The following is a 113,697-nucleotide window of genomic DNA, read 5'->3' as shown; positions in this document are numbered from 1 at the left end:
TTCTCCCTCCTCCCAGCAGGCTCAGGGCACAGTGGGTGGTGGTGGCCAGAATGGCTTCAGTGCAGGTGGGAGCCCAGTCTCAGGTCAAGGATATGGCTCTACAAAGCGACCCAGGGAAGGGGGCTGCTGGAGACCTTCAGTCAATGACCACCTCCACTGTGGCACTGTGAGCCTGCCCTACCTGTGACTCTGACTGCTGGAGGTCCCTACAGGCTGAGCGAGAGACACTCATGGCCACGCTGGTTATTTCAGCATCATCTTCAGCAGTTCCTTCAGCATGGCTAGTTCCTATTTCTCATCCCTTCATACCCTGCTTTCCCAGAAAAGCAGCACTTCTTGTGTCCAGAGCACCTCCAAACACACTGCAATTGGAGATGGAATGACTTGCTCCCACCGCAAGCCTTCCTTCCCTTTTAAAGGATCTCCCATCCATATTTACTCCAGCAAGCTGTGGCCCTCCAAGGTCTTTCTCCTCTGTAAATGCCACTGAAACCCATCACCAGCTCCCCGTGGGTCTCACCAATCCTTGCCTCACTCGGGGTAGCCTTAGCAATGTCCCCATCCATAGGAAGAAGAGGTACAAGGGCTCGCAAGAGGCTGTCCCACATGGTTCTTCCGTAGCTTTTTTTGAAAATACCTCTTTTAACAGATATCCCAAGAGAACCTAGAAATTGCAGTGCCACTGAAAAATCAAAGATATCTGAGCACATAAATAATGGTGAAAATAGTTGGACATCTCAACTCCATAAACTAAGTAGTTACAACACTATCCAGAGCAGATAAAGGTATTTTTGCCACGTGACAGATGGAGGGGAAAGATGCAGAAGAAAGCTTGGAAAACATAAATGATTGTTTAAGCAACAGAAGAGCAGTTGCTGGTAAAGCCCATGCTATCTTGCCTTCTGCACATGGTTCCCAGCCTTTTTTACATGGCCCACTCACTGCTCCTCTCTCTCCTCTCAAATTGCACCTCGTCCCCGATGCACTCACCCTCTGTATCTGCCAAGGGGATGGATGTGATGGGTGGGTTTCACTCCACACCTCTTTCCCTTTCCCTCCCAGATGGCATAACAGCAAATCCAGGGGTGAAGGAAGAGGCTTGCATTGCAATAGATTTTAATGTTTACCTCTTGTCCTCCACCCTTTACCAGTAACCTCCTGGATGTACAGATGTCCAGCCACTAGTCATCTGGAAAGTCACTGGCTACATACAAGAGCAGTTTCTATACCTCCTTTTGATGCTACCAAATCCTACCTTTCTCCATGGTGGATTTCCATTCACCTCCTGGTCTGTGCCCATCTTGGGGCCTCTCCTTCAGTGGCTTTGCCTCTCTTGTGGCCAAGATCCACTGCTCCAGCCTCTCGCAGAGCAGCTCTGGGGAGAAAAAACTCTTCCAACGCACAGCTTGCCTTTGAGGTAGCCAGTGGCAGAAGCACAGCAGATTGGTGATATGTCCTATAGGCCACCTGGGCTTGAAGGGTGAGACCTTGATCTCCAAAGGACCCAATAGGCCTCCAAGATGCTCCTTTCTGAGGAGTACATGCCATCAAGGGAAGGCTTGGATGGAAAAGGCAAAGTATTCTGGGTGGCCTCCAGCTGCAAAATGCCTTCCTTTTGGAGTCCAGGAGGAACAAACTTCTTGGTGCAACCAACTTCTTCCCCAGAACGCTTATCAGACAACTGCTTTTCCAAATTTTGTGTTAGAAAAATGTGTGCTTATTCACACAGTGGGTCCTCCCTCTCTCACTAAATACGCACACAAGCTTCTACAAGTTCTGGTTAGATCCATTCCTCACTGCCTGGATGCACGGTTTTGTGCAAAACAGAGAGCTCCTCCCATGCCCCAATGCATGTATCTGGCTGACTAAGCTGAGATTGAACAGTGCAGGCCAATTCACACTAACGATGGCAATTCTTGTTGTCTTTCGAGGTAAGAGATCAATACTCTGGCTCATGCAAGAAGGAGCAGCTTTACCAGAAAGGACAGAGCTAAGCTGCTGCCTCTCTGACCTTGTCCTTGTTATCTAGAAAGCCTCAAGTCTTCTATAGTGTGTGTCTCCATGAAACAAGATGAATTATTATTACATATCACAAGTTCATTGTATTGCAACACTATGGATCCCGGCTGTTGTGTTTTCAGAAAAAGGATGCTGCTAAAAATTACGTGACTGATTAAGGAATACAAATTAACACACCCTCTGACCAACCACGGGTCACTGGAGATGCATAAACACATCCGAACCCCAAGAAAAGAACAGGGCTGGGCCCCACGCTAAGTAAAATTGAAGGTAAAATAATACTCCTTATTTCTACATCTCCCTTACTACTGCAAACCACACTGTGGTTTGTGGTTAAGATGAGGCTGGATTGGAGTTTTGGTTGTGTCCTAAGGAAAGGACATTTGTTGTAATTGGTCTGGGATAAAGTTAGAGCTGGCACAACTGTCTGGGAGAGGGCTTGGCTTTGTCATGGTGCTTGGCTGCTCCCCACAGCAGAGCTCATCCTGGAGCCAACGCAGCTGAACGGAGCCTGGAGCCGAGCTCTGGTTGTGTGTGCGTGTGGGGAAAACATTAACCAGGGAGAGGGAAAGCTGTGATCAAGGCACCACACCAGTACCCAACTCCTTGGAGCAGTGATTTCCACAGAGGTGCTCCTGTCCACCAGTCGAGGCCGTTGGAGCGAATGCTGCTGTTCCCAGGGGTCACCAGGCTGGCAGTTGTGTGATGAAGACTCAGCTCACCTTTAGGTATTAAGGAGAAAACGCACTGAAAATGAGAAGAAAATGAAAGGAATCAATCAAACCTTGAGGTGGGATGGGGCTTGTCTGTAGGACTTGCTTTGTTTCCCTGTAGAAATGGGAATTTCTAGTTTGTAGCTCGGAGAGGGCTGGAGCCTGCCCATGACAAGGATGTCAGCGTGGTCAACGGCGAAAGCTGGGCTCCAGTTCTTGTCCTGTCCTGGCCTTACAGGTCATGACACAGCAGGTGTAGGCAAAAGAGCAGCCTGATGGGAACCTGTTTTCCCAGACCATCTTCACTGCTCCGCTGTCGATAGCCCAGGATGGGATGCGAGACTGAGACCGGCACTGAACTGGCAACGGTGCCAATCTCCAGAGTTGGGAAATGATGATGCTGGGGTGGTGAAAGGACGGAGAGTAGCCCTGCAGACAAAGACTTGGGGGTGCTGGTGGATGAGAAATTGGACATGAGCTGGCACTGTGCAATTGCAGCCCAGAAAACCCCCCGCACCCTGGGCTGCATCCCCAGCAGCGTCGGCAGCAGGGCGAGGGAGCGCATTCTGCCCCTTTACTCCGCTCTGGGGAAACCCCACCTCTGGGCACCTACAGCCAGTCCAGAGAAGGCCACAAAGATGATCAGAGGGGTGGAACACATCTCCTGTGGAGAGAGGCTGAGCGGGTTGTTGGCGTTCATCCTGGAGAAGAGAAGGCCTTTCAATATATAAAAGGGGCATATAGGAAAGGTGGAGGGAGACCTTTTACCAGGGCCTGTAGTGACAGGACAAGGGGCAATGGTTTTAAACTGAAAGAGATTTAGATTGGATATAAGGAAGAAATTTTTCACTCTGAGGGTGATGAGCCCCTGGCCCAGGTTGCCCAGAGAAGCTGTGGCTGCCCCATCCCTGGAGGTGTTCAAGGCCAGGCTGGACGGGGCTTGGAGCAACCTGGTCTGGTGGGAGGCGTCCCTGCCCAGGGCAGGGGCATTGGAATTGGATGGTCTTTAAAGGTCCTTTCCAACCCAAACCATTCAGTGATACGATGTTCAGGTACCCAGGAGTGGCAGGGAGAAGCCAGGGGGCTTCTGCGGAGCTGGCTGACCTGGTCAGTGTAAGCATCTGGGGGAAATCCCATCCCTCCTGCCCGATGCCAGGTCTGTCCTGGAAGAGAGAGTCACTCACTCGCCCCTGGAGCCCGGGTTGGCATGGGGCTTGCAGCAGCTGTAAGCCGCACCGTGGGACTGCCAACTCTGCGAGCGTGTCCGTGCCTGACGGTGGACTGGGACCAGCTCGGCATTCCCCGTGGCTCCCAAGGCCTAACAGATACCTGGAGAGCTGTGGCAGCCTTTCCAGAAACACGCTTTCAGCCCCTGTTTAGACCTATGAGTCAATTTTGAGGCCGTGCTCCAACTCCAGAGTCATTGTGGTTAGTTTATTTTTCAGCAAATACCACAAACCAGTTTCCCCGCTGGTTAGGAGAAATTCTTCGTGTCAGGTTTTGACTGTGTTGCAACATGCTGTTTTCTACCTGGGATGAGCTGAACTGGCCACTGAAGGGTGGGAGCTGATGTTGTTTGAACCAATATTTGCTTCTAAGTATTGCCTAATTTCTAAACCACACACAGCAAACAAAGGGCTCTCTGTCAATTTTAAGCAGCTCTTCCCAGCTCAGAGCGCTAAGCCCAGCTGCAGACTGTACCCTCTTGACCAGAGCTGCTTGCCATGTCATGCCATTACAGGTTTGCATTTTCAGGTTGGAAATTAATGTCCGGTCGACAGCCGAGTCCCAGCGGTTCGACCCTTTCTGCCTTGCACAGCAGCTCTGCAGGACAGTGACAGTGCCACTGCCCCATGTCCTCTCCGTGCACATCCCCCCCTCCAGCAAACACCAACTGGTCCAGCATCGATGAGGAAACAGGTTTTCTTGACCTTCTCTCTCGAGAAAGCCACCACTAACACCCCCCTCCCTGCCCCGCCAGCCCCCTTGTTGAAGTCAGCAGTGGTTTCTGCTCCACCAGCCAGCAGTCCACACAAAATTCACCCTCTTGGATATGCAATGAGTGCCATTCCTCCTAATGAAGGATTCCACTTTGCTTAATTAACACAGAGGTTATCAGGATTACCAGCAACTCCGTGCAACCTTGGGAGCGGTGGTATTCTTGGAGGGCTTTTGGAAAGGACACAGAAAAACAAGGTGGGTTCATTGTTCCTGCTGAAGCCAACGCTTGCAAATAGCACAGCTGAAGCCTGATAACATTCAGCCCCGCTTCCTGTGTATTTTCCAAAGATCTATGGGAACAAACCAGTAAATACTGATGGCCGGGAAAGAAAGGGCAGGAGTGCCAGCTGTCTGGCACGGCCATGGTGCCCTCGGCTCCTCTCCCGCAGCACCCCCAGGTCCCACGCCAGGCCATGCAGCAGGTAGTTACACAACTCTTCTGTCCACAAAATGGGGAAGCTCTGTGGGACATGCCAGACAGTTTCCATGGGGGCATGTACCCACAATGAGGTGCTGGACCATCCCAGAGGATGTGGCTAGGTGAGAACAGGGGAAAAGCTGGCTTATTTCCAGGGGAGGAGGGAGCTGTGGCTCACACAAGTCCCCGTGTACACATCCAGGGCCAAGGCAGTAGGGGTGTCAGTGGGAACATTCCCCTGCGGTCACAGAGCCCCAGTCACCGGGATAGGGACATAGGCAAGACAGTGGCGAAGCTGGTCAAGAAGACCCCGTGGTGAGAGGGGAGAAAGAGCAGAGAAGCACAAGGTGCGCCTGGAGGTGAGCCACAGCCACCCCACGCCACCACCACAAGGGGACACCCAGCTGGGTCCTGCATCTTTGGCTCAGATGGAAACATCTGAGATGGAAAAACAGAGGAACATCACTGAAGCAGGCAGAAGAAAGTTCGTGGCAGGTGGAGCCAGCCTTGCTTGGGGAGCAGCCCCGCATGCGCTGCAGATTCAGGTGATTCGGGTGGACCAAGAGTGGCTTTGGAGGAGCTGTGGGCACAGAGCTGCTGGTGGGAGCAGGTAGCAGAGACCAGCAGCCAGAAGGACATGGAAGAAAAGCATGGGGAGACACCAAGACAGGAAGACTTGTGAAACGGCTTGGCGGAGCAGTGCCAGCAGCACGAGCCCCTGGGCTGGCAGCGCTGGCTTGCTGCTGGAGCCACTCTCGCTGCTGGATCTGGCCCAAGGAGCAGGGACTGAACCTCTTATCATCCTCCACAGCCCACGGGCAGCCTGGCTGGGCTGGCACGGCCACCTTCCGTTGCGCCCAAGCATTGTGTTCAGCTGTTGGATAGCTGCTCCAGCCAGGAATGCGATTAGGGCATTAAATGAATGGGAAAAGGGTCAGCTCACCAGTGGGTCAAGTTGAACTCTACCACTTGCTGCTCAACCCCTTTCCAGTTAATTTGTGGTAATCATTAATACCAGGCCCTTGTCTTTATGTGGGGCCTCACAATAGCTAATTTCTAAACTGTCACCACAACTACACACTGTTACACGTGTCCTGGTTGAAGCCACCTTCCCATTTAAACATTCTTATGGCCAATACCTTTCCTCACTGATTAATAGTGGTTGTTTTGAAACCACAAAAAAATGTGTTGGCCAGCATTCCCTTCCACTTTGTAATTTTAAAGCAGCATTAAAGGGAATTAATGGAAATAAGGGTTCAGAATAACAGCAAGGCTTAGTCTTTATTTAAGCCCCCTTGAACTCTAGTTAAATTAATTTTCCTTCTGCTCTTGAGATTTTCAAACACAGACCTGGCAGTTCAAGTTACGAGCCTTGCAAGCGTCTCACCCTCTGGGGGTCCATAGCTAAGTACAACACCAATGACTAAATACTAGACCCAGCACCTGGGAGGGCATCTCATCCCTGCCAGTGTTGGTGACCACCATACCATCAGAGAAAGACACCCCCCCTGCCCAGGGATCTCTACGGACCCCATGGGCAGGCTTGACCTTTCAGTTCCCCTGCTGCCTCTCAAGTGGCAGAGGAATTTGTTTCCTGGTCCTCGGTCAAGATGTTCTCATCAAGATAAAATCCGAGGGGAACGGCTCCTCCCGTCCTCACCGGTCCGCTCCCTGGTCGCCCAGAGCTGGCACAGCCCCAAAGGCACCACTGGACCCTGGCGCTCAAACAACTTCAGCCCTTCCAGTAATTGCTGTTTTGCAAGGTGGAAAATAATAAAAGCCTTGGTACTATTCAGAGCTCTGGGAGGAGCAGAAAGGGGGGAGCAAGAGGCCAAGCTGAGCAGATTTTAAACCCCCTCCTGAGTGCTTTTAGACCCCCTTTGGCATTTTAATCCTCTCAGCATTTCCAGCTGTGGAGGTAAAGGAGCAGAAATTCTAGGCTGGGGTGTGGGGGCTTCAGGGCACGTATCGGGCTGGGGCTGGGGCTGTCCCTGGGGAGGGAACTGGACACAGCAGCTGGACACAGCAGCCCGCCCACCCCACCCCGAGCCCCCACAGCATCATCCATCGGCCCCGCGCTGGGCTGACGGGGGTGCCTCAGCGCTGGGGAAAGCGATGGCAAAGCCCAGCTGAAGTGTGACGTGGCCCTAACAGCTCCTGAAAACCTTTGCAAGAAGAAGGAAGGAACCAGAAAAATTTCTTGCCTCGGATGCTTTGCTAGAAGCCGCATAAGGTGGGGGAACGTGGCTGTGCTCTGTAGGTGTAATGATCGTCATTTTATAGGTTACCTTATAGACAAAGGGCGCTGTATGGGAAGAAATGGCTTCGTGCCGCTAACCTTCTAATCGCAGTGGAAAAGGAAAATTAACTCCTTTTGGGGAGTCTGGTCACTGTCAGTGAATGAGGGCCTCAGCATGGCCTTGTCCATAGCCTTGCAAGACCCAAGCTGGGATCTGGTGTTGTCCCCTTCACCAGAGGTTTGGCCCTTCACCATGCACTCCTCGGATCACCAATACCCTTCTCCCATCCTCTGTGTCCGCCTGCCAGTGGTGTTGGCTACAGGCAGAAAGCCCGGCCACTCTTCTGCCATGTGAAACCCGGACGACACCACAGCCAGAGTGCGCCAGGACCAGATGCCGAGGGCAGCAAAGGAGAGAACCAGCCTTGGAGAAACACTGGTGAGCTGTGCAGTGCTGCGAGAGACATCCCTCACCGAAAGGCATCACCAGCTCTTACAACCCCGTCCTCCCTCATTTTCAGCCTCTCTGGGGGCCTCCAGGAGCCCGTTCATGCTCAGCCCCTTAGTCCCTGCCCAAGCCATGCTGGAAGAACATTGGACCCCAACTCCACCACAGCCCTTCCCTATGACCCTCTTGATCCAGACCCCAAACCATGGACAGTCTTCCCAGACAGACCTTGGACATGTCTGCTCACTGCAGACCTGCCTGGTGGTCCCCGGGCTGCGTCCAACCCTGCCACTGTCCCCAGACCCAATCCCAACCTGAGACCTGCCGCGTCACCACCAGCTTCCCGGGGAATACGGACACTGGGCTGACCCCAGCTGCTACCCCAGGGCCCATCCTGCTCACCTTGCATGGAGACAGCGATGGATGGGTCTCCTGCCCGCCCGGCCGTGCCATCCCGCTGGGCTCCCCATCCCGTCGGGAGCAGTCAGCCCTTGCAGTACCTTGGCATCTAGGAGAGAACAACACAAATCTATCTCCTGGTTAGACCAGGGAATGGAAAACAAGACCCCGACTCTCTTGTAGGGCAGTGAGCCCATATTTCAGCCCACTCTATCCTGGGCAATTATTTTTCGTCTGCAGCAGTAAAGATTTTCCCTTTGAGCCAAACGTCTCTACTGAGTGCTGGCTCTCAAAGGAGTTTCACAGCCCCGAGCTGACATCAACACCGTCTTCTATAGACATGGCATGGAGAAATAACATGAACAAAGAGCAGGAAAGGCTTTATGGAAATCCTATTACAAACAGGATATTTGTTCCTCTCGCACATTCCCCTTAAGGTGGGAAATCCCCGTGAAAAGACCAGGCTGGCCTTTAGTCAAGGACATCAGACTTGTGTAATGACAGCGGGGTCCAGGGAAGCTGGAACTACCAGCCCGTGTCGCCTTTCTTGTCTACCACGAGGGATGCTAACACAGATTTTAACAGCACAGCAGAAAAAAGCTTCTCAGGGGAACGTTTTACACCAGAAGAGCAATCAGCTTTTTTCTCATTAGTATAATACTTCTATTAGTAACACTCGCAGGCTCTGTCTGTGACAGAGGACTTAATAAATTGGAGAAGCCAAAAGAAGGAACTATCTTGCTCCCTTTTAGCCCTCTAAAAAGTTAAATCTGGACTGCCTCTGTCATCCCAGGGGGTAGACATCTTCAGAGGCCAATTGACCCCAGTATAGCAGAGGTAGCACAAAGTATCCTGTGGATGTGGCAGAAGACACAGATGATGGCTCCGACAAGGCACCCACTTGCCTGGTGGCAAGGGGAATTTATTCCCACCTTCAGCAATCAAAGCTGAATTAAAGGATTAACTGATTGCGAGTCAAGCTCTCCTGATTTTAAGGAGAGACATGGGCATGGGGAGCCGTTTGGGGTTAAATCTACTGTACTCACACATGCCAAAGTACAGGTCGCTCATTTATCCAGTAGCCACGGTGCAGTTTCTTCTGGTCACAGGTGACCGCTTAAAAATAAAAGAGGTGGGGGCGGAAAGGTAGGGGAGGGAACCACAGAGGATGTGCTGCGGCCAGACTCCTGTGGCAGGGACATTGTACCCAGCTGGGGCTCGGTGATGGAAAGCTCCGGGCTGTGTCCAGCTCCTGTCCCCGCTCACGCACTGCTAGCACGCAGGGCCCTGGCTTGAGGGGACAAGCAACCCCAAGTATCCCAACCCAAACCGTGGACATAATCGTCTCCTGAAGATTTTCAGCAGGGCGCAGAATCTGCTAAACTCGCTTTCCCGCGTCTGCAATCCTCAGCGGCAGGGTGCTGAGCCAAGAAGCAAACTCCAGCACAAGTTTGTCTCTTGGGCACAGGACACAGCCTTCCTCTCCAGGAACCGCAGCTCTTTTGGCTCATACAACTTGGCCTGGGACTGCTTTTCGAGCTCTTACACACGGCGAGATGGGTTCCCAATTTGAGGAAAGAGCCCACTGTTGCTTGTTTGGTTGTGTTTTTTTCAACTCAGCCCTTACCCAGTTCACAACTGTCAAACTCTCACATTGATGCATCTCTTATTCAGAGACTTTGTTGGTGAAATGGAAAGCAGGGGAGATGTATAAGATCAAGATCTGTAAGATTAGCTAAGGTTAAGGAGCAATGTAAAGGTAGAGAAAGGCCTCACGCACTATCTCCTGGTCTTGGTCTGTTCAAAGGAAAATAGCGCTCCCAGACTGGCTGAGGAAGATCTGGAAAGAGACACATCCTGCACCAACAGAAGGACAATGCCTGGAGGTCTCTGAGCACTAATATCCATTCCCGGGGGCACAGGGGCTGTTGTGGAGGGACATCATGCCAACACCTCCTCCCCACCCCGCCCCGAGCTACCACGCGTGGGAGCACACAGACCACCCTCCAGAGACAGTCTTCAGACTCTCCAAGGCTGGAGGAAACCACTGCAGCTACAGACACCAGCAGAGCTTTTCCATTCCTTGTAATCTGGCCTCATGTCTGTAATTAGTCCCAGGACATTTTAAGCCATACGTACATCTATGGCTTCCCCCTTTTCTCCTTTCAGTGCCAACAGCCTGAAGTGCTTTAGTCTGTCTCTCCTGGGGCTCAATTCCTCATTTCTTAACTTCTTCCCCAACATGGACCTGCATCCTCCTTTTTCAAATTTGCCTTTTCGAAGATGGGGTCAGCAGAAGTGAAGAGGGGATGGCTCCTCCTGGGATGTGGTGTCCCACTAGACTGTTTGCAGCAGTTTCTATTCCATTCTTCCCTGCTTCCCAGCTGGTTGAACTGCTGAGTCTCACTGGACGAGCGTCTCCCTGGACTACCTTCGACATAGATCTTCTCTCCATGTGGGGAAAGATGTCTAGAGCCTGTTCTGCTGCACAACCGGCACCAATAGTGGTAATATGTACCCCTCTGCCTGCACGCTTCATGCGTCGATCAACGTTGTGTGGCATCTGCATTTCCCTCAGCCTTGACTCACAGAGAATTAGTTGTTTTCCTAAATATCAGCTCTTGCCTCCTTACAGCATCCCAGGGAGAGGCACCAAAGAACGTGTCAGCCCTACTCAGCCTCACGTCTGGTGGGACAGGAGCTCCTCCAAGGTGTCCTGCCAGCTGCCCTGGGGCAGCGTATTGCAGAATACACAGAGGATAAGTGTGAGGAAGAGCCATAAAGTAGCAAAGATACAAATAAACGGCCCAGATGAAGGTCATTCCCTTGGTCCGTGGCAGAGAAAAGGATCCAAAGCCAAGGCAGCAGAGGTGAGGGGGGCACAAGTTGTAACACGTGATCCCTGGAACAAAGTTCAACCAAACCGTAGCCTGATGAATGCCCTCTGTGCAAACAGCGGCTGCTTGCTCAGCAAATACACCTACCCCAGCCCCGGCTGCTGCAGCCCCGGCCAGGATTTTTGGAGGAGGGGATTTTTTAACATCTGCAAAGAACTGGTATTTGGACCACGTTTGCAACTGTTGCATGTCAGGGGGTTGTACCTTCACACACAGCTACAGTGCACCCCATTCCCCTCAGCGAACCACCACCATCAGTCTTCAGAGGTGCAACTGGGAACGCTCTTGCTCTGCTGGATGCAAGAGAGTCCACCAATGAGACTTGGTAAAACACCCACATCCAAACCCACAGCACACGGAGGACTCCATCCCCACCTTCTTCAGCTCCTTGGCTTTCTGTAGGACTATGTTCGTGCAGCAACTGTGCGCTCAGTCCCTCTGGGAACTCAGACCCCATGGGAACCTCTCTGAGCCCAGGAGCAAGATGAGAAAGGACATCAGAGACGTCAGGGCAGGAGGAAGGCATGAAGGCAGCTGAGGAGATGGTGCAGGAGCAGAGTGCTCCTCTTCCTCACCATATCCCCAGGGCTGCTGCATCCACCTCAATCTTCTCTTCTCCTCCTGCCCCACAGGCCTACAGGGAACACCGACTTTGGCTCTTGAGACCACAGCACGGTGCTCTCAGTCCCCAGACCCTATCGTGTCTCTGATGAGTCACAGCTCCCCTCACATGTAGACTCTGGACCCAAATCTGTCCCTCTGAACCCCCGACCCACCACTGCCAGCAAGAAATGGCAACGGCAGCCTTGTCCCGGCACGTAGTGCTGTTTGCACAGCCCTTGCTCAAACACAATGGCCGGAGCTGGCTCTGCGGAGGGCGCAGCTCCCCACCAGCAATGCCACGACCTCCCTCCCACCCCAACCAGCTGCCTTAGTGGGATCACAATGCTGCATTCTGTGCCTCCATCTCTGCTTCAGCGCCGGCAGGAGCCTGCAGGCAGGTGTCCACCGTTCAGCTCTGCGGAGGATGAAGGGTCACGCTCTTTGCGTGACTCGCCTTGTCGCTCCTCAACTAACCCACGGTGTCTCAGAGGGCACTGACACCTGAATTATTAGGTGAATTATTGCGGTTGTATATGGTAATCAAGCATAAACCTCAGACAGCATTGTACAGTGGGGCTTTGTTGGTCTTGGAGATGACAACAGTGACTTGGCCAATGTTCAACCCCCGGATACTTTCTGTGACAGCACTGTCCTGAAGGCGAGAAGTGATGGGCACGTGGCTTATCTATCTACTGCCTCACCACCAGCTGAGCCGCGGCAGAACCAAGCAGAGAGCCTGGGAGCCCCAGCAGGAGCCTGACCTACAGCTCCTGCTTGAAGTGCACGCTCCCCATTTACACCTTCAGCCATGAAGGCCCAGAGCGGCGAAAATAAATAAATGGATAAATACATAAATAAATAGATCCACCATCAGACACTGGGTCTCCAAAACGAGCAACTGCCCTCGTAGGAAAGCTTCAAGTCCAGAGTCCTTCCGGGCCAAAGGGAGAAGTGGCAGACCCCTACATTTTGTGTACGTGATGCGTGCAGCGGAGTCGGTTGTAGACGCAGAGCATCAGCTTTTCACCTGTAGTCGAAGGTGTCACACGCTCACAAAAGCTCCAGAGACCAGACCAAGAAGCTGGTGGGACCAGCAACTCAGACCTGAATACCTTTCTGTGAGATTTGACTGTAAAAGTCCTTCCTTCTTGGGGTGAAGAGGTCGGCGGCAGAGGAGCCAGGCCAGAACAGACCAGCACGTGCTGGGGGACAAGCAGAGGGGCGAAGTGAGTCTTCCTGTGAACTTCTTCAGCCCCATTGCAGGCTTCCAAGGCCTGCAAATTATTTTCCTTGCCCTGAAAACATTTTGGACATGTCAACGGATTCTTCCATTGCAACTGAGGATAGAAAGTGCAAATCTCAGGGGCTTTTTTCCTACAGAAAGCAGCTCTGATCAGGAAATACTTTATTGTGCCTGTTCTCTGGGCAGCCACCCGTGATTTCCATGCTGCTTTGATGACCCCTGCAGGGACAAGCAGTAAAAAGTCATGAGTTTTTAATCCCTTCCTCACCTAGAAGAGCTCTGGTGTGGACATGGGCAATGTAGTTTTTGTAAGGAACAGCTATCAAGGCTGGAGAATCTCTCCTCCTTGGGGAAGTAAAGATTTAACACTGTCAGGAAGCTCCCGGAGTTTGAGGTCCTCGTGCAGGGAAGGATGACTGCTCTCAGTAGCATCCAGCTGTGGTGGGGTGTGAATGGAGGAACCAGATACAGTATCTGCTGCATGGAATTGCTGGAAAGAGCCAAAATATGAGTGTGTGCATGTTGCTGACAGCATGGAGTGGTGCTGGCTGTGTCCAAGGACATCTCCTGATGTTTCCCATCTTTCCCTTGCTTTTGACATACTCCGTCCCTCCCAAAACTCGCAGATCTCTGGATAGTTTTTTTCAAGCTCATCCCTCTACATAGCCACATAGCTGCTGCTTTTTCCCTTTCCCTGGTGGGCACTCCTTCTTCTCCAAGTCCCTCAAGGACACTAGCACTAATCCTCTTGTTCTCCTCCTTGCTGATGGGACTCCATGATCAAATTCCCAATAGGTCCGACACAGCCTCATATGAGGACTAACACTCTCGGTATATGAGGAGGAGGCAGCTCCGCTGTCATGATCTCCAGGAAAATATAACTCCAGCATCCTTCCTTTTACTGAACTGAGGATAGCTTGAGTGCAGTTGGGACTTGGAGAGAGTAAACTCTCATGTCCCACCTCCCAGACATGAAGACAAGATGGAAAGATTTGATTCAACTGTGGCCATCTCCTCCAACACTAGCTGACCGTGACCCACGCAGTAATTACATTTCATCATGGCTGCAAGGACCCCTAATATGAACTGAACCAATGTTTTAAGAGATCGCGGACAAAAGGCACCTCCTTGCAGGGTGCTCACAGGAACGGTCTGCAGCATCTCTCCATGCACCCTCCACCATTGCCAACCTTCTCCTTCTGATCTCACCGTCAGAGGCGGAGGGCAGGACACTGGTTGGGGCATAACCCCGCAAAGACATCTCAGTCAGCAGGGCAGGTATGCAAGGGTTACCTGGAGAATCAGCAGAGCAGCCCATCTTGGCCATCATCTTCAGCCGATGACCCTCAGCTTCCCTCCGTAACCCAGGGAATACCCCGCAGTGAGAGGTGAGGCCAGGGTAACTCGCACATCTCCACCTTTGGGGCAACAGTTTAGTACTCGCGTGTCAGTGCTGTAGCTTTCCTAGAAACCATAAAATCTCTCCTAGATTTCACTCCGTTTTGTTTGGGTTTCTTTTTCACCAGGTGAGGCATCAACATTTACGCGGTGCCCTGTCATGCTTTCCATAAATAGGAGGCAGCATCAGACTGTGGGGTCCCCGCCCTGTTTGCCTGCTGATTTGTTTCAAAAGGCATTTGCTCTGTAAACGCCTGCTCCACCTGGTTTCCCTTGGTCAACACAGCTTTTCTAGCCAGGCTTCATCTGAAAACCATTTCCACTATTTTGTTGTGCTGGCCAAGGCAGAACTGGGGCCGGACCCCGCACTTACCAACTCCTCCAGGTCAGATGCAGCTGCACAGGACTCCCACTGGCCATGGAGAGTCCTAAAGAGGTCTTTGGCCATCCCCAGCTCAAACACAGCTTCCTGAGCTCCGGCAGCCTCCTTTCCCACTCGTGAGGCCACATCTGCAGTGCTGCAGCTCCAGGCTCCCCAGTGCAAGAGAGAGATGCATCTCCTGGAGCCAGCCCAACGCAAGGCCATAAAAGTGATGAAGGGTCTGAAGCATCCTTCAGAGGAGGAGAAAGTAGGCTCTGGGGGACCTCTTAGATGTGTATAAACATCTGATGTGAGGGAATGGAGACAAGGGAGCCAGGCTCTTCTCAGTGATGCCCAGGGACAGGGCAGGAGGCAATGGGAGCAAACTAAAGTACATGCAATTCACACACGAGAGCTGCCTCTCTCCACCACTGCTGAGAACCCCCCATGGCACCTTGCGGTGGGGATGCCCACTTTCTTTTCTGCTCCCCAGACACCTACAGACAGACCAGCAAGTGCTCCCAGTAACATGTAACCTGGTGTCTTTGTTTGGAGAAGACAACATTGACAGCCATCAGGAATTGTTCAGAAGATCCTGGATCCTACAAGGCCTTGAAGGATCTGGTCTAATGTCAAAGCCACCCTGAAATATACAGGTCTTTCGGCGCCTGAGTGCTGCCGGTGCTGCAGGCTTCAGAGGCTGCAAGACAAAGCCCAGGCTCGTGAGGTATCCCTTCTAATCTCTCGGAGGTCTCTGGCAAGGAAGTAAAACCAACTGAAAAGAAATCGCAAAGCCCGTTCCCAAGGTCAGTGGAGATGTATTTGGTTATTCAAAGGCTTCTGATAAGGTGACTGAGATTAAAGAACAAATAAGTGTACGGTTAGCGCCAAAGTCCCAAGGCAAGCTGAAAAGGATACAGCCAGGAGCGACGACGCGCTTCTCACCTCAACCCGAGCACATCCAGCTGCTTTTCAGCCTTCACACCCAAGAGGAGCTCTGCCTGGAGCTGGCAGAGGCTCTGCCTCCTCCCTCTGGGACATAATCCTCGTGCCGACGGGACCCCACACAGCCCAGCATGACAGCACCGGCCCTGCGCTGGGCTCTCTCCATGCTTTGCTCCCGACTTCCCAGACAGATGCATTTGCTCTCGTTGGCCTTGAGCATCCGTTCGGAGGGAGCTGGTGTCCGTGGGCGCGTCACCGCAGAGCGGGCTGACTTCAATGTCCCAGGAGAGATGTTGAAGATAATAGGGGCTAATTAAATCAGCATGGCTCACTTGCTCTGCGAAGTGTAAGATTAACTAAATATCAACCTAGGTAGGCGCTAATGGACCGGCAGCTGCCCGGCAGCGGAAGGGGAGGCTCCGTGTGTGATAGATTTTAAAATGACTCGGAAAGTAAACTCACACTTTGCTGATAACGCGGTGCACTGCATTCCCTGGAGAAAGTTGTCTAGAAATTACCTCGTTCCATGAATAGGTCTGTCTGGAAACCGGTCTGAAAAGCAAACAGAAAAGCTGCACAAAGAGCCTGCTGGAGGTGGGGTGGGGGGAAAGCCTGTCCACCTCTGAAATTTCTCTCCATCAGGGGTTTTGCAGGAAGGAGTGCAGACCTAGGGAATTAGGATGTCCCAGATCCCAATTTCCCCGCTGTGCCTGAGGCTGACTCGCTGCTGGGGAGACACACACAAACCTCTTGTCTTTTCAGCCCTGCTGAGACCCAGCAAGCCGCAGGCTGCCAGGTTACAAACGACATGGCCAAACTGACCACGCGTAAGCAGAAAGTCATGAAGATAAGTCCTTGCATAAGCAAGGTGCGCGCAAAAAAAAAAAAAAAAAAAAAGAAAAAAAAGAAGCAAAGAAATAAAAATGGGGGGAAAAAACCGGCTGAAGCGATGTGAGCAGGGACAGCCCTGCCAGCCTTGGCAGCACAGGGCTCTGACGTGCTCTTCTCTCTTGCTGGGGTCAGGACGATGAATTCTGGCATTGCTCGAAGGCACAGTTTTCTGTGCCTGTTCTGGTTGTACTTTGGTGCTGTAAAAGGCAGATGCCCGGCGCCAGCCACCGCTCGGCCGTTTCTTGCAGGGTGGGAGGAGGCAGCAGCAGCACCAGGCAACTGGAAACCTTAGGAGTAAGGAGCCGAAGCGAGAGGCAGAGGTGGGCTTAGGGGTTTCCTGATGGGATGCTGTGAGCGAGCGATGAGAGATGGGTCAGTGGAGCCTGGGCAGGCAGCACGGGCAGCGCAAGCACAGCAGGGACCAATGGTGGGAAACAGGACCTTGTGGTCATCCCAGGTGAGGAATGGGTCCCAATTCAACATCGGACGTGCCTTCCTTGGCTTATCCCAGTGGGAGCAACCTCCTTCTAGGTCCTCAAAGTCTAGCTACCTGCACGAGGCAAAGGGACAACAGTCTTAAGCCAGGAGACTCTGGCTGCAGGTACCTGGACTCCCACCACAGACTAAGCCAGTGCCACCTCCAGTCCTCCCTCGTGGAAGGCTCCTCAGCCCCTCTCACCAGCTGAGGTCTGCCCCACCATCACGGCACTGCCAAGAGGTCTTCCAGACTCCTCTAACATGACATCAGCAGTATTTTTATTCCTGGCCGTCCCCAGGACAATTTTAACCCTGGATATGGCTTTTCTGTAGCGCTCTGGTTTCCCCCCTCCAGCTAATGGCTGTGCTGGGAATTTAAGGAGCATTGACCGCTTCTTTTAGACACAAAGAAGTTTTCATTTATTTTGCAGATGTTCTGCTTTGACTTTAGAAGGTGCCATTTCCAGCAGGAGCCCCATCGCTCTCCGTTCCCTGCTAAGGAAACCTCTGTGGGCCACTGCCACCCTAGGAGATCTCCAGGGGTTCTCCAGCCTCTGTTGGCAAAGCCCTAGCAGCAGTTTCCTCATCTGCCCCAAGACCCCGGTTTCTGCTCTCTACAAAGACGCCTCCAGGCTACAGCTGCCTCCTTCTTGCCAACACATGCAAGAACATCAGTCCCCTCCTCGTTAGCCAAGGAAAACATTGTACCGGAGAGCAGCGGTGGCCTTTCTCATGTACCTCACTTCCGCGGCACTGTCTCAGCATCCCAGCTCTCGCAGGGGAACAAAGCTTCACTGCTCCTGCCTGGAAAGCCTTTGCTGGCTCGAGATCTGTTGTGCCGCCCGCCTGAAGGCGGCTGTTGATGCCTTGGGGCTCAGCAAGGAGCGTTGTTGACAGCAAACATATCTGCCGTTAGCAAGACCAAACAAAAACCCACACGCGGCTTTCTGCTGTGTTATTTTTATGCTGGAGTAGTCCCCACCTAGCAGGAAAAGGAATAAGGTGCGGATGAAGGGCGGCAAACAGCAAGTTGATATTACAGAGAGGCTCAAGCCCTTGCAAATCCCAGTGCTCTCCCTCACACCACCCGTTGCTCCAGCAACTGGTCCATCACCCAAGACTGGAAATCTGGGTCACAGGTCTCCTCTCCTCCTCACTGGAGAGGCAGTCACCTTCCCACATGTTCTTCTTCACCTCAAACCCTGGTACAGGCTTGCAAACGGACAAGAGATGCCTGCTCTCCAGGTGCAGGGGGGTGCAGCTTGTCCAACAACCCTGGGAAAAACCCACCTGCAGCCACTCCAGGCCACGGACAGGCCAAGAAGGAAAGCCACTGCATGAGAGTGGCAAGGTGTGAGGTATCTCGAGGCAAGCTGAGGTCTCCTTGCTCATTCATCTTAAGCAGGGGTGGGAGTATGGGACAGGGGACAGGAAAGGACTGGAGTCTTTGAGGATCTTCATCTGCCTTCTGCTGAGATCAGCCCATCCCCAGGCAGTGAACGTGCCGTCCATCCAGGAGGGCGCACATACCATCATGGTACGATGGCCCTGTGAGGGACATACTCAGCAGCGGGCAGCTGGGGCAGTTCTGCACCACCAGGACGGTCCTCACACCTACACAAAAGTTATGAGCCCATTAGGCCACCCCGGCAGGACCTGGCTGCCCAGTCAGGAGAGACAGAGCCCAATCCCTCCTACAAGGGCACCTTTCACTTCTCAAGAGACACAGCTGCAAAAGACACATTTGCCTGCCCGTGTTCTGACCCTGCTCCAGCATCTGCGGGGGAGAAGAGACCACTGGGTTTAATCTCAGATGACTGCCATCTCCACCGAGGCCCTCAGACAATGGTCCACAAGTGGAGCCCCATCCCATCCAGGTCACGCTCCAAAACAGCCTCTCTGGGATGCAGTTGCAAGGCAGAAGAAGCATCCCAAGAGAGCTGCCGAGGTCCTGCAAATATGGCCTCTGACACAAGAAGCATGCGGGCAGAGGAGCGCGTCTGCTGTGCTTCACGTCACCAGATGCCAGCAGAAGCAGACAACCTCCTTTTGAGTTTCTCTTCCATAGATGTGTCAAGTCATGCCCAAGAAAGAAGCTTCCAGGCAGCAAACAGGAACACAGGAGATCCTGACCGGGATTACATATCAAAACTGGGCCTCTCATGAGGTCCCCACAGGCAAATAGGCTTGGCCTTAGGAAAAAAAGTGAGCTGAGCAGCAGCAAAACCCACAAGTGACAATTGAGCAAGTGGATACAACCAAAGAGGAGCAAGACCAAGCCTGTCTGGGCACCCTCACATTGATGAGCCTCTGGATGCTCCCAGGCAAGGGTGGCCCATGCCCTGTAGCAATAGGATGTCCCCTGAGGTCCTCACAGACCCCTCAGCCACCTATCCCACATCACTGTGGCCCCACCAAGCAGGCTTATCCATCTCAGACTGCATGGGGCATGACTGCACAGAGGGAAGGAGAGGGGAGAAGCACCAATCCTCAGTCCCAACAGCAGAAAGGGCTTTGATCCCTGCAAGCAGCAAGCTGACCCATGGCTCTCACCCAGCCCCGAACTCTCTGATAAGCTGCCAGCTTGGGTAGATAGCAGGAGCGCAGGATGGGTGGAGAACGCGACAGCCCCACAGTAAACTTGTGGTTTTGATGAGGTGGACGGGGAGAGGCAGCGCCTGCCTGTGCCAGGGTGAGGGGAACGGCTGCCTCCCTGCCTGCGAGGGCGGAGGGGGGAAGCTGGGCCCTTTTGTTCCTCAAAAAAAATCAGAGGTCTGGGCTGAAAGTGACTTATCTGCCTGGTATGCATTTCCTGAGACCCACGGTGACAGGTGAAGGATGGGTGAAGGGAAAACGCACACCGCCAGGGTCCTCTCCACTGGTGCCAGGAGGCGCACGGGGTGCCTGGTCCTGCAGAACTGGTGTTGTACAGTCTGAGCTGCCACTTCCTCATGACAGATGTCACAGCCACACATCCTCCATCTCCACTGCTGCCCCAGGTGTCTGGTGCCCAAGTACAGGGAGCACGTGGTCCTGCTGCCTGGGCTGAGGGTCCCTGGTCATGCAAAGCCATGGCTGGGTCTCGCTGATCATAGAATCATAGGGTTGGAAGGGGCCTCTGGAGATCATCTAGTCCAACCCTCCTGCCAGAGCAGGGTCACCTTAGAGCAGGTTGCACAGGAATGTGTCTAGGTGGGTTTTGAATGTCTCCAGAGATGGAGACTCCACCACCTCTCTGGGCAGCCTGTGCCAGGGCTCTGCCACCCTCACAGGAAAGAAGTTCCTCCTCATGTTTAGGTGGAACTTCCCATGGTCAAGTTTGTGCCCGTTACCTCTTGTCCTGTCACTGGGCACCACTGAAAAGAGCCTGGCCCCATCCTCCTGACACCCACCCTTTCAGTATTTATAAGCATTGATAAGATCCCCCCTCAGCCGTCTTTTTTCCAGACTGAAGAGACCCAAATCCTTCAGCCTTTCTTCATAAGAGAGATGTTCCAGTCCCCTCAGCATCTTTGTAGCCCTTTGCTGTCCCCTCTCCAGCAGTTCCCTGTCCTTCTTGAACCGGGGAGCCCAGAACTGGACACAGCACTCCAGATGTGCCCTCACCAGGGCAGAGTAGAGGGGGAGGATGACCTCCCTCGACCTGCTGGCCACACTCTTTTTGATGCATCCCAGGATGCCATTGGCCTTCTTGGCCACAAGGGCACATTGCTGGCTCGTGGTCATCCTGTTGCTCCCCAGGACTCCCAGGTCTCTTTCCACAGAGCTGCTCTCCAGCAGGTCAGCCCCCAACCTGTACTGGTGCATGGGATTATTCCTCCCCAGGTGCAGCACCCTACACTTGCCTTTGTTGAATTTCATAAGGTTCCTCTCTGCCCAACTCTCCAACCTGTCCAGGTCTCTCTGAACGGCAGCACAGCCTTCTGGTGTGTCAGCCACCCCCCCCCAGCTTTGTGTCATCAGCGAACTTGCTGAGGGTGCACTCTATCCCCTCATCCAGGTCATTGATGAATATATTGAAGAGGACTGGACCCAGTACTGACCCCTGGGGAACACCACTCGTCACTGGTCTCCAAATCCTGATGCTGCGCAGGATGCTGGGATGAGCCTCAAAGGGGAAGGATGGGGAGGAAAAGCTACTGAAGAGGGAGGAGACCCTGAGCAAAGGCTGTGGACCTCCACCATGGAGGGCAGCTTCCCAGTCCTCCTTTGAGTTGTCTTCCACTGTTCACCAGCCAACAAGAAGCAGACCCAATGACCATTTTTGTACTGGTACTGGGAAACAGTTGGCCTCCTAGCAGGGCTGTGCTGTTGCTGGTCATCCTGGCACAGCACAGTCCCGGCATGGGACTCCAGCCAGTCTGAAGATGGCAGATACAAGATATCCATGTGTTAAGCGGTGCCTGGAGCAGCAGGTGGTTAAACGCTGTGCCTGGAGCAGTGAGTATGGAGCGGGGAAGGAAAGGAGGGAGCCAGGGATTGTCATAACCGCAGCCCAGGGTGGATGGACCCAGGTGGTGTTGGAGAGGATGAGCTCCATGCCATGCAGGTATGACCCAGCCTGCGCAGGATCTCAGCAGCACAGACCCAAAGACTGTATCAACACAGGGATTATCGAGAGCTAAAAACCTGTGACCAAACCATCTCTGTCCTAGGCTTTGTCAGGAAGCAAAAGCAGGACACAAGAAGGAAAAAAGAGGGACAAATGTCAGCCACAAAGAGCAGAGCAGGTGGACATGAGAGGTCAAAGCAGAACATCAACAGCCATGGGTGAAACCAAGGAGTAAGGCAGGGATGCAAACATGGGTGGCACGGCCACCCCTCGCAGTGTCCACAAGCACCTGGACAGCCTACCCACCGCTCTACGTGACGTGGCAGCGGTTTGCAGAAGGCTGCCAGCAGCCCTCGAGGCCGTGGTCACCTAAATGTGCCACTCACCAGAGCGGAGGCTGGTCGCTCCCTGGGGCAGGCGCTGGAGAGCAGGGCACCGGTGGGAAGGTCCTCTGTGGGCTCGCCGTCCCAGGCGGCCCCCTCGGGGAGGGGCCACCAGCCGCAGGCACACAAGCTAGGCTCCGGGTGTTTGCTTTCCATTCTCCCAGTCTGACGACAACCACCCGCTCTCCAGCCAAGGCTCCAGCTCACCATGCTGAAATTCAGAAGGTATTTGATCACGTAAGTGGATTATTTATTTATTTGTTTAAGTAAATTACTATTTCCTTAAGTAAAATACTATTTCCATCCTACCCAGAGGTCATGTCCTCGTAGGTCCCTCTGCACTGAGAAATGGTTGGAAGCTGAAGTGATGGTGGGAACGGGCAGAGGAGCGCTTCTGTTCTGCACAAGTGCAGGGAGGTCTGGGTTGATGGGGCTCTCTCTTCTAGTGAGCCTCCAAGGGCAGCACTTCTCCCTGGCACGACAGGTGGGAAAACAGGGTCTTTTGTAAGGTCCGGTATCGCTAAGGTAGAAGAGCATCAAAGATCTTGGTGAGGCAGGTAGGGTGCTCAGCCCTCCTGCTTCATCCCAGGCGAGGGCTCACTGCTCTCAGCTCTGCACGCTCGCCCGCGGAGTGGATGCGGAGCGGAAACACAGCTCTGTGCAGGTCTTTCACACGGCAAACCCAATGAACGCCTGTAGGGTGAGGTGCGCTCTTCCACAGCCTCTGTGTTGGAGTGGGTGGGTGAGGAGCAGAGAAGGGCAAGGCTTGACGTCCTGGCAGATCCCCCTTGCTGGGGGAGATCGTTTTGGGGCAGGACAGCCTTTTCCCAGGCACCTGCAGCATCTGGGGCGCTGCAGACCCTGCTGCTGCACACCAAGCTGCGGCGCAGGGTAGCTGGGGGCTTTCCTACCCCAGCTGGGTCGGTTGGGCACTGACACAGGCAGGCAGTGCCCTCGTGCCCTTGCTGCACCACCTTATTTTCTCCTGAGCCTCCTGCAGACCGTTGTCCCCGTTCTCTCATTTATTTGATCCAAGTGGAGAAAATGGCTCCAATCGCTGCTCAGAGGAGCCAGGCTGTCGCTGGTGTACATATTGTATACATTAATACATGCAACATCGCTCGCCGCCTGGAGCATATCCAGCCACGGCAAATCAAGAGTCATTTTCTGCTACCTGCCTGCCTGGAGAAGCCAGCCTCGGCCACCCCCCGCAGCACCCGGAGCGCAGCTGAGACCCCGCACGGCTCAGCAAGCGCCAGCCGACCCACAGGACCATCCCGGTTTTGTGTCGGACAGGGAAGGGGCACAGGTCAGAGGGAAGCAAGGGCGTCCTCTCCTCTTCAAGGGGAGAGGGGAAAAAAACCGGAGGGGGAATCTGCAGTGACTGAAATCCAAGTAGCCCCCTCTCCCCTGCCAGGAGCAGGCGGTGAGACACGGCGGGGGGCATCATCCCTTGTGAGTAAATGACCGACAGATTGGTTTGTTATTAAATCCATCAGCTGCTGTGGCTCTGCCGATGAGCCCTCGCATCTTTGGGGTGCCGCATCTGTCTTTGCGCCCTGCTTTGTCACTTTTTGTGGTGACTGCACACGGGCTCTGATCCACGGGGGCTCTTCAGCTACGGCCTGCCTGCCGTAGGACTGCCTTCCCAAGGACTCTGCTGGTTGCTCTCGCAGCCTGACCAGCCCTACGGGGCAGCGCTGGCTCCCAACAGCTCCGACTGCATCCTGGACATCTTCCTGCTGCTTTGATCTCAAGCGTTTAGCTCTGCCCCAAGACACGAGAGAAGGAGTTGCCCATGGAAAGCAGTCGAGCCTCCTGAAGGCTCATCCAGCTACAAATCGTCCAGCTGCTCCAGCCTCCAAGACAAAGGTTTCTCATGCTCCGTGTGCCATTTTATCCCGGTTTTGCTGCCTTCAGTGCAACTTCTTGGCATCTTCAGTGCAAACTTCAGTGCTGCCACAGCTCCCCCTTTCTCAGCGCACCCTCCCTGAGACACGTGCGTCCCACCAGAGCCAGCCTGGAGGAAGGGTTATGGCTTTACATTAGCCTGATTGGACCCAAGCGGCCAGCAACGTGTTGCGTTGTTCAATGGTCATCTCAAAGAGGCAGCGGACTGGCAGCAAAAGGACCTGGGTCTTTCACAGATTCTCCACAGGTTGAAAGTTTAGTACCAGGGATGTCTGTGGAAGCAAGTCCAGAATTATATCTGCACAAAACACAGATACCAGAGTGACAGAGGGTGCTGCCTACCTCAGCACCACTTGCCGGGGAAGCGTTGCGTCATTCTGCCTTTGCTGCTGGGTGCTGGTGCAGATCTCTCCAGAGAGTTGGGGTATATCGCTAAATACCACAGTGAGTTCGCTCTTCATTCCCTTCTCGCCGCTTTTCTTAGGCTGGCCAGGCAGGTGAACTCACCATCAGCTCTCCTCGAGCGGTGGGAGAATTGGATCAAGTCTCCAACAAGATCTGTCCGGCAGCATCACTTCATCCTGGAGCAACTCCTCCTTCCCTGCCTTCTCCCTCTTTGGTCTCTCTGGCCATCGATGGTCTTCCACACCGGGGTATTTCAGCAAGCCTTACCTTGCCGCAGCTCTGGGGCAGCCCCGAGCCTCTGCTTTTACCCTCTCCCTTTAACGTGTGCTGGCATTTTAAGCACTGTTTCAGCATTTGACATTTTTCTGATCCATTCCTTGTCACATCCGTTTATCTTTGACACCACGAGGCTCCTCCTTGTGCTGCTTGCGTGGCCAGGCAGTGAGCCATGGGCACGTTTGCCAGCCACCTGTCCAAGCCCATCTGTCTGCTCCTCAAGTGGGAAACGAGCATGGTTGCCATCAGGTTTTGGGGAAGCTGTGAACTAGTTTGTTCACCGTGCTAGTAAGTGCGTGCCTTTTGAATCCTCAGCAGCACCGTCATGAACAAAGACGTCCCCAGCCATTACAATCCCAAGTATTTTAGACGTTAAAACTCTCCCAGAAGGAGCTTAGAGTTTCAACTCAGTGAGGGATGTTATTGAGAGCAGGGCAGAACCATACCCATCAGTGTCCAAACTGATGCACAACCACTACAGAAGGAAACCACAGTTAGTCACGATGCTTGGTCGACTATTTTTCTGGAGCAAGTCCAGTTTTTCAATAGCAAACCCAAATTCCTCACCAGCACCAAGGGGATGCACGTGACCACTTACGACAGCCCATGTTTGCGTCGTTGCTAGCTTGTCAAGCTAGGACATCTCCCACACGTCACGAGACTGCCTGGAGTAGGAGATAAAGCACCAAGGAGATGAAGAAACTCTGGGACAAGCAGGTCTGTGCAGTCCCAGGCACACTCTCTTGGTCAAAAGCTGTCCACTGAAAGAAGCGGGCAACATCAACAAACATCAGCTGTCACAGCACGGCTTCCAAGCAAGAACTGCCCAAATTTCTGCTTTCCTTAATTCTTCCTAATTAGATCCCTCCGTATCATGCTCAGCAAAGCAGCCTGTGCCTGCTCCCTCTCTCTGAGAGGTGGAGAGCAGCCATCTGGGGCTTGCAGGCTGGACTCCCACCCAAGGAGGACTCCACAACAGAGGATGTAACCAGATTCTCAGTATAAATCATCTGTTTGGCAACAATAGGTTCCCTGGGTAGAAACCAGCAGAAATGAAATGCAAACTAATCCTTTTTTCCAGGAAGCTTAGTTCCCAGACTGCTCCGCTTAAGATTAAGACTACGACGAAGCTCCACCGTGGTTTGCAGCAAGCCTGACAAAACAGTAGAAGTCCCCTGGCAATGTTTTTCACGGCCTGAACGTCCCTACGCACAACCCAAAACCCCAGAGCGTAGTGCCGATGACTTGAAACCGTGCTGCCATTGCAGACTTGCTAAGACCAGACTAAAACCCAGGTTGCACGCCGGAGAGGTGCAGCTGGGACCTCCACACCTGGAGCCTGTGCAGGTGGCAATCACCCCCACCGGCAGGCGTCAAGAGAAGGGGAGAGCAGGGAAAACAAAGGTTTATTGTCTTTGTTTATAAAGATAGGGTCCCAACATTTCTAGGCCGGGCAGGGCAGGGCAAATGTAAGCAGCTCCTGCTCCTGAAGCGGGAGCTCGGGCTGTGCCGACAAGGTGTCCCTGAGCAGCCAAGGGACTTCGCGGTTATCACTGTTTACCTTTCGGTACGATATTTGTGTCCCAGCTGGAAATTTCCACTAGGCTACACCGCTTGAGCGCAGCCTCTGAGGTTTGTTGGTTATCGCTGCCCCTGCACCTCTTTCACCCGTGAAAACATGATCTTATTTAAAAAAAAAAATAAAAAAATTAAACAAAGTCTTTTCCCTCTGCCCCTCACACACACATTTCTTCTACTTACTAATGGTCTGAGATGTTTTCTTCCTTGTAGGAAGTTGAATGCAATATACAGGTGCCAGCCAGGTCGGCTCTGGGTCTTCTTCAGTCTCCTCGTCCTCCTCTTGGTCACGCTTCAAGTCGTGGAGAAGCTGCAGCCTCCCAGGTAGGTCCCCAGCAGGGCTGCAAACCTCAGCTTCCAGCCTCTCGCTGCCCACTTGAGGTTGGCTTAAAACTGTCCTCCTGAAAACCACCTGACAGTGTCTTCTTTAGACAGGTGGGAAAGGACCTCTCTGGGGCTCTCACGTCCAACCCCTATGCCCTGGTTGGAGCTGAGCCCACTCTGGGTCTAAACCAGGCTGCTCTGGATGGCCTCAAGACCCCACAGCCCTTGAGCATCCTCCCAGTCTGGGGTCATCTTCTCCAGGCCACCTGCTCTTCTCTCTCCTTGCCTTCTCTTGCCTGGCCGTTTTCCACCAGCCCACCATGCTCCAGGGGGACAGGGGCACTGGCACATCACTACTGGTCTGTCCTTCTTTTCTTGCACCCACCCCAACCTCCCAGGGCAGTGGTCAAGTCCTACGCCCACCAGCAATGACACTCACCCAAGAAAGTCGAGGGAACACGCTTTGGGGTGTCTCCAGGGGGGTTTTGTTGAGCTGCAGAGGAGCTGCCCTCATTGCACACTCCTTCCATCTTCTGCCCGTTTGCAGCTGAGTCCCATGTCCCCCCCATTACAGAAACTGCCGGTGCGAGCTGGAGCGTGCCCTGCAGCAGACCATGGACCATGGCCAGAAGAGGCTTGACTACGTCCTCCAGACCCCCGACCTGCTGTGGGAGGACAATTCCCCGCACTGGCAGAGGAAAGCCACGCCAGACCCGACTTCGACTGAAAGAGTGCGGGACGTTTTTCAGATGCATCTGTACTTCAGCCAGGAGACCCCGCTGGAAAGCAGCCCAGGCAGCCAAGAACAGCACTGGACGTGGCAGCCCGTGGAGAGCAGCAAGAAGGTGAAAGCCCATCCTTCATTCACGAGGCTGAAATCCCAGCTTCCTGGCCTGCGAAAAGCAACCGGAGAGGGTCCTTCTGCAGGTCTTCCTGGGAGGATCTCTGCAGTTTTGGCAAATGCTGATGCTGTCACCAGCAAGTTCCTAATCTTTGCAAACCGGATGACTGCAGAGGACCACAGGAGAACATCACCACCAGGAATGAGGCAGGTGGTGGTACAGAGCCAGTCTCAGCCTCAAGCCATGGGTTCCCTCCACCATCAGTGGGGCAACTTGCTTGAACACTCCTTGCCAAATTCAGCTCAACCTCCACAAGCAGAGGACTTTTACAAGACAGACATGGAGAGAGGATTTTTCCCAAGCTGGACAGAAGTCTCTAAGGTGACTCCTGGAGAAGGCCAGCAGGCTAGAGGGGCCTCCTCTCAAGGGGAGACATGCAAACCCAAGACTGACATTGTTTTCCTCAAAGTCCACAAGAGTGCCAGCAGCACTGTCATGAACATCCTCTTCCGCTTCGGCGAGATGCACAACCTCACCTTCGCCTTCCCCATCGGGGGTGGCAACCAGCTCTTCTACCCACGCCACTTCTTGGCGAGGTTTGTAGAGGGCTTTTCCCCCAGCAGCCCTCGGCGGTTCAACATCCTCTGCCACCACATGCGATTCCTGCAGCCGGAGGTATGGGCAGAGCCTTGGGAAGGGTAAACAGGGGAGAGAGAGAGGGGCTTGTGAGGAGCAAGGTGGGACACCCGTAGAGCACCTAACCTCTTCAGGAATGAAGCTAAAGAGAGACAGGCTTGCCCCCAGGTACCTCCCATGTTATGGGCATCACCTGAGAGCTTCTGTAAACAGGTTTGATGAATCATTGTGCTGTGACCTGAGACAAGCCAAGGGACAGCATCTGTAGCAGTCAGCAACAATCATCTCGTTCTTGTCTGGTGGGGCCTTGGAGATATCTTGCTCCCTGGACAGGCCCAGAGGGTCCCATCTGCAAGAGGAGAACGCCTTAAGCATATCAGCTCAGGTCAGCCGTGCCCAGCATCCAGCCTTCTGGATGCCACTTGAGGACATGCAGATCTGGCAAGGAGACAGGACGTTATCTCAGGCCCAGACAGGCCACCCAGCTGTGGTGGGGAGCTGTGGTCACTGCTCTCCCCTGTACCTCTTCTGGGGCTCCCTACTGCTGGCATAAAAGTTCCTTTGATGATCTGCACCCTAAAAACCTCCCCAGCACCCACCATCTCCGCCTCCGGCGAGTGTTTCTGCTTTCTAGCAGAGCACAGGATTGTGAATGAGGTACTCCACACCTTTAAAACCTCCTTTTTCTCCTCCACAGGTGCATAAAGTGGTGCCCAGCTCAGCATTCTATTTCTCCATCCTGAGGAACCCCGTGAAGCTCATGGAGTCCTCCTTCGCATACTACAAGGGCGCTTCAGCTTTCTCCCGCGTCCGCAGCCTGGAGGAGTTCCTCCGCCAACCCTACCACTACTACAACCCCACAGACGGTGACAGGCACTACGCCAGGAACCTCATGACGTTCGACTTCGGCTTCAACCCCGACGGAGAGGTCTCAGCCGAGAGGGTGAAACTCATGCTGAAGGCCATCGAGGCGTCCTTCGACTTGCTCCTCATCTCCGAGTACTTCGATGAGTCCATGGTGCTGCTGAAGGAGATGCTCTGCTGGGACCTGGACAGCGTCGTCTCCTTCCCACTCAACATTAGGGACAGCAGCACCAAGTCCCCCCTCTCAGACACCGTTGTGGAGAAGATAAAGGAATGGAACAGGCTTGACTGGGAAATCTACACCCACTTCAACAGGACCTTCTGGGAAAGGATCGACCGAGACATTGGCAGGGAGCGCATGCAGCGGGAAGTAAAGGCGCTTCGGGAGAGGCAGGGAGAGCTGGCGAGGACCTGCCTGCAAGGGATGGGCAGCGTGGCCCCCAAGCACATCAAGGACTCTTCCCTGAAGCCACTGCAGCACGGCAGCGCAAGGATCTTGGGCTATAACCTCAAGCAGGGCTTGGACAAGGAGACAGAGCGCATGTGCCGGCGGCTGGTGACCCCGGAGCTGCAGTACAGCAGCGCTCTTTACAAGAAGCAGTTTGCCCAAAACCTCCCCGAGACCCAGCAGCCCCCTCAGCAGGGCAATGCCCCGCAGCACAGGCCGGAGGGCACCCAAAACTGAGCCTCCTTGCCCCCTCCAGGCGTTGTTCTCCGGCTGCCTTTGCTGAGGACAGCGAGGTGCTCCCCTCCTGGGCTCGGGGGCTGCTTCTGCCCCAGGGGGGCAGGCGGGCTGGGATGCTGCTTGCCCACGAGAGTCCCTGGCCACCTCTGTCTGTGCAGGACCGTGCACAAGCTCTTGGGTGCTACACGCTGCCACGGAGCAGGACGGGCTGCGACGGGGGGGTCCCGGGGGCTTGACACGACATGACACTTCCAGGTTAGGTCCTGAGCAAACAGGGCAAAACCCCGGACTGGCGGCCTAAGCCTTGGAGGAGGCGACCTGGGGCTTTGCGCTGCGTAGCACCGAGTCCAGCAGCGAGGAGCAGAACCAGGAGGACAGCCCGGGTCCTCAGCACCGCGCCGGGTACCGCAGGTAGGCAAGGTACGGCTCCAGCGTGGCTGCCCTTCGCCTGGTGCTCCCATCAGCCAGAGACTGCAATGGGGCAAGGCCAAGCTGTAAATCAGAGCTTGATTTACAGCTTGGGAACAAGTCTGTCTGTCCAGCTGCAGCTCTCCTCCGCTACGCTACTGTGCTGGAAAAGCAGCCTCTTAATTAAAAATAACAATATCCACCATCCCCCTTAATTCCCCTTAATTACATCAGTCTGCCTGGTAGACAATCTCCCCAGCAGCCCAAGAACGGACCTCAAACTTCTTAAAATGTACTGGGGGGAAAAAAAAAAAAGAAAAAAAAAAAAAGGAAAAAAACCAACAAGTTTTTTTGCCCTGACTCTGTGGTCGCACGTTGCCTTCAGACGCTGCGCTCATACGCTGCGTGTATAGGATTGGCTCCCACCCCAGAGCTGACGCCGGCACCACGGTGTCGCACTGCACGTTAAATCCCCACACGTCCGAGAGCAGTCTGGAGAGCATCTCGGCAGCCAGACATCCCAACCCAGACTTGGAGCGGCCGTAGGAACATTCGACGCTCTGGCTGGGGAAAAATACCACAAGAAGGGGTTGTGGTGGGCTAGCCGACCTTACTTTTCACATCCTACACTTAACCTCAAATCAAAAGCAGAGCCAGCAAACCGGTTTGGATAAACGGAGGCTCCAGCTCGGGATTTTCAGCATGATTTCCAAACCAAAAGAGGTTCACAAAAAATTGCTGGGAGATCTGAGCATCCCAGATGCAGCCACGCGGAACCTCAAAGGTTTCGGTTTCCACCCAAAGGTGCCCCCATCTCCTACTCACATTTTTAACCAGGATAAAAAACCAGACTGCGTTCCCACTGCCCTTCCCTGCGAGGGACCAGGCAGCCCTGAGCATCCAGCCGGGAATGACACAGGGGCGTCATTTTGGGGGGAATTTTCTGCGTGGTTTTTGAGGCGTTGTTTGTTCCATAAAGTTTCACCTGTGAGGCACGGCCGCGTATGGCTGCGTCGGTCCCTTCCCTCCTTTCTCCTGTTGGGGACGTGGTGTGGTCTCGTCGTTTGCAGAGGTCCCCTCGCGGCGGTCTCCGGTTCACCCCAGAGGGCAATCCCACATGGCAGCAAGGGAAAGGGGCAGCCCACGGGCAGCATAGACAAGGCCGTCCCTCAAAAACCCAGATGGGACAGAGAGTGGGGATGCAGGGAGGAGCAGGGCTGGCACCCAGGGCAGGGGACACCGCGTGTCCAGGTACCAAACCTGCATCTGACACTTTCACCCTGGATTTTAATCGGGTGCCGCTTCCTTGTTCACTCTTCGCAACTCAGCAAACAGGAGCAGATCTTCCCTGCTCGAGCTCCTGCCGAGGTGACCCAGGGCAGGGACACTTGTACAACCAAAGCATCGCGTGAAAAGCACGGCCTGCCCCGGAGCACGCACCCCCCGATTGCTCCAAAAAGCTGTAGCGCAGCAAGAACATATTCAGCTCAGGGATTTTCCGCCCAGAGAGATCCTGCAAAAATGACTGTTTGCTGCAGAACGCAGGAACTGGCCGTTTTTGGCGGGGACAGGGCAGCAGCTCCGTATCCAGAGATGCCAGCGGCCCCGCTCCCGGCATGCTGCGCGTGGGATTGCCCCAGCCCCTGCTCTTCCCCATGGAGAGAGACCCCCGGGGTGCAGCACCCACGGGGTGTCTCGTGCCTGGCGTTGCCTGGGGGCAGCCCCACTTACTTAGCAGGGGTTTCCACCCAAGTTACCCCCCTTCCAGAGCAAGCGGCAGGCAGGGCAGAGCCAGTTTGGGCATCTCCACAGTTTCTCCCATTTTCAGGGATGGGATGGGCTGATCTTCCCCCCCCCCGCACAGAGCTCACAGGAATGACATCACTCACCTAAATGCCAATCACGACATTTATTTTTATTACCGTTGCCACAAACCACAATTTTATCTTTAGGAACAGTTCACGTAGAGGTGGAGAGGAGCCCAGGGATGGACTTGCTCGCCCTCCCTGGCTGCGTACCGGCTGCGCCTGGGTCTCGGTGTTTCTTAACCGCAGCCACGTCGTGCACCGTTTCTCGATGCCTTAGAGCAGCCGGAACCCAGGCTAAGCACCGCGTCCACAGCGGAGCAGGGTCTCCCGTTGTGGCCAGTGAACTCCCTTGCCCTGGAGCATTTTTAACCCCTCTCCAAGGCCTGCCAGTTTCACCCCGTGCAACTCAAGGACGTCAGCTTAACTCAAAAACCACCCGTTTTTGACCAATATCCATTTAGTAACTCAAAAGGTCAAAGCCTGCTTCCTCCTCACCCCAAGTTTCCAAGGCAGTTACTGGTTTATGCTTTTTATGGCTGCAAGAGACCCAGACAGATTATTTCAAGTGTTGCACGATGCAATAACCTGGGAGTTGCTCAAGCCTGTCCACGTAATCGTCCTGACTTTCTGTGAGCTTCCCGGCAATACAAGACAACCAGCAATTTATGCCGAAGTGTTAGGGTTTTCCCCCCCCCCCCCCACCGAGGTAGCGATGCAGGCTTGAAACATTTCGGGCTCTCCAGGGTGACTTTCAAAGCTATTCCCAAAGGAGCTCAGGGATTCAGACGTCCTGCAAGGCCAGCTTGGCCCATTCCTTTGCGATGCTGTTAAAAAAAAAAAAAAAAAAAGAAAAAAAAAAATCTCACCCTGCGGTAGGGACCGAATGTGTAGGATGGATGCTGGGTGGGATGAGCAGCAAAATCCTCCGCACCAGGAAACCCGCTGCCAGGAGAGGGGCTGCCGGGACCTCCTCAGCCCCCGTCCGCGGCTCAGGCGCGAGGCTCGGCGCTGCTCTTCTGCCCTTTCCTCTTCCGACACGGTTCATTATCCTCCACGTGCGCCCCCACCCTTGCCTTGGGTATCTTGTATTTGCTCTTCTGGCTGTAAAGGAGGTTTTTCTGGAAGAGGCGTGGGATGTTGCCTTGGTACAGCAGGAGGGCAGCGAGCATCCCTGAAACAAGAGCACGGACCCCTTCCGTGTGCTGCGTCGAGCGTCTGGCCACATGCCCTTGCCACAACCACAACCTTCCTCATGACCAAAATGTAGCTCAGCGCCACCAAAGTCCCCACTCACAGCATCTAACAGACCCTTGCTAGGTTACTTGAAGGAGAATTTAACCGTGGTGTCCTTAATATAATAGAGAGGCTTGTTTTGACCCAAAAGAGCCATAAACCAGTCTCCTTTCCCCGCTCTCTGCATTCAAGGCAGCACGTATCCCGCACCCCATGGTCATCCTGAAGCTGTGGACAACCTCAGTAGCGTAGCTCAGCCTATCGTTGCCCGAAAACATCTTTGCTTCATCTCCTCCAAACTTCGGCCTCGGGGAGAGTTTTGCCTACGACCCGTGTAGGAATTGGATTTAAAAAACGGATGGCAGAGGGATGACTCGGGTGACAGGGAAGGGGACGGAAAAGGACACTTGCCACTGGCAAGTTCAGCCCTTTGCCAGGAACGGTTTGCGTTAGGCCCAGCGTTTCTGCCTTGCCCATTGCCCCCCATCCCAACCCCTGCCCCCCCGGTACCACCCGGACAGATCTCACCTGCGAAGGGCCCCAGCCAGTAAACCTGGACGTAGTCCCAAAAGCTGTTCCCTGAGCAGGGGAAGGTGGCGACCGCGGCCAGGGCAGGGTTGAAGAAGGCTCCCGTGAATGGTCCGGCTGCGTGGGAAGAGAAGCATGGCCATCAGTCTCGCTCGCATCCAAAGATGTCCATCCAGAGATGGACAAAGAGCTGCACCCAGAGACCTGTGACCCCTCCTGCCTGCAGGGAGCATCTCTGCTGCCACTCACCCCCGGCAGCAGCATCTCAGACTGTGTAACAACAGCACCCACCCCCCCCACCACCCCTGTCACCCTGAGCTTTGCAAGAAGCAGAAGGGCTCAGTGCGGGACCAAGGGCTCACGTTAGGGGACATTCAAGGAAAGCGCTCCCAGTCTTGGGGCAAGATACGGGTGCCTGGATAGCCTAAATTACCGTCTTCATCCCAAAATGAATATTCCCCAAAATAAGTAGAAAACAAATGCCTTAGTAATCATTACCTCTCGAGTCCTGGAAGATGAAAAAGGGACTGTTAAATCCCCACAAATTAGGTATTTTGCTAAATGTCTTAGAAAAAGAAAGCCAGGTGCTGCTCACCTATGTAAGTCAGGAAGGTGACAGTCGCTGCCAGCGCAGGGACCCGGTAGATTGGGTGACTCCGGCACAATTTGAAAAGGACAAGGTGGAAAAGGAAAGAGCAGGTGCCTTCCACAAAGGCAGCATGGTGCAGAGACGTGCGGATGGAGGAGCTGCACTCCGACGCTATCAGGTTCTGGATGAGGTGGAAATGCGTCAGCTCCCAAGACCAGTAGAGCTTGGTGACAGCCCAGCCCGTCCCCACGCCCGCAGCCTGGGCCAGCAGCTTGGCAGCAGTTGCGGTGAGGTTGGACTCGAGGAGCAGGAACTCCTGGAGAGAGACGGTCGGGTTGGCGGATGCTCCATCAAAGGAGGCACCATGAAGAGCGAAGAGGAGGAAGAGCAGAGTCAGGACCACGTCTGGGCCAAAGCCACCACCCCACGGGCCGATCTCCAACAGCATCCTCAGCTCAAGGCAGCTCGTGCACAACTGCAACGAGCCAGCGAGTTCTCTGGCCAGGCAGCCGTACGCTCCAGGAGACAGAAGCCTCTTGGAAAGCCGCCTGAGCCCCTGGCACACCCCGACAACCAGGAAAAAAAAAGCAATGGAGACATTCAGGCCAGCCATAGCAAAGGCCGCGCTGAGGGTTGAGGCTGGAAGGAGCAGAGAAAGCTTCTGCACCTCCTCTTTATAGTCGCGTGTAAGCAAACGTGGCGCAGCCCGACAGGCCTGGGAAGCACTGCACGTGCTGCCCTCTCCTTTGCAGGGCAATGCCTGCGGCCAGGGGAGCAGACGGACTCACCCCCAGCTGGAGCAGCCAACCAGCTGTCCCAGCAAGCAGGTCCTGGTGTCACCTCCACCACGCGGTTGCTGAGCCTCCAAGCCCCCAGCAGTCCCACCTGGGAGCCTGCAGCAGCTCCCCGGAGCTGCTCAAGTCTTCCAGAAGGAGCAAACCCCTTCATTTTGTTTCTGCTTGGCATCAGAAAAAAAGCAATCTAGTGCCCCAATCCCAAAGCCTAGGATGTGAGGGGACTCTTCGAAAGCCAGCAACCCATCAGAGAGTTGACATCTCTGCAGGGCTGAGCCACAGCAAAGTCCGTCTTTGGCCAGTTTGAAAGCCTGGCTTGCTTACTGCTCCTTATCCTTGTCTTGAGTAAGACCTCACCTTGTTTGTTGGTGGCACTAATTGCACATGCCAGTGGTCTGCAGCTGGCGTTTTAACGACAGTGACGTTTCAACTCCTCCTGCTGGTAACACAAGTATTGGAGACGGGATCCTTCCCAGCTCCACCAAAACCACCCCACGGTGTCGTCATTACCTGACTTCTGAAACCCACACCATCCAAACATCTAAATACACTTGGGTCAGACCTTTGAATACGCGATGGAGTCGACAGCAGTTGTGACAAAATACACCAGGTTTGTTCCAGGGTTGCATCCTCTGTCCCCGCTCCCGCCAGGTCACTGGGGAGCCCTGGACTCCCACCCCTGGGGTCTGCAGGAACAAAGGGGATGGTGAACGATGGAAAACATAGGCCATTGCAGGAAGGGTGGGATGGGGTGGACAATGTCATACGATCGGGAACTCATAGTTAACAGAGCATGAACAATTCATGATGCGTCTTCTGGGTCACTCCTCTGCTCTGCAGCAGAAATTGCAGCGGGACCCCATCCCTGCAGCGGGAACAGCATCTCCTTCATCATCAGCGTGCTGCAGGGACAAACGTGCCCAGGCGTGCTCTGCCACCATGGGAACAAGTGGTGGGACATACCCCGAAACAGCTGCTGGGCATCAGGACCAGCGTGCTGGGTTACTCCATGCTCAGGGCAAAGCCCAGTCCTGCGCCCTTGCAGGCGGCCACCACAGGTTCCTCTCACCACCCCCATCACATGCCAGGAGCCAACAGCTTTTATTAATGCCATTTTATTTCCACCCCCCCCAGTCATTTATAAAAGAAATTGCCAGGAGACACAGTTTGAAGCACACTTGAGCCAGGGGTGAGGCACTTAATACAGTTCAAGGCGGTTGCGGTGACACAGACTGACCCGTGAAAACCAGGAGCATCTGCTTGGCGTCTGTTGCCACAGCAGAAAAGAAACACGACGTTTTGGAGATGTTTGTGAAGGTCACGGCCAGCCTCAGCAGCCCCTCCTGCCCCGCTCTCCCTCCTTCCACCTCCCTTCCCGCAGCCGCTGCCATTGCCCAGTGCCCACCCAAAGGTGGTTGGGGAAAGGCGCCCGGTCCCCGGTGATCACAGCACAGGGCCCTTGCTTTGGGAACCTTGGGAAGCCCGAGCAGGGAGAGGGATCGCCCTGCCCCTCCTCCCCACCACGACTGCCCTGTTTTCATTGGGCTGCCTCAAAATGTATCACAATTTTACCGTTTTTGACCCATTTCTCTCTCCATAAGGCAAGAGGAGCATGTGCATCTTTTGCCTCAAATGAGCAAACGAGCTTGCCTGAATAAAGAAAGATGAAATGTGCTTTAAAAGAGTCAGAAAATTTATATTTTTGACCTCATGAAAATTCAGCTCTGGCAAAGCGCTGGTCAGAGGAAGCTACTTGTTGCTGCAGAACACCACAAACACTTAACATCGCAATCCAACTAGTTTCTTTCCATCTCCCCTACTTTTGTGTTTCTCAGGCTCCCATCTTTAGAAACAAAACCTTACAAGGACCCAGTGACACCAGCCCAAACCACGTGCCTGGAGGAGAACTGCTGACTGATGGGACAGAGGAGACAGAGGGTCAGTTTGTACAGAAGAATTCCACAGATCACCCCGTTCCACGGCTCCATCCCTGCTACCGGCATTTCAACCTTGGTTTCAACAGAGGGTTTTGACAGAGCAGACGAGATCTTTGTGACAGGTCCCCTCTGGAGGGCATCTCAGCCTTTGAGCAGAGTCCATCCAGATTAAAAAAAAAAAAAAATAAAAAAAATAAAGGGCGGGGGGGTAACGCATTGCCCCTTACGCAAATATGCCTGGCTACTCTTACAAGAGAAAGCTAATGCCCAAAAAAGCAAGTGCGTTCTCATCCCCTTCCTCCAAACACAGCTGCGACATAGAAAACATTGTGAGAGCCATGGTAAACCTGGGGAAAAAAACTCCCCCTCTCTTGATTCCCACAGGAACTGTTTTTCCCCCCCCATCTTCTCAAGCGTTTAGAGTTGGGCCTTAGGAAATGAATGTTCAGAGGTCTTTAAAAGCTATTTCCCGTCCATCACCTGTAATTATGCCCACAGCACATCCTGCAATTGTGGGACACTTAACCCGGGCTGGAGTGAGGAGCTGGAAGCTGTCGCTCATGAGGATAACGAGGGGATTAAATAAGGCCAGTGACACATGCACAAGCGGCACAAGCGGCTCGTTTCCCATCTCCCCTTAGCGCTGACAGCAGAAGGGGACGCGCTGCAGGCTCCGTCCTGGAGCACGTCTTCAGGCCACTGCAAAGGCAAAACCCCTTCGAGAGTCCACACGGCTGCTCTTCTCGAAACAAGATTGTCTAAAAATTCAGGTATCCGCACCGAAAACCACTTTTCTGTGGCTGGAACATCAGTGTCTCTTCTAAACCGAATTTGCTTTCAGGGCTGCCAAGAACTACAACAGCTTAAAATGCAGGTATTTTAAATGTTTGGGGTTTTTTAGCCATGGGACAGGAAGGAGCTGGCATTTCCATAGTTAAGTAAAATAAACACTGTCCAAAAACACTAAAGGGTAACAAAAGCTGAACAGAACGATGCTGGCTCCTCCCAGCACACTTTTTTCACCCACAAAGAGGTAATAGCCACAGCTGAATATAGCTGTCAGGTTGTTTAGGGAGAGTTTTACTGGGCAGGATAAAAGCTTTCCAGGAGCAGCACCCCTTATCAGCTGCTGCGACAAGGCAGCAGAGACCCGGCCGCAGGTTTCCTCCCACAGGCAACCAGATGAAAAGGGCTCCAGGAGAGCCAGGAGTTAATTGGGCTTTGTGAAAAGACCCAAATCCTTAAAACAAGCATTCGCCGGGAGGAAAAAATAACAAAGATGGATTGTCCTTGGCTCTAAAAGCCTTGACTTCAAGGGAGATGTCTGTCCCTAGGAAGGTCACCCCTGTTCCCCCTCCAAAACATCCCGTGGAGATGCCCTGTCACATCAGCATCTTCTCCGCTGATGTGCGGCTACAGCGAGCCAGATTCGTTATTCACAAGCCCTTCAGAAAACACCAGAAACTTGAGTCTGTGCGTTGAGACGTATCTGCGCGCTGAGGCACACATTCCAGTCCCATCCTCCTCTCTACTGACTCAACACGTCTCCAAAGCAGAAGTCTGGCGGCCTTTTAGTGTCTTAAAACGAATGAGCAATCATTAACTTCCCAGTGGGCAAGTCCCATTAAAAAGAAAAAAAAAAAATAATCATTAGTCCCTACAGGCTGTTTCAATAATATAACACCAGGTCAACGGGTTTTGAAATGAAGTTACGATGCGGCGCAAGATATTCCCCCCACAGACACCGGCTGGCAGACAGGAACGGGAAAAAGCAGCGTCACCATCGCGGCAGGGGAACGGCAGGAGGAGAAGCTGCACCAGCACTGCCCTCCTCCCTCCTGACAGACTGCAGGTGGAGAAATTACAGTCAGAAAGTCACTGTTCTCACTTGTTGGTATTTCCCACCCCGCCCCCCCCTCAAGAAAAAAAAAAAATAAAAATCCTTCCTTAGGCTGGAGTTCAAAGTAGGGAAAAAAAAGCTCTTGGAAAAACCTGCTTCCTCCAGCCATCTGGAGAGCAACATCAAGAATTTAGCTGAGCTCAGCGGTTTCACATACCTTTCTCACATGACCGAGGATGGCCATTTTTATTAAAAAAAAACAATCTTCAGAGCAAAATGCAAGTTATAAAAATAGGAAAAAAACCGCAGGTGTACAAATCCCTGGGAGCAGGCGTTTGCAGACAACGGCTGTGCTCGCACAGGAGCCACATAGACGACAGGGAAACCCAACGCTTTTCTTCAGGCACCACTGCGAAAACGCTAATCAGAAATTTGGATCCTCGGTTTTCAGCCATCCTGGTTTTAACCAGTGTGCTGCTGGTGCAGTCTGAATATCGGCGCTCAGCTTTGCCTCAGACACGCTGCAACCAAACAGCAGCCCTGAAAGGGAGAAATCACTGCCCCCAACTCTACCAGCTTGAAGAACAATGTTGAAAAAAAGATATCCAAAAAGATGGGGCTGCTCTTGCGTTTGGTCTAGGCCAGGTATATGCAAGGGATGGGCAAGTTCACACAAGACTTAACAGGATTTATCAAGCGAAGACCAGCGATTTCCAACTTGTGCAGACCACATTCAGCCAAACCCCTGCTCTCCTTCAGGCAGCACAAGGACCAATTGCCAGATAACCAGCGAGTTCCACCAAGCACCTTCTCCCTCCTCTTGTCAGCTTCTTCCCCCATAAATTAAATGCAAAATCACTTAAATGCAGAGTTAGAGAACATCAGTTTAAATGCATAAAGGGTCAATTATATATCAAGACAAAGATACTACAACAAATTAATTAACCTGAAGAGACAGTGCTTTGTGCAAAACAACATTCTCATGTCTGGTTGAAAAGGCTTCTGAAGACGAGTGGTTTCTTCATTTCCCTTTGTCAGTGGTATGAGCAAAGCTTGTACAACATGCAAGAAAGGGGAAGAGATGATTTCCCAACAACAGATGGGAAACACACGACACGGTGAGTCCTCGACATTCACAACGGAGCCAGACGCTTCATCTGGATTTCAACTGAACTGCTCTCAACCCCAAAGTAAATTCGCATAGATGTCCTTTTCTTTAGCCAGGCTGCCACGCCAACACGCCACAGCATTTTCGTAGTTTCGATGAAATACACGAGTGAGTCTCCGCAGCCTACCAACAGGCACCATCCATCTCATCCCGAGTCCTCGCCCGGTGCGACTCTGCCGGTCAAACGCTGATCAGCGTGGACGGCGCAGAACCTGGAGCAGCGTCTTCCAAGCAGGCACCAGGACAGCTCATTCCCCGCGTCTCCTGTGCCATAAATGTTTATCTGCGGGATACTGGATGATATTCACGGTGCAAAATAAAGCAGTCTCGTTAAGATTAGTTACTGGAACATCATTGTATTGCCATAATCGCAGTTTACTGGCCCGTCAGTCCCACCCCAGTCACTATCAAAAGGCTACCTTACAGCAAACGAGTGGTGGAAGAGGCGACTGTAACAGACTAGGGCTGGTCTTTGCTTTGCTCCCTTCGCAAGAAGAGCGTGGGATCTCTCTTCCACGGTGGGTGAAAAGGGTGTTTCAGAGCCGCTCTCCTCCCATCAGTCATCTGGAGCGTTTTGCGGGAGGCGCAACCGTCTGCCAGCAGTGCGCGACGGCAAGGAAAGCTTGCGGTTATCGCGGGGCTGGTACAGACACCGATGAGTAATCAAAGTTTAAAAGAAACAGGACAGGCTAGCATAGCATAAAATGATATCCATCACAATTAAAGCATTCGTAAGAATCTTAATTACAAACAAATACATTCCGGTAATCTCATTAAGACATCGAAACGTGTACTCTTTTCAGCTACTCTCGTCTTAAAAGGTATAAACTCATGACAGGGAAGGGGGAAAAAAAACAAATGTTTTTTAAAAGTTTATTTCTAGCCCTGAAAGAACAGTTATTAAACAAAGTCAACAAATACAGTAGTTAATATTGCAGTAACAATTAAATAACATAATGGGATTAAATTACACAAAAGGCAACATTAAAATCTGAAGACAGTTAAAAAAATAAAAAGAAAGCTTGCACCTACTTCCATTTCCATTGACAGCGTGAGGAACAGAGGGAAAAACGAATCAGAGACATTTATTTATTCAACTCTAGCTGGAGAGACCCTGAACAACCCCCTTGCCCCCTCCCCAGCCCAGCCCCCAGCCTCTCTGACAGAGGGAGCCAGTCTCTCCCATCTGCTCTCACCACATCTTTTGCACCTCCCTGCACCAGAGAGCCAGGGTGGGGGAAGCCTACAATTAGTCTCGTTAACACCTAAGGCAGGTCAAAGTGCATGTTCCCAGCACCGTGGCTGCTATTAATGAAAAGTCTGGTTTATTCTAGGGTAACAAGAAAATCCCAGGAATCACACATTCCCGGCACGCCTGCGACTCAGCCATAAACTGCCCAGCTCCATACACCCAACTCACCACAGCACTGTACATCACGCTTCATATGTATCACATGCATATTTGATGGGAATCTGACTCGGGACCTTGTGCTGGCACCCAAGAGAGAGCAAATCCCAGCTCTTTCAGATGCAATCCTTCCCTCAGCATCATCTGCTCCAGCTCCGGCTGGTCTCTGGCTGCCCCAGCAGTAGAGCAGAGTTGAACAGCCCTGCAGCAAGTCTTAAGGACACTGATCTGCTCCCTCCAGGGGGGAAAAAAAACACGGCTGGCATTTTTTAATCTTGCTGACATCATTAGAAAAGCGATGACTGACCTACTAAGACACAAAAGCACAGTCCAGCAACCTTCTACTGGCTCTCCTCCTCTGCCAGCTCCACCTCTGGCCCCCATTTCTGGCAGCGGGAGGGTGAGAAACCTCACCATGTAACAAGAAAACTGCCGTGCGGGGAAGGGGAGATGCGGACACTTCTCGCCTTCAGGGCTAAACGCCATTCCAGGTCACACAGCAAGTGCCGAGATATGTTTCTGGTAACTTCTGGACTGGGCCAAGTTTTGTGTGCTAAGATGGCTGTAAGTTTGGAAATCATCTCCTAAGTAGACTAAATTAGACAAATTTTGTAACGTGTTTTAAACCATTCTCATTCATCAATGAAAATGAACTAATAACTTAAAGTACTTATGATTTCTTGGTTTTCAATTTTTAAAGAAAACTAAATTTTTCGCACGTTATCTTACTGCCTAGATTGTGCCATTAAAAAAAAAAAGGTGGGGGGAAAAAAAAAAGAAAGAAAGAAAAGCTCCCAGTTTAACTCTGGCACAAGGAGTTTCACAAAGTCCATTGCCAGCAATGGACAAAGAGGGAATCATCGGTACGACGGGGTTTTATTCTCAGCCAAGCCTCCTCGCTGCTTCATTTGATGAGGGAGCCAGACACTCTCAAACTGCGGCATCGCCATTACTACTGTCCATGGCTCATAAATGCATTTTGCCTGGGAAATGCATCTAGACTTACTTGCCTAGAACGAGACACTTCCTCAAATTTAAAACCATAACTATTCCTACACTTACAGCTAGAAGGTTTCATTCCTTTGATGGAGCACTCAACATCATTTACCCGATACAAATGTTTACTACCATGCTAGAGCAGAATGCAAGCTGACCCGCGGCACAGCGGTGCCCTGCACATCCAGGCAGTCTGGTTGGTACCGCGCCATTTCCTAGAAGCCAGAGAGTCGCAGCAGATGCTGCGAGACCCTCATCCCACTTCCCTCCATCACCAACACAAACAGACCCCGCTGCTCCGGCCGGCCGCTCGCAGCTGGAAGTTGGTTTTGTCATACCTTGGCTACCAGTCCCCAAAACACAATCATCTCTATCGCTATACAAATACCGAAATTAGCTGAAAATGACCTATTTTCTGCCAGCAATGTTTGTAAAAGTGTGCAAAAAAGTTTTATTCAGGGTCCTCCGTCCATACCCACCCATAACCCTATCCGTCCCAGGTCCTGCCCTGCTGGGAATGCAATAAAATCCCCCTAAAGTAACAGTTATTCTTTCACAGAATCGTTTGGCACATTGTAACTACAGTTGGCTCTTCGTTAAACTGTCGGGGCAGCTGAAATGCATAGACTGTAGCACTAGAAGAAGCCGGGGCACAGGCTCTTCTACACTTGCCCCCGGTAACACCCCAAGAACTCAACCGCTCCAGTTGCTCACTGTCCGTCAGAGGGAGGCACTTTTTTCTTGCATTGAATGTTTGACGTCAGCCATTCTAGCTGGTACAACGTCTTTAGTGAGAAAGGATCGGTGCGACACATCACGTCTCCTCAGCCTCGGACTAGCCAGTCAAATAATAAGCCCCATGGACGTCTGACGGCACTGTTCTCCCCTCTCAGCTTTCGCCTTCTCAGAACAGCGCTTTGGCATTTCCAGGTGTTCATAATCTTCTGTTCGAATCATATTTAAAAATTTCTGCACCTTCAGTGTCCTCAGATCTGATTATTTGTTCTCCTGATTTCATTAGTACAAACGGAGCACATACAAAATTGGAAAAAATAGCTCTAATACTTAAACTCTGACAACTCCATAGGCTGATGCATTATTTGCTTGCGGGGGGAGGGGGAAATTACAACATATACAAAAATGTATTTGATACAAAGAAGGGAAATGTAAAATAAAAAAGTCAAAGGCACCAGCATAACTTCCAAAGCCCAAGTCAGAACAGATACAATACGTGTTTTTGAACCACCCAGCGCACCAAGCACGTTATCCCTTAAGCTTCTGGCCAGCAAGTCTAACGGGAAAAAAAGAGCAGACAGGAAGACAGCTGGAATTTTTTTTCTTGCCCTGACTATAGCTGATCATTTGATCATAAATAAAGTATCTGACCCCTACCTACATATCCCATAAACCGACATCAAAAGACTCGACTGATCACTAAGTTTCTACAAAGAGGCCACATCTTTGATTAAAAGTCCACAGAGCACAGGCATTAAGAAACAACTGAATACTTCTCTTCCCCCCCTCTCCATATTCATCTTGAAAAACAAAACACATCTCAATACATTACGATTTCTTAAGTAGCCAAGTTGTCAACTCTACAGTACAGTAACAGCTAATCCGTAAAAAAAAAAAATACGAGGGGCAAGATGTACCTTCACATTTGTCACACTTGCCGTGAATCTAGTCATACAGAAGCTTACTAGCAGGGTTTAAAAGTAAATAGGTAGAAGGGAGGAAGAGGAGAGTGAAAGAGATCAGCAGGTAAAATTAGTACTGCTCTCTGAAAGCTTGAATCTGTCATTCAAGTATTGAAAGTACCCAGCAGGGTACAACGAATGGGAGCTGTAACAGCAAAGTCGTTAAAAACCCTTAAAAACCCCGGGCACAGTAAGTGGCATTTCTGGGCTGTCTGCAACAAAAAAAAAAAACCAACCACAAAAAACAAAACAACAAACCAAACAAAAAAAGGCCAGTAATTCAGTCCTCAATTCCTTCTGGACCCCAGACAGGGATCGCTAGAGTCACCACAATTTCTTTTGGGTGTCTTCTGGATGAGAGTTTCTTCCCTTTTGCAGACGTTTTCCCCTCCCACAAAATCCCTCCCCTCCCCCCAGAAGTGTAACAATTTCATATATTATAAAGATTTGTAAAATACAAACAAACAAAAAAGGATGAAGGCTGTGGCAGTAATGTTAGCGGTTACTCTTCATTGCTTCTTTGGCTGCCAAGATCAGTGGCGTCAAGCTAGACAGAGGTTTGGCCAGTTTCAAGAAGGGATGCTGCCAGGAAGAGAGAAACACAGTAAATTCGTGAAAGACACCGTTTAAAAAGCCAGTAAGCGCCATACATTTACACAGCCCTTTCCATCCTGAGGTGTGAAAAGCAATGCAAACGCTACTGATGCCCAGCTCCTGAAGGGACAGATCCAGAGCACCTCAAAGCCTGATAATGGTTACTCCTCACCCCAAAAGCACCTAGGCCTTTCCTTTTCCAGTGATTGACTATAAAGAGGTTTCCTGCTCAAACATCTTCTCTCAGTGCCATTCGGCTCACTTCAACGGCTCAATTACAGTAAGTACGTAAAGTGTTGGACGCTTTAGCAGTGGCAGAATGAAAGCACAGATTACTGACGGAAAGACTCCAGGGTATATATTACAATCTTCAATGACCGTAACTCCTACCAACTGCTCTCCAGTAGAATGCTCAGAAGAAAACCCAAAAACAAGAGTGCGGTTTATCACTGCCTGACCTTACTCGTGGCTTCTGTATCTCAGACTGTGCAATCAGCTGATTCTCACCTGTAGCAATTCTTTGGCTGATCCTCTTTTCTCTACATCCATCTCCAAACATCGGTTCAAGAAATCCCGGAATATTGGGGACAGTTTCTCGGGGTTCTGCAGCTCTGGTGTGCCATTAGTTGCTATCAAATATAAAGCCTGTAAAATGAGGAGTATTGTATAACCAAGCCAAATCTTTAAAAGACGACAAACTGACCTGCCTAGTGGAACCCCTTAATCTAGATGAGAAAGGGCTCTGCAGCCTACTTCTCTCCCGGACGAGACACAAAACTAAGAATGCCACAATTCTACGCAGCTGTGACCTATTCTTGCCAGTAGTAAAATAACATTCAAAACCTTTTGGCAACAGATACTTGGCAAAGAAAGTATCAGCTTCTGACACAAGCAGCGTTTTTCACAACCTAGTGGATTTACTTTCCCTAAACTAGCACAGAAGACTATGTTCAAAGTCCAATGTTTTAGTTACAAACAGAAAAATTCAGGGTAGGGCTGATGGCAAATTCAAGACGGCTGCCTTCCTTTTGGAGAAACTCTCTTGCGTTGCTAAAGCTTGTTGGTTTTTTCATTTCATTTTCTTTTTAATGTAAATACTATCAATGAACAATTACTGAAAGCATCCATAAGAAGTTCTAGCCACATCTGGACTTCTTACCCTCAGGGGGTTTTCGTTGAGGTATGGGGGTTCTCCTTCCACCATCTCAATAGCCATGATGCCCAGAGACCAGATATCCACTTTAGGGCCATACGCTTTCCGTGTGACCACTTCAGGAGCCATCCAGTAAGGAGTTCCAACCATAGTGCTGCGCTTGCTCTGCTCTGGGGTGATCTGAGCACAGAAACCAAAGTCGGCTGTAGGATAACAGAAGTTTAAGAAGTTAAATTGGTGCACCCCAAGTAAGTGGGCTTCCTACAAGACTTCTCTATTACTACACATATATTTTACTGCTCCACACTTGAGGGGCTTGGAGGGGTGTCTCCTTTTTTTTTTTCTTCCCCCCACTCTATTCACCATAATACAAAATCCAACGTGCAAGATAGATACAAAACCTGAAGGTGTTTAAGCAGGGCAGATTTCCGTGGCATGAAGATAAGGCTTTTTGTGCTCTGGAAAAGGAACGCAGGTTACCCTGTAGAAGAATGGTATTTTGCCCAGTCTTCAAGATTCCTAGACTGGTAACAGCCAAAAAAAAGTAATGAAGCAGAACACAGAAGGCAAGAGTTCTGTGCACGGCATGTTATACAGCCTGATCTAGAAAACGCATATCCACAAACCACGGCTTCTGCCCTGCTAAACAGATTTAATTTGTGCAGCTACTGAGTTCAACGTTTCACAGCAATTTGTCCATCAAATACAGGCACTACAGCTGACAGAGACATGGAAACAAGGCTTCGGATAAGTGAAGTGCTACCCCACTCAGCAGAAGGAACCTGGACAAACAAACCTTTCCACAAGGTAACTACCGAAGAGAACAACCACACTCAAGAAAACGAGAAAAGTCACCTATTCCTATAGCCTTCAGGTGCAGCAGCAATGCATGTTCCATCATGTTACTTTATCCAGCTGCAGCACTCCCACTTCCCAGGCATGTAAAGCATCAATAAGAACACAGTTAAGGCAGGAGACAGATATTACCTTATCATTGACACTACGTTTGAGAGAGAAAGAGAGAGAGAAAGAGAGAAAGAGAGAGAACGTAAAATTTCGAGTCAGTTTTGAAAGTGTTATGCCACGCAGTGCTGACAAGAGAGCCACAGTCAGGAAAATGCGAAGTTGTACCGAGGACAATTTAACAAAGAACTACCCCCACCCCAGCTGTCAAGATGCTGCCTGTAAAAAAAAAAAAAAAAAAAATAAAGAAAAAAAGGAAAAAAAAGAAAAAAAGTCAAACCTATAGTAACCACTGAGTTCCTCGCCAGCACTTCTTGGCCTTTATCAAGGCGTCATCTCAATGAACACACCAGCGAAGCGGCAGCAGCGTATGTGTCCTGACCTACCAATGAGGCCCCCAACACCATGCCACCAGCAAGGAGAGAAAAGACAGGCAAGATGTAGAACTCAGTTTCACCAACCAGGAGCGTGTGGAGGCATGTAGTGGTGACAGGCAGACTGGTATCTCTTACTTCTCCTGTCACCAGTCTACCAGCAGCCACACTCCCCTAGAGAAGGGGGGAGAGCTTGAAAAGAAGGTGCGACTTCTTCCATCCTCCACCCTGAACAACTCCTAGAAGCTATACAGTCATACAGCTGAAGAAGGGCTAGTCTCAACGCTGATTACAATACCTGCCCTTCATACAGGGCATTTTTACAGCTAGCTCCTGTTTTCCTGTCTCTCTCTCCTCCTTATCTTCGCCCAATCTCCTGGGGCCAACGCTTCTTTACATAGGCCGCGAACCCTGTCCTTTTGCCATTCTGCTTTGCTTTGACAGCTCTTATGATTTTGAGCCTTCTCCAGCTAACTCTTCTCAGCCACATCCTCTACCGTAACTATTCACTTATCTTCAGCCTCTGAATCCACACAGTTTGTGCACAAACACATCACTCCCTTAAAAAAAAACCAAAACCAAATAAAGCCTCCTATGCAAGCCAGCAGTGCATCCACCAGTGCTGGTAAGCAAATCAGGTTGCTCGCAATCTTTTTTCATACTCCATCTCATAACCAATATGGGCCTGCAAACCATCTAGAGTAAGGAATACTACTAAGATACGTTTTCATGGAATTTCAAATTCCTACACAGCTGTAAAAACACCATCCTTTAACTCTTTGGTCACTTTATGCTTTGCGCATTCCTACGTACCAAGAAGTCAGACAATGCACCTCTCTCTCAACACTCCTGACAGCATCTTCGTGTGGTTTCACGTATTTTTATTGCCACACACGTTTATACACACCAGAAACTGACTGTCTGTACACAAGTCCGTGCATGCATAACAACTACCTGAAAAGCAAGTAGTTTCGTTTGTCATTTCATGATTATATTAATGAAAGTGTGTTACACTTTCAGTCCAAGAAAAGGGGACCCAGTACAGGCGCAGCTTAAGACTCGACTGCAATATAAATGGTTAACAACGTACAATGTTCTTGTTAGCGGCTGCCTAATGCAAAGGGCACAACATTAAAAGCGAGTCACGACAACCTGAAGAGACTAACACAGCGACTGCAGTTAGCTGCAACTTTTCTCTTGCAATCATTCGCATCTTTGCTTCACTGCGTGGTGCCAGTTACTTCACATTTACCAACGTATTCATGTGGCAAGGGTTTGCTTCCACAACCTTCCGGTCTAACGCATTCGCGGCCTTAGTCTTAGGGCCCTCAATTTCAATACCTGCCACCTGTGAGTTACACATTTTGTAACACAGAATTCATTTCTATTACTCGTAGTCAATAAAAATTCACCTCTAGTTTCCCTGCCAACTCTCCTTCTACTGATTTACACTCTTGGAGTGAAAGTTTACTGGGAAAGGGAAAACAGAACCTTGAAACAATTGTCTGGTACTCACTTAGTTTAACTGATCCATCCATTCCTAACAGCACGTTGTCACTCTTAATGTCTCTGTGGATGACCTGGTTGGCATGCAGGAACTCAAGCGCTTGCAAGCACTGGATGGGAAGAAAAAGAAAACAATATTCAGCATATGGAAACACAATTTTGTGTATGTGAACACAAATTCAAAAGCAATGGTTACACCCTCAGCCAGCGCTGAGTGCAAAAATATAACAGGTATTATCTAAAGCAACCAGCAGAGGAAGCTCTTGTGCTAAAATATACTCTCCAGATCTCATGAGGTCAAAAAATCATTTAACCGTGGGGTTTCTCTGCTATCTTAACAAACCCATAAATTAAACTCCCCATCATCCAGTCATCACCCAACATGCTCTCAAAAATCCCAGATGTTAACTTTGGTACCTCCCACAAATACTACAGAGGAACCATAAAGGACTAAGTAGGAACTTTTTAGCCTGAAGTCCCACCAAGAGGGATTGGTGAGACTTCATTCTCAACATACAACTTGTCCTACAGCGAAGGCTGTAAACCATCTTCATAATGAAGTCACTGATACTGTTTTTTGCACTGCTTTTAGATTAAAACCTTTCTGCCTAAAAACATGAAATTCACTTTGGCTATTTGAGAATAAGAGGCAAAAAATAAAATTGTAAGATTTTTCTCTTTCAATATAAGCAGAACATTTACCGTTTGCAGCTTGGCATGGATGCAATCCCCAGTGAGGTTTTTGTGTTTTCATTTGCTTTAGCAAAGCGGCACTGATTTGCAGAACGAAGCGTATCTAACATAGCAGCAGAGTTTCGATGAATAGTTCAATATTAGACTTTTTCCTCAGAAAAGTTAACTGCTGTTACAGTAAACAGTTACTTTCAGTTCTCTGCTTCCAGCTCCAGTTTCTCAGGAAACCATTACCTGTCCGTACATGTTAACGTACAAGTTTGCTTTCCATCCCCTCCCTTGTGGTGAGTCATCCAAAGCAGATGTCACGTTCATGTAGTCAAATGGGGTTTTTAAAAGCCTACATTTCTCCTGCACAGCAGATAATACAATCACCTCTCCTTCTGCCATAATAAATCAAGCCTGAGCTGGATGCTGGCACTCTGACTCAGGGCAGAAACCACTGATAAGTCGTGACATCAGCTATTTTTAACTCTTTCATTTGAAATCTTGCCGCAATCTCAAAATTAGTCCAACTACAATCTTCTGGAGAATTATTTTTCTGAGAAATGCATAAAGAAAGCTTAACTGTCAGAGAACCACAGATTTCACACACTATGAAAACTACTAAAATGAGAAAGGGATAGTCTGCATCAAGTGCATCTTTATTTTAGTAAATTTTTCTTAAAGCATTCCTGTTTCATCAGACCCACTTTCACACTCTAAGCAAACACAGCTCCCCTTCTTCCTTCTGGAAAACACTATGAAGCTTTCAAGCTTTTTTCTTTTTATTCTTTTTAAATATGGTCACATCCCTATTTTCTACATTACCTATATATATATATATACACGAACAGTCAGTTTTCTTTTTGATGCCTTTGAATAATCTTTGTTAGTCAAAGTTAAAAAAAGACATTATTTCCAGCTGCTAAACTCCTTCATTGCTCTTCCTTGAGCTTCAGTCCACATTATTAATATCTTTCTGTTAACATGGTCAATAGGACTAGGTAACCCAGCTACTAAAACCAAAATCTGTACCTGCTCCATCACCTAACATTCCCAAACCCCCAGCTCAAAACTGCCATAGCTCCTGCGTTACAACTTGCAAACCCCCAATCTTCTGAGGTAAACTCAATTTTGTTATTTTCGATAATTTTGATATTGATTTCTGCTCTCAGTGTCATTCATTCTTCCTAACTCACTGCCTCCAACAGCAATTGTTGCAATTAGTTCTAACTTAAGCGTACCATAAAACCTTGGGGAATAGAGTGCACCTCATTCCTCTGCCCATCAACTATAAGACTCACCTCTCTGCAAACAGCAGCAATCTGTGCTTCATCCATACATGTTTCTGTGACCACATCTGTGAGAGAGCCTCCAGCTAGATACTCCATCACCACAAACAATTCGTCTCCTACGAGGTAACTACAAACAGAAAATGAAAAGCATGCTCGTTTGCCATCAAGAGATAGAGAACTGAAGAACGGCTGATAAGAGCTGGTCAATGAAATGATTCATAAGCGCTCAAGGCAGCAAAGAAAGTCAGCCTCTGGAGTGTAGCCTGAAATGTAAACGCTGACAATAGACGCTGTGTGCTTCTTACTCCCTAAACGGGCAGGATAACACCCTACACATCTCATGCACAACACAAGCATTGCTCCAGCTGTGCTCTTGCCCACCACTGATCCTCATGCAGCTCTGCATTCATGAGGGAAGGTGGCTTCCTACTGAATCATCAAGATCATTCCCTGTAACAGATTCCTTTTTTCTTTTCTTCCCCCTCCCCACCCCCAGATGACAGTCTAAATACAGTCTCATTTTGCTCTGAGACCCTTAGGTCCAGGCAGTCGGGGTCCGTGTAAGTATATCAAGTTAAAACCTCTTGACACCCCTGGGAATGACGGAATCGGCCAGCTGCCTGCATTTACCTGTCCAGGAAGTTGACTATGTTGGGGTTCTTTAACTCCTTCATTACCAAGATCTCATTAATAATCAACTCCTTCTTGGGCTGTTTCTGCAGGTTTATCTGTTTAATAGCAACCTGAATAGGACAAAATAAAACAGGAATCACTCAAACCCGAGTATCAAAACCTTTCGGTCATTCTTAATACAATGAGATGTTAGAAGATATTCTGTAACAGGACTAAGGGAGTTTTGCACTGCTTGCAGCTGGCAAATTATTTAACTGGCACCCAGAGCCATCATCCTCTTGCAGCCGAAAAGATCCACAACAATAACAATCTGAATTTAAAGAGAAACAAATAATTCCTAAAATTCTAGTCCTGGGAACCAGAGATGACCACTGGATGGCAAGCATGCAGAGTATTGCTGAAGCCATCGACTTCACCAGGTGGGTTTGGAGACACCAAGGAGTAAAAGCAAAGAGCAAGATGTGGAGGAGGCATTCTAACTACAACGAAGAATCATATGGGGCAAGCTGTTTCCATACAGATAGGCGCATCCACCACCTTGACCGAGACGGGACCAGAGAACAAGCGTGCAAAGACTAAACAAAGTTTTATTTCTGAAAATGCAGGACTTCACTGCCCAGAATTATTGAAGGATAAACTGTTTTCAAAACCTATTTCTGGAACACCTCACTCCCTCTTCACTGGAAAGACAAAACTCTATTTTTAGCTTCTGATTACTACCATCTGATTACTACCGAACAAGGCACACGCTGTTCCAAATGACTAGACATTCTTCTGGGAGGTGATAGCAGAGATGGAAGCCACAGAAAGAAATCTTGTCAAATCATTTCGGCCACCTACAGAAGAGCACTTACACCGAAAAAGTATTCTCATTGCAATGAGCACAGAAATCTTACCTCCTGCCCTGTTGCCACATCAATAGCTGTGAAAACTGTACCTGAAGCCCTGTGAAGAAAAAGAAAAACATTACAGCCAGTTCCATCTCTCTGTAACAAACGTGCACATGAACAGACAAATCACAAACACAAAATTGTGTCCGCTTTCGATGTTGTAAGAACTTTATCAAAAAGACGGCTATTAAAAGCAAGTGGTATCGTAGAAACGCCAGTCGGTTCACACAAGAACAAACTGATCTCCAACGTGCTCTCTTCTGACAGCAGCTATGCCTCCTGCCGTCAGCATGTCTAAGCCCCCAGAACTTGTGCTGCTCCCCATGTTCAGATCAGCTGGGCAGCCCTTTCTGTAGCAGGTATTACTTTTCCTATTCCCCCAGGGGAAGCCCCCCCGCAAACGCACACAGACCTATTTAGAAAGTAAACAGTAGAAATCAGGCATATATATAAAACAAAAGCTGGAAAAGCCAGAACTTCTTTCCATATGCTTTTTTCTCAGAAGGATTCGAGGACCACTAGAAAAATAACTTAGTCAAGGCAGGATTGTTAGCGTGGCACACAGAAAGCCTTCTGACGTGCCCAGACGGTATTCAGCGGTCATATTACAAAACGGACGAACGCATCTTACTGGGAGAGGAGAAGGGACTAGATACATCCACAGGGAAGTTACAGAGCTACGCTTTCGCGTTAAAAGATGCAATTCAAAATTTCCACCACTGTGTGAAGCCTTCACCATCTGTTTATCAGTGCTTAATACAGCCAGCATTTCTGCCTGCTTCAGTAAGTGGCAGCTACGCAACAATACTAGGAAGAGAACGGTTCACTGCTTTTAATTCTGGCTCACTGGGAATAAAAGTTGGGGTGAACACTTACCCCTGCCCAATTTTTTCATATCTGGTGTATTTTTTCTTGGGATCTCCTATGCTCACAATAGTGCCTAAAAAAAAGAAAAACGTTTCCACACAAAATCTCAGAGGAGTCACAGCCTTAGGGAACGTTCTTTGCTACTGTAGCGCAGGATTACGCTGTTTCTGACAGCTCACGCTGAAAACACGTGTCAATCGTGCTGTTCCCCCTTTAGAAGGACTGGTTTGGCCAAGGTACCTCCAAGAGTGGGTCAGCTCAAGGAGCAAAGGCTGACGCATGAACAGCCAAAGCTTCCCCGATGCAGTTCCAGTCGCAAATGGCCCCACCTCAGACAATCATTACACTGGGTTTCACTCTGAACGAGACAGTTCATGCTATTTCCCACTACTATCTGAATTTAATGATAGTTGTCTTCTCGGCAGCAAAGCCCAGTACGAGGTTATGACAAACCCATTAGCTCAGCCTAGGCTAGAAACTAGTCAGATCTCGACCTAAGGACAGAAACATCAATATGGTGAAAAACTATCTTTGAGATGATTACGGAACAAGCAACAGCAGAACTATTTTGTGTTATTATGGTTGTATTATACTTGCAGATCACATTACTACAACTGAACTTCAACCCCAAAAAAACCCATTCTGCAATTTTTTTTTACCCAATAGGGCTCTGAAGCATATAAGTCAGCAGAACTTCTGAACGCAGCGCTCTCAGCTACTGTCTGACACAAAACCAATCAAGCACAGTATTCACACAACCCTTACACAAATATAAGGATGAGGGCAAAAGCTTAATATTCCTCCCCCCAGTCCTAAAGCCTTTGTTTATCTGAAATAAAAAACACCTACGTAGTTTTTCCATGATCTCTTCATCTGACATTTTGGTCTTCTTTTTCTGCTTATCGCCTGATTTCGTTGCACTGTCAACAGAAGTGTCACCGGCTGGTGCAGGGATGGGGTCAATTACAGACCGTGTATAGATCTGTTAAGAGAGACCATTTACCTGAGCATTTTCTTTGCAATCATTGACCTCCAGTTGAAAACAATCACAGTTCACCAAACATCCCTAAGCACCATTTTACATAACAGGCTGGAGGCAGAAAGTAGACCTGAGAAACATTAAAATCCAGTAAGTCAAGATGCCGGCAACCTGACTGAGTTCTGAAACAACGACCCAGGCACCTCCTGAACACTGCGATGCCAGGAAGTTAACTCAGGCTTTCACAGATAGACTTTTAGTGGGTTTTCTACCTGCTTATTCTTTATAACCCCTGCTAGTTAACCGGAGGGGCCCTTTCATCTATTGACTTCATTTCTGCAATTTCCAAGTTTCATAGAACAGCAATCGCTATCTAACAGCGAAATCAACAAAAAAAGCAAAACAAACAAACAAAAAAAAAGGACACAGATTCATGCTTCACCAGGAAAGGAAGTGTGAGACTTTGGGAATTTCCCAGTCGCCCCCAATTTGGGGGATTTTCTTGGAGCTTTATTTAGGTTGCTCCTGAGCTGTTCAGAGACATACACAGCTACCCTAGAAGTATCAAACTGCAGACCTGTCACATTTTCTATGTGTACGTAGCCAGAGTAGGCAATTATAACGCAGTAACATTTGACAAACATACACAATTCACATTTGCACTCCTGAAGTGGGTAGAGTGGCAAAACGTACACCTACCACGGTCAAAAGGATGAGCTGGAATAAGTGGGCACCCTGGGGCATTATTAAGAAGGTGTGTAGTTCAGGACAACTAAACTTAACAAACAACTTCTTAAGCATTTAACTCTTCATGCAATGCTGATGACTTTGTGAGTGAAATAAGGTTTCAAATCTTAAACTGGAATTGGTTTGGGTTTAGGCAGTATATTTGGTGAGGTTATCACACTGCAATCTAATAAAATAAAGAAAATCAAATGCACTATGCTTGTACCACTGTACAGTGCAAAGTTACAGAAATCGGCTGTATTTTTTAGGACTAAAAAGCCTCCTTGCATCCTGGGTTGAAGGGCAGGCGTAACTGGGTATCTTCAACACAAGTCAACAAACAAATCAGCATTAACTTCAGGATTTCTCATCCAACGGATAACCAGAAATTAGGCATTTTCATAGCAAACTCAAACAAAAACAGAATTTGTCCCTAAAACTTACAACGGCTCATTCCACAATCAAAACACTTTGCTAGAAAACAGAAGTCGAAAAAGTCCTACAATATCGAGAAATGTGGGTCCGCACTGTAAATTTTACAGCTGCTCACCGATTTTGTGTGATCTGGCCGTGGAGCAATAACGGGAGGAGGAGCTTCTTCATCATCATCATCATCATCTGCCACAGCTGTTGATGGCTCTGAACCTTTGGCGTTGGTCTACATTTTTACCAAATAAAAAAAAAAAAAAAACAAATTGTCTCCCCTACAGTGTTAAAAACTTGCTTCCGCCAACAAAGATAAAAGAATTCTTACTGATGTCAAAAGAAAAGGACAGGTTGAGTGGTTTAAGTGCCTTATCATGTTTTATTACAAGACTAAAATACTATTGCTCCAGTGAAACATGCTCTGCCCCAATATATGTTTTTATATATGCCGCAATTTATGTTTTTATCCCACAGAAAAATGTTCATTTTGTTTTATACTGCAAGACTCAGTATATAACAAATACAGAAGACCCAAACTTGTACGTGCCTAAGAAGATACAAAGAGTAGTAAACATACTTACCGTCGGCGTTCCTGAAGGGAAACCATCTTTTTCTAAATAGGACAAATAGCAGAATACATAAAATCAGCAGCAAAATAATAAAAAGTGAACTTTACAGAGTAAAGACTACAGACCGCTTTGGAGATCTTTTTCATCTCTCAAAAAGCAAAATTTCATGGTCACAAACGAGGAAAATCCAGTATCGCACTGTAAGTCCATGCAGAAGGAAGCTAGATGTTTCCAAAATCCCCCCCAAGGGGCAGCAAGCCCGCTCAGTTCCCAACTTGCTCTTCACCTCACTCGAGTACCCACACTTGAGCACTGCTCGTCACACTCGTGTGTTCTGTCTTACTGAGATCTGAAATCAGGATCAAATCGGTATTTCTGCTCCCTTAGCGGTATCTTGAATCAAGGATGAGAACATCACAAAGCCTTATTACTAAGCTATTTTCAGAAATAATTTGGAAGAAAACTAGACAAAACTGCATCTGTTTTGACAGTCATTCCCTCAGCCCCCCCACATATCTCCCGACCTAAGAGCCACAACTTATCTTGCATCTTTGATGTCACCACATGGTGACATCAAGTTTGCAGATAGCTGTTTTAGCCACAGACAGGAGGAGCAAGGTCTCCAGCACTAAACCAATTAATCACAGTCTCAGAGACCCGGCTTCACAAACACAGCCCATTAAAGTTAATTTTGGCCACTATTTTGAATTATCCAGCTCCATCTCTTTCCTTCTCCACTTAAAACAGGAAATAAACTGGACAACGCCAGTTTCCAGTAAGTTTTAAATCCATCTTCAAATATTTGTTCCTCATTGAAAAGCAGCTTGCTCTTTCACCATTTGAATCTGATTTATTATTCTGAAAGAAAGGAAGATCGTGTTCCAAATACTCAATTCCCCTTCAAAATGCCTTGGATCTCACCTGGAGCAGAAAAACTCAGATACTTCTGTTTTGCCGTGTCTTTGGAGTCGTAGAATTTCAGCACATCTAGTACCGCCTGGGGGTTTTTCTTCTGTTCTAGCTTCGTGATATTTGAGGTCTGCAGCAATCGAGCCCATTGCTCTGGCATTCCCTGAAAAAATAGGCAGCCTTCTAGTATTTTAAAGGTTTTTAAAAAGCAGAACAAATTTCTTTCCTCTATAAAAAGCATAACACGTGCAGTCTTAAACACATGAACAAGTAGGATGGGGTTTTAATGGGGAGCCATATGTCCATCAGTGATACAACCCAAATAAAGCCACAGCTGAAATCCCTCCTGACAGCTCAGTATCTTGAGCACTCAGGGGCTCCAGCCTCCTGTGCCTACATGACACCACCTCTTCCAGCTGTATTAAGCCAGATGTGAGGAATCATAGAATCACAGAACAGTTTGGGTTGGAAACGACTTTAAAGACCATCCAGCTCCAACCCCCTGCCCTGGGCAGGGACACCTCCCACCAGACCAGGTTGCTCCAAGCCCCGTCCAACCTGGCCTTGAATGCCCCCAGGGATGGGGCAGCCACAGCTTCTCTGGACCACAACCTGGGCCAGCGTCCCACCACCATCACAGCAAAGAATTGCTTCCTCACATCTCATCTAAATCTCCCCTCTTCCAGTGAAAAACCATTCCCCCTCGTCCCATGGCTCCCCTCCCTGATCCAGAGTCCCTCCCCAGCTCTCCCGGAGCCCCTTTAGGGACTGGAAGGGGCTGGAAGGTCTCCCCGGAGCCTTCTCTTCTCCAGGCTGAACCCCCCCAGCTCTCTCAGCCTGTCCTCCCAGCAGAGGGGCTCCAGCCCTCCCAGCATCTCCGGGGCCTCCTCTGGCCCCGCTCCAACAGCTCCGTGTCCTTCTGCTGTCGGTGCCCCAGAGCTGGAGGCAGCACTGCAGGGGGGTCTCCCCCGAGCGGAGCAGAGGGGCAGAATCCCCACACTTGCCCTGCTGCCCACGCTGCTGGGGATGCAGCCCAGGCTGTGGAGGGCTTTCTGGGCTGCCAGCGCACATTGCTGGCTCGTGTGGATCTTCTCACCCATCAACACCCCCAAGTGCTCAACAGAACCAGTGTTACGCATTAATGAAAGTAAACTGAAGAGGGTTTCCCAGGGAAGGCTCTCCCAGGTGACACCAAGCATTAGATCTGACATTTACACTGAGAAGCACTAACAGGTCACCATCTCATTACTCTGCGTGCTGTACAAATACACAGTGAAATCATTTATTTGATAAAAATCGGCAGACTAGCTCACACTTTATTCTAAAACACCACAACATCTTCACTACAGCACTGACCCACGGCTGTTTTCTGAGCAATGTCAAGGCAGGGATACTTACAGTGAACTCTCCAGTAACAGCATCGAAGCCAACATGGATGGTATGCTCAAAATCTGATGGTGGGGAGATTTCTGGCCTTTCCTTTTCCTTCTTCTTGCTTCCTGAAAAAGATATTCAGAGATCTGCTGAGCAAAGTTTTAAAGTCCTATTGTCTCCATTTAATATAATCAATCCAAACATTGGAACAGTTGGGATGAATGTAACCATCATTCTGTTTACTGGTGGAAGGTCTTTGCATATGCAGCACAGTGATTTGGTATTTTCAGGTTGGTATAGACTTCACATAAGAAGCAACGACTCCTTCCATTCAAATCATTCAAACTGTGGTAGCAAGCAAATAAGAGATTAAAAGCACCGGAGTGCACAGAGCTCTGCTGAGAGTATAAAGTCTAAACATATGAAATGTTTACAATGCAAAAAAGGACACTTTAATATGGATTAAGAACAACCCCGACGACAACTTCAGCTCAACCTCAAGTTCACCCTGAAGACAGTTAAAACTCAGTTGCCTCACTGCTTCAATTCAAGGTAATTAATGCAAACTAGGACTTCCTGTGATGAAGATAAGAGTTTACAGCCTCAGAGCTATTACCTAATTTAAATTAAAGCGGGGGGGGGGGGGGGGGGGGGGGGGGGGAAGAAAGCAAACATAATAAATACCAGAAGCAGGAACATATCATAAGAAGGACCATGTGTGCAATCTAACCTAGATCCAATTAAATTTATATAATGTTTTACACTGCCTGGGGCTTGGGTTTTTGTTTTCTTGGTTTTATTTTTATTTTTTTTCCTGACAAAGAGAAAATAAATAAAAATGAAAGACAATTTGTAATTAACACTAAATATAAAATACACTACTCTGTTCCCTTTCCTCAGAAGGGACTCGGAGTTCAGTTGGGAGGTTTCAGAAACCTGTTTTCTTGTTTTTGCAAAAAAGCCCCAAGCCTGCTGTCTGCTCCCTGCCAGAGCAGAGGGTTGCACTTGCTGTTTGCTCTCCAGGTAGAAAGGTGATGCTCAAGGCCTCACCTCCTGGCCCTCTGCTGAAAGGCAGAGCTGTAGAGCGTGTCTAACCTGACACCAAGAAAACTGCACGTGTAATCCTGGGAACTCCTGGGGGCTCGCAGAGCGTAGAGCTGAATCAGCTGCATTTATTATAGCCAGGACGAAGCCAGCAAGAATGCTACAGCACTCATAACCACAAAGGAAAGCAGCACACCATTTTGCCATCTAACTTCATTACCACTTTATGTTTGTATGTCCCCCCCCAAAAAAAACCAAACAGATTTTTTGCTTTGTTTTTAAATTCACCTTAAAAATGTAGTGTCACATAGTTTCAGTACAGAAAAAGAGCAGCTAACTGAACACGGGGCAAGCATAGATTGTGCTGCTCAGGGTCAGAGAATCCGTCTGAAATCCCCTCACGCCGGCGGGAGAGGAAGGACGGGGAGCCGAGGACAATACTTACAAACGAAAAGCCATGTGGGCTGCCTCCAGCTGAACAATACAGTGGAAAGACACGGCTATTATAAACAGGATATCTTTCATATGGCTGCACAGGTCAGAGCCAAAAACCAACCGGACTGTCCAATGTTCTCATTAACATTGTTCAGTCACACGGCAGGAGAAACTTGCTTATGTGAAAATCTTTAAGGAAAGTACTGTTTCTTCCCAATCTCTTGCAGTTGTTTATGTGAAAGCAAGGGAGGGGGGAGAAAAAAAAAAAAAAATTATATTCCTCAGGAAGGTTTGTGTTCTGGAGCGCTTGACATGTAGGGAACCGGAGCTGGTGCTCAAACCCTCCAGCGTGTGCCGCTGCGCAAATAAACCCGCTCCTGCCAAAAATACACACATCTTACTAGTAGGGTGGGCAAGGAGAGTAAAAACCCCTCCTCTGCCCACAGGAGGAGCAGATCAGAGCAGCACTTCAAAGAAAGGCAAGCAGCGAGCTTCAGTCAAGAGGCAATTCCCGTGAGTCTCGTCTTGGCAGGATGTTCTCCAGGCTCTATGAACAAGGCCACCACGAGGCCACGCTGCTTTATAACTGCCCATCAGGTTTGCACCACAGATCAGTATTTAAACACGAATCCCTTTAATAAAGGGCAACGCTGGTTTCCACCAGCACGTGAATCCAAGATGTGGTCCCTTGGCCCCGCAGAGACAGCAACATCCAGGCGTCCAGGAGGGGAAAGACACAGGTCCTTCAGAAGGACTTGGCGAATTAGAGAATTGCTCTGTCTGATTAAGAAAGTGCCTCAAACACAATTAGACTCTTCTCTTCCCCAACTGAAGCCACAGGCACTCAGCAGAGGCGTCATACAAGGTTCTTCAGACACGCTCCTGCATCGCAAACCCCTCCTCAAACACCCTGCGCTTCCCCCCAGCCAACCTCCTGCACAAAGCGAGAAACACAGATGTTTCCAGCAGCCCGGTGCCAGTAGGTCGGTGACTCCCGATGATACGCTCCGAGTTACCGAGCCAAAAACACACTGAAGTGTGCCCCAAGCCAGCCGTCCTGAGCACATCACACGCAGCATCCCGGGTCCCACAGCGATGCCCCACAGCACCTCCTTTAATAAGCTCTGCTCAAAGACAAACATTTCTTGGTTTAGGGGACTATTTTAAAGCTTTCCAAAAAAACACGCAAGTTCTTTTGACTTCAGAAGTCTAGCCAAGGAAATTCATGGCAATTAAGTACTCTAGTAAAAAGATGGCTATCACTTCATTTATCCTAGTTCACCATTCACCTATCACCATTTATTGCTGGTTCAATGGAACCAGGGGGGAAAAAACCCCCTCTATGACTAGCTCATTAAACAATCCCTTCAAACTCTTATGATTATTTCAGCGCAGAACTAGCTCAGACTTGGGGCACAAACTCTGCGTTTGCTAAACCTCACCATCTGCAGCGCGTCCCCCAAAGCACATCACTGCCCCAATGCCATCTCCTAAGCCAGAGGAGCCCCCCCGGAGGGGACCTGGCAGGGACAGTGCTGTGGCAACAGATAGGAGGAAGCTGGCCAGGAGGGACCATCCAGACATCATATGGACACAGATCTGCTGAACAAAGCCAAACAACATTATCCAGTAACAGCTCTATTCACGGTAGCCTTGTACATCTCCTTCATTTTCTGAAAAGGAGAATTAACCATTTTTGTCGTAATTTGTTAACTTTGGCACTGGTTGGAGAAATTTTTCCCATGATAAACTTCTACTCCAGGTTGACAGATTATTTCGCATGCAATCCCAACAGATTTTTAAAATCCAAGCAGGAAGTTAACATTTCTGTAAAGCTTCCCAGCAGCAGAATTTAAAAGAAATATATATATTTAAATGGACATTTGTGGTGAGGATGCGCCTCAGCCGTGCTAGTGAATAAAACGACTAACATCTGACTATTGTCATTTATATTGACATTTATATTCTGCTTACATTTGACAGCCAGTTTTTACAGTCTTGGGGGCGAAAAACATTTCTTTGGATGTTTACGTTACCCTTGCTGCAGGTCAACCAATCAACAAGTTTTTTCCAAATTAAAAAAAAAGACAACTTTCAGATAGTTTCTTTAAGCTAGATAGCTCGCTTATCATCTTTCCTAATGGCGTTATCTTGCCGTGCAGTAAAACTTTCTGCTTTTCTTCAGAAGGACATTACTTTAAATACTTTTTAGCATCTAGAAAACATAAACTGGCACCATTCTCTCTAAAATGTACTTTTCTCAGCAGAAATTATTTCTTCCATTTTTAGTTTTGCATCACCAAATATCAGGAGGTATTCAGACACATGCTAAACATGTATGCAGATTAATTCCAATAAATTTCGTAAATGTCAGTATTTAGAGTGGTCTGAATAAGCTTAAGTAATGGGATGCCAAAGCAATTTCAGAGGAGCCAATAGAACTTTAGACGAGTCTTCAACCACCTCCCCAGCCATTTCAGCAACAAAGCCACCATCAAGACAGAAAGAGGAAACATCCAAGGAGAAGTAAAGGCGCGATAAAATGTCACAAAGCTCTTCAGCTGCGCTGCACCCACTTGCATTCATAATTCGTTTCACAACGCAAGCAACTCTTACACAGTGTTACTAATTCAGAGCAAAGAAGATCTTCCTTCACATGGGGTTTATGTTCTACTTCATTATATCTCAGTAAAAAAAAGAGCCACAGATGCTCTAATGAACAATGAATGCAATGGCGTAATGACCAAATGCTATCCCAGCTCCTAAATCGCTCTCCTAGTCTGAAGATGGACACGTTTGATCCTTCCACCAGATCTTCTTGCAGCACTCACCACGACAATTGCCGGGCATTTCCTCCCATGTCCAACAATATGATGGCAAAACAACGGTTTCTGCAGTATCGAAGGGCTAAGCTAGAACCTGCTCCAAACATGTGGCGCTACCAAATGCACCCAGATTCACCACCTTCACCAACCTCAGAGGCCTGAGTCTCTCTCTTGGGGTGCTGCCACCAACCTGTAGTAGCTTCTCCTGTTCTCCTTACCTCTTTAAGGCTCTTACCCATGCCAGGAAAAAAGACCCCCACTTCTAGTGCTGTAATCCAGCCACGGACAGTTATTTCACAATAAGTGACCTTGTGAAATAACTATTCTGCTTCCAAAAGCTACACTGGCCAAATCTTTCCATCCTCCAAAAAGGAAAACACACCCACCATTCAGAGCAGAAACTCTGCCAGATCACGGAAAGCCAGATATTCCGAATGCAGGGAAGCCTCTAGCGTTTGTCCCCAGGGTGAGGCATGGCTGCAGAGGGACTGCTCAAAGAGCTGAGCAAGGGTGAAAACCAGCCCCAGGGAAAACACTTCGCCAAGCGAATAAATAACCAGAGGAGCAAAGTCTTTTGAAACAGTCAAACCTGTGTCGGCACGACCGAACCAGTCCTGCCCAGCACATCAGCCACGAGGCGCAGGAAGCCAAGAGCGGAAAGAAAAGACATTAAGAGCAGCAGGGTCTTCCCCTTATGCATCTTCATAGTAATCATAAAAATGCTAGCTGGTAGACATTAATAAAACGCATAGAAGTTTCAGGTCAGGCTTATAAGTCCCTGCACAGTTCTACCATACCAGATGTTAGAATATATTTCTATCCATGCACTATTTTGTTTTACATGGATACAGACATCCTGGAGAACCAGGATCAGGGCTCCAGTGCTGTACATACATTCATCATACAGAACAGAGGGCAGAAACAAAGCACAAGTACAGCCTAATTTCATTACAGCATCTTTTTCTCAGAAATAATCCTTGTTTACAGCAATCCAGGTTTTTCCCCCACTAGTAATTAATCCTAACGGTGCAGTTACACAGAGAGAAGGACTTACTTTTTCTCAGTTCTCCTTCATGCACACTGCACCCTCCCCACTATTTCTTCACTACTTTTGTTTTCTCCTCAAGGTACCACGTAAATGGTCATCAACATGAAGTTAACTTCCAGAACAGCTGGATGCTCAGTTTAAACTAGAAATACACATTTAGCGTAGCACAATGGTAAGTAATATGATACCCAGGAATCACAAATATTTATTAGGGTTGTTTGGAAATGCATTACTTTAAACTGGGCAGCAGAGATGAGAAGCAATAGGTGGTGGTTTTCTGCAGTGAGCTATTTAATTTTTCTTACTTGGCATTTCATCTTCAAACATCCCGGTGCAAACAGAAAGATCTTGGCTCACTGAACACACACATCCAACTCTCAACACTTCCCCACATCCCCTACACTTGGACAGGCTGGACTCAAATGTTTAAAGCACTACCAACACTTACAAGAAGAGGTAAAGGAATACAAGGAGTAACCTTGGAAAATAGAGGCATCTTACCTTTTTCAGTGCTAGAGAATATGGAGATGATTTTATTCCTAGGTTTTCTCTCTTCTGGTACAGAGGGCAGGGGTTTCAAGCTGTGGTTGGCAGACAACTGGTCTTTGCCCCCTGAACTGAAGATAGTACTGCTCATCCGGACGGGAGGAGCTGGTGGCTTGTCTTCCAGTTCTCCGTTGTCAGACATGGTTCTCAATAGCTAGTGAAAGCACTGAAACAGAAATAGTTGCTTTAACATCCAAAGAGAACATAGAATATGTAAACGTAGCATTTCTGTTGTTGACCAACAGGGGAATGAGGGGTGAATTCAACTCTGAGGAACTCGGCAAGCACCGCACTGGCAGGCACTGATGTCTCTGCCAAAGGAAGTGGATTCCTTCCTCACTCCCACTTCTGGGACACCCATTCATTTGTGCCAGCAGCAGCCTTTGTGGGATGGAGCAGCAAACTTTTCCAGCGATAAAACTAACCCAGTCAAAAAGAACAGTCAGTTGTAATGTGGACCAGTTCCCAGATCTGATTTGCTACCTGTTCACACAAAGGCTGCGTACGTGAAAAGGATCGTACACATAAGGGCCTAAGTAAAACATCTTGCAGGGGTAGCTCTAGCCCAAAGAGCTTCATGCTCTAGAATTGAACACCTTTAAAAGCCCTAGGTGCTTTCCTTCTTGTCATTTATCAGACAAGATCTTGGAGAGAAAGAAATAGCTTATGTTTAGAAGTCATAATTCAGCACATCGTCCACATTAAGTGGTATTTGGAATGTCTCTATCCAAATTATGCAGCCTACATTAAAGAGCACAGGACTAAGATCCACCGGATGCATTCCGCTTCTGAATGAGGACTTGCTTTGCTTCACCACTTTTTGCCACACTTTCTCCATTTGTAAAAAGAATATACGCTATCATCACAATCCTCTTCCAGTCCTCAACAAAAACATGAGCGAGATCACGAACAAATAGCTGCTAAAGCTAAAATCACAGCACAATAAAGCATCTACATGACACATTCCACATTCAAGAAAATCTCCACTGGTCTTTCCTCCCTCCTCATAATATCCTGTAGATTTTTCTCTGACCACCAAGAAACAGGCAGCCTCTCTGCTACAGAGTAAATAGCACAAAGAAAGATTTACGGAAATGACCTTGCGATGACAGCTGAATAACAAATATGCCGTTCATTTCTCCATATGCTCCAATGATGAGCTACCTCTTTGGAACAGGAGACAACACATCTCCTCTGTGTTGACCTCCTCCTCCTCTCACGGCAGTTTGGGAAATGTATGGCCTACTGGTGCCTACCAGCTGCCCAACGTAGTCCCAAAGCACAACTCATTCCCAGCCATACCACTGGAGCAATCGTTATCAGTGCCATTCAAGAGAGTTGGGATAAGACAGTGCAATCCAATCTCAATTATCACACCTCATTTCCAAAGTATAAACATTGTGCTACACAATGCGGGCACAGCACATGCATCTTGCAGAACATGGTCTTAGCAGAAGAACTAAAAACCGCTGGACTGCCATTCCCATCGTTGCACTGGGTGAATACTGCCAGATCCCAATGGAGAAAAGCAAAGCTGAACTCATGCAGCACAAAAGCACACTGGTTTATGTAGCGAAGCTTAGGAGAGATTAAAATGAGTTATCACAGAATGGTAGGGGTTGGAAGGGACCTCTGGAGATCATCTAGTCCAGCTCCCCACCAGAGGAGGTTCACCCAGAGCAGGTTGCACAGGAACATGTCCAGGTGGGTTTTGAATGTCTCCAGAGACGGAGACTCCACCACCTCTCTGGGCACCCCTGGGTGCCAGGGCTCTGCCACCCTCAAAGGAAAGAAGTTCCTCCTCATGTTTAGGTGGAACTTCCTATGGTCAAGTTTGTGCCCGTTACCTTTTGTCCTGTCACTGGGCACCACTGAAAAGAGCCTGACCCCATCCTCCTGACACCCACTCTTTTATAAGTATTTATAAGCATTGATAAGATCCCCCCTCAGTCGTCTTTTTTCCAGACTGAAAAGACCCAAATCCCTGAGTCTTTCTTCATAAGAGAGATGTTCTAGTTCCCTAATCATCTTCGTAGCTCTTCGCTGTACCATAAAGGCCCATGAAAGCGTATCATTTCTGTACAAATACCTTCAGAGGCACAGGCAGCACCAAGCAAAGTTCTGGCAGTGCAAGTAAAACCTGGACATGTGCTGGTTGCCCCATCTCCTTAGAGACTGGTGGGGGAACAACGGTGAAGCTGTGCAACACCCACCTAGACAAACCTGCCTTCGAGCCCTGTGCCTGATGATGGAGCGATAAATAGACTTGCAACCCTTGAACGTGTCTGCAGGGATGCAGTTGTGAATAGGACTGCAATTCCCATCCTCCAACAGTCTTCCAAATTCGCTTACTAATTGCTCTTTCAGATGTTGCAAGTTATCTGCAGGATCTTCTATATTTTCCAGTACCTACACTGCAATATGGGGAAAAAATTAAGACCCCTGCAATCTAACAGCAGGTCTGAGCAGCCTACCCACAGAGATTTTAATTCCAATTGCTTTCCTAACAATACATATTGTTTGCACAAAGTGTGCCACCAGTTTGAGGCATACAAGTTTCTGGTCTGAACCACCAAATCAGATACAGTGTATTCAAGGGTCCTGTTGAAGTTGGGCTTGGAGCGATGGCAGTACACGGGACCATAATCCATTTCCCTTACGCTAATCAAACCTCAGAAAAGAGGAGGATAGGTCCCAATGGGAAGAGACATTTAAAAGAAAGCACTCCTCCCTTTGAAGAAATCCTATCCAACAGCGAAATAAATCATAGTAGGTAAAGAAGCGTATCAATAACTTTAACACCAAAATGATACACTATGTGAAGAAAGCACATTTTTGTATTTTTCCAAAATAAACCCTATTATTGCCTCCATCTGTGCAGTTCTTTGAGCTGCCTGATATTGGCAAGGGCAGGATGTAAGGATAAACAACAACTAACCTGCAGCTGAGACTGGACAAGAACAGACTTGGCTCTCCAAGCCCACATTCATTCCCTGCACGCTCCCTTGGAGAGCCCAGTCACTGAATTCACAATGCTGTAACGCGGTACTCAGGTTGCAAATTTATCAAACAAAAAAAACCACAAAAACACACACCACACCAACATTTACTGTACTTTTGTTTCCATATTTTTAAATAAATTCCTCTCTATGGTAAAAATTATCAATTTTCAGTGACACGGGCAGCACAAGTCAGTCGATCGCACACTCAGCATTACAGCTTCTTGATCCGAAACAAATTATTCCTTAGTGCCTTGCGTGCTCAAGAGAAGAAACTGTTAAGCAGCAAGTTGGAAGCAAGTATACAGAAATCCAAAACTCATCTATTTCACAAGAAAATAAGGTGCTTCAAGAAGCTGACATAACAGCATCTGTGCACAACCCTCAGAGCTGCAGTTCTGGTCAGTGCTTCGTGTTCACAGTGTTGAGAAACATCCTTCACCTTGGTCAAAGCAGAGCCCAGGAGCTGGACAGGAGGAAAAGGAGCTGCGGGGCTGGCAGAGCAGACTGGAAAGAGCTCAGGCATCGGCTTCCCACCCGAGGGACTGGCTCCCTCATTTGCAGTTAAACAAAATCCTTCAAGCTCATTAAATCTGCGGTTAAGTAAAACCTCAGCTTTTAGGAAAAACTTAAAGACATGTGATTTATTTAATAACACACAGTAGTATAATTTCTGGCGGCTGTTTCGAAGACCGTTGTTAAAATAAACTGCTAGGTCCCAAACTATTTTGCACAAAGGACCATTTCAACGCACAGCAGCTTTGAATTAATAGTTTAAAGAAATTACTACAGCTCCACTCACAACAGATGGCTTCAGGAAACAGAAGGCTGATCCATCAGTCATCATCGGAAGTTAAAAGTCAATCATTTTGTTCAGGTTCAAATCCAAACAGCGAGTCTCTGACAGCTGAATGCAGAAGAGCAGTTCCCCTTCCCCTCTCCTTTCTCCGTACCCTGTCTTCATTATGCAGGGAAAGTTTCCACAGCGTCAGGAAGTCCTTTTGAAATTGCTGCGGAGGTTTGGCATTATGGGCGATGACTGGAGGAGGGATTAAAAAAAAAAAAAAGAAAGAAAGAAAGAAAGAAAAAAAAGTGCAAATACACCCTGAAGCTCCTTTTCTGTTCTCTGACTCCCCCAAAAGAGGAAGAGGAGGCTGTTCATCTCACTGCAGCTCGGCGTAATCACTCTTGCACCATCACCCACGTGGCTGCCTTGCTGAATCACGGCTTGCGCAGAGAACCGCAAGGACCATTTCTCCAGAGCCTGCCAGGAGTCTGTATACTGGGAAAGGGGATGTCAGGTTCATCTTGCTCCGACAGAATCAGACAACACAACTAATGGTGGGGTGGCTTTTTAGCTTGGTTGAAAGACAGTTACTAAAATGGTTAACCTAAGTTTGAGCGACCTCATAAAAATATGCTAAATCTGGAAGAAAAATGACAGAAGGGACAAAGGTAATACATGGAAAAGGCTGTAACCACGGCAAAGGGATTCACTTTCATCTTTGCCAGTGAAGATAATACCAGTAACCAGCATACAAGCACATCAGCAGCTCCCTCGCAATCACTAGTCACACTATATTTAATTACAAGAACTAGAAAGCAATGGAATGAGTCACAGAGACAAGCTATGAAGCTGCAAACAATACTTAACTACAGACTTCAGAGAGATTCACTCCCACCACAGGACAGTGCTGTAATCCACTACACTGACACCAAAAAAAAAAAGACACAAAAAGAACTAAAAGCTTTTTTCCCCCCAACAGTTCTGCTGCTTACTCCACAAAACATACTCACAGGTACCAGCGCTGGTGACTACAGTATATGACACTACTCCCAACGGCTGTCCCATCCTTTTGACAAAGGTTTTTTTGCCCTGCAGCAAAAATGGCAATACTCTTTTCATCCTCAGCAGCCTTGGACACCATCGTAACGTGAACTGCAGCGGCTGAAGAACAAATGCGCTCTCTCTTCTGCTGCAGAGGCAGCAACAAGCGGCCAGCCAGCGACTGCGCTGTCCTAAATCACTCACCACCAGCAGCAGGAGACCTGAACCAGGTTCCCCAAAAGTGCAACTCAACTCTTGCCACCTTTGCCCGGCAAGGCCAAGGCCAGACAAGCACAGGGAAGCTCCCTGTGTAGCTTAACCCACCCTCTTCCTCCTCCCAGCCCCTGAAGGGACCTGCAGTGACCGATTTGCATGTGCGTTCAGAGTTTCATTTTTACAACGATGTTCCAGGAGCCAGTTCTGCTGATCGCTAGCTGTCTTCCTTTTGGGGAAGAAAAGGGCCCATTAACCCATGGCATACCCAGGTCACAGAAGAGAGAGAGCAGTTCCTGCCACTGCCACTGTTGGGAAAACACCCAGAACCATAACCCTGACCGTGAGTAAAAGCTGGAAAGCAAAGTGAGAATTGGGCAGCGGTTTCAGGAAGCTGATTAACACACATTGCTGCAGCACATTAGTCTGAATGCTCTGGCTTTGACTTGTTTTTTTCTTGGTGGGGTTTTTTTCCCCTCAGTTCCCCCTTGTGTGAGCATAAAGCGGCGCTGCTTCCCGAAGAACTTCCTAAGTACAGCTCTTGTGTGGGTCCTGGCTCCCTCGGCCTCCCTCGTGATGGGTATGAAGGCGGACAGGCACTCCCGTCCCAGCGCTGGTGCAGCAGCAGGCTCCACCTCGGAGGCCCCTTTCCGCCACCCGGCTGCTATTTACCTCCTCTGACTTCTGAAAAAGGACAAACGTTTTTCTTCTCAAACTTGTTTGCAGAATGACTAAAGGGAAAGAAAACAAAATCTAAGACAATCATTTTCTTATCTGCTGTAGCTCACAGTCACGTTTTTTTCTGCAGCACTTGGACTGGAGCAGATTGAGTTTTAAATATGCATTATGTGTGCATACACATCAGTCTTCCAGTGTGGTACTGTAAGGTCCCGAGCAGGGCTAGGAAGATGATGCCATGTGTCAAACAAAACAGCTCATGTAGAAATTTCTCATATCATGAGTTGAATTCGTCTTGCTTAAGCTGTTCAAATTAATGTATTTGAGGAGTCTAGGCTGCATCTGTATTTCGCCACCTGGGATTTGATGCAGAAGTAAATTGGAAAAAAAAAACAACCAAACCACTTCAAGCTCAGAGCTGTTTGATAACACGTACATAAATTCCTGCTCCTGGCACACAATATCCTGGCTTTGCACTGCCACTTAAGGAACAGATCTCCGAGGAGCCAGAAGTAAATCAATGAAGTAAATCAAATCCTCTCTATGTGCATACCCTGACAGGAGGCTCGCAGAGCTGCAAACTGAACTCAGTTCTCTTTACTGCAGGTAAAAATTACTCAGCTCATTTACTACCAACAATGTAACACAGAAGGAGCAACACAGACATAAAATTTAAGTCTGTTTTGCAGGGCTGAACAAAAAGCAGAAGTAAAGTATTTCAGGCTAACAGTGCATTAAGAAACATAACCACTTTGCTTTTGAAATCATAATCCTTGATGTGCCACTACAGCTGCAGGACCTCGTTGGGACACCACCTGAACTGCTGCAAGAAGAGCTGCAGAACATTTTGGCCACAGCAGTCACGGTGCTTGAAAGCAACGCGGCAAAATCGTTCATTGTCCAGCAGAAGGAACGGAAGAATAAAAGAGAACAGATCAAAAGTGAAAAAAGCCCTGATGGTGAGTGCGCTCCCCTGTCCCTGCTCTAGCAGAGGGCACAAGGGCTGAGAAAAGAAAGCTATCCTTACAGCGATCTGCATGGCGGTGGCTGTCATTTGCTGTCTTCCTGTACAGCCTTATAGGGTGCTACTGGCAATGTCTGTCACGCACAAAGAGCGGCAGCATCCGGGAGAGCCAGGTCCAGAGCAGAGGAAAATAGCAAAATAGGGGTCTCGCAAACAAATCTCCAAGGCGCAAGATGTCAAGTGAAAAGATGCACAGAATTATTAAAAACAACACGGTGAAAGAGCTAGGGTGTAATGCTGCAAGAAAAGACACGTGTAACAAGACAGATTTAAGAAAGTCACGTCCCACTCTTGGTTTATATTATAAAAATCCTTGTTGAAAATCTCCGGAGACTCATTCCTGGAACACTGACCCCAAGCCTCCGGTGGTTTTGCTAGCTAGCTCATTCTCAGCCTCCCCACACCACCACCTTTTAATACCTCAAAAAACACCTTACTGGAGGAGATGAGACTTGATGCTTCATTATTCTGGAAAAGAGGGCAAACAGATATGCACGTTGTACAGTTTTCAAGTGGAGATCGGAAGGCTGCTCATTTCATCAGATATTCCATTTTCTTGAACCAAACAGATTTTGGAGTCCAAGAGCAGAATGAAATGTCTGCGTGGGTATTTTTTATTTTCTCCCTTTCTCCTCCCTCACCGCCCCTTTTTTTCTTTTTTTTTTTAAAAAGGCTCCTGTTGAGCAATAGATTTCCTGTGATTAGCTCACTTAGTACTGATTATAGCTCACTTCCTCCCAGGGATTAGCTGAAAGCAGCATTCTGACAAGCACCATTCAGATGGTGCTACCTAGCCACAGCTCACTTCCTGCCCCATCTCTAACAGCACGTTAGCTCAGCAATTTGAAATGATTTCAGCCCTGCAGAAAATTTCACAGAACCAGCAAACCTCAGACCGTCTTCTCCACGAAAAGCGAAACGCATCTTTTTTGGATGTTTTGCCTTCCAACTGGAAGCACCTGGATGGATGAGATTTATTTCAGCAGATGCAAAAAGGAGTTTTCTGGAACAGTATGAGACTACCTTCACAGACTGAAAATACTTATCTTTTCATTTCAACTCAGAAACACTGTGCGAAAAACCCAGCAGTGGCAGACAAAGAATTACTTTCTCGCAGACTTGGCAAATGCAGTCTCAGATCTTCTGCCTGCCAAAAGAGGAGTTGTGCAAACACAAGAACAAGAGTAACCTTGATAATGGCCCGTAAGAGCCAGCAGGATAATCTGTTCCACCTACGGTTATTAAAAACACGTGCAGATGCTCTCACGCAACACGCAGCTCTGAAAGCCTTCCCACCTCTAAAAGGCAGGCACCAAGCTCCACGGGACTTGTTGAAACATCTCTTTCCAGATTTAAGGGGTCTCAGATAAAAGTATTTAGTCAATGCTGAATCACATACCTGTGAAAGCTAACAGTTTTATTCAGGAAGCTATAACTAACCTAGGATACTCCAAACAAGCACACATCTCCCTAATTTACAAGCAGAAACAAGTAAGATACCCCCTTCAAATGATGCAGTTGAGAAAACAGATAAAAACCATCTGAGCCTGTCAAACATAAATTTTTCATGAAGGCAAAGGCACACATTAAGCAAACTGCTCGGCAAAGCAGAGCCACCACTGGAGACGATAAATTGCCAGCATTTGGTTTGGGTTTTTTTGCAAATTAACAGCCACAAGCACCATTTTCCTCCTTCAACCAGGAAGGCTACAACCATGAAGTTTATAAACAGGTCCTTTCTTGCTGTTTTCCCTTTACTGCTACATGTGACCGAGACAACACATAATACTCCCATTCTATCGATAGCATAGGAGAACCTCAGTCTTTTGCAAAAATCAGACTGGATGACACATGTAACATACCCAGCTAAATTCTTTCCATTTTGTCTTTTTCCTCAATTTCCTTATGATTTTCACTGAATCACACAAATAGAAGGGAAAATGAAGTACAGAGAAAAATAACTGCCGTTTAATTGCCAAGCGCAGAAGAGAGTTGGGGAGAAAAGAAGAAGGAAAAAAAAAAGCATGGTCAAACAGAAGAAATAAAAAAAAAAGCAGAAAGGAAACTATCTTTTGTTCAGAATAAGGAATAATCTCTCCAAAACTGTGACGAGATGTGCTTTCCATGAACCAAGTTACAGAAGACAAATATCCTATTCACGGGGTATTTGAAAGGGTTACTAAGGCTTCCTAAAGAAAAATATTCTTCAAACCCATTGCCAAAGTACATTACAACCTAAAGCAATTCAACTATTTACTCCTTAAGGCACTTAGCAGATGTGCAAAGTCTTGCACTGAAAAGGAGCAACCAGCCGGCGAAAACGTCATTTTAGAAATAAAAACAGATCCCAGTCTTCTAAGAAGCAACCAGCGGTAGACATCACCTTCTTATCTCCCAGACAGCCGCACACAAACAAGCCTACGGCTCAGGCACCCCCACCCCTCGGCGCAGGCACATTAAAGTACAACTTTCATATAATCATTGATAAAGAGAAGTGAAGCAGATAACCCTTCAAAGATTCTGGCAGCATTCCAGACTGGCAGATCAGGTTCACAAAGTCTGTATAGATAGCAAAAACAAACAAAAAAAAAAAACCAAACAAACAAACAAAAAAAAGAGACACAGCAATAGCAGAAATCTTGGTAAGGACAAATTTTTTCACTTTTTGAATTGGGGAGGGGGGAGTAATTTCTTAATTATCAGCTGGTATGTGACCAAAAAAAAAAAATATAACAGGGGAAAAAAATCAGAAGACACAGGCAAGAAAGATGTGCAAGAGTCCTGGTAAAAGCCCATTAGTGCATAGAAAATTTAAGCAAATGAATGGCACTTGACTTCACTGTATACTACAGCCACCTGTGAGTCTTGTGACACATCTCCACCTTCTCCCTTTAAGCCATGCATAGCAATCAACTCCCACCTGAATTGTCATTTCTGCTTCATAAAATAAATCTGGCGCTATTGAACTGTGGTGGCATATTTTACCACCAGTGAAGTAAAAACCTCTTCCGTGCTTTATCACCTCTGAAACAGCCCAAACACCACAGGTGACGGTACCAGATGGGCCTCCAAAGTGACTTCCCAACTGCCTTTATTTCCCATTTCTCTTAAGTTCGATGACAGCAGCGCACAGAAATGGGCCGGACGGCCGAGCTGATAGCTGCTGATGCCCATTTCCCACCTTGCTTGGAGAGGCAGCCCCTGCAGGTCCGCAGAGAGCAATGGAGGAGGAATTAAATCAAGAGGGATCATCCCTTTCCACCCTCTGCCGCAGGGCTGGGTTGTTATCGCCTACCAGCCGAATTCAGGCCACGCTTGGTTTTATACAGCCCACAGCCACAGTTTTCCCTCAACGAACCGTTGTGCAACGCTGCATAATGCTAACACGTACTCAAAGGTGTTTGAAAAAGCCTATTCAATCCTCAACAAGGAAATTACTTACCCCTGCTCTACCTACTTAAAAACCTGAGTCAACTAAAAGCAGACAAGACAGCCTGCAGCGCGCACAGCGCATGCAAATCCACGATTCAGGGTGTTTGTGCTTACTCATATTTCACTAACTAGAAGACAATTTTCAGCCTTTATTTCCATGAGCTGAGGGTTTCTAAAGATCAAAGGAGAATGGGGAAAAGGGCAAGCAGGGAAAGTTTACAAGGGGGGGCGGAGCGGAAAAAAAGAAGTCTGCATCTCATGTAGAGATTCTCTCTTAATTAAACCTGGCATTTACAGGCAGGGAGGGATCACACATTCCAGAGCAAAAGTTATTTGAATAAAGGGTAACCCGTACGAGGTACCTATACAGGTTGGTGCACTTCTATATTACTAACAGCATTCACAGCTGTTTAACCTAGACAATCACCACTCAACAGACCAATAATACCACTCTAAAAACGTCCAGCTACTGGTGTTGGGTGGAGAAATCACCAGTAGCTCTAATAGAAAGCAAAGATATTTTTTTTTAACCTCTGGAAATATTATTGGGCAACAGTAAGACAAGGCCGTGGCTTACCCATCCAGATTAGAGGTCCAGGGCTAACTGAAAGAGAAGAGGAAACACGCAGCGTGTACCAGGATGGCAAAAAAAAAAAACCAACCCAAAAGAATCCAAGATGAGGGGATCCGTCACTCCCTCATCACACTGGTAGAGCTGTCAAATGCCAGCTACGGAAAAAATTAAATAAGGGAAAAGAAGAGAGAAACAGCTCCCTGCAGAAAGGCTATCTTTTTCATATACACTCAGGACAGAGCTCTTTGTTTCTCGCTAGCGGCTGGCCAAGGCTTGCTTCAACCGCAGTCATTGCTAGCCGACAGCGGGAACTTAAGCTCAGCTCAGCAGCCCTGGGGGGGCCAAACCCTCAACTCTTCTTGCCGGGCTGGAAAACAGCACCAGCCTGACACAAAATGCCACAGTGGGAAATCCTGCCTCTTCCGAGTCGGTTTTCCCAGCCACATGCACACCAGCAGACATCAGTACAGCCCTGCCACCCAGGTGATCACAACCACTTGGAACGGTTCACCAGTTTGCCGAAACCCCTACAGGAACAGACCCGAGATCAAAACACTTATTTCTTGATACCCACACTGAAATATAAATTCACCCAGAAACAGCAAAGCCTACAAGAAATCAAATGTAGGATCTGTAAATACAAAAAGCATGGGAGCACGGCGATAAGTCTTTCAAAAAAAAAACCAAAAACAACCCACAAACCAAAAAACAACCAAATCAGAGATGGCTTGGGTGGATATAACTCATTTTCTAGGCATATTTTAGCAGTACCATACAGAAAACTAGGGATCATTTCTCCTAGGAGAATTATATTCCACTTGTGCCATGACAGACAAGTACAATGACTTCTTCGAACACTCAAACGCCTACACGAGAAGAGTTCCCTGCAGCATCCCACTTCTGCACCAGGCCACTTCACTTGCTGCTACCTGGGAAAGCTGTTCTTGGCTTGTATGCACAAATTGTTCCCTTCTTCTAAGCCCTCTTAGAAGCACACACAGAGCTTCTAGACTTCACTGTCACCAGAATAACCTACAAATCAGTGCAGTCGTGTCCAAGGCTGCTGACAGCTCTGCTGCCACTAATGGTTTTGCCAAGGTCTCGTCCCAACCCAGGGTTTTGCCCACATCAGCAAAAATGATGATTCCCACCCCCACCGCAGCCAGGCTGCTTTTGGTAACAGGAAAAGCACAAAGCCGTGCCTATTGCGGCAGTTACTTGAGGGGAAAACTGGGAACAGGGAATAACAGCAAACTAGCTTCCCGGCAAACAGTGAGCAATAGCCAGCCATAGAACTTGATGGGGAAGCAGGGCGTCCTATGAGTTTGGAAGCGAGACTGTCAATTTATATTAAAAAAAAACAAAACCAAACCCAAATATCAATGAGAAAGCAGCACACTCAGGAAGGGTCACCCCAGTACTTCTGTACCAACAGCAGCTCAGGACCATAGGATGGTATCAAGTCTGAGTGAAATACTCCCCAGAGCTCTGCAATGAAACCTCAACACTTCTGCCTGCAGCTACCTCCTACGAGAGTTCCAAGATTGTCACATTCTCAGAGAACTTCGTTACACTGCTGAAGTTTAAAGTTTTACAAATTTTATACAAAGAGACAAATGATTAGCAGTCAGCCTGTTTTCTCCTGCCATATTTAGCTCCATTAGCAGAGATAAAGATATCTAGATAGGGCACACAACCAAATTCTGCAGTCTTTGCGCACCACAGCCCATCGTTCCCCAGCAATAAACAGTACAAAAAGCACAAACTATAGCTGTCAACTCAAAGCGACACGAATTTCTAAAATCTCTACGTACATAAAATTTTGGACATGAAGACCCGCGTTCATCAACAGAAAAACAGCAAAGTGTAATACCGAGAACAACACAGGGAAAAGCGAGCGAGGCAAACTGGCTCTCTGTCATTCACCTGCCTTCACGCTCCAGAACTCTTCCTGGGGCGCTTCCTGGGAGGCTTTCTACTTGAAAATTACTTGCACACATACAACCAACATATTAATGTACGGTTTAATGCAGCAAATCCCTGAAATTTGGGGAAATGTTCTTCTATGTCTTTCAGGGAGCCAAAAAACTGGATGCCAGAATGAGTTTTTTAAACTCATTTTCTGGTTTTTTTTTCTTTTTTAAGTTATTCCTGGTAAAACTACTTCTCTCACTCTTCTTACTCACAAAAAGGTATTTATCTAAAATGCTGAAGAAATGAATCCAAACCAACTAGAACTGGGTGTGCAAGCTGCAAATCAAAATATATTTTTAAAAATCAGCCAAAAAAGCTTTAAAATTGTATCATAATTCAAAACCAGCACATCTTCACTCCTGAAATGCTGATGTGGAAACTAATTTTTGCCGAGCCTACAAAACAACTATAGATGCCAATAAGCAGGAGAAAAAAAAAAAAAAAGATAAAAAACCCAACCTCTTCTATGTATTATTACTACTATGTATGATTCTTACAGTTCACAAATCAAATGTATGATATAAATATCATAAACCTATGTGTATATAAATAAATGTACAACGGTTTAAACACCAATTGTGAGTTGTCAAACAAATTTACCAAAATTTTGAAGTGATGTAATACATCCTACCATTTTATGTTAGCACACTTCAGAGAAGTTAATATTTTATCCCTGCTTTAGTGATGGAGAACTAGACACAACTTATCCCTAGACATATACAACTGTTTACATAGGATGCTGCAGCACCAGGACCACAAATATAGATTTACAGCTCAAGAATAAAATACTTTTTAAAAAATAAAAATACAAAATGAAGAACAGAGTTACCAACTGAATAGACAAAAGGACTGTGAAAACTACACCACCACAGGATAACCAGGACTCTGTGAAGCAGAAGGGCTTCCAAAGGAAGCTGTCGAGTTAAAATAATGTGTAAACAATTGACAAAACATAATGTTGACCTTACAAAGCTGCAAAAGACTTTAAAAACCTACTTATAGCATTCTACAAATTATGACAGGAGTTTAATGCAGAAGCATATGTAAGAGAGCAAACATCTTGTGAAAGGTCCCTATTGCTTGTGACAGGTTGTCTTTGGGCATCTATCAGGTGCTTAACAATTTATACAAGATGTTAAGCAACTGTAAATGTGATCCTATTGAACTTATTATTCCAAGTGTTGCCTTAGGGTGTTTTGTACCATTAGTACTTCAGCTATCCCAGCTGAGCTGTAAGGCCTGGCCTGTCTAGGCAAGGACGCTGCAGTACTGCAGGGCTCGGAGAAGTTGAAAATTAAGTAGCACTTGCAGAGGTTTAAAATTAAGTAGCCTTTCCAGCTCCACAGACTGCAACTATGTACCGGTTCAATAGAGAACGAGTGAAATTCTTATGGGCAGAATCATAAGGTTTCAGTGAAATACCACAGAGCAAGAGTAAAGCTTCAGAAAATGCATTTTTATGAGGCTTAGGCATTTACAAATGAAAAGGATGAAGTTCTCAAACCTCACTCCGCCTTATTATCTTGCCTCCAACAACAGTTGTGCAATTATAACGCAGCTGAAGATGTCTGCGAGGAGGAGACTGAACTCACCTAAAACAGGCCTCAAAGACTAATGTCTACCACCTGCAAAACACAAAAACTCCTCCATGAAACCGAGGCTTCCATCCACGAGAGCCTCACATACACGCATAGCACCCCAATAAAAAAATTTAAGCTATCGACACTAACAGAAATAAGAGATAAGAAATCTACTGACTCTAATAGAAATAATACATAAGCCCCTTGTCTGAGGGGCTGTAATTCTGTTGCAAGGGATGCCTGGTAATAATACATGAAAAAACAGAAGACATGTTGATGTGCCATCAACACAAGAGCTCAAGACTTGGGTTACAGCATCACCTTAATCTCCAGCACTAGCTGAGCCCTAAATCACAGGAAGATGAAGGATAAATGAGGGAGGCACCACCACCACTCTCTGATTGTCTACTCCTTCACCTGGAGGTGCTGCAAAACAAGAGCACCGCAGGCAGCAGCTGAAGCAAGTCCTGGGCCACATCCCAGCTCCGGAAAGCCACCTAAGAGTCCTCACACTGAATCTGATATCCGTCAAGAAGAGACTGCAGTCAGTACCTTGGGCGAGACATCGATGGCCTGACCCCGCACAACAATTTTATGCCTACCACGTCTTCCTCTCTTTAATTTCAATACTATTAGCTGCTACTAATGAGTGTGAACATGCAAACGAGGGCATAAAACATTTTTGTTGCAATAAATCAGCATGAAAGACTTACAAATTATGAATTATTATGAAAATACGAATTTTTTTTTTAATACAAAAATTCCCCTCATAAAATTTATTGTAACTATGGAAAAAAGTTAACCCTGATATAATACCTTTAGAAGTGGTCAACTTTCCAAGAGCTTGTCATCTAAGGGAAAATTTTCTCAGGTCCTTTCAATTCTGTTAAGAAAACAGGAAGCGAATTTCAGTAAACCATTTCGAAAAAGAGTAAAACAGAGATAAAGATCTCTACTAAACTTGGCAACAAAATGAGAGACCACAAAATATCAGTTTGAGCAGTCACTTGCTGCTAAGTCTATCACTACACTGCTCACTGGGAAATGGACCATCATCCACCATTGTGCAGGTATGTATGAGCACATAGGCAGTATGTATGAAACTAAAAAGAAAGCACCCGTAGCTTGTTTAGGAAATCAAAAACACAAATAAAAGAAAGAGAATTAAAACCCCAAACGTTGAGGATTACTGACAAGTTATTTGACAACATGGCAAAACCGTTAAGAGAAAGCTGTTTCAGCAGCATAGGAAACACGATCGCTCTCGTTAATCAGAGTGCCACAGAACAAGAACATCTATTTTCAATCTGGACCAATATCCTTGAAACAAAGAGATTTTAAGATGCAGTTTTAAATTTAGAAAGCTGGCATCTCGCTTTGGCCCATGGGCTTTGAAAGGGCTAAGGAAGTAAAATACAACCATCACCAGTCACTTCGCCAAATAAGACCTGGTAGGAAAGTACTGCCAAAGACTTACTTCCAAAGATTTCCAATACCAGGGCAAGGAGGATCCCCAACAAGTCACGCTCAAAGTGTTACAAGACAAAAGTTGGTGCCAGCCACATCTCTGACAAGTATCTCTTAGCAGCAATGAGGGAATGGAAAAAATTTATTTAAATCCTGTTAGTGTTAATAGAAATTTTGTTTTGCTGGAGCAACAAAATCATCACTACCGTGACCTAAACCAAATTAAAAATCATTTCATCTTAGTATTTTCACCTATCCTTCATTCTTTTAGTTCTTTTAGTTTATTCCCCAACCCTTCTTTCAAATTTATTTTTTTAAGACACTAAAACTTTAGATGCTCCAAGCTCTAATAACATTCTAGATGTTACTAGAAGCTCTAGATAACTAGATGGTCCGAGCTCTAGTAACACTCTGTGGATGTGCTATTACATAGATTTACCAGGTGTCTTAACTCCTTCCGTGAGTAATACTCAATCCAGTTTTACCAAGCGCAAGCACATTTGCTCAGGCAGAGAATTATGCATCTCAGAAATAAAATATTTTACAGTGGAATAATTATTAATAAATAAGAAAGTCACAGCATCATAGAATGGTTTGGGTTGGAAGGGACCTTAAAGATCATCCAGTGCCACCTCCTGCCCTGGGCAGGGACACCTCCCACCAGCCCAGGCTGCTCCCAGCCCCGTCCAACCTGGCCTTGAACCCCTCCAGGGATGGGGCAGCCACAGCTTCTCTGGGCAGCCTGGGCCAGTGTCCCACCACCCTCACAGCAAAGAATTGCTTCCTCAGATCTCACCTAAATCTCCCCTCTTCCAGTCTAAAACCATTCCCCCTCGTCCCATGGCTCCCCTCCCTGATCCAGAGTCCCTCCCCAGCTCTCCTGGAGCCCCTTTAGGGACTGGAAGGGGCTCTAAGGTCTCCCCGGAGTCTTCTCTTCTCCAGGCTGAACCCCCCCAGCTCTCTCAGCCTGTCCTCATAGCATAGGTGCTCTGGCCCTCAATAAAATAAATGAATAAATAATTTTAAAAAAAAAAATAAGAGACATCACATCTGCACACTAAAACAGACAGCCCTGCTCGTGAAGAAAGCATCCAAACCAGCTGTACTGAACTATTCTGGATTTTCATTTTCCATTTGTAACAGCTGCCTGGAAAAATAATCTTACGTCTAAAAATCTCAACACCAGTCCCCTCCTAGAAAAAAAAAAAAAAAAAAAAAAAAAAAAAACCAAAAACAGTACTATAGCACATATATAAAATCCCTGCAAATAAGTCCAGAAGGGCTGGAAAGAAAAAGTAGCATTCACAAAAGCAATGAGTCACCAGCGCTGCCAACGCATACTTTGGTTACTGCGAAATACTCCTCATCCCACCGCTCTGCCGTACACTTTGCAACATGCCAGAAGCAAAAATCAGAAGGAGGTACTTGCATGAATTTCCTGACTGCGGCACTCAAGGCTCTCTTTACCACAAAGAATTACTTCGTAAGCTTGGACATCAGTATCAAAGAGCCTTGGCATGTTAGCACCAGATTAAAATTAACTGTTCTTGCTGCTAAATATCTTTGAGAATCTTGGACTTCACTTGCATCCTTGAGTGGAAAAAGCAAGGAGACAAGCAGAAAAGATTTTACAAAGTATTTCACACATGGTGATAACGTCCCAGCTCTGAAAATCAAACACTTCACATAACTCATTTTTGTAATGGTGACAGCAAGCATTTCACACATTGAGAAAAAGGTCTCTTTCAAAGTAATAAATCATTTAACATTAGAAACCTATTTTTTATACCACAGAGAATGATGTCAGTATTTTGTGACGGGATCTACAAATAAATACCCATTTGTTCATTTCATGTTTGATCTGAAATAACATTCCCAAAAGCTCAGAAACACACGTGAAAGAGGCAGGAAGAGCCGAAAGCCAGATACACAACTCGCCAGCTCGTACAAACAAGGCCCTCAGTGTCAGATCACCCAGCAACATTTTCAAGCCAAGTTTAACATCAGTGATTCCTTTTCCATCCATTTAGTTTCCTGCGGCAGATGACCGCAGACTCGGGATGCCACAGCGCTAGCTTGGAGCAAGTAAAAGCAACTGGTTTGGGGCCAGGGGAGAGGGCAAGACCCTCTCCTTTCCCCCTCCAACCCAAACTCTCATATTTACCTAGGTGTAAAGTGAAGCAGCACCCTTACAGTCGCGTATTTCTGGTCTAAATTAGTGGCAGCAGGTGGACTTAACAGCATGGGAAAAACCTCAAGCACCCAGCGTATTTAACACTAGTATAAAACATCAAGTATTTCATGAACCGCAACCAACCTGTTGGCCCAAAGCGAGCAAACGTGGTAACAGCCACCCGAGATCATGTAGGAAGTCAGCCAGGTTCAGAAGACGACTCAACCAAGATCCAAACGCTTTGAAGCTGCCCAAGCTGACCACTAACCCCATCATGATGTTCTGTTTTCCCAAACTACACGAGCTGCAAAACTGAAGTCACATCCTTTTATGCCACCAAGTAGCTGCTGTTGAACTCGGAAGTATCTCCTGGCACACTCGTGGCACACCAATGCAGGGGTGGGAAAACTGACGTAGCATACACATTTAGAGCAATGTTTCAGTGTGAATTGGCCAAAAAGAGATTATGGACATGTAGCTGGGACTCTCTATGGATGACTGTTCTCACCCTTCCATCCTTTCTCCTCCTGGTGGCATTTCAGGCAGCCTCCAGGCTGTCGGACCGATGTGACCTGCCTGTAACAGAAGAGGGAGATCCTTTCTACGACCTCCTAAATTCCAAAGAGGCCCTTTTCAGCAACACCTGCAGTTGGGCCAGAAATCATTTTTCCTTTATTCTGATATCCTGAATCCTGGCAAAAAGGTCAAAAAATGTTTTAATTCCTTATCCTACAAATTCCTGACTGGTCAAACAGCTTAAAACAGAAGAAAACGTTGAAAGACTCTTAAGTTTCTTCTCCTTTTACCTTTTAAGCAATGTTTTGGAACTTTAAAAGTTGCTGACTTTAATGTATTAACCAAATTTATTAAACAGTTTATTTTTTTTTAACACCCTAAAGCAGATAATACACCAGCTGAAGCATACTTTCAGTTCAGCCCCTTCCAATGAGCTCTTTCCACAAGAAACTGCCCAGCCGGCTTCTGTCTGACCTCTGGGCAAGTGAAGCCCAAATTCCCAGAAGACTCCTCTAAAAGAGGGTTGCCTTTTGCGGTAGGCAGGCTTAGGTGAAAGATATTTTCATTCCTCCAGGTTCTCATTTTCTGAGACTTTTTCAAGAAAGGGCTTAAACATTCAAAGGTAGTTTTAAAAAGCATCTTCTAGAAACAGCCTTTTCTCTCTTTTGTCCAAGAGATACCTCTGTTATTTAAAGCAGTTCTAGAATGATTGTAAATGAAGAACAAATACGACTTCAGAGTAGGAAGTATTACATTTGTTTCCAAAGTAAACCCTGCATTACTGGATAAAATTCTAATTTCACTCAATAAAGAAACTATGGGAAAACATATGCTGACAGTTACAAACTCCTGTGGGTACGCGCTGAGTCAAACATCCAACACCTAAACAGGAAGCAGAAAACTTCAGAAAAAAAAAAAAGTAGATGTTGAATTGGAAAGGCTTTTTAGTGTATTTCCATCCCTTAATACACCTGCCAGCTGCTCTCATTCTGGTTCATATTACGCTAAATCCCTTTCTTAAGATGGTACACCCCTTTTAAATCACCGTTGCCCTAACGCATTGGTTCCTTCCTACAGCTCCTTTTCTTTGAAATGAAAGCACAGAATCAGAAAGAATTAAACCCGTCTTATCAAAATAACTCCTTTAAAGATAGGAGACAATTTTTGCTAATTGGCAGAGAGAACAGCCCTGACCAAAGATTCAAATCCAGGACAGTTGTTGGCAGCAGGTAACCACATATCTTCCAGCACAACATCCAGTATTTCAGTGACAAACTCCTGCTGCTTAAACATCCAGCTTTGGGCAAACTTGTCATCGCCAGAGCTGCACCAACACCAGGGCTTAGATCTTTCGGGAAACGACAACCTATCTATTATACGAAGTACCTACTACTTTCTAGAATCTTAAAAATATTTTAAAATGTATGAACAAAGGTTAGATACATCAATTTGAGAATTTCAAAATCCACTTGTCTTGCCTAGAGAAAAAAAAAAAAAAAGGCGGCTCGCCAGTAGTTCGTAGAATAGTTCATAGAATAATTTGGGTTAGAAGGGACCTTACAAGGTCATCTAGTCTAACCTCAATTTCTGAAGCATTTCAACATAGCATAACCTCAGCCTTTCAAAAGCATAAGGAATTCCTTTTGTGAATAGGGTGTGTCTAATTACCCAAAATTTATCTGAACAGCAAAACTGAAACTCCTGTCAATTTTAAGGCATCTTCCTAAGATTTACATCTCTGCCTGCCTGCCAGGTGAGACATTTTCAAAGTCTCATTAAGCCCCATGCCCAGCTGGGAAAATAGAAGAGAAAATAGGAAGAACAATCAACTTAAAAAAACTGGCAAGTCAGATACAGAATTGGGTCCAAAACCAATGTTTCCAGCTCTCGGTTACAGACAGTGTCCACTACATCAGTCAAAATACAAGCACTAAAATGTGTATTTTCCAATTAAAGTAAGGCACAACTTTATGTAAAATCATGCTCTGAGATCTCACAAATCTTGAGAGGTGAAGGAAGGCTTGAATATAACCAGTGAGCTCCATCTACACCTCACAGTCTGGGCCCTAGTTAGGTAGGTCACTTGTACATCTCCAGTTCGCACCTGAAAACATCCCCTACCTCTTACCACCTGCATTTACATGAAAATACGCACTTTCTAAAAAAAAGAAAAAAAAAAAAAGAAAAAAATCTTACAACACAGCAACCTCAAGACACCCTAATTCCAAACAGCAAAGCACAGTAAGAATCCTTAGGCCTTCAGGGAATGCTGCGGTGTTTCCTTGCTAAAAGGAAACCGCCTTCAAAACGGGTCCTGCCTTCAAAACCCGTGCCTTGCCCAGGGTTTTCTTGCCCTTTGCCAGCACCCTGGACCCCTTTCCTCTTCCCCACCTACTGCCTACCGTCCCCCTGCACAAGCCCGGCTGCCATCCCACCATGTCAGTGCCCAGAGCTTCCCCTCTTGCTGGCGCACGCCCGTCCATGGCCTCGGTATGCCAGAAGGCTGGAGAAAACACTCATTTTTGTCTAACAAAGTCCTGCAAATACTGAAAGCTCACAGGAGATGCAGCCTCCTCCATGGTGCTCCCCCGGTCAAATTGACCTTGCCGAGATGCAGAATCAATAATGCAGCACCTGGCGGGTGCTGTAGGAGGACTGTATTGTTCCTGAGAGTCAACCTGGTAGCTCAGGCTGGCACCCAAGCGCTTGGAGCGATTAGTTATCTTTAGCAGCGCTGCACTTGATGGGGCAAGTGGTAACCTCAGCGTTTGCATTGTTAAATTTCACTGGAAGGGTACGTTCAGTTGCTCTTACTACCACAGCAGGTAGAGAAACCTCTCCAAGAGGACGTTGTGCAATTACAAAGCTCCCATCAAGTTTTGGGCCAGGCAGTCAGATTTGATTTAGATTTAGGAAGGAGGTGTCTCCTTGGAAAACTAAAAATTGAGCTTGCTGTAGCCTTTCTGAATCTCTCTCCTAGTCCAAGAGAGTGCTTCTGCTTTACACAAGAACAGAGCAGAACTGATGGCAGCAACTACGTTTCTAGAAAAAGAAGGGAAAGCACCGCAACCGCCTTCTTGTGGCAACTCGATTGCCTTTCCCCAACTGCCAGCAGAAATACAATTCATTAGGATGCATGCTAATGAAACACCTGGCTGCTGAAGACCTCTCCTTGCCCTTGTTCTCCCCATCCCCACGCCTCCGCTACCTTCTCCTGGATGCTCCGGTGAGCCAATTCACTTTCAAAGCTTTCTCCCTGCCTCCCAGTTCCTGACCCCAGGACTTGTATCTCTGCTGGTGTTATCACTGGGACCGGCCATCTAGAACAGCGTCTCTGTAACTAGGGGTTGTTTTCAGAACAAATAGCTTTTTCTTTGTTGTGGCTGACACACAGACTCGTCAATAAATGTGCGTGTTGTAAGAAACAAGAATGTACTGGCACAAAACTCGCAGGGAAGCTCCCAGTGCCTCAGAAACCTCCTAATGCAGAAAACAGATAGAAGGTAGACAAAAAAAAAAAAAAAAAACAGAAAAAAAAAAACAACACCAAGACTGACGCAAGAACTCTGAAGCAGAAGTACCTCTTATTAGTACAACAAGTAGACCTAGATTCAGATCCCTAAGGCTTTCCATACCATCACAAGAACAAAATCTGCAGCACCTTAACACTTCTCCGAAAGTTACTTAGAAACCAAAGGTGCTTGAATAATTTTCTCTTTGAAACATAACAAAAAGGCTGACTCAAACAACACAAGAGTTTTTAAAAGGATAGATTTTAAAATAAGCACCAGATTAGACCTGCCATACATGGTCAAAGCATTCACCCATCCACGCCAGCATCCCTCCCAGAGAGGGAACATGAGCAGGTGCCTCCAGAAAGAAACTCCCCCAGTTGGCCAAATGTCCAAGCTGTAACTTGGTACGAATTTCATCCCAGTAAATCAGCCTCTGACAAGCTGCGCACAGCATCTTGGAAAGCACACGCCTCGGATGCATTGAAACATGTTGCACTGTGCTAAGAAGTGCAAGATGTAGAGACAGAGGCATTATTCCCCATTTCATAACCCAACTTTTTTTTTTTTTTTTTAAACACCTATGTCTGCACAAAGCCGAGTCAAATACCACAAACAACTTAGAGTAACTGAGATCTTTTGTGTTGTCTTTCTCAAGTATTTCTGTTCTGGCCTCAAGAACTGAAATATCCAACCACTGAACTTCACAGTAAGGCTTTTCCTTCCTCTAAAACATTACTCGGTGAATTCTTTTTTAAAGTGCACCTATTATCTTAAAGATTCTACTCAAAAACTCATAACACAAAAGCGTTTCATTTTTACATTTCTATGTTGCTCCTATTTCAGTCTGTAATAAAGAAACAACTAATTTGTCGGTTCTCTGGTAATATAAAACCGGCACAGCTCATTTTGTTACACACAGGAATTTCGTAACCTGCCTCCCCAACATCTCTGCGAGTTAAATGACCTCCATCTCCTAGATGAAGAAACGGAATCACAAAGTAACTAGTCCCCGGTTTTTTAGGGAGGTGCCACTCCAGGGCTCGCATTGTGAGGACACTCCATGCTGCAAAGCATGACTTTCACAAGAGCAGGCCCACTTTTTCAAGAACAAAATGCGCCCCCGAAAATGACAAAACCAGAGAAAGACAGAAATGAGAAGATTAAAAAAAACCCACAACACACCATGTTTGGATTGCACCTAACATTGCTATGATTGCAAGACCTCCAAATTAATGATTATTAAAATGCTGTGATATCTGGACTGTCTTCACTTGCCGTAAGGCAGCACGTGAACCGGTTTATTTTGGCTACTGGCAAAGTGCGACGTTGCTCCTTGAGATCCCGCTGATGAAGTCTCTGCTCCCAAACAAACCTTTGGGCAGTTGCTCGTACCTACCAGGCTAAAACCAACTCTGTTCTCCCTGCTCCTTGAACAGCTTACTGTTAAACAACTAAGCCGTCCTGTGTGGCTTCGACAGAATAAACACAAAAAGCAGTAATAAAAATAAAGCAGAAAACAGAGGGTGGAGAAAAAACAAGCAGGTGAAGGGCATGAAGAGCAACAGTTTGTAAGTGGCATGGAAAGACGCGGGCTAATGGCCACCCAGGTATGACAGCAGCTGCCAAAGCACCGCTGCATTTAAGAACCCGCTACATCGCCTCCGTATGACGGGGAGGGCTCCGCGCTCCCCGGCTGTATTTGAACACCATTTTTGATGTGAGGACTTATAACCAGATTTATATCCCCACCGATGTCTCCCCCCCCGAGATTAATGAGGTTTTAACCAATTTCCCAAGGATTAAGAGAGACACCCCACCCCACCCCCACGACCCCCCAGGGCGGGGATGGGCCCAGGCGGGGCCCACAGCGGCCCAGCTCCGGTCCCCACCGCCGCCCTGCCGAGGCCGGCCCGGGCGAGTCGCCCTCGGCCCGCCCGGCTGCCTGAGGCGGCGGGGCCGCGCTGCCGGAAGCTCCCTCAGGCGGCGGGGGCAGGGCGGGGGGGAGATCCGCCGCAGGCCCGGCGGCCTCCATGAGGGAGGGACGGCGCAGGTGGGAGCGGACTCACCGGGCCGCCTCGGGGGACGGAGGGGGTTCAGCGGGCGCGGCCTCTGCGATGGCGGCGGCGGGACCCACCGAGGAGGCGGCGGCAGGAGCCGGAGGGGGAAGCGGAACCGCCGCGCCGGGCACCGCCCACACGACTACAACTCCCGGTAGGCACCGCGCCCGCGCAGGAAGTGGCGAAGCGGCGGCGCGCAGAGGATTGTGGGAGGGGCAGCCGTGCGCTTGAGAGGGAGGGGTGGGCCCGCGGCTCAGGCTCACCACTGAGGGCAGGGAGGAATAGATTATATACATATATAAGTTTTGTTTTTCTTCTAGGGCGGTGTTTTTTTTCTGGGCGCCCTAGGAAAAAAAAAAAAGAGGCCCACCGCTACCAAACTGGCTCGCCAGCAGTGCTGCCTCCAGCTCTGGGGCACCAACAGCAGAAGGACACGGAGCTGTTGGAGCGGGGCCAGAGGAGGCCCCGGAGATGCTGGGAGGGCTGGAGCCCCTCTGCCGTGAGGACAGGCTGAGAGAGCTGGGGGGGTTCAGCCTGGAGAAGAGAAGGCTCCGGGGAGACCTTCCAGCCCCTTCTGATCCCTAAAGGGGCTCCAGGAGAGCTGGGGAGGGACTCTGGATCAGGGAGGGGAGCCATGGGACGAGGGGGAACGGTTTTACACTGAAAGAGGGGAGATTTGGATAAGATACTACGAAGAAATGCTTTGCTGTGAGGGTGGTGAGCCCCTGGCCCAGGTTGCCCAGAGAAGCTGTGGCTGCCCCATCCCTGGAGGGGTTCAAGGCCAGGTTGGATGGGGCTTGGAGCAACCTGGGCTGGTGGGAGGTGTCCCTGCCCAGGGCAGGGGGGTGAAGTTTAACTAGATCTTTAAGATCCCTTCCAACCTAAAACCATTCTATGATTCATGCTGTGTTTTAGTGTCTCCTCAAGGTCCACACCAGCTCACTGAGGTAACAGGGCTGGTGGCAGCCAGCCCACTCTGCAACAAGGAGGCTGGGAAGGGTGTCTGAGCATGCTTAGCGTTCCTTGTCTGTGCTATGCTCATTCTTGCCCTGGAAGTAATAACTGTAAGGGGCTTGGTTTTGTATCAGTACAGCTGACAACAAATTAACCCTTCTCCCACCAACTTTTCAGGTCCAGGAATTCAGCAGTACTGGTGAAAGCTGCATGTGTTAGCTACAGCAGCAGGACACACAGCAGGTCTCCACATTTCCACTTCCTACCATCAGCGATCTAAGTCACTGCTCAGATGCCTGGGTTCCAAGAGATGCGGTAGTAACACAGCTGAGAAAGCAGTGTACTTGCCCTCAAGGCTTCTCCCCACAAATTCCTGTGACACATTTATTCTTCCAGATGACTTCCACAAACATCCACCTGCCCTGCAGCTTGGGCCTCATCTCCTCTGTCAGTCCAGGCTTGAAGCAATACCTGATTTTTCCTTCAGAAGGAGGAGGACATGCATCTATCAGCTCCTTTTCATAAAGGTCTTGGGGGCAAGTAGCAGGCTTGCTCTACAGCCCCAAACCTCCATGGTAGGTCCAGGCACAGAGTGCAAATCAGACTTTCCAGCTTCTGTTGCTTTCAGCCAACACTTGCTGGCTCTTCTCACTGACTTTCCACAGAATTACTGCACAGCCAATGGCCACAGAAAACTTTACCCTGCAAGACCTGCCTTATTCCAGCCCCGTTCTTCCAGGAACAGTACTCCATAGTGACCCTGCTGTGGCTGCTGGACACTGCTTCCTACAGCAGGCAAGGCTTCCCTTCTCTTTGCATATTGCTTTGTTACTTTCCCATTCTGGCTCAACTCTGTATTTGATCCTCCCAGGATCAAGCTTTGCTAATTCATCTCTGCATGTACCTCTCACGAAACCACAGCAGATTTCTGAACTTCACACTTCCCTCAGCTCTACTTCCCTTCCCTATAAGATGAGCTTACTTCTCCTTGCTGCTTTGCCCTTGTACCCCTAAACCCACTCAGCTTCTGATCCAAACCATTTTCAGAATCCTTACCCCCCCCAATTCTTCTGTCTCCCTCCCCAGGCACATCTTTTTAAACAAACTAGGAGGGGGTTTTTGTTTGGGTTTGTTTGGTTGTTTGTTTTTTTTTTTATACCCATTCATTTGTGATTCAGAAAGTCTTAATACAGCCTTTAACACCCCTGCCCCTTCCCCTTTTCTTTCATTGCTCTAATTCCGTCCTTACACACATTAATGATGGATTTGTTTGTGTCCGACCCTACACGCTCCTGCTGAGAACTTACAGCCACCTCATTTCTGTCTCCAAAGCTGCCAGAATTTTTCCACAGGGAAACATCTGCCTTACAGCTCCTCAATATCTGCCAGCGATCCCAGTAGGAATGGCACCTGCATCCTCCTGCGTCTAGCACACCATCAGGGCATGCCTGATAAATGCAGTGCTTATTTAATGACAGTGGTTTCTGGTATGGGAGAGAAAGTTTCACTGGAAAATACCTTCATACTTAACACTACGATAGTTATTAATTATTTACAACTTTTAAAGAAAAACCTGGCTACTGTATTTATAATGCAAATGCTATGGATTTAATAAATGGCAAATATTTGCTATTTGCCATAACAAAAAACATCCATTGAGAAGTTCTGCAATTTCTCTCACATTTTACATTAGTCAGGATCAATGTTACTCAAGTTCAGCTGAAAAGCTTATTGGTGGGATCCTGATGGGGTTTAGATACACTTAGTGAACCACGTGCCGGCCAAATTGATGAGTGTACATTGAAACTGTTCTAAAGTCAACCATTTGGTTAATACTGACAGTGCTAAGCTCCCTGTAATTCAAGCCCCTTCTGCCTCAGTTTCTCCTACTGCATCTTACCACTAATGTGGGTTTCCATTCTCACATCCTCACTTTTACAGATTTCCAAATCTTACATGTTTTTGCCACTTGCAGTATTTTTTCTCATTTATCCAAAGGACATTACCATTTCCTTTCACCAGACTATTGTATCAGGCAGTTCAGCTAAGGAATTCTGCCTGTGATTTTCAACTGGTAGGTGTTATCTGCTGTTAAAAGAAAGAAAAACCACAACAACAAACTGTGAGCTTCCAGGTGATAAAGACCTGCCAGAGCTGAGTGGCAATCTGGGATATTGCCATTCCAAGGGTCAGACTGCAACACAGAATGACCTACCTGCAGAAGAGAGCCAGCGTAAGAACAAATTTAACTCTGGGAATTAAAAATCCCACTCAGAGACAAGCGTTGCAATACTGGTCCACAGCCCTGCCGCGCTGCTGTGGTTAAGCAGGCCGCCAGATCTCTCTGCAATTGTTCTCTTTAGTTTCTCCCTTCCCCCAAGCAGATGCAGTGTGTGACGCCTCTGAGGTAGCAGATGAAGTATTGGCGCAGCCATCATCATTCAGCACAGTCAAGGGAGAACAAGAGCCCAGTGTCAGAGCACTTGCCAACCTGTCGTGGGCGAAGTCACAAGACGAGCTCTCTATTGAATTCCATCAGAAGCAGAAGAAAGATGCCCAAGGGATCCTGAAGCTACAGCTGGACAGTGATGAAAGGCCGATTCTGCTGATGAGAAGTCTTGGCTGCACACAGAGCCCTCAAAGGAAGTCAGAATTTGAAAACCAGAATTTTCATTCACCCCCCTCACACATGCACTCCCACAAATCACCTGCTTTTACTAACTTACTCATGGTTTATAGGGAATAAAATCTATTTTCTCCGTAACAGTCCCCTGGAGCTACCGCAAGCTTATAACGCCACCTACTGACAATTAGAAACAGCAACCGAGCTCTTCTGTCAATGCAGAGCAACTCAGGTTTTCCATTAAGTAATTTCCTCTGCATTTCCTTGTATTTATCAACTGTTCTGACGGCTGAATGCAAGTCTTCTAAATATTTGCTTCTTTTCACCAGTTTTTGTCTTCCAAGGATTATTCTTTCAGCTTCTGGTACAGGGAGAAATTTCTTTCAAATTTTTTAAACTTTCAACTCTGACTAATTTGACCAAGAGCAGCAAATCCCTCCCAATTAGCAGAATGGGAGAGATCATTTAAGCTTCTCCTGTCCCAGGTAAGCACAGAATGCCTCTCCACAAATTCACAGGTAACCCATCTGGACAGTGTAAACAAGCTTAAAAATCAGAAACTTTAATGACAGATAATGCTTTTCATACCCTTAATAACCAATCCCTGAGTAAATTGGTTTAAATTCAAGAAATAGCAACACCTCTGCAAGAGGCAGCACTGTAGTTCAAGCAGGCTCTGGGGAAGGGAGGGGGGAAGGGGAAAGGAAGGGGAGACCGAGACTGCATCAGTCCTTCCAGCTTTTTGCAGTGCTGTTCCTACCCTCCATCTGCTTTGTCTATTGACAACACACCCAAACAGTCTTCTGTGTGTGAAAGATGTTTGTAGGAATTAGGCCAAGGGAACTATAACCCATTATGGGACCCTCACGCATTACCAAGATATAATTAACAGTAGAGTAGGATTCATTTAGGAAGCTGATGGAAAATTCAGTTAGTTTTGCTGGATGGAGGTCAGTCATTCCGTATTTCTTTATTCTGAGCAGGTCACTGGGGAGAAGTGTCCATATTTGCATACAGCTGCGAGAATCAGACTGGAACAGAGCACCGTGGCAAGAAGAGTCACGACACACACTAAGGAACTATGTTGCCTGAGCCCCACTGGAACCTGCAGAATTGATTCCTCATATGCCTACAAAGAAAAATAAATGGATTACATGCTTTTGACAAGCTATTTCTTTCTGATTGCAACGTAGAGGATTAGTAACCAGACCACTATTTAACTAGCCCTTTGCTAAGGCTTCTTGGATTAAAAATCAAAACCGAGATGGGACATCACCTTTCAACGCACAGCAAGCAGAGCACCAGCCACTCTTGTGGCACAAAGGACAATAAATTTATCTGCTACCATTTTGAAAGGTAGCCATTTATATCCTCTGTATCTTTGTTCTTACAGTAGGCTTGCCATTGAGGATGTGCACGTAATACAGCATGGAAAAGTGAAGCTCTCAGAACGAGCACTTCACAGATCACTAGGAAGTCAGTTTTCTCCAAGGCAAGCAACTATTTGGTTGCTCTGTGATGCAGGAAGCTCCAAAATGTTTTTGGACAAGCACTGCAGATATCCCAGACGTCTGCAGGTATCTTAAATATAGGAAGGCACGCGTGTTAAACAGAGTTTTTATGAGACAAATTATTATTTCTGGATCTCTACGCTACTGCAACCCTTTCGAGTATTTAAGGCAGTTGCTGATCCCACTAAAGTTCCAACTTTCCTTGGTTTTGCACACAGAATAAAGAAACTTCACTTTTTCCTGGATACTTAGCCAAATGGTTAACAACCAAACAAATAGAAGTGATTTTTTTTTTTTTTTAAGATGTTATTCCTTCAATCTTTGGGGTTTTACCCCTCCTTTAGTTAGATCACGAAGTAGTTTTCCACTTTGCTACTCCTCTGAAGTATTATGCAGAGACCTTTCTTAACTTGACCACTGCCAGTTATATCTTAGAATTCCAAGTATACTATTAGCAAAAGGTGGGCAGAGCAGCCCCATAAAGGGCTAGAAGAGCACAGAGTGACTACAAGCATGTCAGAAGGGTAGGATGACCCCCATTAAAAGGCGGTCAGAAAGGAAGAAGGGAACCTCCCTAAAGGGAGAATTAGTGATTAGTTCCTGTGCTATGGAAGTCGCTAATCACAGAAAACAAGGCAGCAATTGTTAAGAATGAAGAATGAAGAATTCCCACCAGAAGCAAGAACTCACCAGTTTGCGTGTTATGCTGTACCACTGACAGGGGCCCACGTTTTTGCCCGAACAGGGAGCTTCCACTTCAGCAGGCTTCCAACACTCTGCTGACAGGCGATCTACGGAAGATGTTAATGCGTCAGCAGGATCCAGACAGAATGAAACAATACGGCCTGCAAGACTTTTCCAAATGAGGCATCTTTCCTCCACAAGAGCTAGACAGAATCTACTCCCTGAAAGCCAAGAGGTGAAACAGCACTGACAGAAATGTGCCAGCTCACCTGCAGTCAAAGTGATGCTGGGCAGTCCTTTTCAGGAACTTTGCAGCTCTTCCCTTCCTGATACAGTAGGTACCCAAGGAAGACCCTCGCCTGTGTCGTATCTGGTCCCTTGGGATTTCTGTGCCCTTCAGCCTTTCAGCCCTTCTGTCTGTTTAAGGGCACAGAATTCATCACTGGCCTGTAGACCCCTCAACCTTAGCCATACAGTTATAATTTTTCTTCCCCCAAAACACAGAAGCCATTCTTCCATTTCTCCTTGTTGGTCTCCTGTTGGCACATGGAAGAACTCCCCTCCAATACTTTAAATGCTTTCATCATACTAATAATATGTTTTCCTGCTCATAAGTAGTAAATGTGGCAGAAAAATGGGAAGATGTCACACCCCTTTTTTAATTGACCAGGCATTCTTCTCTGCTCCTAAATTTATCCCAGAAAATCATTGCTGAAATAATGCACAAGTGAAGATAAAGGAGCTGAGAATCATTAGCACATTTGACTTGGCAGCTAGCAAGAATGATTTTGTGAAAGGAAATACAATTTGTAGCAAAAATGTAGGATTTCATTGCTCACGTAATTTGGAATATTTATTGTCAGTGGATATCAGGTTCTTGTTTCACAGGAGTCTGAGACTCCAACCATCCTAACCTTAAGGCACACAGTTTTCTACATTCCCCCCTTATATATAGGGAATATATAGAGAATATATAGCAAGAAAGTGTTACGAAACCATCAGAATACTCTGATTGCTCTAAATATGTGATAGTGAATATTAAATATGCCACGCGTGGCTTCAGCTGCCAAAAGAAACACTGAAAACGCAGTCTGAGCAGCTGACCTTTAACAAGGCAGGGCCTGCCGGGACTGTGACAAACACACCGACTGCCAGCGCTTTCAGTACAAGGGTACAACGGCAGCAGCGCAACACCAAGAAGTCTGTTGACAATTAATCTGCCATTGGTCAGGCAGCAGCAGCATTCAAAGAGGAAGACAACATGGTCTTTATCAGGGCCGCTCTCTTCCCCTCACGTTCACATGACTACTGAGACCTCCATCTCCGGAAGACAAATACAGAACCAGATTCGAAGCTCTGGATTGCCCACAATTATTCCTTTCTCCCCAAAAGAACACTTAACAAGAATCTCACTGTCACAACAGCAGACCAGTACTTCTGGGCTCTTCAGAACAACCAATGCCTCCTCACTCTCTTCTGCTGGCCGGTGGTAGCGCCCGTGTACAGGCAAGGCAGCTCTAAAACAGCGAGAACACCCAGGGTCGGGTTCCATGTACAGGAGAACAAGAAGGTTTGTGGCTAAGTACTCAGGAGCCTCCACATCGATCACATCAGGAATTAACACCGCCTGCAAGAGGAGAAAGATACAGATGTGGCTGCGATTAGAATTGACACAAGGGAGAGATGTGAGGAAAAAAAAAATGTATGAACTTTTTGTGCATGATTCTGGGATTTTAGAGGCCACTGTCTCCTGCGGTAACCTACTGCAGCATCAGAAGGGAAAACTATTTTCCTCATTCTGTTTTCTAACACTGGGCCCAATTTTGTGGTCAGGAAGATCAAGTTGGAAATTCTGTCCTTAAGCTGACGCAAAATAACTTTTAAAGTCCCTCTCCAATGAGTGATTCTTATGTGTGAAAAGTTTACAGTGCAGCCATGCCTACAGCCAAATCCAAGAGGCATTAGCTTAACAATGCCTGTAAGCAAGGCCATACCAAGCACTCACAAGCATCCCAACAGCAGAAGTTGCCCAGAGTCTTTGCACACGTATGTTTTAACTGAATTAAGGGCCTAAGGAGGTTACCTTAAAGCTACAGCCTTAGCACATCTCCTTACTCAAGATGTGAAACAAACACTGAAAAGCACCACAGAAAGCTGTGATGAAAACGAAGCTGTGAACCCACTCAGTCTGAATGTGCAGCACACTACCTAGAGTCCACCACCACCTCTTTTGTGGGGGTTAACCTTCCGTCTTCCTAACCTGAATAGCTTTTACCACAGCCCCTCATCTGGGGCTGAGCAGAGTTGCAGTGGCTCCCCGGTACGCATGCCTATGTGTGGACACATCATCAGCATATGACATAAAACGCCCTGCACCGACAGGCGACGCTGATCAAACTAAGAGATACAATGAGATGTCACGAAGATGATACTGTGCAGCATCTCCTTCCAGGAAAAGGAATTAACCACTTTGGTTCAACGAGCCAGATAACAATTACAACTTCCTAACCGTACCCTTATCTGACTAACTGCCAGACGTCTTAGCTTTGGGGTTGTTACCTTTGTTAAATTGTGCTGCTGCAGCGACGCCAGCTCATAGGGATCCACATAGATTCCTGGTGGAAGACGAGTTCTAGCTGCCACTCTGCATCCTCCTGCATGCTCCCCCACTGCACCGAGTTCCACCCTCACCAGCAGGTCCCTTCAAACAAGCAACAGAAGCAAAACGTTTACACCTGCACTTCAAAAGATGGCACAAAAGTCACCCAAGAGACATACTCTGCAACACGCAGAGATGAGATGCAGCTCTTGCGTACTATAAAACAGTTCCCTGTCGAGCCACGCAGTCCTTCTCCAGTGAGGAAGAGGTAGTGCACCCTGACCCCACACCCATGACCAAAATGAAGTTTCACTTCTTTGTTAACTTCTCAGAACCACCAACAGCCTCCTAGATCATCTTAGAAAAGGGCTGCCTGTTCTTCCTCAACTGCTGGAGAGGGTAGAGCAAAGGGCTACCAAGATGATTAGGGGATTAGAACATCTCTCTTATGAAGAAAGGCTGAGGGACTTGGGTCTCTTTAGTCTGGAAAAAAAGACGACTGAGAGGGGAATCTTACCAAGTCTTATAAACACTTAAAGGATGGGTGTCAGGAGGATGGGGCCAGGCTCTTTTCAGTGGTGCCTGGCAACAGGACAAGAGGCAACGGGCACAAACTTGAACATAGGAAGTTCCATCTCAACATGAGGAGCAACTTCTTGACTTTGAGGGTGGCAGAGCCCTGGAACAGGCTGCCCAGTAGAGGTGGTGGAGTCTCAGTCTCTGGAGACATTCAAAATCCACCTGGACGCGTTCCTGTGCAACCTGCTCTGGGTGACCCTGCTCTGGCAGGGGGTTGGACTAGATGATCTCCAGAGGCCCCTTCCAACCCCTACCATTCTGTGATACTACAGCTGTAATTGTTAATTACTTGATTGTGCTAATATATTCCTGGTGCCTAGCCATGCCTTCAGATCACAGCTGAGTGAGCTGATACAATTGTGAATTACGAGAGAAACTTCTTCAGATGTAAAATTACCCAGCACATTATTCTGATGCAGCACCAGGGTGAGAACTCACCTGTGAAACCCCTCTTTCAGAAGCTCCTGCGTGACAGTGGCATCCTGACAAGCAGCCTGCACATCTAAGACAGCACAGAAGGAACGAGTAACGGCATTTACAGAATAGAACATGAAATTACCACATGGGCAGACAACCTTAACAAGCAAAGTCATATAATCTACAAACACATCATCTGCAAAACCTCTCACAGCAAAAGGGAAACAGTATTTCAATATAGTACAACCAACACCCATTTTGTCAGTGGAACAGCAAGCTTCGGCTACCACGAAGGCTGAAATATCTCTCTTTCATTTTCACCAGTAGAGCAACTTTCAAAAGCGTACTTTTGTTTTCACTGAGGAGTCTGTAATAATCCCCACTTTTTCCCCACTGCAAGCCCCATTGCAGGTGTGATTCTTTATCTCCTACATCAGTCCCTGTAACATCTATATTTTAACAATGAATTTTGTGTTACAGCCATTCTTCTCTTTATTTCTTTCTCTATGTTTCCACAGGGTTTCACTTTTAGATCTGAAACTCCAGTCACCTTATGAACAACATCAGTATCTGTTTGAGCAGAGAACTAAAGCAAGGGAACGTTGGCTTAATAAGAATTTTTGCAGAAGGTATTGCTGCTGTTTTTCAGTTACTTAATCTGGAAAACTGCTTGCTTCTGCTGTTAATTTCAATAACCAATAACTATTTCAGTTGGAAGGGACCTACGACGATCATTTAGTCCAACTGCCTGACCACCTCAGGGCTGACCAGAAGTTAAAGCATGTTGTTAAGGGCATTGTCCAAATGCCTCGTAAACATTGACAGGGGCATCGATAACCTCTCTAGGAAGCCTGTTCCCGTGTCTGACCACCTTCTTGGTAGAAAAATCATAGAATTGTCTGGGTTGGAAGGGACCTTTCAGATCATTGAGTCCAACCATTAACTTCACACTGCCAAAACCACCACTGAACCATGTCCCTCAGCACCACGTCTGCCTGGCTTTTAAACACTTCCACGGATGGCGATTCCACCACTTCCCTGGGCAGCCTGTTCCAGTGTTTGACAACCCTTTCGGTGAAGAAATTTTTCCTAATACCCATCCTAAACCGCCCCTGGCGCAACTTGAGGCCGTTTCCTCTTGCCCTACCGCCTGTTACCTGGGAGAAGAGACCGACCCCCCCTGGCTACCCCCTCCTTTCAGGGAGTTGTGGAGAGAGAGAAGGTCTCCCCTCAGCCGCCTTTTCTCCAGGCTGAACACCCCCAGCTCCCTCAGCCGCTCCTCACAAGACTCGTGCTCCAGACCCCTCACCAGCTCCGTTGCCCTTCTCTGGACCCGCTCCAGCACCTCAATGTCTCTCTTGCAGTGAGGGGCTGTTTCACAATATCCCGTCTGAGCCTCCCCCCGCCCGCACTCACGGAGGCCGCAGAGGAGCGCTGCCAGCCCGGCACCAAGCAGCGCCTGGCCCCGCCGCCCGCCCGCCATGACGGACCCGCTTCCCACGGCCCGGCACCCACCGTGCCCGCCTGACCTTCCCACCCCTCTCTCCGCGGGACCCGCCGCCGAGCACCGCCCCGCCGTTAAACACCGCCCCGCCGCTTCACCCTCGCCGCTCTCCTCACGTGCTGCGCGGGCCCGCAGCGGCAGGGACCGGCCGGTCGCCGCCGCGTCCCGCAGGCGCCGGCGAGGGCAGCCCCGAGAGGGCCTGCGGCGGAAGGGCCCGGCGGCGGCGCCGTAGCCATGGCAACCGCGCAGCGCAGGCTGCGGTGGAGCGGGGTGGGCTGAAGCCGCCGCTTGGTCCCGGCCCTGGGAGGAGATCGGCTCCGCCGGCTGAGGTGAGGGGAAGGGGTGAGAGGCGGGAAGGACGAACCCGGTCTTGCCCCGCTTCTCTTCTCTCTCCGCGTTTGGGCCTCGACCGCGCACGGCCCCGAGGGTTGGTTCGCCTGGCAGAAAGAGGCGGTAGAAAAGTGGCTTTTTAACGGCGAAAGTAGCTCTGCTGCTGCACAGAACTTGGCAGGGGGGAAAAAAACCCACCTATTTGTGTTACAGAGCTACTGGAACCGGCCTTTCGTGCGTGGTTGCAAAGGTCTCTGCCTGCGTTACCTGAAGATACAAAACCTCTTTCACGCGGATCCGCGTGGCTGCTTCTCAACGTCTGTATTTCTCGTCTAAGGATCCCTTTGCTGCTTCAGAGGTGGAGGCCCACTCTTCTGATCATCAGTCACCCTTCAAAAAGCCATTTTGGTTCAGTTTGAAACATCATTTCTCATTTTAGGGTATTGAAAGTGACTCTCGAGTGACTTCTTGCTTTTCTCCCCAACTCATAGAACTATTTAAAAGCAAAAGGTATAACAGCTGTAGTTAATTTCGAGTATTGAGAAAATTACTGCAAATTGGAACTCTTTCCTATGTGGTTTTTAACAAAGAAGGAAGACTTCGAGTCAGCTTCAAAGTAGCTTTTGAAGATTAAAGCAATTTTTCTTGATTTGGAGACATATGTTAATTTTTGGAGTACAATTTCTTCCTTACTGCAATCTGTAGAGTAGTTGGAGAAGAAGAGAACCTTCACATTTGATATATTTTCCCTTATTTAAAACCAAAAGAAAAATAACACATGCATTCAGTGTTGTACGCTAAGCCGGGAAAGAGGATCTGCAGCAGATCTGGATCTTCAAGTATCCTCTAATATTTCACCTGACTGGAAAAGGGGACGGAGCCAAGGGCAGGGCTGACGCTGAGGAGTTCTCAAGAGCGTTTTGGGTACGGACAAATGCAATAAGGCAGAAAAAGAGAAGTTGTCGCTGTAAGTCAGACTGACATTTCCCCCCCCTCCTCTTGCAAGACAAAATGCTTCAGAGAAGAGTAAAAAGGATAATTACGGATTAACTTCCTAACCTCATTCATGTAGTATCTGACCAACACACTGATACTTGAGTGTTTAGTAGTCCGTACTTTAAAATTATATTCTCGGACGTGTGGCACGTGCTAATCTGTATAAATACAGCCGTATGTTCAGTGGGTCAGTCAGCCCTCCCTCCCTCTTTCCAGCCTTTTTCTCCACCTTCTAAGTAAGGCAAAGCTTTCCGGTTCCTACACACACACGCAGCAGCTCAGCATTTTCAAATCTTCTGACATCCTTCACCTTCATGAATGTTTTGTAATTTAAGATCTACCAGTGGTAACATGCCGTGTAAAAAGCATTTCCGTGTGTCGCTTGGGAATTCTCAGTTCTTCAGTTTCATCGATGGTGTATGTTAGTTTGAGGAGGAGTAAACAGTTGAACATCATCTTCTCTCTTTAAAATGAATTCATATTTTCATTGTCACCTAATAAGGAGTCTACTTACTTACTTTCGTCCTTCATTTCTGAATCTCTTCTCTGCCCTTATCCCATCTGTCGTGGGTGACAGATACGCTGCTGTACTGAGGTCTCCCTGAAACTGTAAGAAAGCTTTACAAAAACTGACTAAGGTATCCCTCCTTTTAAAATCTTTTTAAAAAGGGAGGAATTCCAGTGTTACATACGTCAACACTATGGATGCAAAGTTCTCCCTTACCATATGACATAAGGAATATGATATCCCCAGGTTTGTGACAGAAACAGAGACAAAGGATATTTGAACCATATCAGTACATTTGTATCTATTCAAAGCAAATACATGTAACAGACAAGTATATATAATAGAATTCTGTCTTTGTTGCATCTCTTGCAACATTCAGATTTAATTTTGTGGAAACTCTTTCAGTGGGGTTCCAAGACATTTCAAATTTTCGTTTTATCTGCATTTTTCTGAAGATTTTTTTTCAAATATGCTCAAATAAGCTCGTAGCAGAAATATATCATTGTATGCTTACAGAAAAATTGGCTTCTCCCCGAAGTCACACCTGGAGCTTTCACAGGAACTGCCAGACCATACAAAGTTAAAAGCCTGGTGGTTAGAGCAGCAAAGGGTTTGGTAAGTAATTCCTGGCTTTCCAGAGCAACGGATACAATATGCCATAAGTGTTGTTTGTGAAGAAACTGTCATACATTGATTTACTATTTTATGACATTTTTCACTTTAAAAAATTAATAAATATCTAAAAAGTATCTTTTATGACAAGGATGTAAACCAGGAGTTGGGATTCATTCTGCACCCTGGCACCCGGCTCACAGACTCTGCAGGGACCTGTTCACGTTCCACTGAAATCAGAGAGACACCCTGGCTGCGTGTCTTTGCTGAACTTGGGTCACTCTAACCCTGACAGAAAGAACAGGACCGAGAGACACTCACACTTTCTTTCCCTTTTTTCTTTTCCTGTTTTTCAGTGAGCTTTGAGGTTCCTGAGGACACCTCTGATAAAGCTGACCACGCTGCAGCCAGCACCAAGAGCTGTAATGACTTACATTGCAAAGAAGTGCGGCGTCTGCTTTCAGCCTCCATCCATTGTCCTGATCTACAAAGACGGCAGCGAGGATAAGACTCGCCAGCGCATCATGCCTGTCCGAAATTTCTCCCGGTTCTCAGGTGCGGTGTGTTACTTGTAGCCTTCCCCAAGTCCCCTCCAAACACAGGTAGTTGATAACAGCATTTTTAGTAACAGCTGGGCGGCTTCTCACCGGTGCGCAGGGAGTGCAAAGAGGGGTTGATTTGGGGTAAGGCTGTCGTCCCTGAGGAGCCCAGGGCTACATCTGAACTGGAATAGTGGATCTGCTAAACCTGGAGGTCTTCCCTGTGAGGGTTTGGGAGAAGAGAAACACAACCCAGTAGTGTGCACTGGCAGCCCAGAAAGCCCCCGCACCCTGGGCTGCATCCCCAGCAGCGTGGGCAGCAGGGCGAGGGAGGGGATTCGGCCCCTCTGCTCCGCTCGGGGGAGACCCCCCTGCAGTGCTGCCTCCAGCTCTGGGGCACCAACAGCAGAAGGACACGGAGCTGTTGGAGCGGGGCCAGAGGAGGCCCCGGAGATGCTGGGAGGGCTGGAGCCCCTCTGCTGTGAGGACAGGCTGAGAGAGCTGAGAGGGTTCAGCCTGGAGAAGAGAAGGCTCTGGGGAGACCTTATAGCAGCTTTCCAGTAACTGAGGGGAGCCTACAAGAAAGCTGGAGAGAAACTTTTTACAAGGGCATGATAGGATGAGGGGTAACAATTTTAAACTGGAAGAGGAGAGATTTAGATGAGATGTGAGGAAGCAATTCTTTGCTGTGAGGGTGGTGGGACGCTGGCCCAGGTTGCCCAGAGAAGCTGTGGCTGCCCCATCCCTGGAGGGGTTCAAGGACAGACTGGACGGGGCTGGGAGCAGCCTGGGCTGGTGGGAGGTGTCCCTGCCCAGGGCAGGGGGGTGGAACAAGGTGATCTTCAGGGTCCCTTCCAACGCAAACCATTCTGTGATTCTAAGAGGATCTGTTTATGGGATGAGATTCTTCATGGTGGCTTTCTCTTTAGACTGCAGCTTGGCTGCTGAGCAGCTGAAGAATAACCCTCGGCACAAGGCTTACCTAGAAGGAGTCTCACTGCATCAGCTACAGAAGCTGTACAGTTTGCTGAAAGGTCACCTGGGAGGAGAGAGCCTGGCTGAGAGCTTGGAAAAGTTTCAGCGGGAGGAGACCATTGATCCAGAAGAGGATATGAACAAACTAGATGACAAGGAACTAGCCAAAAGGAAGAGCATCATGGACGAGCTCTTTGAAAAGAACAGGAAGAAGAAGGATGACCCAGATTTCATCTATGACATTGAGGTTGAGTTTCCACAGGATGAGCAGCTGGAGTCCTGTGGCTGGGACGTGGAGTCGGATGAAGAAATCTGATTCTGGACAAAGGTGCCTTGGATGGGCAGTTCAGAGACAAATCTCACAGTCCCAACAGCGAGAATGATGTCAGCGTACGTATCTCACTGCATCGTTTTCAGTTCACGCCGCCGATGCACGTTACATTGGTACGGAGAACCCAAGGCGTAAGATGCTACAGCAATTCCAGGTTTAATGAACTTTGTTTAAGAAGCCAGACTAGATGAAATGGAAATTGGGCAGCTGAACTTACTGGGTGTTTTTAGTCTTTGCCTATGTATGAGTGCCTAAAGTAATTTAAAATTATTTACTCTCACTTGTTTACATTTCAGTCAGCTTTGGCTGAAAACCTCACCAGCTTGCCTTGCTGTGGTTTCTCTTCAGCTTCCTCTGAAAATGAAGTGTTAAATATTTATGTCCTGAAAGTAGTGTTAAAGCTTTATTTTATGCATATGGCATTTATTGTTATTTCTCAGAATGTTAAATATATATTAGTCTCTCTGGATAAATCAACGTTGCATTGAGAATATTACCCTGGCGTTTCCTGAACAATGCTTAATTCACTAGCTTCAGCTTACACAAATATAAATCCTTATATTTAAGAAACAGAATACCTAGAAAGTAAATCTTGAAAATACTTTTGAAAATACAGTAATTTCAAGCTAATGGAGTGAGGTGTTTTGCTTCCTTCTACTACTAGGTGATGCTGTCTCAGATAGCGTTCATTTCTGGGAAAACATGCTTGAACGATCTGAAAAAAAGTAGTGTGGTAGAAGGTCCCAAAGGCCGAGAGTCATTTTAGAACAAAACAAAACCTTTACCCCTGCTGCCGCATCAGCCTACAGTTCCCGGCTCACTCAAAATCCTGCTAGGGGAGAACCTGATGTGACACGTAAAGTTACAGCAAAAGGTCCTCCATGTAATGTTTTCATGGTCACTGAGAAATTCATCTCCGCAAAGGAATATTTTAGTTTTTAATCCCATTGTCCACCTCAAACCTGGCTGGTTTGTACTAGCCAGGTCCTTGTAAGAATTGGAGGACTAAAATTCTTTAGAGAATTATGTGACACCAAAAGCTCCCCAGGTTTTGGCTTTCGGAGTCTGTGTGGCTGTGAGAGTTGTGAGTGAGACGGGCCTTCATCCCAGGTTGAGTGGCCTCAGCAAATTGATGCCAGAGGCAACTTAAGAGAGTAAAGTGCCTCCAAGACAGTTCCTGTCTTCCTTCTTGCAACCGCAAATGAATTTAAACCTGTCAATTTTATCAGTAAGACATTGTGTCATAGCTCAGAAGCTGGGGTTTGGAAGAGCTCTCCTCCCGTGCACTGAAATCATAGAGCCAGTTCTGTGAAAAACCTGAAATGGGTGTCAGTTAAACCACTGTCCTTTGTCATCACTGGAGAAGATGAGAGAGCTTATGTTTGTCCAAGGAAGTCTTCAGTTAGAGGAGAAATGGAAACCGATGCCTCATTGGCCAAAAAATTAAAAAAATATGGCCTGACTCAGCTCTTCCACCCACCAAGGGGTGTGTAGATCTCCGGCACAGGCCTTGCTCTGTTTCCACCCAAAAATAGCAACATAACAGCATATAAAGATCTCCCACTTGGGTGGGAGGGGATGCGTGGGGACCTCTGCTCCACACCCTGCCTACCCTAGGCTCAGGCCAACCCGCACCCGGCTTTGCCCTGGTGGGGCTCAGAGGATGGAGCCTTCACCCCGTCCCCGGGCACGGCCGTCCTCACTGGATGAGGTCTACATGAGGTCTAACAAGTGCCTAGTTGAGGGGGGTAAGCACCACCCTGGACTATGAAATTCTTTGCTGGCCCAGTCCTCCAGCCCACCCCAGTCCTTCAGGATGGCAGCCCTACCCAGTATCAACTGGTCTTCCCAATTCGGGCTCATCTGTGAGCTCGACACAAAGGCACTCCATGGCCTCCTCCAGATCATGGACAAAGACACCAAACGGCACAGATCCCAGATCAGACCCCTGCCGTATGTGTCTTCTCACCAGCCTCCTGGTACAGCGCGTCCTACTAACAGTGCATCCCTCTGTGCTTGATCATCCAACTGATCTTCGCCTAGCTGGTTGCCTGCCCACCCACCCAGACCATGACATCCTCACTTGGATGCAAGAACATTGCGGGATACAGTGTTGAAAGTCTTGATGAAGTTGAGGGAAAGGGCACCCACTGCTCTCCCCTTGCCTACAAATCCAGACGTTTCTTCATAAGAGGAAAGCAAGTTGGTCAGGCATGACTTACCCTTGGTCAGTCCACACTGCCTGCTCCCAGACACCTTCTTCTTCTAGAAACATGCTCCAAGAAAGTAAACTCCACGGCTTTCCCAACATGAGGGGGACCATCGGGCTGCTCCCCAGGATGTCCTTTTGGCCGTGACTGAAGATGGGTATGACATTTGCTTTTCTCACGTCACTGAGGAACTCCCCTGGTCTCCATGACCTTGCAAAGATGACGAACGTCAGCTTTTTAAGGACATGAGCCACTCTAAAAGTGGAAGCTTGTCTTGTTGCCCTGACATCCCTTGCACGTCCCAGCTCCGGGTGAGCCTTGGCTTTCCCTGTGCCTGGGCAAAGCTTCTAACCCCTCCCATGATAGAGGAGCATTGAGTATCCCCCACATCAGCTTAATATGAGCAAGAATTCCCATGGTTTATCCACACTCGGGGCAGTGCCAGGCACCCAAGTTCCTACCTATGTGCACTCCTGCATCTGCACCCCACATCCCCCCACCAAAAGGAGAAGCAGCAGCGGCCACGACAGTGGAGGAACTGCACACATCCACCCCCCGAGGCCGGACCCGGCACCCACAGTAGGGGGGGAAATGGCCCCAGGGAGTGCGGTGCTCACAGGGGCACCCCGCCAGCGTGGAGACACCGAAACATGGCTGCGGTACCCAGTGCTGGCGCAGACCCACTGGAGGACATCGTGGGGACATATTTATAGGTCACTGTTGTCCCTCGGGCCTGCGGCTTACGGGCAAAAGAACGGCTGAAATAGGCTGAGGGATTCCCCAGCTGGGGCCTGATTTGGTTTTGGCTATTTCAGTCTAAAACAGGGCCAGAAAGCAGCCGTTTTCTGAGGCAGATTTGACAGCTGGGTTTCCAGAGCCTTGCCAGCGCTCGGCCCCAGTGGTGCTGGCGACGGGTCCAGCATGATCCAATCTACGCTGTCTTTCCCAGCCCAGCACGGCATTCAGCCACGCAAGGCTCACCAGTGGCCTCGGTCCCTGTCCCCACGCCTGCTGCCCTGCTGGCCCCCGCCTGCGCGGGCCCCCAGCATCGCCCCCAGCCCCACACCAACCTCAGCCGCCTGCCAGGACAACCCCAGTGTGAGGTGGAGTGACACGGGGCTGTCTGGGGGGGGGTGTCTCGAGCCCCCAGCACACCCCGCATCGCCCCGCCGAGCTCATCTGAGGCCAGGCAAGGACGAGCCCCCATCGTGCCCACCCTGGCACCGCCACTTGCTCCCCCGCACCCCGCGTTCCCGGCAAACTCAGGCACGCGTTTCTCTGGAGACATCCCAACGGCGCCGCAGGAGAAAGTCGCTCCAGTTCTCAGGAGCGCAAACCACCATGGCTTCTCATTTCCACCCACCGAGGAACAAAGCGGCGCTTCCCCAGGTAGCGCGCTGCTGGTACGGGGGAGCCGGTACTCGCTGCGTGTGTGGCTGGATGGAGGAAACCCCCCCACGCTGCCAGAGCCGATAAGCCCGCCAGAGCGGGGCTTGCGCAACGAGGAGGAAGGCTTTCTCTTATTTTATCTCCTTTGCATCTGGTTAATACAGCAGTTGCTGGAGGAAAATAAATTTATGATAAAATATCACTGCCAATATAATTTATTCTCACGTCTTTCAGTCCATATTCTACATCGTTGTAGCTTGGGCTATTTTTAATGGGCTCTTCCAGCCAGGATCGTGGCTTAACCAAGCAACGACACCCCAAAACGTGTCTTTCAGCCCTGCTGACAACGCCCGTCTTATCAGCACACGCACCCGGGTGCACGCCCAGGGCCGCCTGCGAGTTTGCTGGTGCCGGCAGCCGCTGCTGGAGTCAGAGCAGCGTGGGACGCCACGGCCACGGAGACCCTTCTCTGCAGTGCCCGGGTGACGCTCGCTCCCTCCCTCCCGGGGCAATTCCTGGAGGCTGGTTGCAGAGCTGGGGGATGTTTTGAAGCAGAGTGTTGGCTACGGGGGTGAATAAATAAAAGGATCTGCCTGAAGGGGGGCAAAAAACAGCTCTGAGGGGCAACTGGCCGTGCGCCTTTGGCCAAGAGGTATTTGATGTGACGTCCACTTGGTGCTCGTCAACACCACCTGAAGGTTTCTGCTGATGACATGCCCCTCGAAGGCACCCAGCATGGCCCCAGGCTCCATCACCGGACACGGTCCCGCACCCTTTGGGTACCCTTTAGCGGTATCTACGGTACCTGTAGCAGGAACAGCAACTCTCCCAGCACCCCCTGGTCCTCCATCCATCAAGTCTCCATCTCACCCACCTCCAAGGGGTTATTGCCTGTAATCCTGACAACCCGCTCGCATGCGCCATTCCCGAGCCCTTCCTCCTCCTCAGCCATCAGTAAGGGTTGGACACCCCACACCGGCTCTTCACCATTTTCAGCAGCTTTTGTTTGAGCATGAGGAAGACGACAGCGAAGGCCACCAGGAGCGTCAGGCAGGTGGGCAGCGCCAGCACCAGGTAGAGGAGCGCCAGGTCAGCTGTCTGCCAGCGGCAGCTCCGCAGGACAGGCTCGGGCAGCGCCCTGGGGCTCAACGTGCGGGAGGCATAGCTGCAGGTCACCTCCTGCCAGTCGGGGATCTGCAACCCCTCGAGCCGCTGCAGGGCGTCCCACCAGCCCAGCGTGCAGCAGTTGTAGGGGTTTCGGCTGAGGTAGATCTCCTGCAGGCTCTTCGCCAGTGGTGTCCGTGTGACGTCCATCAGGAGAGCCGGGAGGCAGTTGTCCCGCAGGTCCAGGCTGTGCAGTTCCAGGACGCTCAGCGAGGTGGGGAAGACAGTCAAGGAGTTCCCCGATAGGTCCAAGCGCACGAGGCCGTTAAAGGCAGAGAAGTCCACGGTGGTGGAGGAGAGGCTGGTGTTCCTCAGAGACAATACCCGCAGCGTCAGAGCAAGGTCCTGCAGCCACTCCAGGTCCCCAGACAATGCCTGATGGTTGTCGGAGAGGTCCAAATACATCAGCGATGTCCCCTGGAAGGGGTGGCCGCCCAGTCCCTGCAGCCCACAACCAGCCAAGGAAAGATGAGTCAAGGTCTCAATACCCCTGATGTCCACACAGGGGGGACTCTCCACTTCGCCTGCGACAGCTGGCTGGGGACAGAGGTCGACCCGGTTGCGGCTGAGGTCCACAGTAGCAATCTTCCTGGTGTAAGTGAAAACCTCAGGAGGAAGCACCCGCAGCCTGTTGGTGCTGAGATTGAAGAGCTGCAGGTTGGGGAGGACATCCCTGGCACCCACCTCCGCCCCCAGCTCCGCCAGCTGGTTCTGGCTGAGGTCCAGCTCCGTCAGCATGGCTAAGGGGTCCCCCTCTGACAGGTGGAACGTCTCCAGGCAGTTCTGGTTGAGCTTCAGGTGGGTCAGGGAAGGCATCTGGGCCAGGAAGCCCTCTGGCAGGTACCAGACCTGGTTCTGGCTCATGTCCAGGAGCTGCAGGGAGGAGAGGTTGCTGTGGCAGATCTCATCCCAGAGGCTGACCGTTGTGATGTTGGTGGAGTTGCCATCAATAAGCAGGAACTGCACCGTCACGTTCGCCAGGGATGTGCCGTTGGGGAGGCGCTGGTAGAAGCTCATCTCATTGTCCTTCAGCAGCAAGGTGTGCAGCTTGCTCTGCCGGGGCAACACGGGGAAGAAGAGGAGGCGGTTGTGGGACAGGTCCAACACCTCCAGCTCAAAGAGGTCATCACTTTCCAGGGCCAGAAACCACTCGATGACATTGTTGCTGACATTGAGCACCCTGAGCTGGGTCAGGCTGAACTCCAATACACATGGAAGGTAGTTGTAAGCTATGTTGAGCCTCTGCAGCCTTTGCAGCCCTTCAAAAGCTTGGTCAATCTCAAAGATGTAGTTCTTCTCCAGGTTCAGCTCCAACAGCTGTGTCAGGTTTGCAAAGACGGATGAGTCCAGCCTCATGATGATGTTCCTGGCCACGGACAAGGACTCCAAGGAAGACAGGTTCCAGATTAAAACTGATACCATGTCCTCAGTGAGGCGGTTTCCAGCTAGATCCAACGTCCTCAAGGCTGGCAGAGCAGAAAGAGCAGCTGCTGTCAGCGAGTAGTTGGTGAAGAGGACGTTGTCTGCCAAGGAGAGCACATGGAGGCCTTGGCTCCTGAGGAAGGCGCCAGGCTGGATGAGCTCCAGCCGGTTCTTGGTCAAGCTGAGTCGCCGCAGCTGTTGGTACATGAGCAGAGAGGCATTGCCCAGAACCTGAATAGTGTTGTCATCAAGCAACAGCTCCTCGGTATCACCTCGAAGATTTCCTGGGACGGAGCTCAGCCATCTCCCCGTGCAGTCCACGGTGCTCTGCACCTAAAGCAAGAAGTGGATACGTAACACTGCTCTGAGAGGCGGGAGATGGGGGTAGACGAGGAGGGAGAAGTTTTGGGAGCAGAGTGAGATGAAGGAGGTGGGCCTATGGTTAGAGCCTCAGCAGCCCACTCCACTCCTTAGCTAAGCTGGTAGCTGGGAGGGAGAAGGTCTGGAGATGCTGAGGCACCTGGGCTTTGCAGGGCAGGAAGAAGCAATCAGAAGGGTGAGGGTTTGCAAGAGAGAACTTACGAGCTCACAGCCACCAGGAAACGTTGCCCAGGCTGCGAGTGCCCCGCTTCCCCATCCCACTGCCAGGAGGACCAGAAGCAGGAAGAGACCAGGGAGCGGGGCCTCCATGTCAGCGGCGGCACTCCTGCAGAGACGGAGACAGAGGTGAAAAGGTCAACAGCTGCAGACCACTCATCCCAAAAGGTCCAGGTGTTCCCAGGGAGCCCATCATGGCAGCAGCGATCCTTGTGCACACAGCTCCCATAGTTGACCCCAGGAGCACCCGGACGGGCTCCCAACACACCATAGCGGTGGCCACCATGCCCCACAAGACCCGGGCCACCACATGCTGCCCATGGAGAAATGGCAGAGAGCCCCATCACTGAGACGACCTGCCCCAGCAGGAGCCCTTGTGGAAGTCCGCCAAGGAGAACCTGGAGGGCAGGAGAAGAGAAGGGACAGGGAGGTGGCAGCCAGTCCCCGCACGGGGCAGAGCGCACGTGGGAAAGGCACCATCGTCGCTGCACAGGTGCTCGCAAACACCACTGAACTGCAACCCTCGAGCAAAGGCTTCCCCACCACTGCCAGGGCCTGCGTCCCCCCTCTCTGGTGCCAAACACTCTCCTGGGGGACACCGACCCAGCCATCAGCGAGTCCTCTCCAGCACCCAACCCTGCCCGAGGTCCTCCCGGGGAATCGGAGGCTCTCCAGCGCGAGGTGCCCTGTTACTAACTTGGTGGAGCCGGAGCTGACAGCATTTGCATCGGGGGAAAAGCTGAACCTCAGGCAAATGAGCAGCGAGGTCTCGGCGAGGGCTCGGCAAGCAGCGCTTTCATAACTGCCAGTGCTTGAAGAAGAAAGAGGGGGTTATTTTTGGCAGCCCGGGGAAGCTGGAGCCTCACAGCACAGAGGGAGCAGGGGACACGTCCTGGGCTGTCTCCTTCCTTGACAGACAAAAGCGTGAAGCCAGTGTCTCATCAAATCTGGTGGGGATGGAGAGGAAGCCTCCCTTCCCTGGACTGGACCTGACGCACAGCGTCTTGCGCCCTCCCAAGCCCTTGGTCTCCAGCAGCACCTCATGTCCAGGCACGGTGGCAGGAGAGGAACTCTGCAAAGACCACGGGCTTTGGCTCCAGCTCTCCTTCAGCCCCTGAACCCCTTTGCAGAAGCTCACACTTTCTTTCCTCCAGCCCAATGGCCCCCATTGATGCCCAGCGTTGGCCTCCCCCAACACCAGAAGGTCCTCCATCCTCCCGCACCCCTCCCTGGGGCTGCAGGGACGGGCAGCAGCACAGGCAGGAAAGCCGTGCCCGCAGCCGAGCCCGCATGCCAGAGGTCTGGGAGCGCCCGCGGTGCTCCCCAGCACCGGCCCACGCAGCCACGGATCTGGCGAGCGTGAGCATCAGCGATGCACGGCCACCATGGATCTTCAAGCTAGTGAGGGGCACTCCCCAAAAACCCCTGGCGGGGTTTCCCCCTCCCCCCAGCAAAGGTATCGGGGGGCAGTTACTCACCGCGTGGGGTGGCGCGCAGAGTTTGCCACAACTCATCCTGCAGCCGGCGGCCCCTCCGGCTGCGCTGGGGGGGCTCCTGGGGCCAAGGGTAGGGGCGACCCGTGGGGTTTCTCTCCCACCCGCTTTCTCGCTTAGCACTAATATAGCCTTTGCGGAAGGAGCTAACGGAAACTGCAGTCACATGGAGGCAGAGAGCGCGGCCAGGCACTTCGCTTACTGATCTCAGCACTTACAACCCGGGTCATGCACTCGCATCAGCTCCCCAGCAAAGGGGAACCGCGGGGGCCGGGCAGGCAGGGAGGGGGGTGGCCAAGGGGAACCGGCTCCAGCAGCTCCCAGCTCTCCCGCTGCTCCCAGGGACAAGCCGGCACTGGGGACAACCCTGGCACCGTGACTCCTCTGCGCAGCTCCAGCAGCAAAACCCCTGCCAGGGTTTCAGGAGTGACCCGGGGGCGGTTCTTGCCTGCGGAGCCATGCCACCCACCCTGCCAGGGCTGGCAAAAAGCACCTACACCCATGGTGTCCCTCTAGTCCCCTGCTTGTCTCCAGCATCCAGCACAGGGGCTTCAACAGGAGCCAAGGGACATGCTTCCCACGGGAGAGGAAGAAGATGATGCTTTTCCTTCCCACAGGGGAAGAAGATGCTTTTATTTCCCATTACGTGCCAAGCCAACGTTGAACATGTCCCCAGATGTTGAGTCCCCGCTTTGGGACACCAGCGTGCAGCCCCTCACGTTGTGTAGGTGAGATTCGGGATGCTCAGACCTTTGGGTCTCCTGGGGCCGCTCGGGATTTTTTTGGCAAAGCCAGCACCCAGGGTGCAAGTCAGACCCATCCAGATAAAGGGACCTCCCAAATGCCGATCCCTACGTGAAAGTCGGCATAAATGGCTTTTCCCACAACTGTCAAGGCACAGGGTGACAAAAATCCACATCTCCAAGGCAATATGGACAGGGAGGCCCCTTTCTTCCTCACCCCATCCACCCGCGCTCTCCATCTCCCTTCCCACCCCACATCTCCCCTCCCCCAGGGTCCTGATGCACCCCCAATCCCCAGCAAATCCAGCCGTTGAGTGGGAAAATGGTTTGCCTGGATTTACGTAGCCGGGAAAGGGTTCAAAACCCTAGAGAAAGGATTCAGCTCTGCAACAGGACCCTGTGTGGTGGGATCAGCAGGTACCGCCTGGCAACTTCCATGCTCCATGTCCCAGGCACTGGCACCAACAGGATCTTCTGCAGCAGCTGGGAGATGAACCATGATACCGCGGCACGCCAAGCCAAGGGACATCACAGCCTGGGTCACCCCCACCTGCCAGACCAAGTGGCCCCCAAGTCCCTGCAGCAACCAGCATAAACGATTTTCTGCCTTCACCCTAAATTTCATTTCTTCTCTAGAAGGGGACTGAGCTCTCTCATGTCACTCACGGAAAAGCCCTGCGGTTTCATTTCCTCCATTTTCAAGGAAGTTTGAAGTATAAAAATCAAGAAGGAAAAGAGAGAAGCACTCCTCATCCAAGTGAGCTGGAGCAGATGTCAGAAGCTCCGCAGCCGGGGAAAATTCCCAGGGCGCTGCTTGAGGTCACAGGAAGGGCTGAGACCGGCTGACGATTACAAACCCACTCCTCATCCCCAAAACCCTGCCATGAGCCCAACCCGCACCAAAACCACTCATCTGATGCTTGGGAGACGCAGGAGCTGCCAGAGATTCGCCCCAGGGCTTGGAAGTCCTGAAGCTGTAAATCTCGAGCATCCTCACCTGTGGCAATACTCCACTCGCGGGTCACCTGGAGGCTCCTGGGGGACCTTCTGATGAGATTCCTTCATGTGATGCCACCAAACAAGGGTCAAACCAGCTTCCTCCCGGCAGCCCAGGAGAAGCTGGGAGAGAAAACAACATGCTTCAATCCCCTGCTTCATCCCCACTCCATCACTTTAGTGGATTGAAGCCAAGCCAGCGTAACCTCCTTTCCCCAGCAGCGAAGGTGCTCGCTGATGGGGCGCCATGGGGTGGGAGAGCCCCCACACCGCCCGGCCGCGTTTTGGCCACCCTGTCCTGCCCAAAAAACGGCCGCTTAGCAGGGCTGCTCCCCGCAGAGCGGCCACCAGCAGCACTGCATTTCACACTTTCCCCACATCCTGCAGCCAGAGGGTTTTGAAAACATCCCGAAGCTGGTGCCTGCTCCCCTCCTCTTCCTCTCAAGCAGCACCATGCCCCCACCCAGCCCTCCCAGTAAGGACTGGATGTGTGCTTTGAGGGCTTTTTATTTATTTTTTAATATCAGCGCAGTAAAGGGATAGGGATTGAGCTGCCAGGAGCTGCTGGTCTGATCAGCTCTCCAGGAAGCTCCAACCCAGCTCAACGGCGCAGGTGGATTAAACCGAAGGAGATTCAGCCACTTGGAGCAGCGTCCACACGCGCAACTGCAATTCCTGCAGCTGCAGGAGAGGACCGGGAATCCCCATGCGGTTTTACACCCAGTGAGCTTCCTCCATTCCTCCCG

At 48.8% G+C, this 113,697-nt stretch overlaps 6 protein-coding genes across 18 annotated transcripts; 2 read left to right on the top strand and 4 right to left on the bottom strand.

Annotated features, from left to right (window-relative positions):
• The first annotated feature begins 24,751 nt into the window (after positions 1 to 24,751).
• On the top strand, positions 24,752 to 29,508 carry LOC134517874 (galactose-3-O-sulfotransferase 2-like). The gene is made up of 4 exons (XM_063339861.1): positions 24,752 to 24,801; positions 26,371 to 26,481; positions 27,056 to 27,998; positions 28,657 to 29,508. The coding sequence occupies exons 1-4, from the start codon at positions 24,752 to 24,754 to the stop codon at positions 29,506 to 29,508; spliced, it is 1,956 nt and encodes a 651-aa protein (XP_063195931.1).
• Positions 29,509 to 32,416: 2,908 nt separating this feature from the next.
• On the bottom strand, positions 32,417 to 35,165 carry LOC134517929 (aquaporin-12-like). 2 transcript variants are annotated; one of them, XR_010071766.1, is made up of 4 exons: positions 34,081 to 35,165; positions 33,486 to 33,602; positions 32,656 to 32,895; positions 32,417 to 32,548 (listed from the first exon to the last, which is right to left on the bottom strand). XR_010071766.1 is itself a non-coding variant. In XM_063339964.1 (3 exons), the coding sequence occupies exons 1-3, from the start codon at positions 34,685 to 34,687 to the stop codon at positions 32,714 to 32,716; spliced, it is 906 nt and encodes a 301-aa protein (XP_063196034.1). In that variant the 5' UTR covers positions 34,688 to 35,165; the 3' UTR covers positions 32,417 to 32,713. The 2 variants fall into 2 exon arrangements, 1 of the variants encoding a protein (XP_063196034.1); XM_063339964.1 differs by having other exon boundaries at positions 32,417 to 32,895.
• A 4,344-nt stretch (positions 35,166 to 39,509) lies between these two features.
• Positions 39,510 to 87,913, bottom strand: PAK2 (p21 (RAC1) activated kinase 2). Of its 5 annotated transcripts, XR_010071764.1 has the most exons (17): positions 87,785 to 87,893; positions 78,864 to 78,930; positions 63,701 to 63,911; positions 57,872 to 57,972; positions 56,486 to 56,636; positions 55,577 to 55,608; positions 55,120 to 55,227; positions 53,714 to 53,846; positions 52,874 to 52,937; positions 52,004 to 52,052; positions 51,105 to 51,217; positions 50,484 to 50,601; positions 48,515 to 48,614; positions 45,668 to 45,864; positions 45,016 to 45,153; positions 40,846 to 44,496; positions 39,510 to 40,453 (listed from the first exon to the last, which is right to left on the bottom strand). XR_010071764.1 is itself a non-coding variant. In XM_063339960.1 (16 exons), exons 3-16 carry the CDS (start codon positions 63,885 to 63,887, stop codon positions 44,410 to 44,412), a joined length of 1,578 nt encoding a protein of 525 aa, XP_063196030.1. In that variant the 5' UTR covers positions 63,888 to 63,911; positions 78,864 to 78,930; positions 87,785 to 87,893; the 3' UTR covers positions 39,510 to 44,409. The 5 variants fall into 5 exon arrangements, 4 of the variants coding, with proteins under 4 accessions (XP_063196030.1, XP_063196031.1, XP_063196033.1 ...); XM_063339960.1 differs by having other exon boundaries at positions 39,510 to 44,496; XM_063339961.1 differs by lacking the exon at positions 78,864 to 78,930 and having other exon boundaries at positions 39,510 to 44,496; positions 87,785 to 87,913.
• Positions 87,914 to 91,882: 3,969 nt separating this feature from the next.
• Positions 91,883 to 98,640, bottom strand: PIGX (phosphatidylinositol glycan anchor biosynthesis class X). The gene is made up of 6 exons (XM_063339965.1): positions 98,559 to 98,640; positions 97,164 to 97,227; positions 96,107 to 96,248; positions 94,961 to 95,174; positions 93,554 to 93,654; positions 91,883 to 92,481 (listed from the first exon to the last, which is right to left on the bottom strand). Exons 1-6 carry the CDS (start codon positions 98,623 to 98,625, stop codon positions 92,323 to 92,325), a joined length of 747 nt encoding a protein of 248 aa, XP_063196035.1. The 5' UTR covers positions 98,626 to 98,640; the 3' UTR covers positions 91,883 to 92,322.
• A 195-nt stretch (positions 98,641 to 98,835) lies between these two features.
• On the top strand, positions 98,836 to 103,567 carry CEP19 (centrosomal protein 19). Of its 6 annotated transcripts, none has more exons than XM_063339972.1 (5): positions 98,836 to 98,975; positions 99,190 to 99,334; positions 100,997 to 101,095; positions 101,449 to 101,647; positions 102,561 to 103,567. In XM_063339972.1, exons 4-5 carry the CDS (start codon positions 101,518 to 101,520, stop codon positions 102,920 to 102,922), a joined length of 492 nt encoding a protein of 163 aa, XP_063196042.1. In that variant the 5' UTR covers positions 98,836 to 98,975; positions 99,190 to 99,334; positions 100,997 to 101,095; positions 101,449 to 101,517; the 3' UTR covers positions 102,923 to 103,567. The 6 variants fall into 6 exon arrangements, with proteins under 6 accessions (XP_063196042.1, XP_063196039.1, XP_063196037.1 ...); XM_063339969.1 differs by having other exon boundaries at positions 99,190 to 99,486; XM_063339967.1 differs by having other exon boundaries at positions 99,190 to 99,900.
• A 454-nt stretch (positions 103,568 to 104,021) lies between these two features.
• Positions 104,022 to 113,035, bottom strand: NRROS (negative regulator of reactive oxygen species). 3 transcript variants are annotated; one of them, XM_063339913.1, is made up of 6 exons: positions 112,953 to 113,035; positions 110,417 to 110,530; positions 109,705 to 109,828; positions 106,511 to 109,455; positions 105,160 to 105,357; positions 104,022 to 104,150 (listed from the first exon to the last, which is right to left on the bottom strand). In XM_063339913.1, exons 1-4 carry the CDS (start codon positions 113,018 to 113,020, stop codon positions 107,488 to 107,490), a joined length of 2,274 nt encoding a protein of 757 aa, XP_063195983.1. In that variant the 5' UTR covers positions 113,021 to 113,035; the 3' UTR covers positions 104,022 to 104,150; positions 105,160 to 105,357; positions 106,511 to 107,487. The 3 variants fall into 3 exon arrangements, with proteins under 3 accessions (XP_063195983.1, XP_063195980.1, XP_063195982.1); XM_063339910.1 differs by lacking the exon at positions 112,953 to 113,035 and adding an exon at positions 111,198 to 111,866; XM_063339912.1 differs by lacking the exons at positions 104,022 to 104,150; positions 105,160 to 105,357; positions 112,953 to 113,035 and adding an exon at positions 111,198 to 111,866 and having other exon boundaries at positions 106,377 to 109,455.
• Positions 113,036 to 113,697: the final 662 nt, after the last annotated feature.

The sequence above is a fragment of the Chroicocephalus ridibundus genome, chromosome 6 (genome assembly GCF_963924245.1).
Source record: "Chroicocephalus ridibundus chromosome 6, bChrRid1.1, whole genome shotgun sequence".
NCBI lineage: Eukaryota > Metazoa > Chordata > Aves > Charadriiformes > Laridae > Chroicocephalus > Chroicocephalus ridibundus.
This window is presented reverse-complemented; position numbering and strand designations above follow the sequence as displayed.

Excerpts from the sequence above, each read along its gene's own strand:
- PAK2 (XM_063339961.1), bottom strand. The coding sequence starts at position 63,887 with ATGTCTGACAACGGAGAACTGGAAGACAAGCCACCAGCTCCTCCCGTC. Across the intron at positions 55,609-56,485 it reads TCTGAGTTTTTCTGCTCCAG|AAAAAGATGGTTTCCCTTCA; the intron begins GTGAGATCCAAG and ends TGTCCTATTTAG. Across the intron at positions 52,938-53,713 it reads AGAGATCATGGAAAAACTAC|GCACTATTGTGAGCATAGGA; the intron begins GTAGGTGTTTTT and ends TCTTTTTTTTAG.
- LOC134517929 (XM_063339964.1), bottom strand. The coding sequence starts at position 34,687 with ATGGCTGGCCTGAATGTCTCCATTGCTTTTTTTTTCCTGGTTGTCGGG. Across the intron at positions 33,603-34,080 it reads CACCTTCCTGACTTACATAG|CCGGACCATTCACGGGAGCC; the intron begins GTGAGCAGCACC and ends CTTCCCACGCAG. Across the intron at positions 32,896-33,485 it reads CTGGCTGGGGCCCTTCGCAG|GGATGCTCGCTGCCCTCCTG; the intron begins GTGAGATCTGTC and ends CTCTTGTTTCAG.
- NRROS (XM_063339913.1), bottom strand. The coding sequence starts at position 113,020 with ATGAAGGAATCTCATCAGAAGGTCCCCCAGGAGCCTCCAGGTGACCCG. Across the intron at positions 109,829-110,416 it reads GTCAGCTCCGGCTCCACCAA|GAGTGCCGCCGCTGACATGG; the intron begins GTTAGTAACAGG and ends CCGTCTCTGCAG. Across the intron at positions 109,456-109,704 it reads TTCCTGGTGGCTGTGAGCTC|GTGCAGAGCACCGTGGACTG; the intron begins GTAAGTTCTCTC and ends TTCTTGCTTTAG.
- PIGX (XM_063339965.1), bottom strand. The coding sequence starts at position 98,625 with ATGGCGGGCGGGCGGCGGGGCCAGGCGCTGCTTGGTGCCGGGCTGGCA. Across the intron at positions 97,228-98,558 it reads AGCGCTCCTCTGCGGCCTCC|ATGTGCAGGCTGCTTGTCAG; the intron begins GTGAGTGCGGGC and ends GTGCTGTCTTAG. Across the intron at positions 95,175-96,106 it reads AGCAGCACAATTTAACAAAG|GCGGTGTTAATTCCTGATGT; the intron begins GTAACAACCCCA and ends CTCCTCTTGCAG.
- CEP19 (XM_063339972.1), top strand. The coding sequence starts at position 101,518 with ATGACTTACATTGCAAAGAAGTGCGGCGTCTGCTTTCAGCCTCCATCC. Across the intron at positions 101,648-102,560 it reads AAATTTCTCCCGGTTCTCAG|ACTGCAGCTTGGCTGCTGAG; the intron begins GTGCGGTGTGTT and ends CTTTCTCTTTAG.
- LOC134517874 (XM_063339861.1), top strand. The coding sequence starts at position 24,752 with ATGGGCACGTTTGCCAGCCACCTGTCCAAGCCCATCTGTCTGCTCCTC. Across the intron at positions 24,802-26,370 it reads CCCATCTGTCTGCTCCTCAA|GAAGTTGAATGCAATATACA; the intron begins GTGGGAAACGAG and ends TCTTCCTTGTAG. Across the intron at positions 27,999-28,656 it reads TGCGATTCCTGCAGCCGGAG|GTGCATAAAGTGGTGCCCAG; the intron begins GTATGGGCAGAG and ends TCTCCTCCACAG.